General features: G+C 43.3%; 6 protein-coding genes and 2 long non-coding RNA genes across 10 annotated transcripts in view; 6 read left to right on the top strand and 2 right to left on the bottom strand.

Moving 5' to 3' along the window:
* Positions 1-19,119: 19,119 nt before the first annotated feature.
* On the top strand, positions 19,120-35,492 carry LOC309367198 (cysteine-rich venom protein helothermine-like). Its single transcript, XM_081906588.1, has 8 exons — positions 19,120-19,238; positions 23,518-23,579; positions 26,510-26,629; positions 27,649-27,736; positions 30,286-30,434; positions 31,210-31,304; positions 34,800-34,888; positions 35,227-35,492. Exons 2-8 carry the CDS (start codon positions 23,520-23,522, stop codon positions 35,349-35,351), a joined length of 726 nt encoding a protein of 241 aa, XP_081762714.1. The 5' UTR covers positions 19,120-19,238; positions 23,518-23,519; the 3' UTR covers positions 35,352-35,492.
* Positions 33,895-34,755, top strand: LOC309367411. The gene is made up of 2 exons (XR_014167147.1): positions 33,895-33,969; positions 34,143-34,755. It is a non-coding gene; the product is annotated as an uncharacterized lncRNA (long non-coding RNA).
* Positions 35,493-38,217: 2,725 nt separating the features above from the next.
* Positions 38,218-77,389, top strand: LOC309366281 (serotriflin-like; the record flags this gene model as incomplete). The annotated part of the gene is made up of 10 exons (XM_081904730.1): positions 38,218-38,384; positions 38,505-38,619; positions 40,134-40,373; positions 45,601-45,657; positions 46,538-46,642; positions 69,248-69,335; positions 72,977-73,125; positions 74,463-74,557; positions 75,827-75,915; positions 77,035-77,389. The coding sequence occupies 10 exons, from the start codon at positions 38,218-38,220 to the stop codon at positions 77,157-77,159; spliced, it is 1,230 nt and encodes a 409-aa protein (XP_081760856.1). The 3' UTR covers positions 77,160-77,389.
* LOC309367320 lies at positions 53,098-57,406 on the top strand. The gene is made up of 4 exons (XR_014167035.1): positions 53,098-53,357; positions 53,796-53,890; positions 56,447-56,535; positions 57,126-57,406. It is a non-coding gene; the product is annotated as an uncharacterized lncRNA (long non-coding RNA).
* A 7,162-nt stretch (positions 77,390-84,551) lies between the features above and the next one.
* On the top strand, positions 84,552-95,667 carry LOC309367199 (serotriflin-like). The gene is made up of 8 exons (XM_081906589.1): positions 84,552-84,647; positions 85,663-85,724; positions 86,187-86,291; positions 88,201-88,288; positions 89,766-89,914; positions 90,418-90,512; positions 92,971-93,059; positions 95,414-95,667. The coding sequence occupies exons 2-8, from the start codon at positions 85,665-85,667 to the stop codon at positions 95,539-95,541; spliced, it is 714 nt and encodes a 237-aa protein (XP_081762715.1). The 5' UTR covers positions 84,552-84,647; positions 85,663-85,664; the 3' UTR covers positions 95,542-95,667.
* An 8,163-nt stretch (positions 95,668-103,830) lies between these two features.
* On the bottom strand, positions 103,831-115,974 carry FAM161A (FAM161 centrosomal protein A). 2 transcript variants are annotated; one of them, XM_081906202.1, is made up of 7 exons: positions 115,789-115,970; positions 113,395-113,630; positions 110,715-111,893; positions 107,774-107,941; positions 107,496-107,595; positions 106,331-106,491; positions 103,831-104,164 (listed from the first exon to the last, which is right to left on the bottom strand). In XM_081906202.1, the coding sequence occupies exons 1-7, from the start codon at positions 115,921-115,923 to the stop codon at positions 103,927-103,929; spliced, it is 2,217 nt and encodes a 738-aa protein (XP_081762328.1). In that variant the 5' UTR covers positions 115,924-115,970; the 3' UTR covers positions 103,831-103,926. The 2 variants fall into 2 exon arrangements, with proteins under 2 accessions (XP_081762328.1, XP_081762329.1); XM_081906203.1 differs by lacking the exon at positions 107,774-107,941 and having other exon boundaries at positions 115,789-115,974.
* Positions 115,975-118,498: 2,524 nt separating this feature from the next.
* Positions 118,499-131,855, bottom strand: CCT4 (chaperonin containing TCP1 subunit 4). The gene is made up of 14 exons (XM_081906286.1): positions 131,603-131,855; positions 129,483-129,535; positions 128,518-128,607; positions 126,961-127,069; positions 125,758-125,900; positions 124,580-124,701; positions 124,358-124,490; positions 123,602-123,741; positions 122,995-123,091; positions 122,480-122,590; positions 120,527-120,657; positions 120,199-120,433; positions 119,209-119,322; positions 118,499-118,657 (listed from the first exon to the last, which is right to left on the bottom strand). Exons 1-14 carry the CDS (start codon positions 131,733-131,735, stop codon positions 118,643-118,645), a joined length of 1,626 nt encoding a protein of 541 aa, XP_081762412.1. The 5' UTR covers positions 131,736-131,855; the 3' UTR covers positions 118,499-118,642.
* Positions 131,856-134,452: 2,597 nt separating this feature from the next.
* COMMD1 (copper metabolism domain containing 1) overlaps positions 134,453-144,179 on the top strand; it is a 61,295-nt gene continuing 51,568 nt past the window's right edge. The window contains exon 1 of one of the 2 annotated variants that reach the window (XM_081906635.1): positions 134,453-134,702. In XM_081906635.1, coding sequence (XP_081762761.1) covers positions 134,511-134,702 — 192 coding nt within the window. In that variant the 5' untranslated portion in view covers positions 134,453-134,510. The remainder of the gene's footprint in view (positions 134,703-144,179) is intronic. The other variant, XM_081906634.1, reaches the window with a different exon arrangement.

Consider the following 144,179-nt stretch of genomic DNA (forward strand, 5'->3'; position numbering starts at 1 on the left):
CTAAGCCTCCCTCTCCCACATCTTTCTCTTTATCGGAGACCCTGGAGAGCTGCTGCCAGCCCATGTCAGCAATACTGAGCTGGGTGAACTAATCATCCCATGCTGTGGAAGGGAGCTGAACTTTGCCACATGCAATATTAACAGATGCGATACAGGTGTATCAAACCTTATAGGAATTGCTCACCATTCACTTCCTGCTAAGGCCCTTAGGCTTTTAATTGGCTTCTTAAGCAAAGCTAGGGGCCAGACTTGCATTCACAACTGCCTTGTATCCAGGCGCACAGCTCCATTAGATAGATAGATAGATTCTTTATTGTCATTACACAAGTGCAACATTGCACAAGTGCAACGAAATTGGATGCCATCCCTTAAAAAAACAACAAAAGCAAAACAACAACAACAACCAAACAAACCACATTCCAGCCACACCCACACCCATCAAACTCCCAGGTCACACTATCGAGTTACAGCATTCAAAAAGGCCACAGCTCTTGGATAGAAACTATTTTTCAGTCTATTTGTCCTTGACTTGATGTTTCTATATCTCCTGCCAGAAGGCAGTAGTGCAAACAGACTGTATCCCGGGTGAGATGAATCCTGCAGGATGTTGTTTGCTTTCCTAAGACAACGGGAACCGTACAGTTCTTCCAAAGATGGGAGAGGATGACCAATAATCCTTTGGGCTGTGGTTATGACCTTCTGGAGCACCTTCCTCTCCCTAGCTGTACAACTGGAGAACCAAGCACAAATATAGTATGTGAGAATGCTCTCTATGGAGCCTCGATAGAAGGACACCAGCAGTCTCTCACTCAGATTGTTCTTCTTTAAAAGTCTGAGGAAATAAATTCTCTGCTGGGCCTTCTTCACCAGAGCAGTGGTATTTGCGCTCCAAGTCATGCCCTGATCGATAGTCACTCCCAAAAACCTGAATTCCGCCACCCTCTCCACCCGTTCCCCGTTGATATACAAGGGCTGAATGTCCGCCTTTTTTTTCCTGTAATCCACCACCAATTCCTTGGTCTTAGCCGTATTAAGAGCCAGATTGTTCTCTCCACACCAAACACAGAGCCGCTCCACCTCGTCCCGATAGGCGGACTCATCCCCTCCTGAAATGAGCCCCACCACCGTAGTGTCATCAGCAAACTTGATGATTTTGTTGCTGGAATAGATGGCTGTACAGTCATACGTATAGAGAGTATAGAGCAGGGGACTCAACACACAACCCTGTGGTGAGCCGGTGTTAAGGCTAAGGGCTGTGGACATATGTGACCCTACTCTAACCCTCTGAGAACGTTCTGACAAAAAATCCAAAACCCAGAGACAGGTGGAGTTGGAGAGTCCAATCGCCTCTAGCTTGGACACCAGTCTATGGGGGAGGATAGTGTTAAAAGCAGAGCTAAAATCCACAAACAGCAGCCTCACATAACTCCCCGGCTGCTCCAGATGGGACAGAGCAGCATGGAGAGTGGTGGTGATAGCGTCTTCTGTGGATCTATTTGCCCTGTATGCAAACTGATAGTTTTCAAAAGTTGATGGAAGACAGGAAATAATGTGACGGCGCACCAGTTTCTCAAAACACTTCATGATGATTGGAGTCAGTGCAACTGGTCTGTAGTCATTCAAACTACTGATTGTGGGTTTTTTAGGCAGAGGAACAATAGTTGACGACTTCAGGCAGGGTGGGACAATAGACTGGTGTAAGGACTTGTTGAAGATCTTAGTAAAGACCCTCGCCAGCTGATCCGCACAGCCCTTCAACACCTTTCCAGTGATGCCATCAGGTCCAGCAGCCTTCCTCGGATTCACCATCCTCAATACCTGTCTCACCTCGTGCTCCTCTACAGTGAATGAGGGGCCCCTATGGGCTGGTGGCTGTAATACCGGCGTCTCAGGTGGCTCCTTCTCGAAGCGAGCAAAGAAGAGGTTAAGCTCCTCCGCCAGCAAAGGGTCACCGTCGACAGCACCAAGGTTAGGTTTGTAGTTGGTAATATGCTGAATCCCCTGCCACATCTGTCTTGTGTTGTTGCTCCTTAAATTATCCTCAATCCTCTGCCTAGAATCCAGTTTAGCACAATGGGACTTCCGTTTCCTCTGCTTGTCTTACTCTCCTTTGTAAGAGGCAGAAAGGGGATAGAGTAGGAAGCAGAGCGAAATAACAAAATTCAGCCAAGGCAGCTCCTGCTTCACTGTGTGTTTGCCTGTGATCTTCTCCAGCTTTCTGCCTGCTTCCAGGGGAGCTTTAAAACTCTTAATAGCCCACATCTGGCTTACACATTGCTACTCTTCTCTGCTAAGTGCAATGGGTAGTCAGACTGTAATTTTATACACCATGTAGCATTACTTGTTTTAAAAGAACAACAGTAAAGTGAATAACCAAAACTGTTCCCAATTATTATGCACCGGAAAAAACACTTGATCTGAAGTCCTTTGTTCACTTTTTGCTTGTTTTATTTATTCAACAATGCCTAATAAAAGACATTTCAGCATCAAAACCCTTAATTATACCTGAAGATCAGGTGCATGAAAAGTTCCAAATGGCGTCAGATCTTCCTAAAAAGAAGAAAATGCTTGTGCTAGAAGCTTGAGCAACTACAATGCACAAGGGAACAAAACTGAGCAAATAGAGGATGGGATGTGGATATATTTCAGGAGGATCTCATGATCCTCATAAGCTCAGGCAAAACAAATGAAATTCCTAGGTTATTTTAAAAAAGATTTGCAGGATTACCTCCAGATTTATCAGTCTTTTGTTCTAATGAATGGGAAAACTATCAGAGAAGACCAGAAGGATGTTTAAGCAATTGTTTAACTCAGGCTTTTTGCACTTGATGATGCTGACATTGCCTCATGACCAAAATTGTTCCCAGTCATTGAGCAGCAAAACAAACACTTGATTTGAAGTCCTTTATTTCACTTTTTGTTCATTTTATTTATTTCACAATGGCTGCTACAGGACACTGTAGAACTACAAACACTTTAGGTGATTCACTCAGATGCTTTGGGATTGTGCAAATTAGATGGCTGCATTTCCATCTGGTTTTTTTTTTTCCTCAGTTCTGAAACCAGGGGAAAAGGTATTGCTGTTTTTAGATAGATTCCCTATAAAACTCTTTATGGAAAAGGAACAGGGCATTTGACTGACTGACTGCTCCTACATCAGCCTTCCCACTCCTGGGGATGACGCTTGGAGGCCCTACAGGGAATATGTATTCATTAGTAAATAAAGATCGATTAGTAATAAATTATGAGTGATTTATTTTGTGTGTTAACTTGTTTGCTAAGCTCCATGAATATTTTTTTAACTGAGAAACAGGAGATGTGTGTTTGTGTATAATGAAATAAATTGAAAATAAAGAGAGTAGCTGAGTTGGTAGAGCATGAGACATCGGTACTGACCCCCTTCCATGCCTGCTCCCTGTGGTGCAAATAGGGAAACTTAAATGCCAATCGAAGAAACAACAGACAGCCAACCACTCAGAACACCATGTGCCATAAGTCCATTTGTGTTTGATGCTATCATTCTGGCTGTTCTGCAGAGCAAGTTCATGGTGGTCATGCTGACATTTAATAGCTATTAACATCATCAAAATGCTGCAGTCAGCCTCATGCAGAAGATATCCAGCAGATACCTAAATGTGCTTTAAGTCACACGGACTGTTTAGCATTTGCACTGCTCACATTGGGAACGCTGAGCCAAAACACATGATAACATCAGAGTACTGTATGAGTGGGACAATGGTTGCATTGTTTAATGTTTTTTTCATAATAAGCAGTCCCTGAACATTGCAAATGTATATATCAGGGACTCAGCTATATTAGTTTTTTTAAAAAAATGTTGCTGTAATGTGTTATAACACTGTGACACCAGATGGCACAGTAGAGTTGAAATTGGAACTCTGAAATTTTCCATTGTGGGCTTTAAAACTGTTTTTTCAGAACATTTTCAGAGCGTTTTTATAGCTGTGTAGATGCAGCCCAGGTCTAGGCTAGGGCCTTTCTCCACGATGTGCTAATTGTTTAAATGCAAGATTTGAGGTAAAGGTAAAGGTACCCCTGAGCGTTAGGTCCAGTCGTGGACGACTCTGGGGGAGCCGGTATACAGCTTCCGGGTCATGTAACCAGTATGACTAAGCCGCTTCTGGCGCACCAGAGCAGCGCACGGAACCAGAGCAGCGCACAGAAACGCCATTTACCTTCCCGCCGGAGTGGTACCTATTTATCTACTTGCACTTTGACGTGCTTTCAAACTGCTAGGTGGGCAGGAGGAGGGACTGAGCAACGGGAGCTCACCCCGCCGCGGGGATTCGAACTGCCGACCTTCCGATTGGCAAGCCCTGGGCTCTGTGGTTTAGACCACGTGCCACCTGTGTCCCTATGCAAGAGTCTAATGTTAATGTTTAAAGTGCAATTCCTTCACAATGCAATGAACATCAACACACCCATCTTAATTTACACATACAAATGGATATATGGCATGAAAATCTCTGAACAAGTATCGAAACGAAGTTGGCACTTAAAATGTAGCAACAACAGACAGAGGTAGCCCAAAGCCATCATGAGTAGAAGCCTATTACAGCCTTGTCCTCTCTGAATTTGTCTGATGCCCTTTTAAAGCTGCCTTGGTTGGGAGCTGTCAGATCTTGTGGGAGTGAATTCCAGCTGTGTGCTGATTCTCTGGAACATCCCTCCAGCCTGACTTGGGCAAACATTACACACTGGAAGAGAGGGAGACAGAACTTATTGTTGCTCTTGTGAATGTATGTGACTTATGCAAAAAAAATAAGGCATATTTTCCTGGGTAATTCCTTTTTAAAAATAATAGTTTTTTATTAAAGGTTTTCTTGATTTACAAAAGTATGTGCATTGTCTCTTTTTTCAGGTTGCGTTTTCTACAGATCAGTTACATTTGTTCTGAGACATTAGTGCTGTATGCAGTATATAGGCAATTCCAAAGATAGGCTCTTGTACAGTGTGCTGATATCTCCTGAAGAGCTTTTAGTTTAGGTACACAACTGAAACAAGGGAGCAACCAAAGTGCCCCCTCTCCTTCTCTATATAATCAATACACCATGTAAAGAAGGGGGTTCTAAGGCCAAAAGGTGGGGACAAACTTCTGAATGTAGAAGGGAAAGCGGAAAGATCCCCCCCCCACACACACACACCCTACCTCCAGCCAAACTAATTGTATGCCTAGGTTGCAAAATATGGCTAAGTAACTAAGGAGTAGCAGTGTGCCAACAGATGAACAAACTGTCCTTAGAATAAGCAGTCATAGGAGCATAAGTGAATATACCTCTATCGTTTGAAGCTCTGCACTATATCATAACAAACATACCGTATTTTTTGCTCTATAAGACTCACTTTTCCCCTCCTAAAAAGTAAGGGGAAATGTGTGTGCGTCTTATGGAGCGAATGCAGGCTGCGCAGCTATCCCAGAAGCCAGAACCGCAAAAGGGATTGCTGCTTTCACTGTGCAGCGATCCCTCTTGCTGTTCTGGCTTCTGAGATTCAGAATATTTTTTTTCTTGTTTTCCTCCTCCAAAAACTAGGTGCGTCTTGTGGTCTGGTGGGTCTTATAGAGCGAAAAATACGGTAGATAGGCCCAGTAAGCCAGGTTTGTGGCCCCCAGGGATGAGCAGGCAAAAGGAAACAGAGGTTTCACAACCTGTCCAATTATTGCTTTGATTGATCTCAGTGGGGGACTATCACACCACACAACCAGGCATTGCTGCCATTTGTCACCAGAAAACTAATGGCTACTTTGGCTGCTATTTCCCCATGTACACTCACTGAAATCTCCTCCACCAGTAATGCTCTCCCTCTGTCATCACTGTTGACCAGTCATTTGTTGATGTGTCTTAGGGAAAAGGCTAAAGCTGGATGTGGCTAGTCTGGATAAAAGAAGAGTGTTTTCTCCTACTTCAGAGGGTAGGACCTGAACCAACAGATTCAAGCTACAAGAAAGGAAGGGGAACTTTCTGGTGGTGAGAGCTGTTCTGCAGTGGAACGGACTTCCTTGGAAGGTGGTAGACTCTCCAAGTTCGGAAGGCCACCTGTCATGGATGCTTTAGTTGGCATTCCTGCCCTGCAGGGGTTGGACTAAGTGTCCCTCTGGGTCCCTTCCAACTCTACAATTTTATGATTCTATGACACTGATTACTCTGACCAGCCTGTATGTTCATCTGATGCCGCCCACATTGCTCTTCTCCACTCCTAACCAGTAGATGTAGCTGTGCACACAGAACACTTTCCAAAGGAATTAAAATAATGCCAAGCACCTGTTTGGGAGGGTCACTAAGGGGACTGAATTTAGTCCTCTTACCTCCTCCTATTTTCAGCAAAGTAGCCTGTAGGCACTGGAAGGCTACAAAAACAATTAGTGACTGGAAAACAGATTTCACTGTTTATTAATGAGGAGCTGAATAGAATGAACAATGAAGTATGCAACCTACAGACCAAACTAGTGATGACCGAAGCTAATGAAGGAACAAACAATTTATTGATAGAATGGGAGACCACTTAGAACAAATGGGAAATAGTAGAAAAGACTGCATTAAGATTAAAAGGATAACTGAAAAAGCAGGAGGAGATAATGTAGTTTCTTATCGCATTGACTTAATTGTTTCCATAGCAGGAGTAGATTTGGCTAATAAAATTATTGCTGCAGCTTACTATTTAAATTCAAAAATAGTGCATACAAGCTAGATAGAGATAGTCAAGATATATTTCAGAGCATTAACTCAAGAGACATGTTTTTAAGAGTCATCCAACATCTTAATGATATTAAAATTGATGGTAATGTGTTCAACTTCCTAGCAGACATTTCCTGTTACTCTGAGCTAAATCAAACTGAGATTGAAGCATTAAATGATTCACATATTCCATTTGTCCAATGTAGTACTATCACTAATTTTTCAAATATCCCAAAATTATATTTAATTGACTTAAGTACGAAAAATTAGTTGCAAACTGATGGAAATGACAGTGTTGGAGGGAGTCTGAGAGTCAGTAGGCTTGACCTGGGAAGCAGAAAAGAATCAAAATATATTAAAGAAATAATTTTAAAGAAAAATCAGTTATCGCTGATATTTTTTCCCTAATATATTGTTAAGAAAAAAATATGAGTGAAACGAAATGTTTGAGTCTTAGGGTGCGGGCCAATGCAGTGCAAGCAGGTATCCTCTGAAATGGGATTTCTCTTTCGACTCCCCCCATCCCTTCAACCTTCTGTGCCCTGCCAGTGGCGTAGCGTGGGGGGTGCAAGGGGTGCCAGCCGCACCGGGCGCAACATTTTTGGGGGCGCACTCGGAGCTTCTGCCCCTACCTGGTCCTGGTGGCTCACTCTCTCTCACACAGTGCAGGCTGCGAAGGAAAGGACGAGGCTGCGCGCTCCCCAGCCCAGGCGCCGCCTTCTGCGCGCACACTCGCTTGCAGCTAGAAGCCCTGCAGAAAAGGCCGTCGGGTGCAGGAGCGGCGCCTACGTCGCGCTTCCCGGAGGGGGCGCGTCGCCCGGCATTGGCGCGCGTTTGGGCAGGCTGCGGAGGGCGCGAGCGCTGCGTGCGCCCCAGGAGGCCGGCGAGGGCGGGAAAGCGGGCGGCTCGCTCCTCCCGTGCGCCCGAAGGGGCTTTTTTGGCGGTTCCCCCGCTGCTACGGAGTCCTAAGCAACGAGAAGGAAAGCGCCTCATGAGCATAGCACTGGAGGGTGAGTCTCAACTTTTCTGGACGAGCACTCAATGTGTTGCAGATATTAAGCATAAGAAACGCTCCTCATTGTCCACACCCATAAAAATATTCATTTATTTATAAATATTTTATTAAATTTTCAAATACATAATACAAGATCCCTACACCAAAAAGCCAGAACCAAAATACCAAAGAGCCATATAGAAAGAAAGAAATAAAAAAGAAAAAAGAGAAAAATATAACCAACCATTCAGTACAACTTTTCTTATATAACTGATTGGACTTCCTCACATCTCCTTACCCTGCATTATTTATAATAAGAATGTCAGCAAATTATTACCTTGTTTCATACCTTATTTTGTACTTTCCAAATATTATACTTCTAAATTTAAAACAATTTTTATCAATTGCTCATACCTTAAAATTAAACGTAGTGTTGCCTTAAATTTCGACCTTTTCTTACTTATAACTTAATTTTCTATTTTACAAAGTCTATTTGCTGGAACTGATATTTTCTAAATCGTGCAAATACTTAACATTCATACAACTTATAATGTTTTTGTAAATAGTCCTTAAACTTCTTCCAGTCCTCTTCCATTGTTTCTTCTCCCAAGTCTCGGATTCTGCCAGTCATTTCAGCCAATTCCATATAGTCCATCAATTGCGTCTGCCACTCTTCCAGTGTGGGCAAGTCTTGTGTCTTCCAATACTTTGCAATAAGTATTCTTGCTGCTGTTGTCGCATACATAAAGAAACTTCTGTCCTTTTTTAACACTTTCTGGCCGACAATGCCCAAGAGGAAGGCCTCCGGTTTCTTAACAAAGGTATATTTAAATCAGTGGCGTAGCGTGGGGGGTGCAGGGGGGGCCAGCCGCACCGGGCGCAACATCTGGGGGTTAGGGGGCGCAAATCCACGGGTTAGGGGGCGCAAATTACTTGCCTTGCCCCGGGCGCTGACAACCCACGCTACGCCACTGTGCCCTGCAACCTACTCCAGAACAGATTTTGGAGGCATCTGAGCAGCTGGAGGGGAGAGAAAAGAAACTGGAACTACTGTTGTGGAAAGGAGGCTCCATTGTGCAAATGGGCAGACACTGGATGCCAGTCATCATGTCAAAGGACTTACGGTAACCCTTCAGTTAAAAGAATGCAGGTTATGCAGTTCTTGAAAAAGGGGAAAGGCAATAAAATATTTCTGCAGACACTCACATGAAAGAGTTGCAACAAGACTATATGAAACCTCCTTAGCTAGTGCAAATCTATGTTTCTTGTGTGACAGCTAAGACTAGAGGTGTGCTAATATATGTTAAAACTTCAATTCATTTCTAGTTTTTAGCAAGTGTAAGAGATAATGAGGGACACTGTATTATGAATAAAATAGGTGCTGGGTATTTTGTTTTTTTTTGTTTTTGTTTTTTTTAATTAAAGATTTTCTTGATTTACAAAAGTGTGTGCAATGTCTCTTTCTCTCGTATTCCCCCCCCCCCCATGTAACATTTTTACAAATCAATTTCATTTGTTGAGACATTAGGAAGAAAAGAGGAAAAGCAGTGGAGGGGGGTGCTGGGTATTTTTGTTAATTTATTTTCTAAAATTTAAGTTCCTTTTAATTGTAAAAAGAAAAAAAAACTCCTAGTAGATAAGATGCTGGTCACATTATGCACCAGATTGAAAATAAAGTGCCTTTTCCCATTTATTTCATTTCCCTCCAACCTCACTATTTACAGTGTTCTTCTTATAGTAAATATAAATATGTAAGTGAAACCAAGCTTATGGGGAATGTCCATGGTTGGGAGGGAAGATGGTGGGGAGAGGTGACAGGTCAAGTGCCAAGGCCCATGACGCCACACACCACTGGGCAAAGATTGGGGTGGCCTGTCACACTGGCGTCAGGGTGGGATCCGTGTTTCCGAGTGGAAAAGGCCTGTGAGCAATGTGTGCCTGAAGTAAAAGGGGCAAAAAAGGAGGGAGAGAGGGGGGGAGAAACAGCAACACACCTTGAGCAGTTCAGGTTGATACTGGAGCAGCCAAGCCAGCAGCAGAAGGAGCAGTTTGAGAAAATGGAGCAGGGGCAGAACTATTGGTCCGGTGAAACGAAGCAACTGCAAGCAGAGTGCATGAGAAGCCTCCTTGGGGAGAAAACTGCGATTGCATGTGAGGGGAGAGTCCTGCCTTACAAAATCCTGCAAGGGGGTCACCCTGTTAGGATATTGATGTTCCGTTCCACCTAAACAGATGTGTGGAGCTGTTGTATGTCACATGTCTGTTTACATTCCAGCACAGCTTGCTGGGAACCTCCATTTGTGTATTGCTTTTGCTTTGTGCTTATGGGTTTTTGCTTGGACACGAAGGGGAGCAGACATGTTTTTCTTTGTCCTGTTGCTGAATAAAATACCTGTAAATATCCTTACATATGCCTCTGTCTGCTCTTCCATTGCAAAGAGTTCTTATCTCTGCTGGCTTGCATGCTCAGTCTCTAAAGGTCTCTGAGGCTTGAGTCACAGTTTTGATGCTGTTTCAAGAACTGGAGTTCGCCCGGCTGCCGGCCAGTAGGCTGGAGCCAACTGGGGGCCTGCCAATTGCCCCCGTCAATTGCATCTCAACAGACCCAAGACCCCAGTTGGAGGTCCAGAGTGTGGAAGAGCAGCTGAGGGGCTTAGACAGTGAAGAAAGGCAGTCTGTAGCTGAAGGCGAGAGGGAAGATGGCATCTCGGAGAAGGATGAGCTGTCTCGATTTGGGGAACAGGAGGAACTGGAAGTGAATGTGAGTATGCATGAAGAGCAGTGGGTGACTGCTGGATCGGTGCCAGCAGGGGTGCCAGGAAAAGGGAAGCAGATGGCTTCTGCTGATGTGGAGCTAAGTGGGGCCACACTGTGCTGCCTGCCCAGCCATGCAGTGGGAGCCCAGATGGCTGACTCCCCTCTGCTTTGAGGGGCGCACTCACGGCACCCTGCAAGCCCAGTGCTGCTTTGCGAGGCTTGCTAGAGCAGTGCTGGGGGCGCAGGGCGCCATGAGCTGTTGTGGCCTCCAGCTGGAGCAGTGGCATTGGGTGAGATGGCTGGGGGGGGGTTGTTGCCCCGGGCACAGTTTGGGGGGCACATTCCTCATGGCACCCTGCCATAGCATGCGCTGTTGCATCCGTCTCACACTGTCCTCCAGCTGGAGGGTGCCTTGAGAAGGATGCAACAGCTCACAGCATCTTGGGATCCCAGCTCTGTTTTTGTGGGTCTTACAAAGTGGCGCTGGGCTCGCAGGGTGCCATGAATGAGCCCCGCAAAACAGGGTGGCATTAGCCATGTCAGCCACCCAGATTTCCCACTGCAAATCTGGGCAGCGTGACCCCACTTGGCTCCAGTGGGTAGGGGTCTCTCCGGCGGTGCACCTGCCCCCACAGCACACCCACCCTAGACACCAGAGGGGGACACTCTGCCACTGGTCAAGAGACAATGGAAGAGACTGCAAGCCTGGCAGTGTGTCTGGAGGTCCTGGGCCCTTGTCAGCCTCGCTTACAGGGGAAGCTGGAGCACCAGCTTGGCTGCAGGAGTTGCCGGAAGGAGGCGTACAAAGCGCCACACAACTGCCTTAGGGACTCCACCCTGGATTTGTGTAGGGTTTACTCTTTCGCCATTTATCTCCTAAAGATATTCCAGCAAAGGGAGCAAGATATTCCAGCAAAGGGAGCAAGTTAATAAGGTCTCTTTAGAGGCTATATGTTTAATTATGTTTTTTAAAAAACTAATTAAGCAATAGCCCTGCCCCCCAAACTAATTCAGGACTGGATCTGGGGCAGGCGATTGTCAGGTAGCCCCAAGGCAGGTCTACCTGATTCGGGTCCCCCAGATCAAAGCTTCAGGTCGGATGGAGGGGGCTGTGCAGAGTCTTAATAGCAACTACAAAAGTCACAGAATCAGATGGATATAATGATGTGACCAATGATTTGCTGAATGTTCATGATTGACAAATATGAATTACAACTCCTAATCTGAAGCAACAATTAATCAACACAACTATCACATTTAATGATCCACTGGGAGGAAAAATGTGACTAAAAACTGCTGGCTTCATTGTACAAATAAAAGCACAGTGGAATGTTCAAAAAATGATCAAAACTGATGGTAACTCCTGCAGAGACTCCTTAATGTTCAAAGTGCTGCCTGAGCCAAGAAACCTACCGTGCCTCATGGCAGAGCTGGTCCTGCAGAATAGAGCTTTGTGAGTTCTGTTTGCAGAACACTGTTGGCAAGCACTTAGATAACTTAGAAAACTTTCTATGTTATTACTTTGAAGTATGCTTTTGAATTCTCAAACATACCAGCTTAAGTCAACATTGCAACATAATGAAGCCACTCTGTTCTTTCCTCCTGGAAACAAATAGCCCATCACGTTATTGTCAGAGACTGTTAATGTTGTCCCTTGTAAGCTCATTGAAATCTCTTTCCCTATTGTTCATTCACTTAAGGAGAAGTTGATTACGACACATGATCTCTCTTTGTGGTCAACTGTTAGCCAATCATCGACTGTGGAGGTGTCCTGCCTCCAGAGCTCCCCTCTCCCATGCAGAAGTGGGAGCTGCACACACAGTTTTCCAAACAGTAGAAAACTGGGGAAAGGGAGAGCAGATAGAATATCATGAAAAGGACATGGGTAGTGGATGGAATCCTGAATAGCAGTCACCCTAAAATGTTATGCTGCAGGTCCCGTTTTGAAAGGATCGCTAATAATTATATTTTCCCTATTATTATTTTTTAAGACAAGCTTTCCACTAGAAATTGATTGTGAGCATTGCTGGTTACTGTGTTGTACAAATCTGCTCCTCAGGTAAGACTTTTGTGAATTTGCCAGTTTGGACATTCATAGAAGACTTCTTCCCAGAAGACTGGTTCCTGTTCATTTTGCTAAGCCAATTATTTGAATCACATCCAAGGACATCTTGTCAGGGAACGAACAACCACCTTTGTACCCACCATGCAAGGTTCCTTCAAGTCTGCATTGGCCCCGTGTTGCCATTCACAAACAGAACCTGTGTATCAGAATACGCCTGTAAAAATCGCCTTAAAGCAGGACTGTCATACTGAAACTCCCAACCCCTAGCAGAGCCAGTGAGTTTCCTACCCAGCAGGCAAGGTGGAGAGCTTAAAAGCTCTTTCCACATAGGGTGACTGCTGCTCCTATTCCAGACTGTATTTCTCTTTCTCTGTTAAGTACAGGGGATGGATATTGAACTTGCCATTGGGCAGGGGGTTATTGGGGTAAACTTTTAATTCAAATCACAACTTTCTGTCAGCAAACCTATGTATTAGAGACCCAAAGTTATCCTGTACATCCCTATCTGGTCACAATTAGAAAGCTATTTATAAAGCAACCCATTTCCAAGGAATTCCCCTACAATGGCTTGGATTCCTGCTTGCTGTTCAGATTCTGTGTGTGTGTGTGTGTTTATATTCGAATGTGTAATAAAGAAATGTACATGTCATGGAAGAAACCAATAAGGCTTAATGCAGAACTGTTACTGCCCACCTTCATAACTCAGAAGAGTTCAGGTTTTCGTTAGGGCAACATTTTTCAGAGCTCACTGGGAGCTGTCCAGGGTACTGATTCCTTCCAGGACTTGACTGCCGTGAAGAAACCTGATCTAACCAGGCCTGTCCATTTCCCTCGTAAGTCATAAGCCCCAGCAGAGCATGTCAAAAAGGGGGTCGCTTTCCCGACTCCTCCCTCCAAGCTACTAATCAATCACACGCAGGCACTGGAAGGGTTACCAGGCTTTATCAGGCACCAACTACAGAACATCAAACAGCAAGTCGAATACACGGCATGTTCTCTCCCTCCCCCAGCAGTTTAACTCAAAGATTTATAGGGGCTGGGGGGTGCTGGCAACCAGCCAGCCCCATCACATGCTCCCACTTTGGGGACTAACTGTTACCACCTGCCTGAGGGGCCCCACCCAGCAATCCTTGCTCACAGGATCACTACTTCGTGACAAGCCAAACGTTACTGGCAAACATTCAGCTGGCCACACTTTCTACGTTATGACTTTAAAAGAGGGCTGGAGAAATGGAAGCTTAAGTGCAAGACATGTACTAGCAGTACATGTGAAAAGGATCTAGGGGTCTTGGTGGACCACAAGCTTGGCATGAGTCAACAGTGTGAGGCAGCAGCAGCAAAAGAAAAGAAAAGCTAATGCTATTCTAGGTTGCGTCAACAGAAGCATAGCGTCCCAATCAAGGGAAGTAATAATACCACTCTATTCTGCCTTGGTCAGATCACACCTGGAATACTGTGTCCAATTTTGGGCATCACAATTTAAGAAGGATGTTTACAAGCTGGAATGTGTGCAAAGGAGGGCAACCAAGATGATCAAGGATCTGGAAACCAAGCCTTATGAGGAGCAGTTGAAGGAGCTGGTATGTTTAGTCTGGAGAAGAGGAGACTGAAAGGAGATATGTCAGCCATCTTCAAATATCACAAGGGCTGTCAGTCACATGGAAGAGGGAACAAGCTTATTTTCTCCTGCTCTGGAGGGTAGGATCGGTACCAATTGCTTCAAGGTACAAGAAAGGAGATTCCGATTCAACATTAGGAAAAACTTTCCAACAGTAAGAGCTGTTTGACAGTGGAACAGTCTCCCTCGGGAGGCTGTAGACTCCCCTGCCTTGAAGGTTTTTAAGCAGAAGCTGGATCGTCATCTGTTATGGATGCTTTAGCTGAGATTCCTGCATTGCAGGAGGTTGGACTAGATGAGCCTTGGCATCACTTCCAACTCTACAATTCTTATTATCTCCCCACGGCATGCTAATTAGGCTTTAGGGGATAGCTTGTATTAATGCTAAGGGGAATTTTTCCCCTAAGCCTAGTTGCTGGGGGGTGGGGTGATTTTTAGATAGGGAAGAATCATCCCTCCCTACATACTGTGATCTACGTACATACGCACTTCACAGCAACTAGGCTTATGGGGAGACTATTATCTTGGTTTCAAGTCTTTTTTTAAAAAAGGTAACCTTCCCTATGGGGGTGATTAGTGAGGTGCGTGGCTATTGTTTCTTTCTGAGCACATCGCGCCCCCCTTATGACAATTAGCCAGCTTTAGCTGGTGACCCAACCGTACTCCTATCTGGACAGGGATAGCCTCACTACTGTTGTCTATGCTCTGGTAACCTCTAGGTAAGGTTACTGTAATGCATTCTACATATAGCTGTCTCTGAAGATGGTTTGGAAACTTCAGCTGGTGCAGAATTTGGTGGCCAGTCATATTACACCAATCGTGGTCTGACTACCCTGGCTGCCAAATAGCTTCTAGGCCCAGTTCAAAGTGCTGGTTTTGACCTATAAAGTCTTAAATGGCCTTAAACAGCTCAGGACCTCAAAACCTCTCTCCATATGAAACTCCCTGGACTCTGCAATCATCATCTGAGGCCCGTCTTCTTGTGCCCCCTCCACAAGAGGTTCAGAGGGTGGCAACATGAGAAGGGGCCTTTTCTGCAGTGGCTCCTCCCCCCAGGAGGTTCACCTGGTGCCTTCATTATACACCATTAGGCACCAGGTGAAAATATTCCTCTTCAACCAGACTTTGGCTGATTAACATCCTATATATTTTAATATGTGCATGTGGGAGGGGGGAGGGGGATTATTGGTTGGTTTGGTTTTGTTCTTGTTCTAATAATGTATTTTGTCTTTTTATCTTGTATTTTTATGCTGTAAGCTGCCCTGATATCTACGGATCAAGGACAGTATACAAATGTAATTAATTAATTAATTAATTGAAATAATAATAATAATAATAATAATAATAATAATAATAATAATAATATAGTGGTGCCAGTGTAGAGGGCAGAGAGATCAAGACTGGTTTTAGCTAGGAAGGGAAGAGAGAAAGTGTGTGTGTGTGTGTGTGTGTGTGGTGTGTGTGTGTGTGTGTGTGTGTGTGTGTGTGTGTGTGTGTAAATGAATGAATAAAGGTGAAGGGTGTTTATGGGCGAGATAATTATGGATAAAAGGGGTGGATCCACATGTCCTGTACACTTTGGGATCTGGTTCTTATCTCACCCCTTACTGGCATGCAACCCGCAGCAGAGCAACCCTGAGAAAATCCTCTTTAATTAGGTATTTGACATTTAACATGTGGCAATATTGCAACATAATGAATACACTTTGTTCTTTTTTTCTGTGAGAATATTCACCCTTCCTAGAAACAAAAGCCCATCACGTTATTGACAGAGGCTGTTCACTGAAATCTTTTCTGCTATTGTTCCAGCTGCAAAGTAAGTTTAAGGAGGAACTGTTCAAGCCAAAGATCTCCTCTTGTGTTCAGATATTGACCATAACCAGTGATTACTGGTTATGAGTCTAAGGACATTATGCACAGAAAAACCAGATTCAGTGCATGTCTGCCCAGCTGCCTGGGAACTGTGCACATGTGAGTCTTGCCTGCATGGTTCCCTTCTCCCTTACAGCAGAGATGAGCTGCACAAACAGAAGCCTTTCAAAAGGCCATGCGGGAGCTACAATTGGGATATTTTGTCTTCCCCTTCACTCACAATGAATAAAACAACAGAACCCTTCCTGAAGACATATAATCATGCAATTGAGTAATGTCAGCTAAAACGGAAATCACTACTAATCCTCTTCCACACCTCCTGCTACTGAGACAAATAAGGAAACCCAAATGCTGCTTGGAGGCACAACTGAGAACAAAACCTGTGCAGCCTTTCAGGACACTGTGTGCTAGAAGTACATCTCTGTCTAGGCTACAAGCTCAGGTCAACAAGCTTTGCTGGCTAAAGCATCGCCAAAATGCACCAGACAGCTTAACTAAGAACATATCCAGAAGATCTATCTCTAAAGATCTTTTTCATTGTCACGAGGGCCGACCCAAGGCATCTTGCTGCCGGAGGTGAAGCACAAGATGGCAAACCTTACTTCCATGTATCAAAGCTGGCTAAACTGGCAGCTGAATCTCAGTTCAGCTCTGGCAATGGAACAGCCTCAGTGTGGGGCAGGCAGATCATGTGGCTTGCACATCTCTGCTGCCTGAAGCAGCCACCTCACTCTGAGGAAGAAAATGCCGGGCACCTTTAAGCCCCCGTAAGAGGCATTTGCCAGTCAACGATACTCAAATTATCTGGAACAACTCTTTCTTCCGCTTTTTTGCACTGGAGCAAGGCTATAAGGAAACACTGAATCTGTAATAATTCATGAAGCAGAAGAGTAGATGTTTGTGCCTGTCCTAACCCTTATAGGTGACAATCATAAAGTCACTTACCAGGTATTAGTCTCCATTGAAAATACTGAAATTTACTTCTAATGAAACGTATATAGGATTGTATCGATAATTGTGCTTTCCCAGGTAAGCATTTAAAAAAAATCCACCCCACTGTCACTTAATGTAAAGAAAGATAGCTATTCCAGCTCTAGGAGTGATGTACATTAGGGTGTATCCTGGGAATAACGAGACTTTGGATCCACCAGTTCCAGGCCCTCATCTAGCACATTTGTTTTCAGTCCCACTGCCTATGGAGAATCCCCAGTGGTTTGGGCATTTTCAGCCATTGCACTAGGGAGACAGCAGCCTGTGGCTCTCTTCCAACAGTCCCTCACCTGCCATCCCTGAAGGCTTGTTCCCTAAATAGGCATAAACAATTCATAAAACTGTTACTGTGTTGTATGAAGTGTTACAAGGATCCAGAAAAAGTGAGAAGTCAGAGTTGATGAATTTGGTTACATGAATCTGAAATACGAAAGTTCCATGTGCTTCCAGACTGTAAACAACTACAGAAGATGATAGGAGGAAATCAGGGGGGGGGGGTGAGTAATTGAGTCATACAAAATTGCTTTTCAAAAACTGTGAGCCATGGCAAGCTGGAGGAAGCCACGTATAAGTGTCAGGTGGCAGTGGATCCAATCCCCACAGGAATGGATAAGACAAGGAAAAGTTATTACCAACTGCTTTTCATTCAATATTCACAGGGAGAGGCTTGGAAATGCAGCCTCTGGGAATAGTGGCGTTGCCCTGAGTCTCCACCCGCTCCCTCTCTCACATTATGCGTCATCCCTATGGGTGCAGAGATGTGTCCTCTGCCTCTGAGCTCTCTGCTCTCCTACTTTCCAGGCTCACTGGGTTCTGGGAGGGGGGTCTGGAATGCGTTCTAAAGTCACTGTGCCATCAGCTGTCCCCCCCCCCTTGTGCCTCTTCTTCCTCCTCCTCCTCTCCCATTATTTCCCAGCTTTCCCTCTCATCTGCCTCTGAGCTGTGACCCCCCTCAAATCCCTGTTGTAATTCAGAACTGCCTTCCTCTTCTCTGGACGGGCCAGGCTGGGGAGGCTGTCTCCACCATTCCTCCTCTGCCCAGTCCTGACAATAAGCCTTATTTATACAGTACAATCCCCTTTGTTTACCAAGTCACGTTTGCGCTGGTAATTATACCATAACAGACAGAACAAAATAGTTCTACAAGTTTTTCTCAGGCCATTATGTTTGAAAGATAACAGTAATGTATGCTTTCATAAATGACGTTCCTAAAAAGAATATGTATAAATGGGTTGATAACAAATGAAAATATAAAGTTATAATACGTTAAGAGATAGAAATTAAGATAAAAACAAAGAGGGCAAGGATTTGCTGAATTAACCATGTGAACTGGAATACAAAAAAGGGAAGCGTGAGGAGGTCAGGGAAATAAGTAAATGAAATTTAAGATATGAAAAGATTGATTTGTTTTTAACTGTTTTCTATTTTTTTTTCTGTATTTTGCATTTTTTTTCTTTGTATTTTTGTACTCTTCTTTTTTCTTCGTTTTTATTTTGTAACTTTTTTCTCTCTGTAAAACTTTAATAAATATTTTAAAAAAAACACCTAAATGACCTTCCCATCAAACCAGGTTTGACGGCAGTAAAATGGACATGAGCCAAACAGAGAACTATTTCAAATTCTCCTTGGAAAACGAACTTAGCCATCAGTATCCTATTCCTCATGCAGTATTCATTATGTGAAGAATTCCTTATATTCTCAACACAAAAAGTGCACTCTGACTTAGCTAAAAATTAATAATCAATGTTAAGTTTTAAAAAATGGATTAGTTTGATATTGTTGGTAACCCAGCCTCTAGTAAAAATGTGTTTCGTTTGGGGGTGACTTTTAGTCCAGTTCAGCCACTCGTTATGGATAGCTCCTGATTTATTTTCCTTTTTGTCTTTTGCAGAGGAAAACCAAGTTGTTCCTCATCTAGCACAACTGTAGGGTTATAACAGCAGCAACATTTTCACAGCCAGGAAAATATCAGGAAATAAAAGCTATTACAAAAACAAATATTGCAAGAAGACAGTGACACAATTCTCACATCCTACTTCACACAGCCGTTTCTGTGACTCACATTGCAAAGCAGGAAGCAACAGAGGTAGGGGGTGTGTGGAGAATATATATATATATATATATATATATATATATATATATATATATATATATATATATTCACTGAAGCAAGAAAATCCACTCATTTTCAAAGGAAGGAAGCTGCCTAAAGGTACAACAAATTCTTCTGAACTCCCTAGAAAAATAAAGGTAAGTTATTTTGGGGATATCACCAAAGTTACATTGCTGTGGTGCATATCGCTTAACTCAGACAGTGTTCTATAATTAGTATTATGTTTTTAAACTTCCATTTTTCCTAGAAGCTCCAGGTAGTGCAGAGCCATAGTGGGGGGCGGGGAAGGGGGGTTTGGCCCTGGGTGCACATTTTGAGGAAGCGCATTCATGCACCCCCACAATGTTATGGATATTGATGGTAAAACCACTGGACTAAGGGACGGGACTTATTTTGCAAATGAAAGAAGTATGGATTCTGAATCATTTTGCACAGGAATATTCTGATGTGTGTATGGCTGAGACAATGGACTCTGTGGCTTGCACTGAGATTGTAGCAGCGCATCCTGCGTTTGTCTAGAAGGCAAGTCTGTCACGTTGTGGTGCCTCTCACTTAAAAAAAAATATTAGTAGCCAAATATATGTGGTTGCACAGGTATAGCTTGTGCTCTACTGGCCTTAAAGATGCCTTGGAGGTGCTTGCCCCCTAGACCAATTTTGCTTTCTAGACTAATTTTCACTAAAGTTCCATGCTGTTCTATAGTATTGTCACCACTGGATTTGCTGGGTCTGTAGCAATGCTAACAAGAGCAAAGATTTAAAGTGGATAATGGCCTGGTTGACACATCACTGTAAGCCAGAGCATGGCCATATTATTATTATTATTATTATTATTATTATTATTATTATTATTATTATTATTCCTGTACCACCTTCCATCTGACGACACAGGGCAGTTTATAATATAACACAAAAATGCATACCATAGTAACAAAAACAGTACCTACCTGTATAAAGGTAAAGGAACCCCTGACCATTAGGTCCAGTCATGACCGAATCTGGGGTTGCGGCGCTCATCTCGCTTTACTGGCCGAGGGAGCCGGCGTACAGCTTCCGGGGCATGTGGCCAGCATGACTAAGCCACTTCCGGCAAACCAGAGCAGCGCACAGAAACGCTGTTTACCTTCCCGCTGGAGCGGTACCTATTTATCTACTTGCACTTTGACGTGCTTTCGAACTGCTAAGTTGGCAGGAGCTGGGACTGAGCAACGGGAGCTCACCCCATCACGGGGATTCGAACCGCCGACCTTCTGATCGGCAAGCCCAAGGGGCTCTGTGGTTTAACCCACAGTGCCACCCATGTCCCTCCTACCTGTATAGTTTAAATAGTCATAGATTTAATTAGCCAAAGGCCTGAGCAAATATGAATGTTTTTGCCTGGTGCCTAAAGATATGTAACAAAGGCACCCGGTGCGCCTCCCTGAGGAGAGCATGCCACATGGATGTGCTGGTTCCCAAAGAGGTGCTTGCACCCATTTGGGGGGCTTTTTAATTTGATACAGGACAGCTGCTAAGCCAAGGTTTGGCTTAGTGAGTCATCTAAACCCAGAATTGTGATTAAGTTCACTCTTTATCCATGAGGATGGACTGATATGATTATTTAACTTTTTTTCTCCTTTTAGAAAATGTATCTACTACTTACAAGCTTCTGGATAGATCAGAAATATTTTTCAGTGATAAAAAGTGACACTGCATTGGCAATGGAGTAAAACCTCTCAATCTACTGTTTTAATGTGCTAGCAAGGACTTTTTCTTCATAAATACCACAACAACTTGTTAACTTGGAGACCCAAAAATAACACAAGCCCTGGTGAATGATCCTGTTCTCAATTTCTTGTTATTGACATTTTGTACCTCTTTCAAAATATTTCCAAAATGTTCAGAGCCTCAACAGACAATACATTTTAAAAATAAAAAAGAACTAAACGCCACTGTCACTCATTCCTATTATAACCCTTCTTTTTCAAATAACTCTCCATCAGCAGCTGCAAAGGAGAGCAGGTTCGGTTAATGAAAAATGTCACTAGTGGAACAAATAACTAGCATTAACCATTCAGAAGTATAGGTTCTCTGATCATTGCAGAGGGCTCATCATGACACAGCAAGCTCAGAACAAAACTCAGATTCCTGCTTACCTATAGTACTTAGTTACAGTTCCCAGCTCAGAAGGAAACAAAGTTCTGCTGTACTATTAGAAGAGGCCGGAGTGGTAGAGGGCAGTCATGGATTACTGCTCTGCGGCAGCCTTTTTCTCTTACCTGAAGGTGGGGGGTGGGGGGAGGGAGAGAGCGATAAAACATCAAAAGATTTGAATTACTGTGAATTCCTGATCTCTCTCTCTCTCTCTGTGTGTGTGTGTGTGTGTGTGTGTTTCAAATAGCTGGCTTCTACATTAAGGATTTGGATGGGACGCAGGTGGCGCTGTGGGTTAAAGCCTCAGCGCCTAGGACTTGCCGATTGAAAGGTCGGCGGTTCGAATCCCTACGGCGGGGTGCGCTCCCGCTGCTCGGTCCCAGCGCCTGCCAACCTAGCAGTTCGAAAGCACCTCCGGGTGCAAGTAGATAAATAGGGACCGCTTACCAGCGGGAAGGTAAACGGCGTTTCCGTGTGCGGCTCTGGCTCGCCAGATGCAGCTTTGTCACGCTGGCCACGTGACCCGGAAGTGTCTCCGGACAGCGCTGGCCCCTGGCCTCTTAAGTGAGATGGGCGCACAACCCCAGAGTCTGGCAAGACTGGCCCGTACGGGCAGGGGTACCTTTACCTTTACCTTTTTACATTAAGGATTTACTATGTATATTGTATAGGATTGGGGTTGTGGTGGTTTAGATTATATCCTTGGATCACAGCCAAGCCTGTGATTTTTTTGAATCTAGTAGAGGGAATCTGCTGAGCTGCTTGAACCTGTCTCTTTTGATACAATAATGGGGCTGGTAGACATCCATTTACTTGTTAGATGTGTTAGCGCAGAAAAGATGTGTTGCCAGACAGACAACTGAGATGCCCCAGGAGGAGTGGGGAGTGGGCCTTTCTCCTGACTGGGTGTTAGACTATCCCCTGCTTCTTAGGATGACATTACAGAATTACAGAAGCTGCCCCAGGTTCTGATTCCATCCCAGGATGTCTTGTGATTTCAGCCAAGGGGGTTCTGCACCTTTGCCTGCTGCCCAGCTGCTACCGCCCACCACACACACACACACACACACACGCACACACGGAGGGCTACAGCATTCTGAAGTACAAGGCCACTTCTGGACATTCATCACTGCGGCCCCTCGTGTGTTTGTGTATGTGGCATTGGGCAAGCGACGGCAGCAGGCAGGTGAGTGGCATGCAGTGGCAGGCACGGACACACACAAGCTGGTAAGGTGGCAAGTGAGCAGCAGTGGCAGGAAGGGGGGGTATGGTGTGAGCTGGCCAGCGGTGGTAGCAACAGTGGGGTGGTGAAGGATGACCCGATTTCTTCTTGGGAAATGTTGGAGCATATGCTGACCTTCATTCCAAGGAAACTAAACCTGCATAAGTAATGGCATCCCAGGAATCTCTTGCCACTCAGAGATTAGGCTGCATGTAGCAACAGGTAATTTCCCAAAAATTCACATGGAAACATAGCACAAGTGTTCTCTAGTGTGGGTCATAATAACTCTCAGCCAGGCCCTGTCTTTGTAACTCTAAGAGCTTATCTACACTTCCTCTTGTTCTGCTACTTTCCCCCAGGGAAAACCACTCTTTAGCATACAATCAGAGCAAATAGAAATCAGGTTTCTCACAAACTGCTCTTTGTTCCAATTTGGAGCTAAAGAGCAGGTTTTCCCTGGGAATGGAGCAGGGCAAGGGGGAAACTGCTCAGACTTGTGCCTAGAAATTGTGGGTCAAGTGGAAAACCACTTGGACCTGTGCTTTCTAGACACGGGACAGGTAGAAGTGTGAACAAAGCCTTAGACACATGGTAACCAAGACTGCCATCCTTAGTTTGAGGACACATGGTTAGGATTGTGCTGTACCACGGTCAAATATTTACACTTTCTCTTAACACTAAATTTTGTCGTTCAAAACAATATATTTTGACTTACTGAAGAGGCCTCAAATCGCTTTAATGATCCCTGAAGGAAATCTCTACTCTAGCTAGACTGCCCAGTGTGCTGCTGTAGCCATGAGTTTTCTAAATCAGGGATGGGTTGGAGCAGATAATCTTTATCTTTGAAATTTACTCAATGAATAAAGCAGGCTCCCTGTTTCAGAAGGTCAACCAACTTACAGAGGCTTATGAAAATGGCAAGCAGGGGCGCAGAGCTAGCATGCTCAGCCCTAAGGGGCCCCCTCACGTAGTTTCAAATTACACAGGTAAGGTGGATGTTTTAGTGGCATAGATATATTGCAGTTAAGATGACAAATGTGTCCTGGTTTCTTTGCTTTTCAGCCATGATCCTGCTCATTTTGTGTGCATGCCTGGCTGCAGGTCTGCATCAATCTGCTGCACAGGTAGGACCTTGGTTTATTTGTAGAATGTGGGGTGTTCATAAAAGGCAAACTGGTTCCTGACGCTTTTGCTAAGTCGACCTATACTAATCAAATCCAAGGAGATCTTGCCAGAGAGTGGGAAAGCACTTTCACACCCACCCTTCAAGGTTCATTGAGGTCTGTGCTGGCCAAGCTTGACATGAGCATGTCTGGGTAAAATGGCCCTAAGCTGCCAGGCAGGTGCCCAACTTGCTCCCTCTTCCTCCCTCCATATTTTTTGCTACCTAGAGAGCAAAATCCTGCCCCGACCAGACTCAAGGTGCTTTCCTGCTGGTGACTGCAGATAGAACCCATCTGCCTTTGCTATGCCAGCAGACAAGAATCTAGTTGAGCTTCTTTCAGAGAAGACTTTCAGAGAACTGACTTCACAGCTCATACCTCTCTGGTGAGTCGCATCCAGAGGACAGAGCACCAACAAATGACCAAAGGAATTTAAAATTAATTATTCCCATTTATTACATCCAGATTATAGGTTTGTAATCTTCTGTTTTTAACTCTCCAGTTTTTGTAGTTTTAAAAAATTTGTTTCTGCTGTATTTTTGTTGTTCCCTGCTGCTGTTTTAGCGTTAACTTATAAATGACTTTCTATTATTCTCCAAAGAAATACACAAAATGTTCAAAAAGAAGGCAAAAGGATTACAAGAGAGTTCACAGGGAATAATATTGTTACAGTAATACAGGATAAATAAGCTACTTTACAAATTAAACCAACTATGAACACTTTAGATTTATTATAACACTGCTATTGTCTTACAAAAACCAAATAAAAGCATTAAATTGATTCCTGTCCTTGAGATCCTTAACATTTATTTGATGAATTTAACTGATAAATTTTAATCACAGGGTCTCAATTGCTTTGCATATATTTATACACCTTGATTTTCTCCCCATCATTGTTGTCAATTTTATTTTTCCTAACGGTTCCCATAATTTTCTGATCAATTCTATTTTAGCTGGTTTTCTACTGTCTTTCATTTTAGCATATAACATCCATTCAAAGGATATATACAAGACTTATGTCTAGTGCTTTTTAGATACAGAATACTTTACAAAGTTCAGTTGATGCATGAATGGGTTAATAATTACGGTAAGCCCACAACTTAAGCAGGGGTTACATTCCAGGGATCATGCCTAAAGCCAAAATCATGTAGAGTCAAAGCACATTGGGTTCAAAGGTGGGTGGGATTTTTTTCCTGGAACCTTGCCCCCTTTCCACCTCTATCTGTCTATCTATCTATCTATCTATCTATCTATCTATCTATCTATCATCTATCTATCTATCTATCTATCTATCTATCTATCTGTCTGTCTATCTATCTATTGCCACAAGTTTAAATCTGTATGCACACAAGTTAAACGTGCATAAGTTGCGATATTACTGTATTGCAGATATTAATATTGTGCAGCGTGAAGCAATTGGATGCATATAAACTGAGTCCTTTTGGAACAAAAATTGTCCAAACTCATAAGTATTATTCAAAGTTTTACTAACCAGAACTTCTTCAAAAACAGGTACAAAAACATCCATGTTTTTCATCCAGAAAGTTTTATAAAACATACACATATTCAAGCATAGGTTCTTCTTCTTAAATATATAACTTAATTACGATCAGAGCTGAAATCAAGGCTCTGTTTTTCCCATGGCCTGCACTCACCTGCATCGAGCCGAATGCCTGGGAGCAAATGGTCAAGCCAGCTCCCTTTCAAAATGGTGACTTCGCAATGGAATATCTTAATCACATGATCAAGGAGAGTTAAACACTCGCACGAACGCTGGCAGAGAACAACAACTCAGCTAGAGCTCAGAGAGAGTTTCCTTCTAGCTTAGTAGAATTTTCCAGCGTTAAACCCTTTGTGACATACATACAAACATCCTCCACTTCAATGTGCATTTAAACAATTATACTTAACATACTGTACTCCAGTTTGGATGACTTCGTTGATAACCGCAATTACCATACACAAACCATTTTCTGCCTCAGGACAGCAACCCCTCATGTGATAATAGTCATTTTTCTTTTCTTTGAAGAAGCAACAATTTCCCCCCTCCCATTTACCCAATATTTTACTTCTCCACAAAGTTTCTTTCCTAAATAAAAAGTCCCATACTTCATCTGTGGTTACAGTCTGCATGTTTTTCTTCTCTTTTTCTCTATAATCAAGTTTTCCTTGATAATTCTCTTGTAACATAATTCTTGTTCTTCTCTACTGTAAAAATTAAATGCTATTTTTAACTGTTAATTTATAAGTTTATATTTAATAGATTTGGGCCATTGGTTCAAATATATGTTTCCAAATGTAAACCATTCTGGGCTGAGTTTATTTTCATGTGACCTATCAACTTAAAAAGATTTATTTGCTGGGAACTCTTATCTACATCCCTATGTTAGCTTGTCAATAAGGACGCAGTCTCAATTTCTTTTCTTTCTGTTTCACTTTCTGTATATAGTGTACATGGTTCACATTTTAAAAGTTGCTCCATAAATATGAACACACACATACCCCACAAAAAACCCCATAATGGCTCATTATTGGACCAGGGCATTATGCCTTGAGTACTTCCTCCTCCCTTCTCTTGCAAGCCTTGGTGTAAGATTTATGGGGTTTACTAAACCATTGTTTCCCATTATGCCTCAACTAGAAAAGTGTGGCTTGTTGTAAATGTGGTTAGGCTATGGTTTGCAAACCAGCATTTGGTTGATGCTTAATTCACAGTTTCCTAGTTCTGATGTTATGGGAAACTGTGGTTTAGCAAAACCAGTAAACTTGCAAAGGGGAGAGAGAGAAAGGTAGAGGAGGCAGAGCAGGAGGGAACACACAGACACAGGCCATGGTTTATCAGTCTGAGATGGTTGCATCTGAACCCTTAGCCACTGTCTCTTTGGTTGCAGGTCTCTGACCATTTCGCTAGTTTGAGCACCCTCAATGAAGACCAGAAAAAGGAGATTGTGGACACACACAATAAGCTACGGAGAGAAGTCCAACCACCTGCTAGCAACATGGTGAAGATGGTAAGACCCATTTTGAAAACCCAACAGAAATGTATGCAGGAACAATACTGGCATTTTTAAAATTAATTCCTGGGGGGGGGGGGGGACCATTTGTTAAGGTAGGAAAATGATGAAACCAGAGTAAAATATAGTGGACAAGATATTGCAACGTGGTTTTGTTTTTACCTGTTGCATTTTATCTAGTTAAGTCACTCTGAAATTTTGTTTTTTGTAAAAAAGTGGGTAAAAATGTAATTATTACCAACAGAGCTACAACTATCTCCATTAACAGATGATGAGTACATAAACTACTACACAAATAAATCCAAAGTGATGTAAGGATTGGAGCGGCAAACTAGGCCTAAGGAGATGCAGGCTGAAGTACCACTAAACCATGAAGCCACGGCTCAGCCTCCTGGGTCTCAGCCTAGTTAACCTTACAGTGTTGTGTGGCTAAAATAGGAAGAAGAACCACATATGCTGCCTTGAGCTCCTTGGAGGAAAGTCAAGATGCACAAACATACATAATAAATGAATGAATTTGGCAACATTAGCCATTTCTGGCAATGAGTTTCCTATGAAGTGACCTATTTGCAGTTGCTGTTTACCCAAATTCCACTCTCAAATGCTTGGTTACAGAAAAAAAATATCAAAAACATTGCTAAATAAATCATCCTTTCTTTCTTTCTTTCTTTCTTTCTTTCTTTCTTTCTTTCTTTCTTTCTTTCTTTCTTTGCAAAAATAGACTAAGATCCAAATGCAGTACCAAAAATGCATCTGATTCGACTAGATAAGTAAGAGAAGCATAGAAAGAAATTCTGGGTACATAATGTGCTTCTAAATACCTATAATTTTAAAAAGGCTTGATTTCCACCATTGGCCATGATTTATTGAACCAGGCTTCTGCCAATAGCTGAGAAATTGTCTTTCATTGTTTAGCTAAAATATCAACATCACCATAGTTACAAAACCCACTGGTAATTGATGCATCACTGTTCTATAAACTTGTAACTCACTAATGTATTTTTATCTGTACATAGAAGTGGAGCGATGATATACGAAAGATTGCACAATGGTGGGCAAACCAATGCACATTAGAACACAGTGCGGCATCTGATAGAAAACTAAGTAAGTAAAGAACCCATCTTCCAGCAAATGTGAGTTCAAACAGATTATTTAAAGTCGAATTTTGTAAGAAAACATTAAATCTATTTGCTGAAGAAGAGAATAACAAATATTTAATGCAACATTTTTCTTTGAAAAAATTAATTTGAACTTTCATTTTAATTCAGTCCAATATCAAAAGAAACGCATGAATGGCACATTTAAAATATGCCAATTGGCCTTTGCAGCTGAATGTTTTATATCTTCATACCACACTATATGCAGGTCTTGGAATCTGCTCCCAAAGTTTGGGGGTTGGGAATACCTTTTCAGAACTGGAGCCACAGAAGCTGCCCTGTACATACAGACCTATCCATATTTCTCTTTCGAACCAAGCCAAAGACTGTGCTCCTTGAAATGTCTCGCTTATATTCCAATAAGTCTTCCAGCAGCTGTAATCTCTGCCATCTATAGCAAATGGTATCCAGGTAACAACCTGGGTGCTGTAAGTTATACATTTATACATATGAATGCCCAAGTGAGGAACTACAGTGAAATCTTGCAGTGTTGCCATAACTTGAAAGGGGGTCTAACAAAACAGGGGTGGGGGGATCTCCAAGGGGAAAGGGGGAAAAAAACACTTTTCTCCTTCCCACCATCCTGAAAGCTGACCCCACTATCATGTAAACGTGCTGAAGTTCTAAAGTTTGAGATAGGTGTCAGCCCTGAAGTTGAGCCTTTTGTTGGTCTATAGCAGGGAGAAACTTCCCAAGGAGTATGAAAGGGAACATTTCCCCCTTCCCTTTCCTCTTCTGTCCTCTTCTGTCTCCTGAAACCTTGAGTCACCACTCTGCAGAAAAACCAAGTGTTGTTTGTTCTGATTCAGTGGTAAACAGCAGGTTTTCTCAGGGGGAGGCAGCAAGACAAGGAGAAGTGTGGACGAGCCCCTATTCTCTCTCCCTCTAAGTCTCTCTGCCAACACCCTCAATATTCCATGGCCCCATGCTTCCAGTCTTCTGTGTGTTCTGCAAGACAGTGATCGCCGGTCCTTGTCAGGCTATTTTGGTTTGCGCCTATTTAGATTTATTTCCTTTCAATTTTTACAAGTGAGCATACTTCTGTGTACCCTGTATGCAGAAACCTCTGCCATTTAGAGGTGGATGTATTTCACCGCAAATACACTGATAGGCTGAGAAGACCACCAGCACTCCACGTAAACAGCACTGGTGACCACATGCTTGAGGTGGTAGATGGTTTTGCCTACTTGGGTTCCACCGTAACCAGTAATCTCTCCAGTGACACTAAGCTGGGCAACCATATTGACAAGGCAGCTGTGGCAAAGGCTCGCCTCTCCAAAAGGGTATAGGAGAATTGGGTGCTAATGATCAACACCAAGCAGAAAGTCTAGCAGGCTTGCATGTTCAGTACACTGCTGCATGGAAGTGAGTTGTGGGCAACTAACACCCGCCAAGAGCGACACCTCAGGGCCTTCCATATGTGCTGTGTCAGAAAGATTTGGGGTTGCAAGACCATGTAATGTGAGGGGGGAGACTTCCTGGCTCTTTCAATACATGGGACTCCATTCACATACAAGAGCAGTTTGATAGTGGAATGGATCTCCACCTCGGAAGGTGGAGGGCTCTCCATCACGGAAGGTGTTTAAGCAGAGGTTGGTTGGCCATCTGTCGTGGATGTTTTGGATGAGATTCCTGCATTGCAGGGGGCTGAACACAGTGATCATTGGGGTCCTTCCAACTCTACAGTTCTATGATTTATGTTTACTATGTTTTATGTTTACTGTCAGAGGCAGCAGGTCTCAGTATAAAGATAAAGGAGAGGTTTCAACAAAGGAAGAATGTTAAATTTTGTAGTTTTTTGTGAAAAACCAATAAATAAGTTTTGTTTAAAAAAGAATTAGGGGCAAGGTCATTACAGATTTATAGAAAAGAAACTAAGTCCTGGACCAGGGTTGGCAAAAAAATTTAGCCACGGGCCAGTCCACTGTCCCTCAGACTTTGTGGCGGGCAGAGAACCTGCACCGGGGGGGAGCTGGAATTAGAGGTGAGGGGGACAAGTAGTCCTCCTCCCCACCCCCCAACCCCAGCTGCTGTGCTTACCTACCCAGGGGCCACTGCTGCTGCTTCTCGTTGGTAGGCAGAGGGAGCTTGTCCGCTCTGCAGGAACACCAGGGCAGTGTGGGCAGGAAGATGAGCGGCGCGAAAGGGCTGGCTCCAAAGAGGGCCTGCTTAAAATGGCGCTCAGCCAGCTCAGCCCAGCCCCCTTCCTCCTCTAGGCAGGGCAGGGAGAAGCCAGGAGGAGGGGGGAAGGAGGCGCTGCCGCAGTGGGGGGGGATGGAATGGCGCAGGGAAAAAATGGCGCAGCCTTAACAAAAGAATCCCCATGCCGATCCACAGATAGTCCGCAGGATGGATCCTGAAGGCAATTGGGCCTGATCCGGCCCGTGGCCCTTAGTTTGCAGACCCCTGTCCTAGACGGTATAAATGCTACTTTTCCTGAAGCACATGCAGAAGTAGGCAAGCCTATCTTGTAAATAGTTGTTTTTCCACTTGCAGATGGCACCTCCTGTGGTGAAAATCTCTTCATGTCAACTTCCCTCAAGAGTTGGACTGAAGCCATTCTGAGTTGGTATAATGAAAGACATGACTTTCTGTATGCTTCTGGAGCAAAGACGGAAGGAGCCGTGATTGGCCATTACACTCAGGTACTATGACACTGGTCAGAGGTTAAAAAGTTTGAACTATTTCTTTACAAATTTAACTAGCTGTTTCAAAAGTGTTTGGAAGGGGCAGACTAGCAAGCAGAGATATCAGTTATTATAGCAGAACAAATACAGCAAAATATGTCAGTTCTCAAAGCCCAAGAAATGTAACTGAGGATACTGTCAAGAAATTTCAAAATCAGTTAAGCCTAAGATTGAAATTCAATGACAATATCCAAAATGCATTAGCCTTGCTGAATGTTGCGCCATGGTAAAAGTTACGTTCACTACCTGGCTAACATCTTCATCCTTGTTGAGGTTTCCAATTATTTTTTAAAAATAATCTATTTCACTATCTTTAATTTCTCAAAGCAGTTCACAAGAGTATTTAAAACAAATCACATGGACCCAAATGCCTTTGCAAGGTAGACAGAGAGGTTTTTACTTCTGAACAGCTCTTTATGGGAAGTAAGTTTGAATACATTACACAAACTGCCGATTCTATAGGAGAGGTTTGCATCAATGCATGTCTCTTAGACTGATTTGTGATGAATCATCTTTATTATTTACTAGAAATGTAGGAGAGGAATTCTATTCAGTTTGCATTTAAAGGCAAACCTATTGCACTGTACATGTTAGGGGAAGGTGGGATCTGTGCAATAAAATTGCAGCACAGAGATAGGATGTGAAGGGCCCATTTCAATACTCCTTAAGGTTGTCATGGTGTGCACTCAGATTTACAGTGTGATCACATTCATGTTCATTTGTGTATCTGCAGGTGGTTTGGTATAATTCGCATCTAATCGGATGTGCTATTGCCTTCTGCCCAGACCAAAAATACCAGTACTACTATGTTTGCCAGTACAGTCCTGCGTATGTATTAACAGAAAAACTTGCTGCCTCTTGCAATGCTGTTTTTATCTTTAAGTTTAGGGTTAGCAGCCAACCTGTGTTCTGTACCATTGACCAATAACATTGTACTTTTTTGAGAAATCCTCACAGGGGACTGGAAAACCAGATTCAGCCAGATTCCACCCTGCTGCTTCCAGTTTCCTCCAAGCTCTATACCAGGGGTCAGCAAAAAAAATTAGTCGTGGGCCGGTCCACTGTCCCTCAGACCTTGTGGTGGGCCAGAGAAGCAGAACAGTGGGGAAGCTGGAAGAAGAGGCAAGGGGGGCAAGTAGTCCTCCTCCCCACCCCACCCCCCAGCCACAGCCGCTGTGCTTACCTTCCCTGGGGCTGCCACCACCACCACCACCACCGCTGCTTCTTCTCATGGGTAGGAAGATGAGCACATCCGCTCCACTCTCTGGCCCACAGGAGCAACAGGGCCAGGGCGGCGGAGGGAAGATGAGCGGCGCAAAAGGGCTGGCTCCAGAGAGGGGCTGCTGAAAATGGTGCTCAACCAGCTCAGCCCAGCCCCCTTCCTCCTCTAGGCAGGGCAGGGAGAAGCCAGGAGGAGGGAGGGAGGAGGCGCCACCGCGGTGTGTGTGAGAGAGAAGCGGGCAATGGAATGGCGCAGCCCAAACGAACATAATCCCCACGCTGATCCACAAACAGTCCGCGGGCCAGATCCTGAAGGCCGTGGGGCCTGATCTGGCCCATGGGCCTTCGTTTGCCGACCCCTTTTCTATACATATTGCCCGCCAGAGTCTGCTTCATGCCATTTATATGTTCTGTCAGTACTGAGAGGTACAGTAAGGATCCTTTTCTGGTGCATATGGGAATGAGTTTCCCTTCTCTGCCTTCTATCTTGGCTGCAGCCACCTGGGATTTTCTTCTGCATAATGTGGCTGGATGTGTTCAGTATAATGTGTTCTGCATAATGTGGTCCCCTGTGCCTGGAGGTGGCATGTGAATGACACAACTCCATGAGGGCAGCCGACTGCAGGGCTCAATCCTACACAGTTGGCAGATTTCAATCTTGACCTCCAAAGCGCAAACAAAACGTATTATATGCTCAAAGTACTACTGCTGTGTAGTTCTTTTCAGTAACTGCTTTCCTTTCTTTTCAAGGCAGCCTGCAGCATCTTGCTCCTATGTGGTGGTTTCCTCATAGGATAGGAAAATTGTTAAGCAAAATAAATCTATTTAGTTGGGTGCAGCACATAACCTGCCACTAGTTTTGTTTACCTATTCATATTGGTGCTTCCCTACTTGTGGCCTTCCTCATATGTCACTAGGGACTCAGCTACCTTAGTAAAGAAACAAGGAACTGAATGTGTTTTAAACATGCAGCACCAGATGGCGCCAGAGAGCAGTAATTGTTTAAAACTACATTTCTCATAGGAATTTTTTCTCTTGTTAAAATGATCCAATTTCTGACTAGTTTATAGCGTTTCCCCCCTGTGTTTAAATCTACCCTATGTCTCATATTCATTGCTGAATATATCTTACACAATAAACAGGTAAAAGTATTGTCTCGTGGCAGTTCACTTGGCTGCCAGCAGGTGGCACTGTGAACTGCAGGGTGATGGCAGACTGAGCTCCCAGAGCTATGGGGCGTTGCAACCGTGTTGCAGAGTGAGGAAGGGGCTGTTGTAACCCTTTTCTCTAATCGCAGTTATGCAGAGGCTGAATATGATTCGATAACAGCAACAGCAATGAATCGGCATATCCTCAAAAAAACACTTTACACACAGCTCTGAGACTTGACCTCTCATTAAGAAAAGAAGTTTGGGGCTTCAACCTTAGCTTAGATTAAGCCCTGATCTTCAGTGCCTGCCAGTTAAACTTTGGGTAGCAAAGTCCTCTGCTGGGAGCTGCAATGATCTGGCCAAGGTCATGTGGATTTCATTGGATGGTTACTGGAACAGTAAAATAAAATCTGTGAATTCTTTTTGCCCAAAGTAGCTAATATGGTTTGGTTTCCTCACCCCATAACTTCCAAGGCACAAAATGTTCTGTTCTGTTTTGTATTCCTTTGTTTGAGTGTTGTTGATTTTTCTGATCAAACCTGGCCATGACCCACCCGAAACAGTGTTTGTTATGACCCCTGTATGTGTCCCTGATCCGGACAGACAGTTGGAGGCTGCAGTGGCATCCAGTGTGGAGCTGACTCTGGCTCAGGGTTCAGGGCAGTCTAACTATGGAAGATGGGGAGACAGCCGCTGCAGATGGACAAGAACACCCAGAGGGACACCCCAGGTCACTAGGGCCTATAGGGCCAGAGCCTGGACCCTCACAGGCCCCTTTCCACCAGGGGCATAGCATGGTGGGGCCAGGGAGGCCGTGACCCCAGGCACACAATTTTGAGGGGTGCAAACTAGGTGCCCCCCCAAGGACCCCCATCCTGCCCTGCCTGCTGCCAGGGGTCTCTGGGCCTAGCCTCAATGCTGTGTCCCTGGCCCCCTCACTAAATGGCTGCCCAGCCCGTGCTCACTCACTCCTTGCTTGGTGAGCAGGCTTGGACAGAGGGATGCGGGCAAGGGGCAACCCCAGCATGGCTCAGCCCAGCGCTTCTCTCTGTGGGCAGCAGGGAGAATCAGCCACCAAGGGTTGTGTCAGCCAGCTGGGCTGCCCCTGCCAGTGGCGTAGCGTGGGGGGTGCAGGGGGGGCCGGCCGCACCGGGCGCAACATCTGGGGGGGCGCGCTCGCACTCGCAGCTCTCTGCCCCTACTAAAATCCACGGGTTAGGGGGCGCAAATTACTTGCCTTGCCCCGGGTGCTGACAACCCACGCTACGCCACTGGCCCCTACACTGGGGGGAAGCAGCACAGCACACCCCACTTGGCTCCAGGGGTGAGGGCTGGGTTGGCGTGGCAGGGTCTGTTCATCCTCGGCACCCCACCTCTGCCTGGCATGCATGTGCAGGCACCCCAGGCATCGCAAAACAACACGATTCCGCTGCGTGCCAGGAGCAAACCAGAGGTGAGGTTAAAGACTGAAGGAAGAGTGCCAATGGCCAGGGGGTTGTCCCTTTAAGGCTCTGAAGCAGCTCTGGAGCCTGAAGGAAGCGCCTGAATAGAAGGCCTCAGTCTGCCCCCAGCCTTTCTTGGAGCAAGTTACTCGCTTGGTGCCTAGATGAATGATAGAGGGGTGTGTGAATATGTGTTGAAAGTAGGCTTTAAGTTAATGGTACTGGCCCTAACCAACACTGGAATGTGGTCCCTGGAAAGCTCTCCCGAATGCAGTGTGGCCCTTGGGCTGGAAAAGATCCCACAGCCCTGATGCAGTGGCCAACATCTGTTTTTGGAGTGGGCATCAACCCCTCTAGCCAGCTGTTCTCTTCTATACCCCACACAGCCCCTTCCCCCCCAACATATTTGTTGTGTGGAAGATTGAGCAACTGGTGCCATTTAAGAAGGCCATCTCTCAAGACAGAGGGGAAAAAAGATATAAACTGCTGGTTTTCATTTATCATTCCAGAGGGAACATCAAAGGCAAGATTGCCACCCCCTACGAAGCAGGAGAACCCTGTGGGCGCTGCCCAAATGATTGTGACAAGGGATTGTGCAGTAAGTTTGAGAATGTTAAACTATTGTGAGGCAAAAAGATACTGGCAAACTCTGAGTGCCCTTAAAGAAGTTTGTGAAATTATCCAACTAATCCTTGTACATGAAAACCATAACCCTTCTCTTAAAAACAAATATTCAACACCAGCTGGGCCCCAGAGTTTGCTATGGTGGAAAACAGGGTGCCGAACCTTTAGTCTGATCCAGCAGGAGGCTCTCCGAGAGAGTCATTTTTGTTTTGTTTAAATTTTCTCCAGTTTGTAACACTCTCTCTCTCCCTCTCTCTCTCTCTCTCTCTCTCTCTCTCTCTCTCTCTCTCTCTCTCTCTCTCTCATTTTTAGCCAATCCATGCACGGAAAAAAATCTTTATACCAACTGCGCAAGCTTAAAGGATCAAGTGGGATGTGATCATCCTATAATGGAAAAGTGTAATGCTTCTTGCAAATGTCCCACACAAATAATATAAGGCTCCTGAATTTCTTACTTATACCAACCATCTCTTTGTATTAATATAACAATACGCTTTGCTAAATTAGACTATTGTTAATTTTTGATTATCACTGATCCATAGACTACTACAGGACAAAACCATTTTATATGTAAATGGTTTCTAATAATTTTTTTACATGTAATTGTAATTGTTTATAGTTATTACAAAAATGAATTTAACATTAGAATTTTCCTCTCTGTTTGATCTGCAGTCAAACTAATAAAGCTTTTGAGTCTGAGAAAACAAAGGAAAATGTTTTGATTTCCTTGTGACTACGGAATGTAGCAAATTGCAGTTTGACCATTTGTGCTCAGAGTGTGGACAGCAAGAATTCCACAAAGAAAGAGAAATGGCCAGAACTTTATTGGGTACAACTAAGCCACTTTGGCCTAGTAGAGGGTGCAAGGATCCAAATATCAGGCAGCCCAGCTCTGGGCAGAAGCACACAGCCAATCTGCAGGCTGGGAAATGTTAGTGGAAGGTCAGAGAGCTTTGAGTTCATGAGCCACTATTGCCATCCTGCAGGTCACAGGCATTCCAGGGCCAAAGCTGGTCTGGGTCCAGAAGCAACACCCAAACACCCTCCTCAAGAGAGTCCCCATTGAGAAGCAGGGAGCCCAATGCCTGCAGCACCTGCCAGAAACTAAGGACAACATTATCAATAAATGTAACATCCATGCCAAGAATAACAGTGCTCTGGGGAAGGCAAAAGCCCCTCCTCCAATGCCCAGTCCCATCAACCGGTGGCCAACCTTTCTCCATAGCAAAGGCTTAGTGCTGCAAAACAAGAATTCAAGACGTTCAGGGCGAAGATGGCAATTGTCACAAGGCATGCCAGCTCTTCTCGTTTGGAGCTGACCCAAACTAGAGGGGAGAGGCTCTTCCTGCAGTCTGCCCTGAGGTCCCACCCCCAGGAGCTCAGCTGGCCTAGCTGATTGGTGCCTGGGACACAGCCATGGACCACAGTGTGGCTGGTCTGCAGATCACCATCTGGCCATATCACTGAGCCAGCCACTCCATGATGCACATGGTGGTCAGTTTTGACTTAGTGGCCTATTCCACTACATTCGCAACTTTTGATCTTTGCCTTACCCAATCATTAGTTTTTCTGACTTTTAATAATCTTACTAACATTGCCCATTCCATGGCGTTTTGTGTTGTTTGTTCTTAAGCATCATGGTCCAGAGTGAGGAGCAGCAGCAAAATGTCTGCTTGGTAGGGGTCCTGTGACCTTCATCTTCCCACTTGCCCCCCCGCCACCTTGCTGTGCCATTCTGCCTGTCCTGCACCTCCTAAGTGAGCCTGCTACCCTCAGGTGCTGTGGAAGACGATGCCTCATCAGCTGCCAGCTCAATTGGCTGCTGTACATGGAATGGGATAGGAGAGGCACCGTTTTTGCTTCAGGCGGCAAACTGTGTTGGTCCGGCTCTGCACAGTGACTGTTGGCAAACTGTTCCTATGGGTAATAATGTAACTTCTGCTGCATTTGAAAGCCATTTACCCTTTTCCAAATTTCAGGTTGACGACTGGTTCAGCCTTGTTTGGAATTTATTTGGCATCATTGCAGGGTCATCACCCATCTCACTCATTCCATGATGACACTGTATACTGCTTTGCTTGGTAAGCATCCTGAGGGTTTCAATTTCCCACTTGCCCACCCCCACCTTGCTGCACCTTAGGATTGTGGGAACAACTGTGTTAATTCTCCCAGCTCATTTGTGCCCCAGAAGGATATGGAAATGTCATTGAGGAAGTCCATGTTGAGCTGTGTCCAGGTTAAACTGCAGAACACACTGGTGTGTGCAGGCAAAGGAATGAATGGAAGAAACTTAAAAGTGCAGTAAAGCACGTGTGCTGCAGTTCTGGAATTTGTGGTTTAGGCATTATTCCAGTTCACCCAGAATTCAGGAAGAGTGGGATGTAGGAATATTCTGGCACCCACCAGAAGAACAGCTGTACATGGCTTTGGGACTTCCTTAGTGGGAAGCAATGCACAAATCTAACAAACCTATACAATGAAAAGCTGTAATAGGTGGAGTCACCTGGCCTCCCTAAACTAACCATTTCTCTTTACCTGTCGCCTCTTTTCAAATGAAACCTATCTATTCCAGATTCTCAATATAGTGCGTCTAACAAAATGATTTTTCAAGTCCACATTCACTTTGACCTTGTCATACGACATAGTCATTCAAACCTCAAATCATGGCATTCTAATTCCAAAACCCTCCTATTTCTTAGCATCACCCACTACAGTGGAACCTTGACTAAAGTCCAGTCTATTATAAGTCGTTTTGGACTAAGTCCAATTGCAATCTGGAAATGAGTGCTCCAGCTGCTGTTTTAGGGGTCGCTTTTCATTGTGAGGCTTTTTCGGTTTTTGGACTGTGGCTTCGTTTTATGGGACTGACCTGTGACTGTGGCTTGTGATGTAGTTTTTGTGACTGTGTGGAACCGAGTTCAGCTACTGGTTGATTGTGTGACTGCAAAAATGGATAAAAGTCCCCCATCCAAACAATGGCTATCGTCATAAGGGAAAAAAAGAAATGTTAATCTTTTTCATCTACAATACTGTCTTATTTATTTTATAGTACAGTACATTGATTATTGCCTTCATTTCATGGATCAATGGTCTCGTTAGACAGTAAAATTCGTGTTAAATTGCTGTTTTAGGGGGTGTTTTTCATTGTCTAGAACAGATCAATCCATTTTCAATTACTTTCTATAGGAAAGCACGCCTTGTTTTAAGTCCACTTTGTTTTAAGACCGGACCTCCAGAACGGAATACCCCAGCTGCCGGCCGCCTAGTCACAGCCTTGTTTCCTGGTGGTCAGAGCCTGGCACGATGGGAAAGCTGTGTCTGGGTATTCCTCTGAATGGCGGCATTTGCTTAGCCAGCGAACCATGGAACAGGCGGAAAGAAAAGGAGGAGCCAAGGATTCCTCCGAAGGACACCATTTCCTTAGCCCACGAACCACGGAACATGCAGAAAGGCATTGCCATTCAAATGGTGTGCGTGGACCAACAATGTTATGCATGGACCACTTACCTCCCCCCCCCCCATTTTATTCAAGTTGGCACCCCTGCTGCCAAAACTTTCAACTGCCTCTCCTCTGCTGTTTGGTTGCTCAGATACAGATTCAAGCCAGGGATGTCAGCTCACATCACACTCCTACATGAAGGTTATATTGAGCTTATCTGGGGCACAGAGGGTATTTCGGTTGATGTGAATCAACAGGAAAAAGGGGTAAGTTAGGTGAAAAAATTGGATGTTGTGGGATGTAAATTAGGCCACATCTTTATTGATTCCAGGTGTAGGTTGGATTTGGCTGGGGCCAAATCTGTATTGGCCAGAATTCAAAGGAAGAGATAGTGGGAAAGCCGGCTAATCCAAGCGGCTGGCACGGGAATTTCCCAGCTGCTGGCCGCCAAGTCGCAGCCTTGTTTCCTGGGGGTCAGAGCCTGGCACGATGGGTAAGCTGTGTCTGGGTATTCCTCTGAATGGCGGCATTTGCTTAGCCAGTGAACCAGGGAACATTCGGAATGGAAAGGAGGAGCCAAGCATTCATCCTGGAGTCAAGGTAACCCATTGCATTTATGGCCTCGTAATGTGTGAATAATTTGTTTAAATAAATAAATAAATAAATGAAACCTCCCTTCTTTAATTAAAAAAGCAGAGGGAGAAATGATTCTTGATGCCTTTGTTAATCATATGCCTGTGGCTTTGTTTAATAAGGTTGAATTGGACAGTTTAGATTTGGGATTTTTGTGTCCCACTTTTGAAAGACTGGTTAAAGAACAATATGTATATCTTTTCCAATCCCAAATCAATGAATGTAAGAGCTTGTTCTCAACATTCCGTCACCCTTTCAGGCATGACCAGGAAAAACAATGAAGTTTTAGCAGATGTAGGGCTGGAACTATGATGATGGGAAAGCCTTGATGGGGTAAATCAACAACAACAACCAAAAACCCTTTATTGGGAGGGGTTGTCATGTGCTTCTTTGGTGATATTGAGCATTGTCCTCGTATCACTTTATATTATACAGTGGTACCTCGGGTTAAGTACTTAATTCGTTCCAGAGCTCTTTGGAGTGGGCATCAACCCCTCTAGCCAGCTGTTCTCTTCTATACCCCACACAGTGGTACCTGAAACTGTTCTTAACCTGAAGCAACACTTTAGCTAATGGGGCCTCCTGCTGCCACTGCGCTGCCGGAGCCCGATTTCTGTGCTTATCCTGAAGCAAAGTTCTTACCTGAAGCACTATTTCTAGTTTAATGGAGTCTGTAACCTGGAGCATATGTAACCTTAAGCGTATGTAACCTGAGGTACCACTGTATAGCAAGACATTCAAGCAGTAGAATTTAGTTCATCTGGGTAAGTGGGGCGCCGTCCTACCAAGCGAAGCCTGTCCTTAGCCAGCCCCCACCTGCTCCTGCTCCTCTTTAGTCCCAGGGTGGCTGTTATAGACTTTGCCTATCATTGGCTCTAACTCCCCACTCCTCTTGACACTCCTGCATTCTGCCCCCAAAGTTAAATGGGCACCATCCGGACTTCCAGCCAGCTGTCATAAAGAATGTCTCATCCTTGGCGAAGGCTTGTGCAAAGAAGTGATAGCCGTGGAAGTGTACGACCGTGTCACAAAGATGGTGGCCCCAAAACGTGAACGACTCAGGGAGGCTGAAGGTTTGCTTGCTGTTCAAATGCAGGAGCTCAATACGAAATGAGCAGAACTCAAGAAGGTGATTGACTGCCTCCAGAAGCTAAATGATGAGCTGGAAGAACTGAATAACCAGAACAAAGAACTCAAGAACAGCATTGACGTATGCTCTCAGAAGCTGGACAGCGCTGAAAAGCTGATCAGTGGTTTAGGAGGCAAGAAGGATAGGTGGACAGAAGCAGCACGCTTGCCAGGAATTCGATGCACTGACCTCATTGGGGATGTCTCCTTATCTTCAGGGACGGTGGTGGCTTCTTGGGAGCCTTTACCGTTGATTACTGTACAGAATGTCAGAAGAAATGGCCGGCTTTGTGCAGGAGGAGAAAGTCCCATGCTCTACTGATTTCAGCCTGAGTAACACTTTAGGGGAAACAGACAAGATTATTAACATCTACATCCAGTCTCTTAAAATCACCCCGGCCACCCAGCGGTTCATCTTAGACAATACGGGGAAGATATATATTGAACCCCCAACATTTGACCTTGTTAGAAGTTGCCATGAATCCAAATGCTGCGCAGCTCTCATTCTTGTCCTGTCACCAGGTGCTGATCCCATGGCAGGTGAGATTTCTTAAACAACTGCCTTTCAGTTGAACAAGGCGGTAATTTGCATCTTTTACTATCTACACCCTGAGCAGCAGCTCATACTCTGACCCAGAGGAGGAGTGTACAGCCAGGTTTTTTCAAAAAAATGGCAGTGCAAGCAGATGAGGTGCTGGGCCCAGACCCGGGTCCCCAATTCTAAACCTGAGCCAGAGATTCCATGGAAACTTGTTAACATGCTTTCTAAATTGAAAACTCATAAATTACCTTGCATGTGTGGATTTCTTTATTTTATTGCTTGTCTAATGGGGGGGGGGGAGTAGAGGTTGTTGGCAGTCTGAAGTGTCACCCCTGACATGTGGCCCTCAGACAGTTGCCCAGGAGGTTATATGTGGACCTTGGGCTGAAGCCCCCACCTTGCAGTCAGAACCTGGTGTATGCATGGCTGCTTCTGTGGTAAATGTAACTCATAACCAGACTTACCCATTGAGTAACTTCATCCATTGGCTTTGGTGGAGCTTAACGGGATCGGGCCATTATATGCTGATCTGAGACAAGCAGACTTCATAGCTTCTTAGTGAAGATATCATTGCAGGTCATTGGATCCATTTTCCAGCCAGGAACACAAGCGTGTGATCAAGGGCTCAACAGAAATAGCTAAACTTACTCTTAATCAGATGTGTGTCTACCAAGCTGATCTCAGGACCCCTTGTTCCCAGAGGAAGTGAGAGGCTTAGCATCATTCTATAACATATTACTCTCCACCGAAACTGAGTTGCCACTCTGGTGGGCAAGCTAGAAAAAAATCATCCCACTAAGAAAAGAAGAGATCTTGGTTTGAATTCCCAAATATAGCTGTTCTTAAATCTTTCAGATAAGACATGTATTGAAGACTGGACCACTCACAAGACTGGGATACATATGGATATCTGCTATAAGATGCATTTAAATACTCAATTCATGGTGAATTGAGATGCTAGAACATTGGGAAGAGTTCTTCTTAGAAACATATTTATGGGAACAACTTAATTTGCACTGAAAGGTTTATTGCTAATATCTGTCATAGCCAAAAGTAACACAATGCACCACTATGTGGACTCAGTTCACAATGGGCCAGTTCACGGACAATGGGCTGGTTCATAGACTCGCCCATCCAGGAATATAATATGCACACAAGGCCACAATTGTACTTCCCCTGTGCAATAACCTCCATTTCCCCACTCACTTGTCAGTGGCCAGGGTTATTCTTCTGAAGGAGGGAAGGATGAAGGTCTATGGGCAATGAGAGCACCAACCAGAGCTATGTCTCCATCACACTGACAAAGTATTTGAACCTGCTCCCATTTTCTACCCATTTCCCACACCAATGCATCTTGTGTAAGAAAACCAGAATGAGAGGCCAAACCTTAAGACAAGCATAGGCAAACTCTGGCCCTCCAGATGTTTGTTACTACAATTCCCATCATCCCTGACCACTGGTCCTGTTAGCTAGGGATGATGGGAATTGTAGTCCCAAACGACTGGAGTTTGCCTATACCTGTCTTAAGATAATATGTGAGATATGATAACGTATTACGACATATTATTGGCTTAATGCTTTAAAAAAAAATCCAGCAGAAAGAAAGTCATGGCATCCCTTGTTCTAGAAGAACATTTGAATAAGAACATTCAGTTTTGAACATTATGACTTGCCACAATCCAGAAAGGACATGTAACACAGTATAAGTCACTATATTTTGCTTTTCCTGATACATCCTGATGCTCCCATGAATCCCTACTCTGCTTCAGCAGATTCCAGTAGCACATGCAGCAGAACATATGTGCAGCAATTATGTCAGGATGCTAAGTGGACAGAAGCAATCACTGAATGCTGGAATGCCACTTAGTATACCATCATCAACATCACTTCTGGAAAAATCAGCTGTGTGGCATCACTGCATAAAGAGATACAAGCTGCCAAGGATCTGCAAATGAAGGACACCAGAACATTTCCTATCACTTCAGCAGTGCATAAATAGTGTAAGTAGTCAATAGCAGGCAGAGTCCAACTACTATCAGGAGGAGGGACTTAACCCTTCCCTTGCTACAGTCCTGATCCAGACTGGGCGACTGACACCTGCTTCCATTGGATCAAACGGGAGCTTTACTTCCAATATAATTAGCAGGCACCAGGGAGAAATTCACAAGGGAGACTCCAATACTTTGGCCACCTCATGAGAAGAGAAGACTCCCTGGAAAAGACCCTGATGTTGGGAAAGATGGAGGGCACAAGGAGAAGGGGACGACAGAGGACGAGATGGTTGGATAGTGTTCTCGAAGCTACCAACATGAGTTTGAAAAAACTGCAGGAGGCAGTGGACAACAGGAGTGCCTGGCGTGCTCTGGTCCACGGAGTCATGAATAGTCGGACACAACTAAACGACTAAACAACAACAACAAAGGGAGAAATTCTTCTGCTATAGGAAGCACATAAGTCTATATCAAAAGAAAGGGTAGCCATTATTATGCAATGCTACCTAAAAGCATTTAACTATGATTGTTAACACATCCAACATTTAAAATCCTCACATATTCTAAATGAAAAGTAAAGGAAGGCACATCAGTGATCTGATTTAACTACACACCTATGCAAATGAAATGGGGTGTTGATACATTGGGTTTTCTAAACAGCTTGTGATCACATACTGCAATCTGTGCAATCTGTAATGACTCAGTGCCTTCAACCATTCATGATGGTTTGCAGTTGGTTTAGAGTCTTAGGCTGCAGCTGCAAACACATTCTGCTTTGGGGGGAAATGGGACTTGCTTCTAAGTAACTGTGCTTGGCTCTATGGGTGATGAAAGGATGCCATGGGATAAAGAACAAGCACAGATATCAATCGTTCATAAGAAGTTGGCTGGCATGAAAGAGCTCACTAATAAGAAATGCTTTGTTGTTGCATAGAAGATGGTCAATAAATTTCAGGAAATAAATATTTTTTTAAACAACATAAGAGAAATCCAAAGTTCTCCCTCAACAAAACTGTGTGATTTACTGTTGGACATCGAGTCATTCTGTGAAGAAGGAAACAGGAGAGGTATATAAGCATAATATCATCCAGTGACATCCAGAACCTCCTTAAATCTGCAAAGGAGGTTATTCTGGTCTCACTGGAAACGAGAAGGTAAGGTTTTTGGGGGGATGGGGGGTAGCCAGTTTATACCATAGCCTGCTATATCACATAGCCCGCCATATGAAGGTTATTTGCAACTAGAGTTGCCATATTTCAAAAAGTAAAACCAGGAAACCCCAAAATTGCTGAGCTTTTTGTTGTTGAACCAATATTTCAATTGACTTGCCTAAGATTCAGGACAAAGCACCACCTTTCAGAGATTCCACCTGGATGTCAATTCCACCTTTGAAAAGTCTGGGAAAATCCGGATGTATGGCAGCCCTAGTTAAACACGTTAGGTTAGCTCAGGAAGAGACATCTTAATGTTCACATTTCTATTATTTGTAAATTTATTTCATAAAATTTATACACCACTTCACGGTTAAAAAAACAACTACCACCACCATGAAAGCAGTTTACAAAACTCTTCTACTGAAGATTCTGCACTTAAGCCAGCTGATAAATCGTGTCCTCCTCCCAGATAGCACGTGTTGCAGTGAGATCATCAGGACTGACCTCATTGCTTGTGTGGGTGGGAGTGATTGGATAGCCACAATAACCCGATTGGTGGTCCCTTGGTTGCTGGGGTAAATCTGGCGATTGGGATTGATCATGCATTAACCAAGGGACCTATATATACCACTGCACGTTGCGTTGAGCTTCCTCTTTTCGCCTCGTGCATCAGATCACCCTCCCTATATTTATGGTCCATTATGACCTTGCTATGCCATCGTGGGTCGTCTGTTCTTGGGACAGGGGCCCAGTAGGAATTTTCCCATTTGGCTGATTGGCTGGTGCCACTTGGGTTTCGCCTGCCGCATAGCAAATCATCACAATTTTGTAAGGTTTGGCGGTTCAATGTGGAGGGGAGGGGAGGTGGTCACACATGCCCCTCCCATGCGCGAAAGGGTATTCCGTTAAAAGAATCCAGGGGCTCACCTTGCTTTTGTCCGATCCCCTTCCAGGGGTTAGGGCCACCCCAGAGCCCCTGGGAGCATTTGGGGTGAGCTTGAGTCTGAGCCTGGTCCATTGCTCCCCCAGAATGTTTTCCCTTACTGACCTCTGCCGGAGTCCAGTCATCAGTTCTGCCCTGCCAAGGTCAGGTGCAGCTAGTCAGGAACCAATACCTAAGCAAACCACTCATGATCTGTAATCAATAAAGTTGTGGCCAAAATTATGCCAATAACCTTAAACTACGGTAAATTCTGTGTAAAGTTTGTCTTTATTTATTGATTGGGGGAGGTCTTGGGATCGTAATATGCAAGAGCATTACCATATATAATGCTAGGGATATATCTAATGTATATTTTACAAATTTCACATTTATACCTTCCCCGAGAAGAATCCTGGGAACTATACTTTTCAGCAGGTGCTCACAATTCAGTCTGGAGATCACAGACAGAACTAAAAGACCCAGAGCCCCCAGGGGGAAGGAGATTGTGATTAAAGCAATTTCAAGGCTGCCGTTTTATGAGCATTTACTTGGGGATTCCCATTCCAGTGGGAATGACTTTTAAGGAACATGTACATCCAAGTTACTACAGGTCAGTTATTCCTTCTAACAGCCTGATGTTTTTCTTTGTGGGGGATTAGTATGCTATAATCTAAATTAAACATTGCACTTACATTGTACAATTCAGCAATGAATTGCCACTGTTAAACAACTGGGAGTCCAAAACCCTCATCCATCTTCTGCAAACCATCCAGAGATCTTCCAGCAGATCCTGATCTGCCACCTGACCAGCCCTGCTCCGGGAAGCAGAAATCGACTTCTCGACTGCTGCCACGTGAGCAGTTTGGAATCTAAACCAGCACTCAGGAGAGGGGTGCCATGTCTTAATAAGTACATTCTATATACAAAAAGCAAATGTAAGGTAAAACCCCTGCTGTTATTTTGTTTTCAGAGATGATCATTCTCACTGTGTTGCTGAGTTTTGCTGCTGTGTTACAACAACCTGCTTCAAAAGTAAGTTTCTTAGCTACACAGGCATCCATGCCTAACTCTCTCCCATTTAAATCAGTAGGGGGGAAAGTGTTACTAAAATTGGTTGGGTTGTTTTCAAATCTAAGATAGGATTGGGCCAACCAAAATATTCTCTTTAATCAGTCAAAATGTGTTTTACTGCTTCATCCAGGAACACAATGAACTTGAAAAATATCATACTTAAGGGGAAGTCCAAACAAATGTAACTGTATTTTTTAAAAAACAAAATGGCAAGTCTCTTTTTTCTTTCAGTAACTGTAGACCTATCCAAAGCATAGGTGTCGGGTGCCCAGGGCCTTGGGTGCCATGGCTCCCACAACATTTTAAATGAGGGAGCCAGGCTCGGTTGCGCATGCATGCTGCAGGGGACATGTGCACTATGTCATCATGCCCCTGGTGTGTGTGCACTACCTCACTGCACCCGCATTACGCGTATGAGTGACGTCAGCATGCGGGGGGGGGTGACATAGAGCTCACACACCAGAAGGGCGTGATGACAGTGCACAGCCTCGGGCACCCACAGTTGCAGGCGCAAGCCAGCACCACTGATCCAGAATACGCCCAAGAGAGTTTGGTGGCACTGCATTATCCAACAGTTTACAATTCAGATTTCATTTAGGTCAGAGCAGCCTGACAGAGGCAAATGGGACCTACAAAGCACTTTTTCATGATTCTTAGAGAAACAGTGGTAAAATTATATTAGCATAATGAAAAATAATCCTATAAATAAAGACAAGAGGAATATTATTCATTCTCTTACTTCAGGCACATGCAGTAGGAATTGGACCAGCTGAGCGAAATCAGATTGTTGACAAGCACAATGCCCTGCGGAGAGGAGTGCAGCCACCGGCAAGCAACATGCTGAAGATGGTAAGCAAGGAAGAGGCCCGATTCATGGAGGTCAGGGGCCTTGCAAAGGCTTTCCAGGGATAATACACCTCCTTGCAGGCAGAAAACCTTTGTTATTCACCCTCTCATAATAATCTTCAAGGATAAGACTAGATTCAACAACAGCTTGGCATTTCACCAAGGAATGCCACTTACACATCGTTTTAAAAAAGAATGTGCATATGTCACTATTCCATCGTTCAAGCCATGCTCAATGCAATTTACATAATTAGATAAATATAACAAAATTTGTCATAAGCAAAGAATAAAACACATCCAGACATATACAACAAAATTAAATATTCCCCACATAAGTCCTAATAAGATCTAAGAATAAGCATACAAAACAGCAAAATTAAGCATGTCCAGAATTTAATCTTAACACAAACAAAAGAAACCCTGAACACCCCAAGAGTCTGCAAGCATCCTGAGAAGCAGATCTTGAAGGACTTACGGCAAAGATGGTCTCTGGTCTCATCAGCAACCTCAGCTTTTTTGGCTGGAGTCTGTCAGGGCTCTATTAGACAGCCAAGATGGTTTCATGCTTATTAATATGTGTGAGGTTTTAATTTAATAATTCATTTCCCTCTTATATACCAAAATGGCCTCTAAGTTGTTTACAAATATAAAATCAATCCATAATTAAAATGGAAATAACAACAAAGCCTTCCAAATTGAAATATACAATTAAAAACATAGAAGCATTAAAATGTTTAAACAGTTGAAAAGATGAATCAATCTCTTCAGGAGCTGGCAGAATGCCAACATTGATGGGGCTTCTCATATGGCTGCACTGGGGTGGGGCCACCTGGGAAAACCCCACCTCCATGTTCCCACAAGTCAATCATCACGGGTTTGACTAGCTGACCATACTGCCGGTTAGCTGTAAGCAGCAGAACTTTAAAACTGGCTCAGTGGCTAACAGACAACCAGGGCAGGTCCCTCAGCACGGACGTGATATGTGTCCAATAAGGAGCACTGCTCACAACCAGTTGCAAATTTAGATCCCAATAATCTGATTTCAACAGAAATACAAGACCAATGGGGAACCAGGCTTCAACCCCTTGTGCCTACTCAGTCAGCTGGCTGGGCAACATCAAGGCCCTGGTCTCCCTTCTTTTGCTTCTGACCTTCAAACCAGACCTGGGCTGGTCAACCCTCCAAACAGTGGGGCTCCTTCAAAGAGAGACATTACAGGATGTAAAACCGGAGACAAGGCCGCTCCAGTTTCACACCCACTGCATTCATAAGCAATTTCCCTCGGCGGTAAGTCCCACCCTGCTCAAAAGCACTTGCTGCCTCATAATTGTCTACAGCACTGCAGCCATTGGGAAGTTCTTCCTCAAATTTGAGACGAAGAATGTGGACTTGAACTCCCAGCTCTGCCAAGAACTCCCTTGGACAAGCTGCTGTCGCATTTACAGAACAGCCTCCTAAGCTGCTTTCCTGTGAAGGACAGACGAGCTGAGGATTGTGAAGCATTTTGTTCATTACGGGAGTGATATATATCTATTAGTGAGGCATCTGACACAGACTGAGCTGTTTTGTCACACTCGGGTATTATCGACCATCAGAGAGGGAAGCTCATATGCCACGGAAGGTCCGCACCACTGGGCAGAGATGGGGCAATGATGCGTTTGCCTGAAACATGTGTCTCTGCCGCCTGCCCCCCAAAAAAGTCCCTTCATGTGACTGTCATACATCTATACATCATCCAGATATAATGGGGTTTACTCCCGACAGAAGTCTGAATGAAAACATTGGAGTTGAATGCAGTGGTTTAAAATCCCTTTTAGCACCTCAAACATGAGAATGTCAGGAGAGGCTGCTGGATCAGACCAGTGGCCCATTTAGTCCAGTATCCTGTTCTCACAGTTGTCTGTGGGAAACCAGCAAACAGGAATTGAGCACAAAAGCCCTCTCCCTTCCTGGGCTTCCAACTGGAAAGACAGAACATAGCCATCATGACTAGGAGACATTCACTTGTCTAATCTTCTTTTGAAGCCATCCAAATTGGTGGCTATCACTTCCTCCTGTGGGAGAAATTACCATCGTTTAACTAACCCATCTTTTGACAGTGAAAACAAATGACTGAACCTTCCCCCAAGATCTCAGTCCGGCCAGCCTTGAGCTATACCCATTCACCCCCATTTCTCTCCCCCAATCTTGCTTTTGGCATCTCTCTCTCTCTCTCTCTCTCTCTCTCTCTCTCTCTCACACACACACACACACACACACACACACACACAGCTTCTCCCATGGCAACTTTCAAAAAACATTATATCACACCCACCAATAGTCCTGATTTGGTCAGGACATCACAGATTGACAGAAGCTTCTTCTGTCAATCCGTGATGCCCCACTTCCTCTGTTGCTGTCTGGGTTCCGGAAGTATGTCTGTGGTCTCCGTGGGCCTCACAGTGGTGGCAGCCGAGGTGATGGAGAGAGAACCCAACCAAGATAAGGCAGCCGGGGGGGGGGCAGCAATGGCGTGCTGAAGTGGCCTGAGTGGGTGTGGGGTGAGCAGGGAAGTCGCGTGGGGGTGGCAGTGGTGATGGTCAGCCTGAGTGGGTGGGGTGTGTGACCCGGATTTAGGCTAGAAGAAGTTGGAGGGTATGCTATATAATGGCTGGATCTACACACATCAAAAAACCATTTCAGGAAAACATGTTGTAAACCTCATAATGGGAAATCATGTTGGCGAAAGATGGAATTCTACAGGGTCATCTGGGGTCACAGTGTTATAACACATTTAAAACGCTTTTTCTGTACTAATGTAGCTAAGTCCAATGTGTCCTGAGTTCTGTGGCCCAAGCCTCACCACCACGACTTTGCCTAAACATGCAGACTTTTCTACCCCAGCAAGCAGCTGTGGCAGGTGGAATGGAGGCTTCTGTGAAAAGGAAGGGGTGCTCCTGGCAAGAGAGGTGTGGGAGGAGGGAGATGGGGGAACTCTGATGTCAGACATGTAGGGCCACCACCCCAGAAGTAAACATCAGTGTCTCTAATGTACACACCAGGGCTTCACTAGAAGTGGGACAAGGCTACAATGCTCGCGTCAGGCCAAATTTGACTTGGAGGGAAACACACCAAAGCACAAGAAATGGCAGCATACGTTTAGAATATGAATAACATTGTGCATCCATAGATTCAAAGCCCAATGGTTGGGGTGCACTGGAACCCAAGTAAATGGTAATGTCTGCACATCCCAATGAGTAGCTGAGAGCACCTAACTCACCATCTTAACCAGGGTTTAAAAGCTGGCTAGGTATGTGGATGGAGTTGTGGTCTAAACCACTGAGCCCCTTGGGCTTGCCAATCTGAAGGTCAGCAGTTTGAATCCATGCAACAGGGTGAGCTCCCATTGCTCTGTCCCAGCTTCTGCCCAACCTAGCAGTTCAAAAGCATGCCAGTGCAAGTAGATATTTTTTTTTTAAGATAATATTTATTAAAGTTTTAAAAGTTACAGAAAAAGAAAAGAGAAAACACCAAATTACAGAAAAACAAGACAACACATCATAATAAAAAAGAAAAAAGAATAGAAACAATTTGAAGCAAAAAAGAAAAAAGAAAAAAAAACCTTCCCATAACTTACCTTTCATTTGCTTGCTTCCTTGACCTCCTCACACCTCCCTTTTTTGTAATCTAGTTCAATTAGCTATTTCAGCAAATCCTTTCCATCTTTCCCAATTTTTGTCCTGTAATTTATCTTAAACTGATGTATCTTTACTTTCCCTCCTTTCACCAATTGACAATCTATTTTTTCTTAATCCTTTATAACATTTCTGCTAAAACCACATAACTTCATTCCAACATCCTTCTAACATCCCTTAATTTTACAATGTTTCTGTAAGTAAACTTTAAATTTCTTCCAATCTTCTTCCACCGACTCTTCTCCCTGGTCTCGAATTCTGCCAGTCATTTCCGCCAGTTCCATATAGTCCATCACCTTCATCTGCCATGTACCACCTGTAAATCATTTTCATTATATTCTCTCTTAGGGCATTACATGCCGTGAACTTCATACCTGTGGTCCATAACTGTTCCCAGTCAGCCATCATAATATTATGTCCAACATCTTGTGCCCATTTAATCATAGCAGATTTCACCGTTTCATCCTGAGTGTTCCATTTCAACAGCAAGTTATACATTCTTGACAAATTCTTGATTTTTGAATCTAACAATTCTGTTTCCAATTTTGATTTTTCCACCTGGAAGCCAATTTTTTTGTCCAAATTGTATGCCTCCATTATTTGGTAATAATGGAGCCAGTCTCACACTTTGTTTTTTAGTTTTTCAAAACTCTGCAGTTTTAATCTGTCTCCCTCTTGTTTCAAAATTTCCCAATATTTCGGCCATTTGACCTCCATATTGAGCTTTTTCTGTGCCTTCACTTCCATTGGTGACAACCACCTTGGAGTTTTATTTTCAAGCAAGTCCTTATATCTTATCCAGACATTAAACAGTGCTTTCCTGACAATATGGTTTTTAAATGCTTTATGTGCTTTGACCTTATCATACCACAAATATGCATGCCACCCAAATACATTATTAAAACCTTCTAGGTCCAGGATGTCAGTGTTTTCAAGAAGCAGCCATTCTCTCAGCCAGCAAAATGCGGCTGATTCATAATAAAGTTTAAGGTCTGGCAGGGCAAATCCACCTCTTTCTTTAGCCAGTGCAAGTAGATAAACAGGTACCGCTGCTGCGGGAAGGTAAACGACGTTTCCATGTGCTCTGGTTTCCATCACGGAGTTCCGTTGCACCAAAAGCAGTTAGTCATGCTGGCCACATGACCCAGAAAGCTGTCTGCCAGCTCCCTCAGCCTGAAAGTGAGATCACCGCAGCAACCCCATATTCACCTTTGACTGGACTTAACTGTCCAGGGGTCCTTTACCTTTTTTACCTTACTATCATTAAGCATGGCTGGCATGAGTCAGGCAAAGGTAATGCTAAACAATGCTTAATGATCATCCAGGGACTGAGGTTGGTGACTGATTCTAGAACAGAAAACATGAAATTTTGAAGAAATCAGAGGTATATGATGTTCTCCATTTTTAGAGAATGTGTCCATTCACACATTTACTACTTTTTTTTTTCATTTAGAGATGGAATTCGGCTGCTGAAGCGAATGCAAAACGCTGGGCAAGCAACTGTAAATTTGCTCACAGCCCAAGTAACCAAAGAGTTGCTGGCAAGTACATCTGTCAGTAAGCACTGTGCAAAAAATTGAGGGTGATCTAAAATCTAACCCACATCTAATATACATTCACAATTGTTGCACTGACTCCGCAATTGTCATTCTGAGCATAATTAAAATACTCAAGGAATCCCACAGAAAGAGGAACAATGGAGAGGAATGTTCCAATTCTCCCAAACATCTGAAGTCAGAAATCCACATGCCATTCTCACCAGCTAAGCTTTGCCTTGACACACACTGTGTCCACCTGTGATACATATAACTTTTTAAGCACAGAGGACCAGTACATTGCCGCTTCCTCCTCCCTCAGGTGTTCTAAAGAAGGTAAAACCTGAAACATTTTGCTTTTGAACTTCAATATCTCTGCCTTGTTAATCACAGTAATGGAAGGAGATGGAGATGATAGATAGAGATAGAGATGGAGATGGAGATGGAGATGGAGATGGAGATGGAGATGGAGATGGAGATGGAGATGGAGATGGAAATGGAGATGGAGATGGAGATGGAGATGATAGATAGAGATGGGAGATATTGGAGATATTGGAGATGGGAGACTGGAGATGATAGAGATAGAGATAGAGATAGAGATAGAGATAGAGATAGAGATAGAGATAGAGATAGAGATAGAGATAGAGATAGAGATAGAGATAGAGATAGAGATAGATAGAGAGATAGAAATAGAAATAGAGAGAGAGAGAGAGAGAGAGAGAGAGAGAGAGAGAGAGAGAGAGAGAGAGAGAGATGAGAGAGAGAGAGAGAGAGAGAGAGAGAGAGAGAGAGAGAGAGAGAGAGAAATAGAGATAGAAAGAGAGAGAGAGAGAGAGAGAGAGAGAGAGAGAGAGAGAGAGAGAGAGAGATGATAGAGAGAGAGATGATAGAGAGAGAGAGAGAGAGAGAGAGAGAGAGAGAGAGAGAGATGATAGAGATAGATAGAGAGATAGAAATAGAGATAGAGAGAGAGAGAGAGAGATGATAGATAGATAGATAGAGATAGAGATAGAGATAGATAGAGAGATAGAAATAGAAATAGAGATAGAAAGAGAAAGAGAGAGAGAGAGAGAGATGATAGAGATAGAGAGAGAGAGAGAGAGAGAGAGAGAGAGAGAGAGATCTTCTTCTAACAACAAAACAGGTGTACCTTTTGCTTTAGAATAATTATTTTGCATTCAAATGCAAGTAGCTTTAACCAGACAGATTTGTGAGTGGTGGGACAAATTCTGCTTGGAATAAACAAGTTTTTACCTGTTGCAGAATGTTCCTCTGAAGCATTGCATGACTCCTCTTGTTTACAGAATTTCCTAGGTCAGGAATCATGAGTTTTGTTAATGCTTCCCGTCTCCACTTCTAGATGGCATCTCATGCGGTGAAAATATATATGCATCATCTCATGCTACTTCATGGAATGACGTGATTCAAGCTTGGTACAACGAGGTGAAAAATTTCAAGTACGGTGTTGGAGCAGTCCGTCCAGGGGCCGTAACTGGTCATTATACCCAGGTAACTCAAACACCGTTTTGTATCTTTCTCAAGCGCATGGTTCAGCTAGTCAATCCATGCCTGACAGCCCACTCACATCTTGGCTTGCTGCTGCCTGGGACTTCACAGAAGGAAGGAAGGAAACCGAAAAGAGGTGGGTTTTTCCCTCGTACTTTTTCCATATTTTTCACACAGAAGTTCAGATAATGGATTGTCCTTATCTCTGCTGTGCCTTTCTTTCTGTTTTTTCTTCGGATGCCATTCTCATTCACAGCTTATTCAAACTTCCTTTCCCTGAGGGGAAAAATGAGGCTGCTTCAATTAGACACAACACAAAGTGATGATATTTTGGTTGTTTTTTTTAAAAAAAAAGCTGTTAAATGTACGGTATGTTTTCCTTGCTCGGCATGGAAACAGATTCCAACATGTTTTCTTGTGTGGATGTTCTTATACTTACAGGTGGTTTGGCACAAGTCTCACCTAATTGGTTGTTATGATGCCCATTGTCCTCAAAGCAGCATGAAGTACCTCTACGTTTGTCAGTACTGTCCTGCGTATGTATTATTTATTTATTTGTTTGTTTGTTTGTTTGTTTGTTTGTTTGTCGTTTGTTACCCATAGTCTCCAAAGGATTTATGTTTCATATCCGTTTTCCTTTTATATACAGTGGTGCCTCGCAAGACAAAATTAATCCGTTCCGCGAGTCTCTTCGTCTTGCAGTTTTTTCGTCTTGTGAAGCACGGCTATTAGCGGCTTAGCAGCTATTAACGGCTTAGCGGCTTTAAGAAAAAGGAAAAAAAACTCACAAGAACTCGCAAGACGTTTCGTCTTGTGAAGCAAGGCCATAGGGAAATTCGTCTAGCGAAGCGACGCAAAAACCGAAAAACCCTTTTGTCTTGCGCGTTTTTCGTTTTGCGAGGCATTCGTCTTGCGGGGCACCACTGTATTACAAAAAAACCAAACCTGAATAAAAGAACCCTCATAAGAGCCACAGGACACTTGGGCAGCAGGCTAGTACTGTGTTAATTCTGCATGTCAATGGCTGACAACCAACCATAAAACAAAAACAACAAAGTCCTTATTACCTTTGGGCTATTTGCCTGAAAAATAAGGAAGCAGCAGTGGATTTATTTTTTTTAATGACAAAGTCAAAACCCCTCAGAAAAGAATTTTCTGACATTTTAAGGAAACCTCCACATACACACCCCACTCCCTTTGGATCCTCCTAAACAGTTGAAGACTTTCATTCTGGAATGTTCATTGCACTGAATATTCAGTGAAATGGACTCCCTAACTTCACCATCAGGGTGGATCCAGTCAGACCTTAACCATATCAAGTTCCTTATGCCAGCTCTAAAATCCTGGGGAAATCCCGTGCCACCCCAGGAAATATTTGGCAGAAAACCTCCATTTGCCACCCACAACTAGTGTAGAGATTCTGGGACGTTTATTTCATTCAGCCCAATTTTTTCCTCGTTCACAGGAGCAGTCACAGTTATATTCCTCAGGAGAATAGGCAGGGAAGTCACAAAACTAGTGACTTCCCATTCACAAAACATAGATGTTTGTAACCCAGATTACAAACAATTTTCATTTTAAGGTTCTGTCTTATATAATTTCATCCTCTTTAACATGTTTCTTAATATATTCAGCTATTTTCTGACACTTCAAACCCCAATGTGGTCTTTGCATATGGGGAATAACTTTTTTAATAAAGTGGTACCTCGGGTTAAGTACTTAATTCGTTCTGGAGGTCTGTTCTTAACCTAAAAATGTTCTTAACCTGAAGCACCAGTTTAGCTAATGGGGCCTCCTGCTGCTGCTGTACCGCTGGAGCACGATTTCTGTTCTCATCCTGAAGCAAAGTTCTTAACCCGAGGTACTATTTCTGTCTGTAACCTGAAGCGTATGTAACCCAAGGTACCACTGTAGACTAGAAAGGGTTTCCAGTCTTCTTTAAGGATTTGAAATCTGTGTCTCTTATCAGTGCTGTCAGTTTTGCATCTCTGCGTATTCCCAGATTTTCATCAACCATTCCCTCCTCCTTCCATTTCTGTGCATTGAGAATCCTTGCCATTGTAGTCACATACATAGATACCATTGAGGCTTCCTTTGCGATTTTTCTGTCTAGTATCCCAGTAGCAAGGATTCTAGCCTCTTGGGAAAAGCCAACTTATTTATTTTTCTTAATTTCATTATATATCACGTCCCAAAAGGCCTTCGCCTCCCTGCAGGTCCACCACATATGATAAAATGACCCCTCACAGTCATTACATTTCCAACACTTGTTTGATACATTTTTGTACATTTGAACTAGTTCCTTTGGGGTTCAATATGATCTATATATCATCTTGTAATAATTTTCTTTTAAGCCCTAACATGCTGTAAATTTCATTCCTGTTTTCCAAAGCTCTTCCCAGGCAGCCATATCTATATTATGTCCAACATCCTTAGCACAATTAGTCATTGTTATTTTAACCATTTCATCCTTTGTTTCCCAGCCTAACAATGATTTGTACATGTTAGAAACTAATTTCTCATCATAAACCTACTTCCAAGTTTGCCTGGACTTTTTCAGTTGAAGAGTGAGTTGGCCAGTCTCCTTATTCCTGCATCTGACTAGAACAATAGGCCAATATATTGGGGAGGCAGAAGGAGCTGCTGCCCCTGCTTCTCTCTGCATCCTACCCTGGCAGCTGCATTGCAGAGGCAGGAGGGTTCAATCCTGCTCAGTTTCAGTGCATGACTATCGTCCCTTGCTGGCCTAGCTGGCCTTGTCTCCACCCAACTCAGCCGAAGCCCCAATCCACCTGAATGAGCTCAATTCATTTTAGGCTTGGAGCTTCAGCAAAATCCAGTGTGCAAACCTATTCCTCACATTCATTTCAAAAATGTGTGCACTACTTGATTGTCAAAAAATGTCAGAGCAGTTTGGACAATAAAATTAAGGAAAAATTAAGAACAATAATTTACAAAACACAAAAGGTTAATATAACAGTAGACTAAAGCAACTTTCTAAAAATATGCATAAATGCTCTTCTAATTGAGAAGAAAAAGCACAAATGTATCCCTGTTTGTCTACTTCTTATTTATCTTATTTATCATTCCAGAGGGAACATGATGGGATCACTTCAAACCCCATATAAGTCTGGGTCACCTTGTGGGGACTGCCCTCGCTCATGCGACAATAGATTATGCAGTGAGTAGAAATAACTTCAAATATTATCATTATGCCTTTTTGTACTTTAGAAAGGGCATTCAATAAGAATGGGTCCAGTAAATTTGATGGAAGCTTATTCCTGAGTAGATGTGCACAAGATTATAGACCCCATAACCTTCAGTGTATCTGAAGAAGTGTGCATGCAGACTAAAGCTCATACCAAGAACTAACTTAGTTGGTCTTTAAGGTGCTACTGGAAGAAATTTTTTTATTTTGTTTTGACTATGGCAGACCAACACGGCTACCTATCTGTACCCATAACCTTCCTTATTCTGTAGGTGGTTGCAGGATGTCTATGTAAATGTTCTCATGACCTGCACATCCACCTTTACAAACATGCCCAATTTATTCTGGGTTACAGCCAGGATTGTTAAACTAATTACTAATTCAGTTCCTACATTCATTAAAACAAACTGCTAAATAATGTTTTACGTGTTCTTCTTTTTCTTTTAAATCACTTCCAGTTTTGATCTTAAACTCCACTATGTCAGCTAAAAATGAAAAAGTCCCTGGAGTTTGAATCCTTGGAGGTGTTAACTCTGATGTGTTCTTGTCCTTTTCATTTTTAGCCAATCATTGAAAATATAGAGATAAGAACATCACCTGTGAAGCTGTAGTGAAATCACAAGGATGCAATAAATAGGAAATTATGCAAGAGGGTGTCGCTTCTTGCAAGTCCCCCCCCCCGAAATAACATAGGAGGTCCCTCTTGGGGCGTTCATCATCTTCGTTGAACTCTGCATTCTCACTTAAATCATACAATCCTCCAGTTTCTTCTGATAGATCCCGTCTAAATGAAATTTCTTAACATGTTTTTGAAACTGAAAACTCATAAAAAGTCTTGCATGCATGGATGTTTTCATTCTTTCTTTTTGCCTAATGGGGGGGGTGGGGAGCTGGGGGGTAGGGTCTAAAGAGTCACAGGAGAAATAAAAGGCACACAGATGCACACCTGCAAAAGATCGCAAGAGGGATGCAATGTATGGCTGAGTAAATGCGGATACAGGAAGCCTGGAATGGAAGGGGGACAAACGTAATGAAATGAAGTGCAACTAACCCACAGCTGCTCCACCTGGGCTCTCACTGACATAACACAAGTTGGATCCTAGGCTCATCCTGCAGGTGAAGCAATTTTGCAATACATAGCAACCCAAAAACCTACGCAGCAACACATGTGCACATGGGTCCTCGTATCCCTAGTGCTTGGAATCAACTAGTGCATTTGAACAAAAATCTCTGAACGACCGCAGAAAGTTGCTACCATAATAGCTGGATGAACTATGGGTGAATTAAGTTAATTTGGGAATGGGACGATTTCTCATTCATCTTTACGCTCAGTCCCTCCACCCAGTGTTCTGTAGGGAGACTCTCAGACTTATAGCATTCCGCAGTTTTTAAAGTAAAAATATTTGTTGTTACATTACCAGGAATGGGAGATGAGAAGCAAATGGTGTTCTAAGGTTTCTTTTGTTGCTAAGGTGACATTGCTAAGTCCACCTTTCCAGGATTCAAGGTCAATTTATAGACCCTCATTCACCACTGCAACCAGGCACAGCTCCAAAAACGCATAGTGACCGTATGGGTTTTGAATAGCATTGAAGACCAGATCGGAGCAACTAGCTCAGACCTCTTTACACACTGAGCTTCTCAGATAGACTGAGGTACAACAATAGGTTTGATTCCCCTCCTCTCAAGGTGAGGAGTGGCCTAGCTAAGCCTGGCAGGACAGCTTACTCTATGCCATTAACCCCTTCATGCATCAAGTGGACTTAAGCATGTTGCTTCTATGAGGCTGGTGATCCCACAAGCCCAGATGGGCAACCAAAACATGCATGGAGGGCACACACCCCCTTGCTGGAACAGAGTCAGGAGCAACCTGTCCCAATGCATGCCATGGCAATCCAGCCAAAGCCCACTGCCTAAGACTCAGCTTGGTTCCAATGTTTGGCTTTTCCACTTGGTGATCTGCCTAGAATACCACACTAGGCCATATACCATGATATGTGCCCACTCTGATCCAATTCAGTGATCTGTCAAAAACAAAGGCTGAGACACTAAGGACTTCCTCCCCACCATTAACTTCGAAAGTAAGGGGGGAGTATGGACCAACACAGGGGATGCAAAACTTTAAAAAAAACCTTCCTTAAGATATAGGGTGTCTGCCTTTGGGGAGAGGGGTAATTTTCCATCAGATGTCACAAAGCTTCTGCACTGATTGAGCTAGGCCCTTTCCCAGGAATAGTGCTTGATGGTCCCAGCGTCTTACCCTGGGAATCCCAGAAACTACCTTAGCAGAACCTTTCTCAGGGACAAGTCATGAAGGGATGAGGACCACCACCCCCCATGCCAAGATGGAGCTTGGGAGGGAAAGCGCAACATCCACACACTCTTTCTCCCGCTCCCCCCCCCCAACCACATGCTCTCCCCCACCACCACCAACGCAACCCTTTGCTCTGCTGGCTCTTTCTCCAGTACCGCGGTGGCTGGGCCTCAGGCTTGTTGCAGCCTACTCAGCCTTGCCACGGTGACCAGAAGTGAGACACCTACGTCACAGATTTCAAACAACCGCTGGGCAGGTTTCTGTGAATTTGTGATGTCCAGATTAATTTGGGGAAATTGAGTGGTATGAACCTTCAGGTATTCAGCAGATACCACATTAACTGTACTCCCAGCAAAGCAAACAAGGTTGAACCCCCCCCCCTCCTACCCTGTGGGAACGTGAAGGAAGAGCAACCTGCCTAGCCAGAAGATGGCCATTATCAGTCCTGTCCCTACAGATCAGATAAGAGTGAGCCATAGGTCCACCTCCTTCTTAAAGGTAAAAAAAGGTAAAGGACCCCTGGACGGTTAAGTCCAGTCAAAGGCGATTATGGGGTTGCAGCACTCATCTTGATTTCAGGCCGAGGGAACTGGTGTTTGTCCACAGACAGCTTTCTGGGTCATGTGGCCAGCAGGACTAAACCACTTCTGGTGCAACGGAACCCCGTGATGGAAACCAGAGCGCACAGAAATGCCGTTTACCTTCCCGCCACAGCGGTACCTATTTAGCTACTTGCACTTGTCTGCTTTTGAACTGCTGAGTTGGCAGGAGCTGGGACAGAGCAACGGGAGCTCACCCCGTTACAGGGATTTGAACCACCAATCTTCTGATCAGCAAGTCCAAGAGGCTCGGTGGTTTAGACCACAATGCCACCCACACCCCCACATCCTCCTTATGCCATAGTAGGAAACATTCAAAGGCAGCCCTAATACAAAAAGCCTCTTCATATGCCAGCCATTCTCTGCCCCCAAACTCAGAATAGGCTCTGTACACGATATTCCAATATCAGGTCCACATCATCTCCTTCTGCCCATACCCCCTTCCAAGAAAGGAGAAAGGGTCCACAAAAACACCTCTCTTTAGGTGGTGAAAGCCCCAAGAGGCCATTGTTTCCTGGAAAGGTATGCCCTTCCTCCTGACTGACTCCTGACCATCACCCCACCCTTCAGTGCGCCACCATGTGCAGGTGTGTCCAATGACTCAATGGAAGGTAGAGCCAGCAGAGGAACCAGAGATTCACTGACCGTTGGTCTTACTGAAGGTTGTCCAGGGATGGGAACTGGAGCATCAAGTCCCAGTAGCCTCCACGCCTGGTAACTGGCAGAACAAAGAAGTGGTCACTGTGACACCCCCTTTTCCGTGGGGTGGACAATGCCAGTGAAGTCTGTCTAGCAACCACAGAAGACTGGCTGGGCCCCCAATGTGGAAAACTCCATGTGGTTAGGGACCCCAGACAGGTCAATCCCATTTCTGAAAAGGGGAAACTTCTCCAGGGAAGGGACCCACACCTGAATCAGAGGCTGGACTAGCATCTCAAGCCCTGGCAGGTGTCAACAGAGTTGGAGATTCCATGCTAAGCCAGCTTCCCTGAATCCAAGGGCCATAGACAATAGGCTTGGCCTTCTTCGAGGGCCACCTTCTCAGTCTCGGCATTCTCCAGCCTGCCAAAGCAAGCCTGAATTAGCTGACCATCGAGGCCTTTCTTCAACTGAAGACAAGGTGGGCATTGAAAGTGGTGCTTGGCTGTGGCTTTAGGGGCCTTGACTTTGCCCTTCCAGCATGCTCTGGCCGCCTGTGAGTCACAATAGATACCAGGAAGCCAGAGAGGTGCAAAGTGCCCTCCCAAAAACCCTGTAAACAGTGCTGACAAGAGTAACTTTACCCTAAATCCACTGTGGGTCTGCCAATATGACCCTAGGACCACTTGTTCCCAGAGGGAGTGAGAGGCTTAGAATCATTCTATAACATATCACTAGTGTGGTATAGTGGTTTGAGCAGTAGACTTGTAATCTGCTCCTCCACATGCAGCTGCTGGATGACCTTGGGCTAGTCACACTTCTCTGAAGTCTCTCCGCCTCACTCACCTTACAGAGTGTTTGTTGTGGGGGAGGAAGGGAAGGAGATTGTTAGCTGCTTTGAGACTCCCTATGGTAATGATAAAGCAGGATATCAAATCCAAACTCTTCTTCTCTTCTACTTTCCACCCAAACTGAGTTGCCACTCTGGTGGGCAAGCTAGAAAATATTCATACAAGCTGAAATCCCACTAAGAAAAGAAGAGATCTTGGTTTAACTTTCCAAATGCAGCTGTTCTAAAATCTTTCAGGTAAGACATGTATTGAAGGCTGGACCACTCACAAGACTGGGATACATATGGATATCTGCTATAAGATGCATTTAAATACTCAATTCATGGTGGAGAAAGTGGTTGTGTAAATCACCTTAAGTAACCCTGATTTTGAGATGCTAGAACATTGGGAAGAGTTCTTCTTAGAAACATATTTATGGGAACAACTTAATTTGCACTGAAAAGTTCATTGCTAATATCTGTCATAGCCAAAAGTAAGACAATGCACCACTATGTGGACTCAGTTCACAATGGGCCAGTTCACGGACAATGGGCTGGTTCATAGACTCGCCCATCCAGGAATATAATATGCACACAAGGCCACAATTGTACTTCCCCTGTGCAATAACCTCCATTTCCCCACTCACTTGTCAGTGGCCAGGGTTATTCTTCTGAAGGAGGGAAGGATGAAGGTCTATGGGCAATGAGACCACCAACCAGAGCCATGTCTCCATCACACTGACAAAGTATTTGAACCTGCTCCCATTTTCTACCCATTTTCCACACCAATGCATCTTGTGTAAGAAAACCAGAATGAGAGGCCAAACCTTAAGACAAGCATAGGCAAACTCTGGCCCTCCAGATGTTTGTTACTACAATTCCCATCATCCCTGACCACTGGTCCTGTTAGCTAGGGATGATGGGAATTGTAGTCCCAAACGACTGGAGTTTGCCTATACCTGCCTTAAGATAATATGTGAGATATGATAACGTATTACGACATATTATTGGCTTAATGCTTTTTTTAAAAAAAGATCCAGCACAAAGAAAGCCATGGCATCCCTTGTTCTAGAAGAACATTTGAATAAGAACATTCAGTTTTGAACATTATGATTGTCACAATCCAGAGAGGACATGTAACCCAGTATAAGTCACTGTATTTTGCTTTTTCTGATACATCCTGATGCTCCCATGAATCCCTACTCTGCTTCAGCAGATTCCAGAAGCACATGCAGCAGAACATATGTGCAGCAATTATGTCAGGATGCTAAGTGGACAGAAGCAATCACTGAATGCTGGAATGCCACTTAGTATACCATCATCAACATCACCTCTGGAAAAATCAGCTGTGTGGCATCACTGCATAAAGAGATACAAGCTGCCAAGGATCAGCAAATGAGGGACACCAGAACATTTCCTATCACATCAGCAGTGCATAAATAGTGTAAGTAGTCAATAGCAGGCAGAGTCCAACTATTATCAGGAGGAGGGACTTAACCCTTCCCTTGCTACAGTCCTGATCCAGACTGGGCGACTGACACCTGCTTCCATTGGCTCAAATGGGAGCTTTACTTCCAATATAATTAGCAGGCACCAGGGATCAATGATGCCATTAAAGAAACAACCACACCAGCTAGTTTAATCTGTGGTGTCAGCTGTGTTCTACTGCAGACCAGGAAATACCAGACAGACATAGGAGAAACTGCTCTGGAGAGTCCCAGGATGGCAACCTATGCAGACAATTGTGACTGAGAAGCAAGATCCACTATGCTCAATGTGGTTTACTCCCAAATTGGTGCTTAGCACTGAAACTGTACATTCATGCCTGGAAATAGGCAATAAAACTAATTTCTGCATGTCGTAGGAGTGCTGAGGAATAGATACAATTATTATTTCAGAAGAAAACCTTGTCAAAAGGTAATGTAAAGAACTGCACATTTTTCTAGACACACAGGTAATAATGATCATTCGACGAAGAATGGACTATGCTACAATTAAGTCCTAAACTGAAGGCCCACATTGTTAGATCCGCACTTCTGAAGCCCAGACCCATATAACTGTGTAAACCAATCTTTTAATTTTTCTTATAAACTTTTACACACCCATTATCTATGCTTAATTAAGTATTCCATGTATTTGTTTAAATCTACGTTCAGTTCTTGCTCAGATTTATTTAATAATTATTCATTTAGATTCATACTGTTATGCTATTTATTTAGATGTTTTGCTTATGGTGGTCTATGACAATAATAATAGTAGTAGTAGTAGTAGTAGTGATTAGTATCCACACTGAATTTTCAGGTATTGGAAAAAATACATGACATGACATTTGCCCACCATCATGATGCTCCTGTGATCTAATCACATTTTATCTTCCTCTTCCTCCTTCAAGTACAAAGAATGTCTTCAAATCATATTGTGGGCAAAGGGGAGATTCAATTGGCAGTTCTGTATTATTCCTGTCGCAAATGTTTTAGCATATTTTGACAGAAGACCATCAATATTTGATGCGTTAATTGTTGTCTCATTTCCTCTTGAAAAAAAATATGTGATTCCAGGCTGTTAGCAACCTTTACAGATAGCAGCAGAATTTTATGGTTAATCTGCATCCCTGAAAAGAACAGTTCATATTTAGTTATTTACAGTGCTTTTTCCAGGAGGGTGCAGGGGTACACATACCCCTAAACATTTTGTGAATTTAAGCTTGGCTTCTTTGAGGGGCACTATTTTGATATGAGTAGGAAAATGAGAGTACCCCTAAACATTTTTTAAGGAAAAAAGCACTGGTTCTTTACAGAGTTTTCTTAGCTTTTCAAGAAAATTTGTCTCTTATAGGAAGCACACAATTTTGTATCGAAAGAAAGGGTAGCCATTATTATCCACTGCTGCCTAAAAAGCATTTATCCATGAATGTTAACACATACAACATTAAAAACCCTCAGATCTTTTAAATCAAGAGTAAAGGCAGGCACACCAGTGATCTGATTCAACCACACCCCTTAACTTTTGTAACCTATGCAAATGAAATGGGGTGTTGAAAAATTGGGTTTTCTAAACAGCTTGTGATCACATACTGCAATCTGCGCAATCTGTAATGACTCAGTGTCTTCAACCATTCATGATGGTTTGCAGTTGGTTTAGAGTCTTAGGCTGCAGCTGCAAACACATTCTGCTTTGGGGGGAAATGAGACTTGCTTCTAAGTAAATGTGCTTGGCTCTATGGGTGATGAAATGATGCCATAGGACAGGGGTCAGCAACCTAAGTCCCATGGGCTACAGGTGGCCCATGGGGGTTGTTTAACCGGCCCCTGAGCTGTCCCCAAACTGAGCCACCCACTCGGTGAGTCCTCACGTGCAGCGCAGCACGGGCACTCGCTTCTGCAGCGCCGAAAATTGCGTCTGCGCAAGCACAAGCAACAGAAATCGTGGGCGGGCTCACACACACACACACAATCCGGCCCACGGAGGGATCTCCACTGGAGTGAACTGGCCCAGGTGAGGTAAACCTTGCTGACCCTGCCATAGGATAAAGAACAAGCACAGACATCAATCCTTCATAAGAAGTTGGCAGGCATGAAAGAGCTCACTAATAAGAGATGCTTTGTTGTTGCATAGAAGATGGTCAATCAATTTCAGGAAATAATCTTTTTTTAAACAACCTAAGAGAAATCCAAAGTTCTCCGTGGTCAAAATTGTGTGATTTACTGTTGGACATTGAGTCATTCTGCAGAGAAGGAAACAGGAGTGGTATATAAGCGTAATATCATCCAGTGACATCCAGAACCTCCTTAAATCTACAAAGAAGGTTATTCCAGTCTTACTAGAAACAAGGAGAAAGGTAAGATTTTGGGAGGGAGGGTGCCAGTTTTATACCATAGTCTGCTATATCCCATAATCTGCTATATGAAGTTTATTAGCAGAGTTAAACAATTTAAGTTAGCTCAAGAGGTTACAACTTATTGATCAAATTTCTATTATTTATGTGCTTATTTCATAAAACATACTAGGGTTACCATATTTCATGAAAATCCAGACACAAAAGCTGTTGAGCTCTATTAGGCAAAGTTGTTGAGCTGTGTGGGGGGAGGGGGCAAAGTTGTTGAGTGATTTGCTCCTCCCAGGCACTGTTCCCGACAGCCAGATCCTGGGTATGTCCGGGAAATTCCGGATGTACGGTAACCCTGTTATCAGTAGGTATGAGTATCAAGGAAACCTTCTTGGAAGTGAACTGCACTGGACTGTATTCGTAGTATAGCTACACCTTCACACATTTAAACATATCCTTGTTTCCCTTTCTTTTTGCCCCAAGACAATTCTACTCATTCTAATCCTTCTATACTTCTCCATAAGAGGTTCAGCTAGTAAAAGAGTTCAGCTAGTGAACACATAACATGTGCCCTATTTCCCACTTTATTTTACTACTTGTGATCCTATGCATTCTGGCACCCTGGTCCAGAGATGAACTACAGTCACACCATTTTGGCACAAAGTTGTGTCCTTTATGGGTCATCCAAGAAGAAGAAGTGTTTGGATTTGATATCCCACCATTCACTCCCCTTCAGGAGTCTCACAGCGGCTAACAGTCTCCTTTCCCTTCCTCCCCCACAACAAACACTCTGTGAGGTGAGTGGGGCTGAGAGACTTCAGAGAAGTGTGACTGGCCCAAGGTCACCCAGCAGCTGCATGTGGAGGAGCGGAGACGCGAACCCGGTTCCCCAGATTACGAGACTACCGCTCTTAACCACTACACCACACTGGCTCTCACACTGAGGTAAACCACAGAAAAGCATAGCTCACACACTTTGAAGCCAGACTCCTTCCTACAAAACAGAAGGAGCTAGAAGACCCATAAACACCAAGCAGTCTCAATGTGATGTTCAAGAACTGGGAGGACAATTCCACACCCTCAAAGATGAGGACTCTCTATGTATTGTGCTAGTGCCATAAAAGTGACCTAAGTGTAGAGTGGTCCAGTGTCCATAGATGTGAAGAGAAGTGGAAGGTATATGGCTTAGAGCCAGTGTGGTGTAGTGGTTATGAGCGGTGGACTCGTAATCTGGGGAACCGGGTTTGCGTCTCCGCTCCTCCACCTGCAGCTGCTGGGTGACCTTGGGCCAGTCACACTTCTCTAAAGTCTCTGCGCCTCACCTACTTTACAGAGTGTTTGTTGTGGGGGAGGAAGGGAAACGAGAATGTTAGCCGCTTTGTGACTCCTTAGGGTAGTGATAAAGCGGGATATCAAATCCAAACTCTTCTTCTTCTCCTCTTAGAAGCTCCGCCCTAGAGGCAGTCTTCATAGCCAAGTACATCCATCCAGGATATAAGGTAAAAGGTAAAGGGCCCCTTATAGTTAAATCCAGTGACAAATGACTCTGGGGTTGTGGTGCTCATCTCGCTTTACAGGCCGAGGGAGCTGACATTTGTCCGCAGACAGTTTTTCCGGGTCAGGTGGGCAGCATGACTAAGCCACTTCTGGTGCAACGAAACACCGAAACCAGAGCAGTGCACAGAAACAAGCCATTAATCAGCTGCCAGCACGATATCAGTGTGGCTGAAAGGACCTAGTTGAGAACCTGTGATTGTACCACCTGTGAATTTTAGCATGTACTGGAAGAGATTTCTGTTGCACAACAGATATAAAAAATGGGAGTTCACTTTCTTCTCCTCCTGCTGCAGCCCCATACTTACTCACAGAATCTGTTCCAGGGTGATGGGAGCCCCTCCAGAGCAAATTGAGGGGCAATTCAGTGAACTGCAGGGGGAAAGAAAGGAAAGGATGGCTGCATAATAAAGGAAATTTGAAGGGCTCAGGCGGTGTTTTTCAGTGCAGCCACTGTGTCCACTAACCAGAGACAGAAGCAAAATAGTTCAGCGGGATGGAGTCAGATGCCAAGTGGTGACTCTGGAGGAGACACTTGCCTGCGGCACTCCTATTCCAGGAGGCACAAATCTACTTCTCAGCTGGTGCCACATGAGCAATTTGAAATGTAAACTACTACTCAGAAGAGTGGCACCATGTTTCAATAAGTACGCTCTTTATCTAAACAGAAACTCTAAGATAATCTCTCCAGTGTTATTTTGTTTTCAGAGATGATCCTGCTCATCGTGTTGCTGAGTCTTGCTGCTCAGCTGCAACAGCCTGCTTCAAGAGTAAGTTTTTTACGTTGTGCAGTGTAGCAATACTGAGAGATGCTAAACAGTCTCAGTCAGTGGGACATGAAAAGTTACTAAAGTTAGCTGGATTGTTTTCAAATACAAGATTTAGTTGGGCCAACTAAACCTTCACTTTAATAAGCCAAAATGCTTTTGACTGCTTCATCCATAAACACACTGAAGTGAAAAAACAAATGCAATTAACTTGGGTTAACCTTAAAACATGATGGAAGGATGGTCCAGTTACATATCCCACTAAAAGTAATGCTAAGTTTCTCATAGTTTTCAGTAGTGGACTTATCCAGAGGAGTCCAGAGACATATTGACGCCTCTGCATCACCCAACTGGAGGACCTGTTGATCTGCTCCATGGAGCCGGTGTGGTGTAGTGGTTAAGAGCGGTAGTCTCCTAATCTGGGGAACCGGGTTCGCGTCTCCGCTCCTCCACCTGCAGCTGCTAGGTGACCTTGGGCCAGTCACACTTCTCTGAAGTCTCTCAGCCCCACTCACCTCACAGAGTGTTTGTTGTGGGGGAGGAAGGGAAAGGAGAATGTTAGCCGCTTTGAGACTCCTTAAAGGGAGTGAAAGGCGGGATATCAAATCCAAACCAAAAAAAAAAAAAATGGTCAGCTACACAGAACACTTAAAATACATCCCTTCAATTTTGGTTGACAACTGATGTTTCATTTATGGCAGAAGAGCCTGACAGAAGCAAGGGCACACTTTCTAAGCATGTCCATGATTCTTAGTGAAAGTATGCTAAAGTTACATTGGTGTAATGAAAAATATAATCATATAAATAAATACAAGGAAAAAAAATACTCACTCTCTCACTTTAGGCACATGCACAAGGGGTTGCACCAGGTGAGCGACAGGAAATTCTTGACAAGCACAATGCTCTGCGGAGAGGAGTGCAGCCACCGGCAAGCAACATGCTGAAGATGGTAAGTGTTTTAAAGGTTTACTACGCTTTCTGGCTGGCAGAAAATTGCATGCGCTAGTTTATACGTATCTATTATTATTTATTGATTTATATTCCCTAGTGGCTACTACATGATTTGCAACTATAAACCCAATCTATAATTAAAATACACAATAACATTAACTTATTTTTTTTGAAAATAATATTTATTAAAGTTTTAAAAGTTACAAAATGAAAAAAAAATAAAAACACCATATTAAACAAAAACAAAACAGCACATCACAATAAGAAGGGGGGGGAAGAAACAGAAAAAAAACAGAAAAATAGAAACAAGTAAAAAACACATCAAACCTTCCCATAACTTATCTTTTATTTGCTTGTTTCATTGACCTCCTCACACCTCCCTTTTTTGTATTCTAGCTCGGTTAGCTATTTCGGCAAATCCTTTCCATCTTTTCCAATTTTTGTCCTGTCATTTATCTTAATATAATATATCTTAACTTTCCCTCCTTTCACCAATTAACAGTCTGTTTTTTCCTAAACCTTTATAACATTTCTGCTAAAACCACATAGCTTCATTCCAACATCCTTCTAACATTCATTAATTTTACAATGTTTCTGTAGATAGTCTTTAAATTTCTTCCACTCTTCCTCTACCGACTCTTTTCCCTGGTCTCAGATTCTGCCAGTCATTTCCGCCAGTTCCATGTAGTCCATCACCTTCATCTGCCATTCTTCCCGGGTTATTTAATTCATATATACGATTAAAAGCATGGACAATGAATATGCATTTTTCTCAGAAGCTAAGTAGTAGCTAAGAGCACCTAATTCAGCATTTTAACCTTGGTTTGAAGTGGGTTTACGGATCCTGGTAACTACTGTTACGTATGGTTGGCATGGATCAGGAAGAAGAAAACAAAAACGTGCGCACAACCCAGGTAGTATCTGAGAGCACCTAAGTCAGCATGTTTGAAAGCTGGCTGTTGCCATTAACCATGACTGACATGAGTCAGGCAGATGTAATACTAAGCCCAAGAGGGAAAAGACTGCACACTTTGATTTTGCTTCATGTATTCAAACCATGACATAGCCTGAGAATAACTATGATTAAAAAGACACACAAGTTTTTTTAAGAGAGCTGAAAGGTGAGAATGATCAGACAAATATGAGCCTCTCCATTTTTACATTTTGCATCCAGTCTCATGTTTAATACATATATTTTTCTTATAGGAATGGAGTGGTGCTGCGGAAGCAAATGCCAGAAACTGGGCAAGTAGATGTAGATATGAACACAGCCAAAAAGAACAAAGAACTGCTGGCAAGTATAGCTTTCACTAAGCATTGTAGAAATAATTTAGAGATCTGAAATATAATCCACATTTAGTCACCATTCACTAACTCTTCAGCAACCCTGCTATTGTCATTCTGCAGATAATACTGAAAATACTGGAGGAATGCCACTAAAAGAGGAACAGTGGAATGTTCTGGTTCTTTCAAAAATTTGAGGTCAGAATTCCACACTCAGTTCTGACCAGCTAAGCTTTGTCTGCCGGAGTGGAGGAAGGGGTGTGTGGTGGGGGCGGACCACCCTGGGTGTGGTGTCTTCGCTGAGGGGGGTGACATTTGGCACGCCATCCGCCCGCAACTCCCAAGCCTAACCCAAGCCGTAGGGGGAAGGGGGAGCTGCGCCGCTTTGCCATTGCCATTTCTCCCTTCCCCTTTGTTTCGACAGCTCAAGGGAGACTTGGGAGTCGCAGGCAGGCGGGACACTGAATGTCCACCATGGGTGACTCGCTCCACCTCCCCGGCTGCAGGGTGCGCGTGCCACTCCGTGCACCCGAGTGGCTATCCTGCACCTGGGAGGGCACCCTCCGCACCCCACACCCCTCAGGAGTGCGTCCCGCCCTGGGCAGCCTAGCATATGCTCTGCCACCGTTTGTCTGTACACACACTTTACACCACGCGTGTCCAAAGTCCGTTTCGGGGGCCTAATCTGGCCCGCTGGTCAGTTTAATCCAGCCCCTGTAGCAGTTTATTTCTGGGGGGAAATCCCAAGAAAACCTCAACAACTTTGGACGGCCCTTCACTTCATCAAATCTGGCCCTCTTTGAAAAAAGTTTGGACACCACTGTTTTACACCAATGATGCATACTCCCTCGTTCTCTGAGAATGGTCATGGGACTCACTTGAGTTCCAGCTGGAAAAAAGCCCTGCTTCCACATACTCTATTATGATCTGGTTTTTTTAAGCATTATTTATGGTCAAAGAAACTGACCCACCAACTCCAGGTTCTCAGAGGGGAAGTGGACTTTGTGGCTCTCTGTTGATTTGTGTAACTTATTTAGTAAGGTAAAGGTAAAGGTAAAGATACCCCTGCCTGTACGGGCCAGTCTTGAGAGACTCTGGGGTTGTGCGCCCATCTCACTTAAGAGGCCAGGGGCCAGCGCTGTCCGGAGACACTTCCGGGTCACGTGGCCAGCGTGACATCGCTGCTCTGGCGAGCCAGAGCCGCACACGGAAACGCCGTTTACCTTCCCGCTGGTAAGCGGTCCCTATTTATCTACTTGCACCCGGAGGTGCTTTCGAACTGCTAGGTTGGCAGGCGCTGGGACCGAGCAGCGAGAGCGCACCCCGCCGCAGGGATTCGAAACGCCGACCTTTCGATCGGCAAGTCCTAGGCGCTGAGGCTTTAACCCACAGCGCCACCTGCGTCCCCAAACTTATTTAGTAACTGATGGCAAATGTGTTTTCATATTGTGCTGTTCTTGATTATGAGGCTTTTGATCGGCCAGTTTTCCCTTATCTTGGTAAACTGCTGTACAGTGTTGCCTTTTTTGCACAAGTTTCTTTAATATTTTTCTCTACATCTTTATTTTTCTTTATATACCTATGATCATCGCTTGAGACACTTCTTCATGTGTCACACCATGAAAGGTCTAGATGGTGTAAATTCGACATTAGGCCTTTTCTGCAGTGGCTCCCCATTTTGCGGACTGCTCTACGCAGAGAGGCTCAACTGGAACCACCATTATATATCTTTAGGAGCCAGGCAAAAACTTTCCTCTATAACCGTAGCGCTATCAGTCAGTTTGGTTTATTGTGTTTAGCAAGAAGCTATTACACACTTAAAAACAATAACAGGAATGCTAATAATAACAGGAATACTGCACTGCTGCTAATAATGATTAACATTTCTACTCCCCAACCCCTACCACTTTAACTATAATTGGCCTTTAACTATCTATGGCCTTTTAGAAATGGGTGGGATTCTTTAATGTATTTCTTTTTCTTCTTGGTTTTATGGTTTAGCTAGTGTCATGGTGGGGTGGGAGCTGTCTGGCTGCCTGATTGATTGGTTGGTTGGTTGGTTGGAAGTCACTTTAGGTTGCCGTGGGTAAGATAAAGCAACTAACATATTTAATAAATAATAGGAATAATCTCCTTCACTTATGCTTGAATATGCTCAGTTGTTTACTCCCTTTCTTGAATTGTTGAAATACTCTGCTTTTTAACATCTTTATGCGCCCCCTTGCCCAGATTATCCGGAGCTTTGGGCTGGGCTGTCACCAATATGCTGATGACACTCAGCTCTATCTGCTGATGGATGGCCACACTGACTCGGCCCCGAACACACTGACCAGATGCTTGGAAGCTGTGGCTGGATGGTTTCGTGGGAGCCGATTGAAACTAAATCCTTCGAAGACAGAGGTCTTATGGCTAGGTCGGGATGGCATGGGGATGAGGGACCAATGCCCTTCTCTTGCGGGGGCCCAATTAGTGCCATTGCCTTCCGTTAAGAGTTTGGGTGTAATCCTTGACGCCTCCCTTTCCACGGAGGCGCAAGTTACAGCAACAGCCAAGGCGACATTTTTCCACCTTCGCCGCATCAAGCAGTTGGTCCCTTACCTTTCCCGCCCCGACCTGGCCACAGTGATCCATGCGACGGTCATCTCCAGGCTTGACTACTGTAATTCGCTCTATGCGGGGCTGCCCTTGAAGCTGTCCCAGAAACTCCAGCGGGTACAGAATGCTACAGAATGCTGCAGCGAGGCTCCTCATGGGGTCTCTGCCATGGGAGCATATTCACCCAGTGCTTTTCAAGCTGCACTGGCTCCCGGTGGAGTACAGGGTCAGATTTGAGATGCTGCTTTTGACCTTTAAAGCCCTTCACGGCCTAGGACCCTCGTACCTACGGGACCGCCTCTCCTGGTATGCCCCACGGAGAGCCTCAAGGTCCATAAATAACAACACCCTAGTGGTCCCAGGCCCTAAGGAAGTTAGATTGGCTTCAACCAGAGGCAGGGCCTTTTCAACTCTGGCTCCGTCCTGGTGGAACGCTCTGCCTCATGAGACCAGGGCCCTGCAGGATCTGATTTCTTTCCGCAGGGCCTGTAAGACAGAGTTGTTCCGCCTGGCCTTTGGCTTGGAGCCAATTTGATTCCCTCCCTCTCTTTTTTTTCCCTTTCTTTTCCTTCTCCTCCTGCGATGAGGCTACATTTTAATATTTTAATGTTCCATTATTTTAATGTTGTATTTTATTTTTGTTTTTAAGTTGTAATCATTCATCTTGTTTTTATTATTGCTTGTAAGCCGCTCTGAGCCCGGCCTTGGCTGGGGAGGGCGGGGTATAAATAAAAAATTATTATTATTATTATTATTATTATTATTATTATTATTATTTTATTATTATTATTTTATTATTATGTTATGGGGGTGAAGAGAGAGAGAGCGCACTATACCTTTTGCTTTGGAACTACAGTATTGTTGTACATGCAAATGTATACAGATTTACTTAAGCAGACAGATCTGGGGGGGGGGGGGGACAAATCCTGCTTGGAATAAGCAAGTTTTACCGGTTGTAGCATGTTTCTCCAAAGCATTGAAGAGCTCCCCTTGTTTATAGAATTCCCCGAATCACTAATAATGACTTTTGTTAATGTTAACCGTCTCCACTTCTAGATGGATTCCCATGTGGTGAAAATTTGCTCATGTCAAGTGGCCCTATGGCATGGTCTAAAGTAATTCAAGAGTGGTACAACGAAGTGAAAGATTTCCAGTACGGTGTTGGAGCGGTCCCTGCAGGAGCCAAAGTTGGCCATTATACCCAGGTAACTCAAACACCGTTTTGTATCTTTGTCAAGCGCATGGTTCAGCTAGTCAATCCATGTCTGACAGCCCACTTGCATCTTGGCTTGTTGCTGCCTGTAGTGGGGTACGAGAGCTGGAAAAAAGAAATCCACATTTAGACAAATCTAAAATGTCTGGGATACAAATTTTCATGGCCCTCTGGCAGCTATAGTGGCTCCTAGGAGGCTTAATTTGGTCACAATCAACTATAGACTTCAGAATTAACACTAAATGCATTAGTTCTGGTAAATGAGCCACCATAGTCGCTGGTGGGCTGTGAAAATTTGTGTCCTGGGCTTTTTAGATTCATCTGCAGTAGTGCTATTTTTCTGGAGAGAGAGGTGCTGGAACTCACCATGAACACCTCCCTTAGCATAGCACCTGAGAGGCGCCCTGTACAGTCTACCCATGTACTATCTGAAGCCAAAGGGTGTGTTGGTTGCCAGATGTGAAATACATTGGCATTATTTTCAGCTCTCCCACCACACTACTGGGACTGTGCAAAAGAAAAGATATAGAAACCAAGGAAGGTTCTTGTGCCCCCAACAGGGGACACATCACATGGCAGGCAGACTGTTTTTGGTTTGGTGGTTCACTTTGGGCAGGGTCGGCCTCTCGCATATATTCCTATTCATAGTTTTCACACAGGAAGTTCAGGTACTGGATCATCGTTCTCTCTCCTACACTTTTGCTTCTGTGGGTTCTTCAGGCACCCATGAGGCCATTCCTATTCACAGCTGTATATAGAATCATAGACTGACAGAACTGTAGAGTAGGAAGGGACCGTGGGGATCATCTAGTCCAGGCATGTCCAACAGATAGATCGTGACCCACCAGTAGATCACTGGATGTTTGTGTTAGATCACTGGTAGATCACTGCTCCCCCCCCCAGAAGCTCAACAACTTTGACCTGAAAAAGCTCAACAACTTTGACCTGAACCCCAAAAACGGGGGTAGATCACTGCCAGTTTTTAACTCTGTGAGTTGATCACAGTCTCTTGTGATTGGCCCCTGGTCTAATCCCCTGCAATGCAGGAATCTTGACCCTGAGATTAAGTCTCTCATGATCTACCAAATGAGCTATTTCTGAGCAGCTACTGCCAGAGGAAGAAAATGATTGAAATTGTTATCTGGAAATTGTTTATTTCTTTAGTATCGTACTCCTTTTCAAGGTGCTCCTAATTATACACAACACAAAGTGGTGATTGATTTATTTTTGCGGGGGGAGTTTAAATGGTATTGTCAGATGAATGTTTTCCTGGCTCAAAACAGTTAGATTCTAACTGTTTTTCTTGTGTGGATGTTTTTATATCTACAGGTGGTTTGGTACAGGTCTTACAAAGTCGGTTGCTCTATGAACCAGTGCCCTCAAAATTCCCTAAAATACTACTACGTTTGCCAGTACTGCCCTGCGTATGTATCATTCAGTCAGTCCGTCATTAAACCTCTTAGTCATTTCTTACCCAAGGTCTCTAAGGGACTTGCAACACATTTAAAACATAAATTAAAAGGCATTATACTATAAAAACAGAATGAAACAACTTCATTAAGAACCACAGGATGCATGGGCAACACACTAGTAATGTATTAACTCTGCATTTCAATGGTTGCCAACCAACTAGAAAACAAAAACAGCCAGGTCGTTCCTATTAGCTTTGAGCCATTTGCCAGGAAATCAGGAAACAACAGTGGATTTTTTTTTAAAGGGCTGAGTCAAAACACCTCAGAAAAGAATTTTCTGGAAATCTATGGAAAACTTTATTTATTTATTGGGTCCTGTGAACAGCTGGAGATTTTCACTCCTCCTCTGGCGAATATTCAGTGACAGGCCCTCCCTAATTTCACCACCCATTACGGTTTGGGGCACTGGTGAATCCAGTTTAACCTTACCTTCATATTGTTGCTGAAGGAAGCAAAGGGCTGTGCTCCCACTCCTTGCAGCTCTCCTCTCTTAGTGCCCATGGCTTCTGTCATCCACCAATACACACCTGCAGTATATTCAACATTAAGTGAGCCACAGTGCCTCAGAAAAGAATGTTCTCACTTAGTCTAATTTTTTAAGCTTGTTGTAAACCAGGTGTGGGAACCACCAACCCAGAGACCTAATTAGCCTTGCTCCCAGCCATTCAAGCCCCACCAGGTGCTGGGTTTTGTCATTTGAAGAGTTAGTTGGCCAGTCTACATTTTCCTGGACTTGAATAGAAGAACTCATAGTAATAGGCCTAATTGAACATATATTTGGGAGGCAAAGAAGATACTGCATCTCCTCCTCTTGCCCCCCCCCCACTCCTGCAGCTGCACTGCAGGCACAGAAGTGTTCACTCCTGCTCAGTTTGACGACCTGGCTGTGTTCCCCTGCTGGGAAGAGGAGTGCAGCCAAAGTTCCTTCTTCCCACACAATGTCCCATCTCCTGACAGCCCAAACACTCTGGGAGGGTGATCCTATCAGTGCTGTCTCCACCCAACTCATCCAAAGCCCAGGTCTACCTGAATTAACCTTAATTCAATTCAGGCTGAAGGCTTTAGCTGAAACCAGTTCACATTGCACAATATTTGTGCTATAAGTTCATTGATTAAATAAATGGAATAGAACTTATCTAATTAAGAAAATAATTTACTGAGATTATACCATCATTCTAGTCAAATATATCCTTGTTTACTCTTTCACTTTCATCATTCCAGAGGGAACATAGTAGGGTCACTTCAAACCCCATATAAATCTGGGTCACCTTGTGCGGACTGCCCTGGCTCATGCGACAATGGATTATGCAGTGAGTAGAAATAACTTCAAATATTATCACAATGCCTTTTTGTACTTTAGAAAGGGCACTTAATTTTGGAAAAAGAACATTTCTGTGAGGGAACAGGGAAGTAAAAAGGAGGAGAGTGATTGACAAGAACAAGGAAACAACAAGAACTGGACAGAACTGGAGTGGGAACATTTGGGATATCCAGATTTGACAAGCTTATGGATATAAAATTGGAGTTTATACTCCTGGATATAAAAATCTGGATAGAAGAAATGGGCCCCCTTTGATAGACTCCTTCTATGATTGGACATCTGTAATTTAAAAAAAAAAAAAAAGACCGGTAAAGAACCAGAGGGATGTGGGTTTAGTGAAATGTGGGTTCATCAGGAAGACATTAGAAGTGGAGGGATAGGAGGAACGCAACAGGGAAAGAGGGGAGGGAAATTTGGAATCCAAAGGTTGTAAAATTATTGTTTGTTTTTATTCTATCTTTATCTGTACTATATTTGAAAGGGGGGAACTCGTGGAAGGGAATAGGTCGACCTTAGGGGATGGAAATTTGGATAAATTGAGTTATTGATGACGAGTGTATTTTGGGAATAAGAATTTGTTGAATATTATTGCTTTTTTGGAAGATTTGGAACACAAGAGGGGGTGGGGAGGGGAAGTCCTGGATATTGGAAAAAGTTTATGAATTGGATTTTATTTGTTTTAATTTGGAAAACCTTAATAAAAATTATTTTAAAAAAAAATAGAAAGGGCACTTAATAAGAATGGATTCCAGTAAATTTGATGGAAGCTTATTCCTGAGTAGATGTGCACAAAATTGTAGACCCCATAACCTTCCTTATTCTGTAGGTGGTTGCAGGATGTCTATGTAAATGTTCTCATGACCTGCACATCCACCTTTACAAACATGCCCAATTTATTCTGGGTTACAGCCAGGATTGCTAAACTAATTACTAATTCAGTTCCTACATTCATTAAAACAACTGCTAAATAATGTTTTAAGTGGGGGGCTTTTTCTTGTAAATCAGCTCCACTATAGCAACTGAAAATGAAAGCATCTCTTGAGTTTGAGTCACAGGGGCATTTTGCTTTTGTTAACTCTGATGTGTTCTTGTCCTTTTTCATTTTCAGCCAATCCTTGCAAACATGATAATAAGTACATCAACTGTGATGAGGCCGTGCAATCGCAAGGGTGCAAGGGCAGCATTGCAAATGACTGTGCTGCTTCTTGCTATTGTCAGAATGAAATAAAATAGGGGGTCCCCCTGCGTGATCTTCGTTGAACTCTGCATTCTCATTTAATTTTCATCCTCCAGCATCTTCTGACAAATCCCATCCAAATGAAATTTGTTGATTTGTTTTTGAATCGGAAAACTCATAAAAAGTCTTGCATGCATGGATGTTTTCATTCTTTCTTTTTGCCTGATGGGGAGGAATGGAAGTTGGGAGTAGGGTCTTACAGTCGCAGGGAAAATAACAGACACAGAGATGCAAAAGATCCCAAGAAGGACACAATGTATGGCTGATTAAATGTGAATGGAAGGCGGACAAACGAAATGAAATCAACACAGCATAAGCAGCTGCTACACCTGGGCCCACCCTGACATAACACAGGTGAAAATTCTCAAGCCAGGAAGAGAATAAAAATCGATGAGTTAATTGAGTTTAGAATGTGAGACTGCACATGATCAGAGCATTTTGTTGCAGTTTATCAAGGTCTGCGAAGTGGCTTGTGTACCCAGAGTGGAACGTAGCAACCAAAGTACAGAGGATGAGGAAATGTTTGCTTTCTTGGCTTTGTCATGAGTTTCTTCACATCACATTATTTATGTATTTATACACACACACACGCGGGCCCACATTTGTATTGAACTTTTCCCCATCAACGGGCAAGAAAAGTCTCTCTGGCGTGATGCTGTAGCCCAGTGAAGCAGTACAAAAACAAGAGTTGGCATTAGTTTTATTTGGTTCCTTTGTGGGAGCATAACACTGGTAACCCATTTTCATCAGTGAGATATTGGAGGGCCAGCTACTCTAAACAGGAAAGACCCCTAAGCAGGTATATTTAGAGGAGTTGGAGAGAGAAGGGCCCAGAAACAAGAGGGGGGCCCTGACTCTTGTGGGACCAGGCGTCGGGCTCCCCAACCCTTATAAACAAGAGACAAATGAGACTGGTTTTGGGGTCAAAACAGGCCACAGTTTTATTGAATACAGATGAAAGAGGATTGGCTTGGGCATGGGGCAATCTAAATACTTCCGGCCCACCCGCTGGAAGTGAGGCGTGGTAAATCCAGGTGAGGGTTCCTAAGACTTGCCTCAAATAGGGTGACCACTGTCTGGGGAAGTGCCTTCAGCCCTGGCTTCACTGACTTGGAAGATTTATAGATCCAAGCATCTATAAATTTAGAAAGCCAAAACATGAAGGTGATATTTTATCAGATGGCAGCAGGTGCTGAGCACCCTTAGCAACAACGGCATGTCTGTATCCAAGTCCCACCAGGGACTCAAGAAGGTAAGGGGCTCCCAGGTCAGCAGAATAAATCCAACAAACTTATTGTACCTGCTGCTAGCCTGACACTGGCCAGAGGAGGACAATCTAACTGTATACTGGAGTGTGTTTGTTTAAGCACTTTCCTCTGTGTCCATACTATTTCATTCACTGTCCAAGTGTGCTGCCTTTCTTCCTATATACATAAAAATGTAAGGTTGTCATCACACAGCCCCCATTGGATGACTTGTAGTGCATGTAACCATGTACAGTATGCATGCATCCCTGTACAGTGTAGGTGTATAACAACTGACTGGTAGGGGAATTCCTGTAGCTCCAATAAAACAACCGAGAGATGCATGGAGGGAGCTAGTGGTATAAGCCTTCTTCCCTGGGAGTATGAAGCATGCAAAGTACTAGGGCACACAATAACCCTCAAGAACAAATGGGCAAGGGGGGAACTTAAGAGGCTATGAGAAAGTCGCACAGCATCTACCTTCCATCATAATTTATGGGACTTCTTAGCCTGTCAAAGGCTATAAAATGTTGACAGGAGCCCCAAACATTAACAGTAACCTGCCCCAAAGAGAAAATGGGTGTGTATGATAAAATTACCCCCCTTCACCACAGAAAAACCACCCTGCATTCCTGGAATGGAGCAGGGAGGATTGAAAACTGCCCCCTGGTGGGCTGCACAATAGGGTGAGGAGAAGGGGAATGTAGGGAACCCAGGAGAAACCCCCACAGAGCCTGCAACCACTGAACCCTGCTGCCTCAAAGGGGGCTGTAAACAGCACATTGTTGTGGGGGAAGCTGGCCAGGATGCCCACCCAGCTCCCAGAGGCCATACACCATGGTGATCTTGATGAGGCCACCACACCTGCCACTCACCCCAGCTTCTGCAGCTGCCAACCCATCTCTATGGATTATGATAACCTTGGAGCAGGAGCCATGAGGAAACCACAGTTGCCGGGCACACTTTAATGCCCCAAACACATCTGACTTCCACCTAGGCCCAACCTACTAAGTAAATTCTTATGATCCTGAATCATTAAGGTTTCAATGGTGTTTTCCCACCAGATTTGTCCCTGTTTTTGAAATAATCTGAAGGCTATATTTTTTTTTTTGTTTGCAAATATGGGGAGGTTTACTTGGGGATTGCTGTTTCATTTCTGATTTCCTGATATGTTTTTGATTTTCATTTATTAGCTAATTCAAGCAGCCCATATTGTTTCCATAATGACAAAGTAACCAACAATGTTTAATAATCTCTTTAATATAATTAATTGCAATCAGTGGAGGCAGTCCTAGACAAAGTTTCCTCTTATATGACGAGGCGGGGGGAAGTATAACATTTTGCCTGAGAAGAGACCAATGTTTTTAATGTTCCAAACATAGGTTGCTTTTAACAAAATCTTTTAGTCATAGCAACCTGAGCATATATTGTAGGCTGAACCATTCACAAGATTGGAATGCAAATAGATACCTGCTATAAAATGAATTTTAAACATTATTTCACAGTGGTGAAAATGATTATATAGCGTATCCACCCTAAAAGAGGGCACATGTTGCAGTGAGACCTGGAGGCTGACCTCCTGGTTGTAGGTGGGTATATTGGACAGCCACAACACCCGATTGGTAGGTCCCTCGTTGCTGGGTTTAATCTGGCCAATGGGGTGCAGTCTAAACGGACCGAGGGACCTATATATACCTATGCACATGACCCAGAGATTCCTCTTTCGGCTCGTGCATCAGAACACCCACCTGCGATTGACCTTGCTATGCTGTCGTGTGTCGTCTGTCGTTGGGACAGGGGCACGGCAGGAATTTTCCCCACTTGGCTGATTGGCTGTTGCCATTTGGGTTGCGCCTGACGGGTAGCAAATCGTCACAACTTGTAAGGTTATGGATAGGCACTGGTTCAGGTGATAGGGATGGGAGAACGGTCTCACCATCCCTATGTGAAGGGTATTCCGGTAAAGGAATCCAGGGACTCAACCCAAAAAGGGGTTGTGCCCATGCCTGAGTCCAGGGGAGTATCTGGGGAGTGGACAGAGTCTGCTCCTGGGCTTTTCAACTACCTCAGGTGTTCACCCTTGGCTGACCTATGACAGAGCTCTGGGTCAGTGCTACGGTACCTGCAAGGGTGCAGGGAGCTAGTCGAACCAGAGCCCATGCAACCACTCACCTTTCTGTAATCAATAAAGTTGTGGCCTAAATTCTGCCAAAAACCAAAACTAAAATTTGAGTCAATTGTGTGTTTATTTTAGGGGGGAGGTCTCTGGGTCTGAACACACAAAAAGCCACCTTCACTGGTTCTCAGTTGTAAGAACACTTGGAAGTGTTCTTTTTTAGAAATATATTTATGGAGACGACTAATATTTTTCATAGCCAGAATTAACACAATGGGACCACTCAGACTCAGTTTGCAATAGGCAAACTGACAATGGGTTTGTGGACAATGGGTTCATGGACAATGGGTTTGTGGACTTAACCATCTAAGAATTTAATATGCATATAAGGCCATGATTGTACTTTAATTGAGCAATAAATCCTCATTCTGGCCGCTGATTTTTAAGTGGGAAGGATTGCTCTTCTTTCATAGAGAAGTGGATGAAAGAAAGCCTACCAATGCAGAAATGAGACCACCCTCCAGACCCCTGACTCCATAGGACAAGCATAGTATTGGAGCCCAGCCCAATCTTCTCACTATTTCCCAAACCAACCCATATTGTGTTGCTGTTGTTTAGTCGTTTAGTCGTGTCAGACTCTTCGTGACCCCCTGGACCAGAGCACGCCAGGCACTCCTGTCTTCCACTGCCTCCCACAGTTTGGTCAGAATCATGTTTGTAGCTTCGAGAACACCATCCAACCATCTGGTCCTCTGTCGTCCCCTTCTCCTTGTGCCCTCCATCTTTCCCAACATCAGGGTCTTTTCCAGGGAGTCTTCTCTTCTCATGAGGTGGCCAAAATATTGGAGCATATTGTGTTAGAAAACCAAAACAAGAGGCAAAACTTCAGTCTAGTAAGTGAGGTATAAATGACATATTATTGGTCCTGTGCCAACTACTTATCAAGAAGCGTTCAAGATATAGCTTGTTCTAGCCGTATGTTTGATTTTGAGCATTATAGCTTGTAGAAATCAAGAAATTACTTACAATATTACTTACTGTTTTTTGCTTCCCCATTGTCATGTTCTACCTAAATAGGTTACAGAAGTGCCGGAAGGGCTGGCTTAAGACCTACAGAAGCCCTAAGCAACCCTGTATCTGATTTTTTAAAAAAGCAATACGAAACCATAAATTAAAATAATATTTTTCAAATGACATGAAACTTACATGTGTGCTGAAATTAAAATCACTTTTCTGTCTAGATTTTCTGATTGCAAAATTCTGGATGAATTCATCGAAGCTGACTTGACGAAGCATGTCTCCAGTGGCAGAGGAAGGGGGTGCGGTGGGGGCAGACCACCACTTGGGGTCAGGGTGACAAAATGCCGGGCAGCACTCAATGCAGGACCTGCAGTGCACCCGAGCTACACGTGTCTCCTGGGAGAGACACGGTGGCTTAGGCGCACGCAGGCTCCACGCTGCCTAAATGGTCCTCCCGCTGCCTCCCTCCCCCCAGCTGTAGGACGACTGAGTGGGAGGAGCGGTGGACTCGTAATCTGGTGAACCGGGTTCGCTTCCCCACTCCTCCACATGCAGCTGCTGGGTGACCTTGGACTAGTCACACTTCTCTGAAGTCTCTCAGCCTCACTCACCTCACAGAGTGTTTTTTTGTGGGGGAGGATGGGAAAGGAGATTGTGAGCCACTTTGAGACTCCCTAAGGTAGTGATAAAATGGGATACCAAATCCAAACTCTTCTCCTTGGAGGCCCCGCGGAGCGTGCTGCCCCGGCTCGCCCCATGGGCAGCTGGCCCCGCCCACTGCCCCAAGAACCCGATCCGCTTGCTCCGCCGCTGCATGTCTGCTTCCCTACACAGCACAGAAAGGGAATCAAGCCCGTCCTGAGAGTTTTTTATTCTGTTTAGCTGAGAAAAAGGACAGAGCACTTGTTAGAAAAATACATTGTACACCCTCCGCACACTTAGAAATACACACTGTGTTCCATCATTCCATATTGCATCATTGTGAGAATATATTGTTCATCAGATAAGTGCATATAGTTTAGAAAAGAAAATCTACCTGGTGCTTCTTCACCTCTCCTCTTCATATTAGCGTCAACTTCAATTACAGCATAGATATCAGATATTTGTCTTTGAAGTGCAGTGCTGTTCCTATCGCACTGCCACTGGCTTGTTTTTTCATAATTTTCTCGCAGTACTGGGCTTTCTTTGCAGTCAGTATAAGGCAATATATCTTTTGATATGTCTTCTGCAGGCAAGTCGGCTGTAGCCATAAAATTTCTCACTTTTCTCAGTGCAACCATTTTTTAAAAGCCTCCTACCTTGTGGAATTCCCTTCTAAGAGACATAGAGTTGGCACTATCAATCCGGGAACTCCAGGACTCATTTAAGGGAAGAGGCTCAATAGCTGGCTCCTGTCAGGAGAGGCAATGATCGGTATCTGTGTGATCCCTGTGATCTGCTGGCGGAGTCTGAAATGTTAATGAGCACCTCAGTGCTTCCTTCTCTCTGCAGTTCTGCATCAGGAAGAGAAAAGGCATTGCCCTGATTAATGCTTCAGATGTTAAAAAGAACAGATGTTAGAAGGCCATGGAGGGGTTTACAAGGGTGTGTTTCACTGTACAGTTGGACTTGGGTTACATTCAGTGATAGAACAATATGGGGAACAAGGTGTCTCTCTGTGTGTCCCCTCCATCTTAGGAGAAAGGAGTAACTTCAGACACCTCCTCCACAGCTGTCACAGCCTGGTCAGGTTTGTGGGCAGCTGTACCCATATCTATAAAACCAGAGTCAGATTTATATGTATTAGCCAACTGGTATCAAGTGATTTGCTTTTAAATTCTATTTCAGAATTGTGTAAGTTTAATTTACAATGAATGGATGTCTCTATCATCAAAACAAATCAATTGGATTGCCATATTGTGTCTTGAAATGAATTACAGTGGTGCCTCAGGTTACAGACGCTTCAGGTTACAGACTCCGCTAACCCCGAAATAGTACCTCGTGTTAAGAACTTTGCTTCAGAATGAGAACAGAAATCGCCCAGCAGTGACTACTTCAGTGTTTTTTAAAAAATATGAAATACAGTGGTACCTCGGGTTAAGAACTTAATTCGTTCTGGAGGTCCGTTCTTAACCTGAAACTGTTCTTAACCTGAAGCATCACTTTAGCTAATGGGGCCTCCTGTTGCTGCTGCACCACCACCACGCGATATCTGTTCTCATCCTGAAGCAAAGTTCTTAACCCGAGGTACTATTCCTGGGTTAGCGGAGTCTGTAACCTGAAGCGTCTGTAACCTGAAGTGTCTGTAACCCGAGGTACCATTGTATTAAAGTTTTCAACAACAACAAAATCCTCTCATTTATTATTTATTTTATGGTGCCTCTGCTTTGCTGATTCCGTAAGGACATTCTTAGTCTGCTTACTGGGTAATCCAGAACTGAGCACATGCAACTGAAAGTATTTGCAGAAATTATATCTCCCCTGTGATGCTAATGGAATGTAAGCAAATACTGAAGATTCAAATGGCCGTTGGTGTGTGATAACATCATCTCCAGGAATCCCAGCTGAGTGGCATCAATGCATCAACAGATGTGGGAATCAGCAAATGAGTGGGGCAGGGGAAGGAGGGAATAGGGCCTACTTTCAAAACAAGAAGATTTACCATCACTTCAACATCTGCAGTAGCAGGTTAAAAACACTTACCGTCCATCCTTGTTTACTAGATTATGGCACCACCAGTGCATTACTTCATACACAGAAAGAAGGAAGGTAGAAACCTCTTTGGTAGCAGCAATAGCTTGTGAAATCCTCTCATTACATTGTATATTGAGTCAATGATGTGTTTAGATCTACCAGTGATAAAACGATGCCACGGGATAAAGAAAAAGCACAGATATCAATCCATCATGGTTGGAATTTTTCAGGAAATAAAACATTGTTAAAAAGACATGCGACAGATTCAAACTTCTGACTGGTCAATGAGGTGTGTAATTTACGGTTGGACACTGAGTCATTCTACAAAGCAGGAAACAGGAGAGGTATATAAGCATAACATCGCCCGTTGATTTCCATAACCTCTTTGAAGCTACAAAGAAGGTACTTCAAGTCTTCCTTGAAATAATACGGTAAGGTTTAAGGGGGGGGGGTGTTTGTTAACCTATACATTAGCCTGCTGTATCCCATAACCTCCTACATGAAGGTTGCTAGGAGAGTTAAGTAAGATAAATTGTATAAAAATAATTGCTCAGGAGGATGCATCTTATTGATCAAATTCCTACTGAAGAATCTGCACTTAAGCCATCTGTAATGCCGTAATGCTGGGGGTGTATCTAATGTATGTTTTACAAAAGTTTACTCTCATGCTTTCTCATGGGAGGTAAAGGTAAAAGACTCCTGGACATTTAAGTCGAGTCAAAGGCGACTATGGGGTTTGGCGCTCATTTTGCTTCAGGCTAAGGGAGCTGGTGTTCCGGGTCATGTGGCCAGCATGACTCAACCGCTTCTGGCGCAACAGAACACTGTGATGGAAACCAGAGCGCATGGAAATGCCGTTTACCTTCCTGCCACAGTGGCACCTATTTATCTACTTGCACCGGTCTGCTTTCGAACTGCTAGGTTGGCAGGAGCTGGGGCACAGCAATAGGAGCTCACTCTGTCACACAGATTCGAACAGCCGACCTTCTTACTGGCAAGCTCAAGAGGCTCAGTGCTTTAGACCGCAGCGCCACCCGCGTTGTATGTGTAAATACAGTGTGTGTAAATACAAATCTGCATCCGAGTTACTACAGGTCAATAATTATTTCTAACTGCCTGATTTTGGGGTGGGGGTGGGTTTCAGCAAGTTGTAAGCTATTTTAAGCATTGTACATTCATTGGGAGGGTGTGGTATAAATCTGCTAAAATAAATTGCCACTCTTAAACAAGCCTTATTCATCCATTTCATCCAGAGATCTTCCAGCAGGTTCTGATCTGCCACCTGCCCTATTCTAGGAGGCACAAATCTATTTTCTCATGTGGAGCCACATGAGCATTTTGAAATTTAAACTACTACTCAGAAAAGTGGCACCATGTTTCATTAAGTACGTTCTTTATATAAACAGAAACCCTAAGATAATATCTCCAGTGTTATTTTGTTTTCAGAGATGATCCTGCTCATCGTGTTGCCGAGTCTTGCTGCTCTGCTGCAACAGCCTGCTTCAAGGGTAAAGTGTTGTTGTTTTTTACGTCGTGTAGTGTAGCAATACTGAGAGATGCTTAACTCTCTCCTATCTCAGTCAGTGGGACATGAAAAGTTACTAAATTTAGCTGGGTTGTTTTCAAATACGGGATTGGAGCTTCGTCAACCTAAACATTCTCTTTAATTAGCCAAAATGTGCTTCACTGCTTCATCTGTGAAGACAATAAATTTTAAGAAGATCATACTTAATGGAGGAAGTTGATTTCAATAACTGTGGATTTATCCAGAGTACGTCAGAGAGACGTTAATGTCACGGCATTGCCCAACAGTTTACAACAGCTTACAACTGAGATTTTGTTTATGTCAGATTTCATTTATGGCATGTTTTCACCATGGCCATGATTCTTACAGAAACAGTGCTAAAATTATATTGGTGTAATATCTTATGAATAAATGCAAGAGGAATTTAATCACTCTCTCACTTTAGGCACATGCACTAGGGGTTGGACCAGGTGACCAAAAGCAAATTCTTGACAAGCACAATGCCCTGCGGAGAGAAGTGAAGCCCACTGCAAGCAACATGCTGAAGATGGTAAGATAGAAAGAGGTGAAATTCATAGTTCCATGTACATCGGCAAGTGCTTTGCATGTTTACTACACTTTCTTGCAGGCAGAAAACTTGTTGTTGTTCACTTCAAGAATGAGGCTCACAAGCAGATGTGCATTTCACAAGGGAATGCCATTTAAACATCATTTTTTAATTTAAAAAGGACAAGCAGGCACATGATATTTGCATATGCTAATTCATAGGTATAAGTGTGAATTTAGAACTAATCAGTATGATTTCAACAGAAATACAATGCAAATGGGGAACAAGACTGTAACCAGGCTACCCCTGGTGCCTCCTCAGTTGGCTGGCTGGGGGTTCTTCGCTTGTGATATTAGAGTCACCTTAAGGAAGTCATGCCGATTCATGTTAAGCAAGCAAGGTTCAGCTTAATGAGTTGCGGTAATCATTAGTAATAATAGTGCAGGTAGAGTCTATTGATGCCGCTTCTCACCTCTGCGCTTTGTGTTCCCTTGGACAGATATAATCCAGCCCTTGCTTGCTTTAACTTCCTACATGTTCTTGTCCAATCAGGAGAAAAAACACCATGTATGCTTTCCCTTCCTCCACTTGTCCATGTAGTGGGCTAGGAATATGCACTTACCTCAGTAGTAACTTAGTAGTAGCTGAGAGTGCCTAACTCAGTCTCCTAGGTAAAAGGTAAAGGACCCCTGGATGGTTAAGTCCAGTCAAAGGCGACTATGGGGTGTGGTACTCATCTCGCTTCAGGCCGAGGGAACCGGCGTTTGTCCATAGACAGCTTTCTGGGTCATGTGGCCAGCATGACTAAACTGCTTCTGGTGCAACCAAACACCGTGACGGAAACCAGAGCGCACGGAAATGCTGTTTACCTTCCCGCTGCAGTGGTACCTATTCATCTACTCGCACTGGCATGCTTTCAAACTGCTAGGTTGGCAGGAGCTGGGACAGAGCAACGGGAGATCACCCCGTTGTGGGGATTCGAACTGCCAACCTTCTGATCAGTGGTTTAGACCACAGTGCCACCCGTGTCAGTCTCTTAATCAGGGTTTGAATGATGGTTACTGCCATTAAGCAGGGCTGACAGGAGTCAGGCAGATGTGATGCTAAACCATGGATAAGATCATCCAGGCGTTGGGGCAGAACCGGCCCTCCCATGAAGCAAACTGAGGCAACCGCCTCAGGCAGCAGAATCCACAGGGGCAGCAGTTCTGACTCCAAGGAACATGCTGCCTGTCACTGTTGCCACAGAGGCGGCTGTGGTGCCTTCCTTGGAGGACAGGTCTGCCACCACCTTGGTACCCACCCATGCCGCTTCCATAGTGGCCCCTCAGCAAAACGGAGGGACTGCTCATCTCCTCCCACTTCTAAGGAGGAAATATCTGGGGCTGCCCTCTGGGGTCTCCTGGGCTGTGCTCCCACCTGGCATGATTCAGAGATGGCCCCTTTCCCCCCATGAGAGCCTTTGATTACCAGCTCAACCATCAGATAAGGCTGATTTGATTCCCTCCCTTGTTCCCAATGTAGTTCTTCACTCGCTGCTTGTTCTCAATCTTTATCCCCCCCCATTTTTCCTGATGTAGAACCTCATTCCCCCCCTTCTTTCCTAGTGGGGGGCACCATTTTGTTGTTTGTCTCAGGTGCCAAGATATCTTGGGCAAGTGCTGGGTTGGGACTGGCTACCAAGAATGAAGAGTGATGGGAAAGGACGACAGTTCTGTTTTTCCTTCATATATTCAAGCCATGACCCAGCCACAAAATAACTATCATTAAAGGGGAACATGCATGCACACATGGACATACACATAAACGTTTTGAAGAAAGCTGAAAGGTGACAAGCGATCAGACAGATATTATCTCTCCATTTTTACAGTATGCCTCCATTCTCACCTTTGCTACATCTTTTTTCATTTAGGAATGGAGTCCTGCTGCGAGAGCAAATGCCGAACGCGTGGCAAAGAAATGTAATTTTGCCCACAGCCCACCAGACCAAAGAATTGCTGGCAAGTAGAGCTGTCAATAAGCACTATAGAAATATTTTAGAGAGATCAATAATATAATCCACATTCAATCAGCATTCACTTATTCCTTCAACAACCTTGCAGTCGTCAGTCTGAGCATAATTTTTAAAAAGCATTTAAAAAAAAAACACTGGAGGAATGCCACAAAAAGGAAATAATACAGAGGAATGTTCCAGTTCTTTCTAACATTCAAACTCAGAAATCAGCATACCTTTGCCTCTATACATGCTGCATCCACCTTAGATGCATACAATTTTTAAAGCATCACACAGCAGTTCATACATGTTCATTCCGGATCCTGGAAGTATGTAGTTAATCACTAAAACAATAAATCTTTTGCAGTCACTAACAATTCAGAGATGGTAACATTTTAAAACAAGACCCATCAGCTTCCACTTTCTTCCACTAAGGTATTATGAATTTTGATGAATTTGGAATTCATCAAAGGATGCCAGCTATTGAGCAATTTATACAGCACAGCTGAGATTAGCCTTTTTTGGCTGTATAAAACATAGATATGTTTAATGCCTTATACGCTGAAAGGTTCTAAATTCAGAATATTTTAACTTGCTCTAGTGAGCCTATGGATAATCACCAAAGAATCAGAACCACATGAAAAAGGAAGCTCATTTAACATTTACTAAAAATAACTGACAAATGTTTCTTTCTGGTACCACCTTTGAATAAGTTTACTCTTTAAAATTAATTCTTCATTATTTATTGCTTGTACCAAAATGCAGACTCTTCTTTCTTCCTCTACCTTTCATTGCAACTCGGTTTTCCATATCAAATGTAAACCACAAATTCTGCCCACATCTGGGACTCAGCTAGACTGGTAAAGAAAAAGTGATTTATATGCACTGTATGTGTGATATCACATTGTGCCACTGATGTGGTTACAATGCTTTAAACTGAAGCACTTCTAGCTAAGAATGTACCCTACTGAAACAAAGACTTCTGTCTCTAAAGAGGGATTATAATATTGGTTGAAATAAAGATATTCTTGTATAACAAAAATTTAATATAAAAACAAATACCTGGGCAATTATACATCAATCACCACCCTTAGTGTGCCCAGTTCATATTTTATATCCCCCCCTTTCACCCCATAGTTTAAAACTGAACAGCTGCTTCCCAGTTTAATCAGATATAGGTAACTCCTAAACGCTAAGCAAGAAACATGGAACATCAAAAGGTATCCCAAATAGAACTGTATCAAAGAAGTTATAAGATTTATCATTCCCAACTAAGCAAAGATTCTGTGTTGTTCAAGCACTGGCTCAAATGGGTTACATAAATAAAATCTCTCCTTTGTGGGTGAACAAATTCTGCTTGGAATAAACAAGCTTTTACCTGTTGCAGAATGTTCCTCTGAAGCACTGCATGACTCCTCTTGTTTACAGAATTTCCTAGGTCAGGAATCATGAGTTTTGTTAATGCTTCCCATCTCAACTTCTAGATGGCTTTTCATGCGGTGAAAATATATATGTATCATCTCATGCTACTTCATGGAATGACGTGATTCAAGATTGGTACGACGAGGTGGAAGATTTCAAGTACGGTGTTGGAGCAGTCCGTCCAGGGGCTGTAACTGGTCATTACACTCAGGTAACTCAAACACCATTTTTTGGTTCAGCTAGTCAATCCATGCCTGACAGCCCACTCACATCTTGGCTTGCTGCTGCCTGGGACTTCACAGCAGGAAGAAAGGAAACCGAAAAGAGGTGGGTTTTTCCTTCATGTTTCACCCAGTAATTTTTTCATATTTTTCACATAGGAAGTTCAAATACTGGATTGTCTTTATCTCTGCTGTGCCTTTCTTTCTGTGGTTTCTTCAGACCCCCATGATGCCATTCACATTCACAGCTGTATACATTTCTGAGCTGCATCTCCCAGAGGAAGAAAATTATTGGAATTGTTACTTGGAAATGGTTTATTTCTGTAGTATCATACGCCCTTTTCAAGGTGCTCCTAATAACACAACACAAAGTGATGAAATCTAGGGGTTGTTTTATTTTTAATGCTGATGTTAAATGTATGTTTTTCTGGCTCATTATGAAAACAGTCAGATTCTAACGTATTTTCTTGTGTGGATATTTTTATATCTACAGGTGGTTTGGTACAGGTCTTACAAAATTGGTTGTTATGCTGCCCACTGCCCTCAAAACCGCTTGAAATACCTCTACATTTGCCACTACTGTCCTGCGTATGTACTATTTAATTATTTATTGAGCTTGTTAGCTGTTTGTTACACAACGTCTTCAAGGGATTTAACAACACATTTTAAACATAAACATGAAATACATTAGACTATAAAAATGGAATGGAACAACTCTCATAACAGCCACAGGAAGTTTGCACACTAGTAAAGCAGTAACTCAGGATGTCAATGGTTGCTAGCCAACTAGTAAACAAAAACAGCCAGGTTGTTTACCTTGGGTAATCAGGTGGCAGCAGCTGGTGTTGTGTTGTCTTGTGTTGTGTTGTTGTGTTGTGTTGTGTTTGGCTGAGTCAAAATCCCAAAAGAATTTTCTGGCAATCTCTGGAAAACTTTATTTTGGGAGTCCTCCTGAACAGTTGGAGACCTTTAGTCTTGTTAAGGTTTGGTGCACCAGTTTAGCTATGGTTTAGGTAAAGGGACCCCTGACCGTTAAGTCCAGTCACAGATGACTCTGGGGTTGCGGCGCTCATCTCGCTTTACTGGCCGACATGACTAAGCTGCTTCTGGCAAACCAGAGCAGCGTACGGAAACGCCGTTTACCTTCCCGCCGGAGCGGTACCTATGTATCTACTTGCACTTTGATGTGCTTTCGAACTGCTAGGTTGGCAAGAGCTGGGACCATGCAACGGGAACTCACCCCGTTGCAGGGATTCGAACCGCCGACCTTCTGATTGGCAAGCCCTAGGTTCTGTGGTTTAGACCACAGCGCCACCCGAGTCCCTTAGCTATGGTTTAACCTTGCTTTAATACTGTGGAAAGGCACAAAAGGCAGTGCCCCCACTCCTTGCAATCCTCCTCTCTTAGTGCCCATAGCTTCCATCATCCACCAATTCACACCAGCAACATATTCAGCATTAAGTGGGCCACAGTGCCTCAGAAAAGAATGTTCTTTTTTATTCATTTACATATTTATTAAGTTTGCTCTAAACCAGGGCTGGGAACCTCCAAGCTGGCTTCCTTGTTTGACCCACCAGGATATTTCAGCCAAGCCACACCTGCCTGCCCTACACCTGATGTCATATAGGAGCAGATGGGGGCAGACAAAGACCTGGCTCAGCTGAAAGAGATTTTCAGGCACCTCTGTTAGGCGGACCAGTGGCAGCTGCAAAGCCCTGTTCAAGGGGCTTAACAAAGCATCCAGTTCAGCAACGAGGCCCTCTACAGATGGGATGGCGTGCATCTGTCAGATGCTGGAAACGATATTTGGCTGGGGGACATCATAGCAGGGATTAGGAATTGGTTGCAGGTTTGAAGGTATTGGCGGCGAGCCTTGCTCGAGTGGCGGTTAGGCATTGGCAGGGGTTAATTGTTATGCAAATGAATGGGGGGAAGGAAGCGCCATCACCTTCCCCAATGGAAAGGGTAGTCCGGTAGAGGACTCCGGTGGGCGTTGCCTTGTCCGAAACCTAGGGAGGTAAGGGCCCCCGGCACGCCCCTGAGCGGTGAGATCCTGACCCGTGGGATCCTAGTTGGCGTACTTCAACAGGACTCCCACAGCTTGTGGACAACCCTTCCCGGTCTCCATGCTGGGTAGACGATAGGAGCCAATGCCTAAGGCCAATACCTTTCAATTCTGTAATCAATAAAGTTGTGGCCTTTTTATGCCCATTAACCTTAAATAATGTGTCCAGTGTCTTCATTTCTCATGGGGGTAGGGGACTTGCCATGCAAAAGCTGGCATCTTTGACAAGCAATGCAGAGCCAAATTCTTAAAAGTTCAGAACCCAGGAAGTTTTACCCAGGAGGGTAAAGGATTCTGTTGAAAAGTGTGTGGAGATACAGGGACCCCTTGATCATATTTTGTTGCATTGCTAGTGGGCACATATGGTACAGTCTGTGAATAACGCCCGTGAGATTCTCTTTACGGATGATACAGCCCCAGCCCTTTGGAAGAGGTATCCAGCTATTAACATTCCTGAGAGATTACATAACACTGGGAGGTCCAGAAGATAAAGGGAGTTAATAGCAGATTGTCAACAGACAGAATAATCTTCACAGACCATTAGAATAATCCAAATTACAACATGCTGTGTTCATTAAGTTCATTTGCATTGGCTTGTTCTGGATGTTGAGTTGTCACCCTTCCCTCTTTAGAAACAGGGATGTGGTGTTGTGCAAGCAGCTTAGGTTGCACATAGGAAAACAAAGTGAGTTGTGTTTTATCCCTCCCAATGTGATGTCCTGCCTTTCTAGTAATTCTACAGGCAAGACTTCTTCACTCTCCAGCCAAGGGATCCCAGCCTCATTTCCATCCCCAGTAGCACCTAGAGCACAGCATTACTGAACTGGCACCACTAGATTGCTCCCTCTGAATACAAACAACTGGCTACAGCATACCAGGACTGAGCTGCTTTGGAGTGTTTTTTTTTAAAAAAAAAATTATATAAATTTCATGAAATAAATAAAAAAAAAACTGTGCACTTTTTTGCATTTCTCATTCCAGAGGGAACATACAAGGCTTAATGAAAACCCCATATAAGTCTGGACCATCTTGTGGGGACTGCCGTCATGCTTGTGACAACAAATTATGCAGTGCGTACAAATAACTTCAAATATTAAAGCTTCTCCATCTTTTCTTTAGAAAGGGCACTCAGTTAGAATTGAGAACTCATTGGGCCTGTTAACTGTCACCAAGTTAGTATAAGGGATAGCAGGAAAAGCTGTGCTGATTTCTGCTTACAGGCCCTACTTCTGGATCTGCCCCAATGTGCACTGGGAGCAGCGCTGGAGTGATGTGGAAGTCTTGCATCCAGATATGATACTTCTGCGCTGCATGCGCAATGCACTGCCAAAGAGATGCTCGGCCCTGACAGTTTAGCCAGGAAGAAAGCAGGAGATGGGCAGGCAGAGATCCACTGCTGCTTATGAACATCTATATGGATGGCGGCTAATGGATTGAGGCTGAATCCTGACAAGACAGAAGTACTGTTTTTGGGGGACAGGGGGCGGGCTGGTGTGGAGGACTCCCTGGTCCTGAATAGGGTAACTGTGCCCCTGAAGGACCAGGTGCGTAGCCTGGGAGTCATTTTGGACTCACAGCTGTCCATGGAGGCACAGGTCAATTCTGTATCCAGGGCAGCTGTCTACCAACTCCACCTGGTACGCAGGCTGAGACCCTACCTGCCCGCAGACTGTCTCGCCAGAGTAGTGCAGGCTCTAGTTATCTCCCGCTTGGACTACTGCAATGCGCTCTACGTGGGGCTACCTTTGAAGGTGACTCGGAAACTACAGCTAATCCAGAATGCGGCAGCTAGACTGGTGACTGGGGGCGGCCGCCGAGACCACATAACACCGGTCTTGAAAGACCTACATTGGCTCCCAGTACGTTTCTGAGCACAATTCAAAGTGTTGGTGTTGACCTTTAAAGCCCTAAACGGCCTCGGCCCAGTATACCTGAAGGAGCGTCTCCACCCCCATCGTTCTGCCCGGACGCTGAGGTCCAGTGCCGAGGGCCTTCTGGCGGTTCCCTCATTGCGAGAAGCAAAGCTACAGGGAACCAGGCAGAGGGCCTTTTCGGTAGTGGCGCCCGCCCTGTGGAACGCCCTCCCAGCAGATGTCAAAACGATAAACAACTACTTGACATTCAGAAAACATCTTAAGGCAGCCCTGTTCAGGGAAGTTTTTAATGTATGATATTTTAGTGTTTCCTGGTTTCTATGGAAGCCGCCCAGAGTGGCTGGGGGGGCCCAGCCAGATGGGCGGGGTATAAATAATAAATTATTATTATTATTATTATTATTATTATTATTATTATTATTATTATTATTATTATATAGATATATCAATATCTCTGTTCCCCCAAGATTACAAGGGTTTTTGTAGAGTGGAAGGGATATTGCCAATTATATTCTAAATTGGAATGCTAAAACCAGCATATTCCAAACCTAGTTACTCAGAAGAAAATCCCACTGAATTTGATGGAAGCCGGGGCAGCACATCCCGTTTCACCACTAGAGGTGAAATGAGAAGTTCTGTCTTGCCTTGCTGCCACTCCCACCACCACCTAATTTCTCCTGCTGCTACTGCACACCCTGACACATCTGCCAAAGACGGAGTAGCAGCGCTCCCATCAGCACCAAAGATCTTGCCCCAAATGGACACAATCTTGCCCAAAATTGACACTGATGGCAGTACCACTTCTCCATCGATGGTGGGGAGGTCATACCACCTGCAGAAAGGCTTCTGCCTCCTGAGTCACAATAACCTTTTATATTTTTAAGGTGAATGTAGGGATTTCTACATAATGTTCCTAAGATGTGGCAATCAAAGCATGCCCAATTTCACAGCATCACAGGATTGTAGAGTTGGAAGTGTCATCTAGTCCAACCTCCTGCAATGCAGGAATCTCAACTAAAGCAGCCAGGGCAGATGTCCACTCAAGTCCACCACCTCCCAAGGGAGTCAATTCCACTGTCAAACAGCTCCTCCTGTCAGAAAGTTCTTCCTAATGTTTAGTCGGAATCTCCTTCCTTGTAATTTGACTCCATTGTTTCAGGTTCTATCCTCTGGAGCAGGAGGAAACAGGCTTGCCCCATCTTACATGTGACAGCCTTTCAGATACTTGAAGTTAGCTGTTATATCACCTCTCCGTCTCCTCTTCTCCAGGTTAAACATGCCCAACTCCCTCAACCATTCCTCATAAGGCTTGTTTTTCAGGCCTTTTTCTTCTGAGTTATGGTCAGGGTTGCTAAACTGTTTATGCATATAATTACTACATCCATTAGAACAACTGTTAAATAATATGTTCAGTGTTCTTTTTTCTTTTGTATAATCTTCAGTTTTGATCTTAAGCTCCAGTATATGAACTAAAAATGAAATCTATTGGGGATGTTTTGCTTTTGTTAATGTCCAGACTGATGGTAGTGTGTCCTTCTTTTCACTTTCAGCCAACCCTTGCAAACATACTGATAAGTTCACCAACTGCCCTGGCTTAGTGAAGTCACAAGGATGTACGAAACCAAACATGATGCAAGACTGCACTGCTTCTTGCCTGTGTAAGAATGAAATAAAATAGGTCTCCTTTTGGCACTTATGATTTTCGTTGCACTCCACAAACTCACCTTCAGCACCTTTTAATGATCTTTTCCAAATGAAATTTGTAAACATGCTTTTAAAATTGAAAAATAAATTATCTTGCATACGTGGATGTATTTTTTGTGTAAGGTGGGACTGGAAGTTGGGACGGGAAGAAAATTTACAATTTACAAAATTAGCAGATGCTACACCAGGACTCACACTGCATAGCATAGTTAACATCCTATGCCCAATGAGAAACTGAAACAATCGCTCCAGGATGCTAGGGAGTTGTTTAAAAACAATATTAGAAACTCAACTGGAGTGCAAGCCACAGATCAGCAAAGGTAACATGAAGACCAAGAGGGTGCCAGTGCAGTTAAGAAGTGGAATCTAAGGAGGTTTTAAACTGTTCAAATGAAGGGAATGAAAAGGAACACAAAATTAGGCCACAAAATGGTAAGCAGACAGTAAGGGATCCTAAAAAAAGAATTTGTGGAACAGGAACACATTGCTAAAAATATTAGAACCGACCAAAAAAAAGTTATTTAAATACAGTAGCATCAACAGAGAAAATATAAACTGAAAAATTGCTGGGTCCAGATGACATCCACGCAAGAGTTCTCAAAGAACTCAAATATGAGGTAGCTGATCTTCTAACGAAAATATATAACTTGTCCTTCGGATCAGATGGCACACCTGAGGACTGGATAGTAGCCAATGTAACAGCAATTTTTAAAAGGGAGGCAGGAGGATCCTGGAAGTTAGTTTCATGTTTCTGGGGAAACTGATGGAAAGTATTGTTAAGAATCATATAACCAAGTATATAGAACACCAAGAAATAGGGGCATGTGGAAGGAACAGAAGAACTATGATAAATCCATTCTAGGAAGAGACAGGGTTGGATCCTAAGTTAGTTAAGGAAATTCAAGGAGGGAAAATGTCCCATCCCTTTCTTTCCCCCTTGAAATCCTCTCTGGAAGGCCAGGAAGCTCTCTGTTCGATCTAGGAATTTCCCTCAGCAGTCCCCTATGGCACACCCTCTATTCATAAGACCACAGAATGTGAAAGGACCTTGGCAGTCATTGTCCAGCCCCCTACTGAGTCCAGTATCCACAATGCAGGATGCAACTGCAGCACTCCCAGACAGGTGGCTGTTGAGCCTCTGCTTAAATACCTCCAGAAAAAATGGCCTACATCCCCTGAGGTTGCCTGTTCCATTGCTGAACAGCTCATACCATTAGAAGCTTCTCTTAATCCTTAGCTGAAATTTGCTTCCGGAAACTTCTGTCCATCATTTCTACTAGTTGCCTCTGGAGCAACAGTTAACAAATTTGCCCCAACTTCCATGTGTTGTTGTTTAGTCATTTAGTCGTGTCCGACTCTTCGTGAGCCCAAGGACCAGAGCACGCCAGGCACTCCTGTCTTCCACTGCCTCCCGAAGTTTGGTCAGACTCATGTTTGTAGCTTCGAGAACACTGTCCAACCATCTCGTCCTCTGTCGTACCCTTCTCCTTGTGCCCTCCATCTTTCCCAACATCAGGGTCTTTTCCAGGGAGTCTTCTCTTCTCATGAGGTGGCCAAAGTATTGGAGCCAATAGTATTGTCCTTCCAGTGACCACTCAGGGCTGATTTCCTTAAGAATGGATGCGTTTGATCTTCTTGCAGTCCATGGGACTCTCAAGAGTCTCCTCCAGCACCATAATTCAAAAGCATCAATCCTTCGGCGATCAGCCTTCTCTATGGTTCAGCTCTCACTTCCATACATCATTACTGGGAAAACAATGGCTTTAACTATACGGACCTTTGTTGGCAAGGTGATGTCCCCAACTTCATACCCTCCAAGATTTCTCTGATGAAAATAGGGACAGCCCATTCCATAAAAATAATTTTACTATTTACACCCCACGCATCTTATTGGTTGCCTTAGCACTCTGGGCAGCTTGCAACATATATAAAAACATCATTAAACATTAAAAAAAACTTCCCCATACAGAACTGCCTTCAGACAGCTTGGAGGTCAAATAACTCTATAGCCTCCAACATTTCTCCCATGAAAATAGGGACATCCTAAGGAAAAGTGGGACATTCTGGGATCAAATCAGAAACAGGGATGACTTCTCTAAATTAGGGACGTCGCTGGAAAATAGGGACACTTGGAGGATCTGCAACTTACGTGCAACTTGTATTTGAAGACCACTATCATGTTCTCCCTAAACCGTTTTTTCTGCAGGCTAAGCATACTCAACTCTTTCTATTACTTGGTTTTGAGACCCCTGTCTGTCCTCGTCACTCTTCTTTAGAGACACTGCAGTTGGTCAGTGTCATTCTTAAAATGTGGTGCCCACAACTGGGCACAGCACTCCACATGTGGCCTGATCAGCACGGAACAGTGTGAAACTATTACTTCCTGTGGTCCAGAAACAATGTTCCTGTTGTTCTAGGCCTTCTCAAACATATATCTGTGCCTTGGATTTTATGCTCCTAAATACAGAGCTTTATTGTTTATCTCAGATGGTGGCCCCGATTTCTGGAGAGACTTTTCAAGAGGTCCAGCGGGATCTAGAGGGAAGGACGGCGCTGGAAGCTTCCTTAACATATCTTAGATCCAAACCACTTTTATTAAAACTATTGCCAGGCTCTGATATAAATACTGCAATAAACATATATAAGTGAACAGTAGAGAAGAGTTACCCCTATTTTCAAATGGCAAATAGGCAGGCGCTCAGGGCTTTTTTCAGCCAGAGCTCACTGGAACTCGGTTCTGGCACCTCTCAGGTGGGTACCATTGTCATTATGAGAAGAAGAGAGGCGTTCATGGTGAGTTGCAGCACCTCTTTTTCTAGAAAAAAAGCACGGGGTAGATGAGTCTAAAAAGCCCGGGACAGAAATTTTCACAGCCCTCTAGCAGCTATGATGACTCTTTCTCTCCCTCTCTCTCTCCCCCTCTCTATCACACACACACACACACACACACACACACTGAATGACAACTGTCTCCTCCCACCCGACATCTCAAAGTGCTTCCACCAGCTTTAAAGGACGTTTGCCCTGTGACTAACCACAGTGGCATAACTGCTATTCAAGAAAGAGAATCATCTCAAGGCCTCTGGTGGACAGGAAACTCAGGTGCCAGGAAACATTACCTTGCCGATCAGATGTTCCCTCTCTTTGTTGAGAAAAAGCCTTTTCTAGGAGGGGGGGAAATATTATGTTTGTACTTTTGGATGGCTTTAAGAATGTCTATTGGACAGTAAATAGAAAAAGGCTATGATACTTCAAGGGCAAAGTCTTGAAATGAACATGAAAATGGAAACCTTAAACTTGACATCTAGTTAACAAGTAAGGCAGTGGATCTTAACCTTATTTGGGTCATGAGCCCTTCTGAGAATCTGATGAAAGCACATAAACACAAAATTTTGCATTCAATTTATTTTATTGCATTGGAAAAATCATTGCTTTTCTGCCCAGTTCATGGATCCTCTCAAGCCCGTCCATGGACCACAAGTTAAGGACCCCAGGTACAAGTTTAAGCAGTGTAACCTTCTCAATGAAATCAAGAGAACCATCCATCTGCTGTTTCACTGAACTCAGCATTTTCATATAATTATTTAATAATCAATGTCTGATATTACTATTGTGCTTTTAAAATGTTTAGGAACACTGTAACAGTAAGAAAGTTTTATTTTTGAAATGCTGTATATATTTAAAGTAATGCATCAATGCAACACTGATTAAGCCACACAGTGCTGAATCAATGGCAAAAGTCCTTTTGAATTTTAAAGGAGCCACATTATAAGCAGAGGTTTAAAGCGTTCAGATTTCCTGATAGTAGACTAGCATTGAGACCTGGGGAACTCTTGGAGTAACTGATGAAATCTTATCTGAATAAAAAACGTGCAGTTTGCATGCTATGTCTGTTTAAGACGCAGTTGGCCAATTCTTTGGGGTCAGTGGTCATATTTGAGTAAATTTTGAGAAAATGTCTTACGGCATATCGCAACAGACTCCCTGGAAGGTGGTGGACACTCACTCATTTGAAGCAGAGATTAGATGGCTAATCTCTCAAGGACTCTTTAGATGTGATTCCTGCATCACAGGAGGCTGGACTAGATGAGCCTTCCAACTCCACAATGCTAAGATCCTATGAACAGGGTTACCATGGAGATGTGGTATAATACAAAAGGATTGCCACAGAAGTGTGGCATAACACAACATGGCTGCCACGGGGGGGGGGGTGCCATTGCTACTGCATCTGAGAGACAGGACCACAAAGTGGTGTGGGCAATCTGCCTCATCAAAGCAAGGCAACTAGACCAGGCCCTGCCACACCTGCTCTCAGAAGGAAGCTCTTTGGACCTCTCCTCTGTTCAAAACAGATGAAATGGGGGCATGTTCAGCGCGGGGGAGGGTGAGTCAATGCAAACAGGAACTGAGTAGGAAGAACAAGTTCTTCTGTACTGTGGATTTTTGAAGAGATATTTATGGAGACCTACAGTACCACTGGCGACCCCTGAGCTAAGCATTTACTGCTACGCATATTAAGTCATTTTGTTTTTCCAACTATAATTAAAAAGTAACCTAATGGCTGCAACACTTACCTAATTTTTGTACTTCTTATATTTTCCTCATCACTCTCAAAACACTTTTGGTATAAAGGTTTTATCACTATACTGAGATTCATGACTGCTGAGGAAAGTATCATTTTCACAACCCCTTTATAGAACAGTAAACCTACATTTGGAAAATTCAAAGGACGGGTTATACTGTGAGCCACCTGATTGGACTGTGCCCCAAAATGTGACATAGAAATAATTTGATAAATGATGTAGCATAGGAATCTTAGGCAAGCGCTAGGACTGAACGTATAGGTACCACCTCAGTTATTGTCATAGTGCATGGCATACCACTCACTCAATAAAATTATTGTGTGATGATCTAATTTGCGATCTGAAATTTCTTCAGATGGAAAGGAATAGCGAAGACAGAATAAATAAAAGTTGGAAACTATTAAAAAATGACAATAATAGGGTACAACTATGTTTTGAAGTAACAAGCGTTCACAGATGCTACAAATCTAGTATTTGTATCTTAGAGATGAATCTTGGCAATAATTAGAAGTACAGCTCTTGGCAACTTCCCCCACTTCTAAGCTCTGCTGCACGGATTCACATGGGACTCAGCTACATTCATCCATTTTATTGTTATAAACATGTAACACCAGATGGTGCTGTAGGGCTGGGCTTCCTAATGGAAAATATTGCCCAACGGTGGGTGTGGGGTTCTTGTGGACCAGAAGCTTCCATTGCTTCTCCAAGCTTCAGGGCAAAATGTATAACCAGAGGGAGATGATTTTTACCACTCATAGAGGAACTTTGTGTTCTGAGAGTGACATACGCTTCAACCACTATGGAAAAGCCAAATCCCATGTTCCCCCCGAACCATCGTTAGAGCAAAAATGGGAGGAACTAATGTTTAAACAAATTTCGGAACTGGCCTCTGGAAATATTAAGCCTTCGAAAGACTCTTATCCTCATTCCCACGAGACAAATGAAGAGGGTCTCTCAATCATCAAATGGCTAGTGCTCCTTACTGAGGACATTGAATCCATAAAGTCCTACTTGGACATTTGCACAAAAATTCTTACCATCATGGCTGACTCCTGTAAAACTCTTTGGAGAAAACCCGTCGGAATGCCTGCAAAATCGGAAAGTAATCATGGCCTCGCCCCTACCCTCTGTAGGAGTGGCCCTTTAAGGAAGGGTAAGAAAGCCTGCAGAGCTAATGTTTGTAAAAGGAGATCCACCTCTCCATTCTGAAGGAAATCAGCCCTGAGTGGTCACTGGAAGGACAGATCATGAAGCTGAGGTTCCAATACTTTGGCCACCTCATGAGAAGAGAAGACTCCCTGGAAAAGGCCCTGATGTTGGGAAAGATGGAGGGCACAAGGAGAAGGGGACGACGGAGGACGAGATGGTGGGACAGTGTTCTTGAAGCCACAAACATGAGTTTGACCAAACTGTGGGAGGCAGTGGAAGACAGAAGTGCCTGGCCTGCTATGGTCTGGTCCATGGGGCCACGAAGAGTCGGACCTGACTAAACGACTAAACAACAACAACAACAAAATTAATCTCTAGTTTTACTAACATTTAGACTGCCACATTCTCTTTGAGGGTTGTTGGTTTCCCCCCAAAACAAGTGGTATATAAATTTTATGAAATAGAAAAAACACACACACACACGGAACAGCCATTGCTTGTTTGTCCCAGAATCCTAAATGCAAAACCTGATACCTACAGCACTAAACAGAGACTTACCAGTTTGCAATCTCTACCCTGGAACAGTGTCTGAAAGCTAAGGCTGTCCACAGGGCCCAAGATTTGCTTTGAATCTATATGCAATTTCTCCGTGTTCCTGCCATGCTCTGTGCTCTCATCACTTCAATCTATGTTTTGGATTCCAAGCTGCATTATATAAAACAGAGCTCTATGGTGTAGAATCAAAAAATACCTAGGACTTGCCCCCCCTTTGGCCAAAGTAGACAAAATATAGAGGCATAACTGGCCTTCTCCAGAATGGATTAAGGACGCCAAATTGCAGACAAAGCCTGTCCAGTTGGAGTTTGTGCTGTAACTTTCCTTCATAATCTGTATTAGGACAATGACTTCAGTAGGCCAGCTAAAACACCCAAATCCAGAGCAGTTGCATCTATTCAAAGGGGACTGTCCCTTGCTCTTTCTTACCTTAAAACAATAAATAGAAGGTCCATGTGATGTGAATTCTTGCATCTACATTTAAAAAAAAATTCCTGTGGCTGTTTGTGTCCTCCAGGTTAGGCCTTCAGACATGTGATACAGGCCTCACAACATGAGGCTCTCTAGAAAATGTCCTGGAGAGCTTTCTTTTAGTTTGATTAAAGCAGGGCAGCAAAGAATTTATGAAAAAGATGTAAATTTTAACTTTTAAAAAGTATCCTCTGCTGCTGTGCTTTAACAAAATTCAATCCAAATTTCTTCAGGGCTCTACAAGCAACATTTTTGGCAGTCTCGTGTTTTACAAAGCCCATGGACCTAGAGAAAGAGGGATATACAAAAAAAACCAGAACTATTCTGTACAAAACAAGCAGAAAATCACATGGCCTTGCAGGAGCACTTACCCAGTTTTGAGAAGGGGGATTATATACATTGTGCTTCAACTTGGGGGGATACCTCAAATCAGCCTAATTCACCTTGTTATTCAGCCTCTACACACTGCTGATGCACACCTCTACTAAAATCTATATACTTTATACTTGCCTATTTTTCCTCATTCCCCTGCCCTTGCTCTATGTAATATCTTGCCTGATTAAGAATTTTGGAAAACACAAATGCTTGCCACTGCTTTGTGATATTTCGATTTGTCCTAATAAGGTATTGCAAACTGTAGATTTTGGAGGGGGTTTTTCCCTTAGGGATCAACACAGCTACCTTTGCTTTTTATAATAAAAGGAGTAAATGAAAGGTGGCTTCAGTGGCCCAGAGAGCCTTCCATCAGCTTTGGCTGGTGGCCCAGCCATGCCACTATCTGGACAGGGATAGCCTAACTACTGTTGTCTATGCTCTGGTAACCTCTAGGCTGGATTACTGCAATGCATTATATGTAGGGCTGCCTCTGAAGGCAGTTCATAAAACTTTAGCTAGTGCAGAATTCAGCGGCCAGGTTGCTCACTGGGGCAAGACAGTTTGAGCATATTACACCAATCCTGGTCCAACTGCTCTGGCTACCAATTAGTTTCTGGGCCCAATTCAAAGTGCTGGTTTTAACCAATAAAGCCCTAAACGGCTCAGGACAACAATACCTCAAAGATCCACCTCTTTCGATATGGAGCTACCCAGACCCTGAGATCATCTTCTGAGGCCCTTCTTTGTGTGCCTCCTCCACGAGATCCAGAGGGTGGGAACACGAGAACAGGCTTTTTCTGCAGTGGCCCCCCATCTGAGGAATGCTCTCCCCAGGGAGGTTTGCCTGGGGCCTTCACTATACACCGTTAGGCGCCAGGCAAAAACAGTCCTCTTTCACGAGGCCTTCGGTTGGTTGACATCCTATGCCTTTTTAAAATGTGGGGGAAGGATTATTGGGTTGTTTTTGTTTTGATTATGAATTTTGTGGTTTTATATTGATTTTATCCTGGGAACCACCCTGAGACTTGCAGATATAGGGCAGTCTACAAATTTAATAAATAAAATAAGCCAGTTGAAAACTCACAGCTGATCAGCACATTAAAAATGCTTCAAAACTCTATTTGCGCCAGTTGTCTCATTTTCTCCATCTCTTATAATATTTGGAGCAACAGAATAAATTCAAAACACCAAAACCCACACAACATGGAAGCAGTCATGTGTTTCAGTTAGCCTTCATCATCACTGGATTTTTCTGTGGCAGCTTGTTCATTGTTTTCACTTTCATACTCAGGATCCTCCTGGCCATCGTGATCTGGCTGAACTTCCATGTCCACCTCCTCTTCAGAGGCTTCCACCTCCTCCTCCTCATCACCTTCCTCCTCTCCACAGGACTGGGCAGAATGGAGCTGTGAGCTCTCCCACTCTCTCTCAGATTCTCCATCTCCTGCTTTATTTTCATTATCACTACAGGAGAAACAGAAGAAAAATACTGCCCGACTGGAAGAAATTTAAAGACTATCTACAGAAACATTGTAAAATTAATGAATGTTAGAAGGATGTTGGAATGAAGTTATGTGGTTTTAGCAGAAATGTTATAAAGGTTTATGAAAAAAAAGACTGTTAATTGGTGAAAGGAGGGAAAGTAAAGTTACATTATATTAAGATAAATTACAGGACAAAAATTGGAAAAGATGGAAAGGATTTACTGAAATAGTTAACTGAACTAGAATACAAAAAAGGGAGGTGTGAGGTCAATGAAACAAGCAAATGAAAGATAAGTTATGGGAAGATTTGCTGTGTTTTTTTAATGGATTTTATTTTTCTGTATTTTTTTCTTTTTCTTTCTTTTTTCCTTATTGTGATGTGTTGTTTTGTTTTTGCTTACTTTTTCTTTTTGTAACTTTTAAAAATTTAATAAACATTATTACAAAAAAAACCAGAAGAAAAACACTGCCCATTGGCATCCTCTGAAGAACAGCTGAATACATATTATGACCCAATCAGATCACAGCCATAAGGAGCTATTCTCAAATTTGTCAACTGGCGTGATTTCCTGTAATTGCACTGGTGACAATGTTATTGCATTGTAAAATTTAGTTTCAACTTGTGTAGCATTATGGCTTGCATCCAATGCAGCACTAAGTCACAGGTCCACCAGTGCAAGGATTTATGCTTTGTGCAGCAGATCCTCTCACTTCCCCCCCCCCATGTGCCCTGAACCCTCCCAGATACCCTCAAAGGAGGCATCTGCAGAGACAAAACCATCAATCTCGGAATGCCTCATGAACAAAGAAGCCATCAGGCTGCCATGCACATATATTCAAAGGGTGCACTGGTACAGAAGATCACTGTCCCCCAGATGAAATGGATCGTAAGTCCACAAGAACAAAGAATCCTGGAGCAGCATGCAAACTCCAGATGCCTGCCCTTCTCCATCTTGACTGTAAGAAGACAGTAAGTGATAAAACCATCACTGTGTCCTTTCTTGGGGACATCCTGAAGCAAGTCTCCAAACAGCCTGCTTTCTGTGTGAAGCAATATACAGAATAGCCTTGTTTTTAAAATCAGCACTCCGGTATTGGAGCCATGCATGTGGTTGGTCCTCATACTCATGGACCTAGCTCTAGCTATAAGTGCCAGTCAGTCTCCATAGAATAATCAGCCACAAGCCCAGCTAGGTCAGCTCAATTAGAACTTCTCAAGCTAAAATTACTAATGTTCCAACATGATTGGTATATATGGGGTGGTTCAGGGGGTGGCCTCACAGCCCCTCCATTCTAGGGAACACTAGAATAAGGGCAGCTATTGTCATGTCCACCAGAGAGCTCCAAGTCTGCTGTTGATCTTCCTAAAGCTGCAAATAAAACCTCTTGGCTGCTTGATTACCTTGCCCATTCCAGTTCTTGCAGTTCTGATGTAATAACCTAATAACTGAGTAAAAAAGGAAATCCACACTTGAAATCCCAGCTAGAGGAAGCATCCGTGGACTTCTAGGTTTTGGCAGTTTGCTTTACTTTGAGTACTTTTACCATCAATTCTTCAATCCACCAATCAACTGCAGGTATAAGGGCTGTGAATATTTTCACATTCTTTTCAATGGGTGAAATCCAACAGTGTCCATCTGCCAGTAGAATGACCACAGCTGGCAGGACAGATCTCCCACCATCTGTCATGTAGTCCCCAGCATGCCCCCCAAATGTGCTCTGGAGAGTTGGGGAACCCACTAAACCAAACTGGGATAGCATGGGGGCCAGAAGAGGGGAAAAGAGGAAGGGGAAGTTGATGCTGACTCACATGATGCTGTCACCCAATGGAGATTTAAGTCTCTCTCCAGAGAGGAGGTGCAGACATGCCACATGCACATGAGGCTTTGGATTTTAGAGTTCTGTGCTATTAGAACAAACTACAGTAAAAGGGGCAGTTTGAGATTAAAGTTGTCAGTCTCCCTCTTAAAATCTAGGGCAGGGATGGGGAATCTGCATCCCTCCCAATTTTGTTAGACCACGGCTTCCATCATCCTTGATCCTTGGCAACCTTGGCTGGGCAGTTTCTGGCAGTTGGGAGTCCAACAACATCTGGAAGGCCACAAGTTGCCCATCCTGATCTATGGCAACCACTGGCAGTATTTACCTGTCACCGTCTGCTGTCAAAATGTCAGAGCCAGCACTGGAATGGTCCTGCAAAAGCATTTCTGTAGCTGCTTCACCTTTCTTTGAAACAAACTCTTCACATAGTCCCAGCTCTCGAAGAATGCCGGAGTAATGCTTCTCGGCTGCTATTCGTGCATTTTTCTATATTTTAGGAGAGGTAGAGTAAAAGAATAACAAAATACATTACTAAGATACTCTTAAATTTAAAGAATATACAGTGGTACCTCAGGTTAAGCACTTAATTTGTTCTGGAGGTCCGTTCTTAACCTGAAACTGTTCTTAACCTGAAGCACCACTTTAACTAATGAGGCCGCCACACCGCCGCCGCACGATTTCTGTTCTCATCCTGAAGCAAAGTTCTTAACCCAAGGTACTATTTCTGGGTTAGTGAAGTCTGTGACCTGAAGTGTCTGTAACCTGAAACGTCTCTAACCTGAGGTACCACTGTATACGGCTGTGGATGTGTACATTGGTTGCCAAACATCCATGACCTCAGAGCATGAAAATGTTGTGGAACACAAACACAAAGCTTTAGACAGTGGCATTTTAAAATTTGGTACTCAACACCTCTGCGCCGGCAAACACATTAAATGTTTAAATTACATGTTAAAAATATTAAACATTTAGATTACATATCTGCTCAGCTAGGGGTGGTTCATCCATCTCTGCCCTTGGCTTGCAGCCTTAGGTAGAAGGGAAGACATACTGCAACAGAGCAATGCCATGTGCCAGAAACGGAAGAAGCAGACCTAATGTTGTTGCATTATTTTAAGTAAGTCGCTTGGGATCCTTCTGGATCAAAAGGCAGACTAGAAATCAAGCAAATAAACAAAACAAGTGTAAATAATCACAGTTAAATTAAGTGGCGTCTCCTCTACTCTTCACACTGTGGTGGGTGGATTAAGAATGCAGAGTATAAAATAAGACAGCTTAACAGGGACATTACTGTACACAATTATAACCAGGAAGGCAGCAATCATTGCTGGCTGAGAAAGCACAGACAAATGAAATGAGGCGTAGAGAAGTGATGCAATGGGAGACGGGAGCCTGGGAGAGTGGCATAAGTTGCATCACCTCAATGACAGTTCTTGATCATCAGATAAAGAAGAGAGCTGGCACCCCAATATATGAGAGATGTCAATAACCTGTGTCGCTTGTTCCAACAACAGTGGCCTCTTTTTCACTCTTTCTTCCATTTCTTCCAGCTCCTGGAGATATTCTTTCATTCTCTGCTTTTCATGTTTCCTGTTTTTTTAATATACCATGACATGGAAATGGTATGGAATTTAATCATGAACTTTCACAGCAAAATAAAAACAGAAGCAGCAAGACTAAACTATGTTACACACTTTGAGGGCCTGCTACTGAACTAATGATCTTGCACCTATTGGGTCAGGATTTGGAGGCTACATTAGCAGAATACCTGAGTATTTTAAACTTCGATTTATGCATCTGAGCTAGACTTTGATGGGGATCATTTGCCTCAGCCCGGGTGTATATAAGTCTCTGTAGCTTTCTTGCTCTTTCTTTTTGTTTTGTTCTATTTTTCTTCTTCTCTTCTTCTACCTTCCTTTTTTCCTCAGCTGACTCCCTGAATAACAAAATAAAGCAGAACTAAATAAATTTAAATTGAGAAAAGGCTTTATAGACTTTCTCAAGGATACATTTACACAGATCAAGAAGTAATGTACTTCACACAGATGGCAAATCCCACCCAAATATTATTTCATCTGGTGCCTGTGTCCTGTCTTGGAATACTGCCATGTTGCCTCTTTTGTGTAAGTATATTTTTTTATTATTTAAAAATATGTTTTATCTCTTTACCCTTATACATGATCGTGCGCAATTGTTTTTCTTTCTTTCTTTTGAATTGCTGGAATATTTTGTTAGTCTTGTGATACATTTAATAAAAAATGATGTGAATGGGTATGTGTCAATCTCAACTTTTTCTATGACTTATTACTGTAGGTCATGGAATGAGTAAGAAGGTTGGCATAACTTAATATAACAGGAGATCCCCATTATGAACTTTCTTGATGCTGGTACCAGCCGTATCTCAAAAATATATCCTGGAAGGCACTGAAGAGACACCCTGAGCTCCAAATACCTTGTGTAAATATCAGCACGTGTAAATCTAGCAACTAATAACATCTAATCAACACCTGAATGGATGCCATCACGATAATAGTAAGGTAACTTTAAGACAGGAAGTAAACAAGGATAAACAGTTCAGTCATTGCTCACTAGATCCTTTCAACTTTTTATTAAGCAAAATAAAGAAAATGGGAAATAGGCAGGAAACTCTGGGAAGAAACAACATAACAACAGAAATACTAAAATTATAGGAATTGCTCGTCTCAGAGCTCCCTTCCTTCTCCATTAGAATGAATTGGCTAAAATTTTTACAAAAACCCTAGATTTTCAATGGTTAGTTAGCTCTCCAAGCTCCAAGAAAGAATTCTTACTTAGCACTCCAAAGGAAACAACACAACCTTTGCTTCAAGGACAAGCCTGCCTTCCCCCGCTCCATTTCTTGACTTGCTATTAGTGTGGGTTCTGTGGTGAAATTGTCGCGCTCATTTTCTATAGGCTTTTGAGAACAGTTAAGGATTCTTTCACTCACTCTTTGCCTGCTTAAATTGTAATTTTGCTTCCTGAAGCAACATTTATCTATTCTGACACTTTCATTTCATACACCTCTGGTGTAGGAACTTCTTGTGGGCACAATAGACGCACATCATAACTCTATCAAAGGATCCTAAACCTCTCAGTAGTGTGTGTATGAATACACGAGTGTGGAACATGCATGTGAGTTCAGACATACATGCAATGTAACAATGTACTTCCTCTAATCCTCCACCATGAGACTAATCAAAGATGGTTTCCTTACCCTAAAAGAGAGCATAGTCAACCATCCATCCACAGTTCTCTGGAGACATCTATTGCTACAACCACTACATCAGAACACTGAACTCAGGAAATGGTTGGCCCCCTTGGTCTTGTCAGTTGTGTAACTAGGGCAAAGTGACTAGTGCCCCAACACCAGACACCAGATCTGGGAAGAGGGGACGCAAAATCAGCTGCTGACAATGGAGTGTGGCTTAAAACAATCATGGGGAGGAGAAGGACTTCCCCACCCGCCACCCCCATTCCCTGAAAGCCCCAGAACAGAACATGGAGGAAGGAAAGGGGGGTTCATTTCATCTGAAATGCTTGCTCTGATGAAATGATTGCCTTAGTGCAACACTGAATTCCTCTCCAAAATAGCATGAATTTCACGCATTCAAAGATAATCTTCATATTTTGTTATTTAAAAAAACAAAATTAATATGATTAACATGATTATGTTTAGTTGTCTACTTATATGTTGTTAAACAGATACGAAAACCAATAAAAATTACTTGTATAAAAAAAAATCCACATGCAAATAGTAAAACCATTATACAGTGGTGCCCCGCAAGACGAATGCCTCGCAAGACGAAAAACCCGCAAGACGAAAGGGTTTTTCGGTTTTTGCGACGCTTCGCTAGACGATTTTCCCTATGGGCTTGCTTCGCAAGACGAAAGCCCATAGGGAAATCTCGGGGACCTTTTTTTAAATGCTGGCGGTGGGGAGCAAAGCCTTTTCCGCCCCTCCGGACTTCAGAAGAGGTCCAGGAAGGCCGGCGGGGGCGAAAGGCTTTGCTCCCCACCGCCAGCATTTTAAAAGCGGTCCGGGATAGCAGGGAAGCGCTTCCCGCTATCCCGGACGGCTTTCGAAGGCAGGCGGGGGGAGCAAAGACTTTTGCCCCCCGCCCGCCTTGGGAAGAGGTCCAGGAGTGTGGCTTTTTAAGATCGCCCAGGGACAGCGAAGGACTTTTCCGCTGTCCGTGGGCGATCTTAAAATGCTGGCGGGCGGCAGCGAAGGCTTCGCTGCCGCCCGCCAGCATTTTAAAAGCCCCCGGGACTGTCCCGGGAAGGCAGGCGGGGGGGAAGCAAAGACCTTCGCCCCCGCCAGCCTTCAGAAGAGGTCGGGGGACAGACTGTCCCCAGACCTGGTCTGAAGGCGGTTCGGTTTCCATAGGAACGCATTAATTGATTTTTAATGCATTCCTATGGGAAACCGTGCTTCGCAAGACGAAAAACTCGCAAGACGAAGACTTGCGGAACGAATTAATTTCGTCTTGCGAGGCACCACTGTAAACAGAGAATAATAGTTTCATTCATCCCACGTGGATCGTAGTTTTAACTTCACTTAAGATATGCAGCGATAACTAAAACAAGTATTTAGTACCTTATTGCATCAACGTGGTTTTATTTTTCCACAGGAAACTTGAAATTAAACTAACAACAATTACATCAGTTCAGGCCTGTGAACAGCTCACCTGACTGCTTGTAGTCGTCGTCTTGTAGATTCTGTAATTCTTGGAGATACAGATTCTTCACAGCCTGAAGGAGATGAATTTGCATTCAAAGACCTCATTTGAGGCTTAGCTCTTGAGGAAGCAAAGGGCCAGCGTGTTTCCTTTAATTTTTCTTCATCCATTTGAATGTCCTCAAGAATCTTCTCTTTGTGGGATGCTATATTTGGTGTAGAGAGATTGAAGGGTTCACAGGCTGTAATGTGTTTCACATTCTTCTGTCTCTGAAGCCGCTTCAGGAATTTTTGATGTAAAATTTCAAAATCTGGGACCTTGGCTTTGGTCTTTGGTTTGTGTTCCACTTCTTTAGTCAGCTCAAGATGATTTTGCTGCCTATTCTTATTAATGCCCCTGTTTCCTAACCTACTGTTAGGAAGAGATGAACTGCGCAGAAGTTCTTCTGATCTCATCTGAATTCTAATATCTCTATAAAGCTCTTCCTCCCTTAGCTTCTCATTAATTTCTGAACCATAAACAAATTTAGGAACTGGCTTTGCTCTGAATACTTTTGCTTTCTTTTCTGGTGAAGAAACATCCTTCAACTGCATTTTCTTCATTTCTTTCTTTTGTGCTTCCCGCTCAATAAACTGAAATGGCTTTTGTGTAGCTAGAAGGATCTCTCGCCTCCTCTCTCTTAGTGACTTCCTACGTTCTTCATTTTGCTGCATAATATCATGATAGAGAGGGAAAAAGACATAAGCCGGCACTGGATGGGCTCGGAATTTCTTTTGACATTCTGCTTCCTCCTCCAATTCTTTCTTCAGCAAGTTATTTTCCAGTTCAATCAGTGACTTTGACTTTATGTTCTGTTGTTTTATCTTAGCTTCTCTGATAGTCATCTGGAAAGGCTCAGGTATTGTGATCTTTGGGGACCACTTTTTTTTCTTCCTCCTGCTCTTCCTCAAAGTCTGTAATTTGGATAAAATACTTTGGTTGCAGTGAGAATAGTCCTCCAAAGATGACCCATCCCATGAATTTTCAGCTTGCTCCTTGCCAAATGTAAGTGATCTGTCTTCACTGTCTTCTAACTCTAATTCTTTATCAGATATATGAGATAAATCTGAATGAAAAGAATTGTTCAAATCAGGCTCAGAAAATGATTTACACATATTCTGAGGTTGAAAAGGCCTTGGCTCCCAAGATCTAAAAGGAAATAATAATGTGAAGGTTAGTTTTCTGCAAGCAGCAAAATATAACCAGACTGCTTTGATGAATAACAGAATGGAGGAGCATTTCAAGTCTAAAGAATCCCACCAGTATAGCAGGTTGGGCTATACTGGTTGTGTCCCAGCTCATCACCTTTGTTACCAGAAGCCTGAAAAATAGCTTTCCCCAAACTGCATTTGTTCCTTATGATAAAATGTACAGTTTAGTGAAATATTTGTGTTAAGACCAAGCAACCATAGGCTGGATGTTAGCTTTATGTCTGTGATCAGAACTCACATCACTGGTCTCCTGTAAGACAGAGAATAGAAGTCGTCCTATTAGCAAAACTGAAAATTAATTTTAGAAGGCGCTCCCTAAGGAGTATCTGCACAGTGTTCTAAAACCTTTGGAAAACCCTAAGCAAAAGTACTTTGTTACTATGAATAGGGAGACAGGCCACAGCTCATTAGCAGAGCATCTGCTTTGCATGCAGAATGTCCCAGGTTCAATCCTTGGAATTTTCAGGTGTTGCTGGGAAAGAACCCAACTGGAAACTCTGGAGAGCAGCTCCCAGTCAGTGGAGGCAATACGGGGCTAGACGAATCAATGGGCTGACTTGGTATTAAAGCCGCATATTATGTTCCCGAAATTTCATTTCAGTCCCATTTCAGTATTACTGTCCTAAACCATGGCTTCAGATTCTGGTGTAAGCAGGAAGCCTGGTTAGCCTTGCCATCAGACATAATAGTTAATTGGTGGTAATTCCCTAGGAAGAATTTACACTCCAGTCCAAAAGGATCGAGTGGGGAAGAAAGTGGATGCAACTCTGCACTCCCAATTGCTTAAGCATACAGTAGTTAAGCAATTAGCAGTGTTACACACTCGGTAACTCTGAAAGTTAAATAATTACCTTCCAACATCTATATCTATATATAACCTATTGTACACCACAACAGTTGAACCAATTCTGACGTTTTCAGTAGGATTAAGGAGTTTATCCTACAATTAAGGATATTTTCAAACAAATCAAGGCAAGAAACACACACACACACACAATACTCAGTTCTCTTCCTTGTTCAGCTGTTCTTTCTGAGTTCCCTGCAGGGAGGCAAGTGCAGCCAGATACAAAAATCTAGAACTGAAGGTTCTTTGGCAGTTTAAAAAGTTAAGCTGTTGGCATATAGTATATACCGGTAAAACACAGTTTTGGTGAGATTAGCAGCATGTAGATTCCTCCATAATATATATACAGGCAGCAATTATTACATGCAGGGGCTCCATTCCTGGCCCCTGCACGTGTCAGCAGAGCACACATAAGCACACCCCACCCCATTATGCCCTGTTCCGCCCCCCCCGCCCCCCGTTCTGCCCTCTTTCAGGTCCAAAAGACCTGTGCATCAGCAATCATGTGTCAACCCCTAAAAGGGTTGCTGCCTGTAACTACAACATTTAACATATTCAGAGAAATAATACTACAAAAATAGATTACAAACCATACCTGTCATTCATACTATGGGCCACATCCACATTTGTTAAAGGCTGGACATCTTTTAGATACAGTTTATTCCGATACATGTTTTCCAATTTTGCCATGGTCTCCAGGTGAGCGTACTTAAGCTCTTCCAGCTTTAAATAATATTCTTGATTCGAAAGGTACATTTTGGAGAGGTCTATCCAGTCTCTGCAATCGGCATGTCCAGTAGAACGCTGCTGTCTCTCAGGACTCAAACTATCCTAAAACAGAATAGTATTATAATGTTTTCATTCCCCTTGGAGAAATAAGTATAAAATGCTAATAATTTGGTCAAGTGGTAGGTGCCATAAACTGTGGAACTTTGCGTCTCTCAGCATTGAAAACTGCTGAGAAATGGTAAAAGTAGGGTCCAATCTGCATGACATCATCCTTAGCCAAAGTTGCTCAACTGTAATAAACATTTAAATCCATTTTTATTTCTAATTTCAAATGAATAATTGCAGTTCACCAACAGATATACTTCAACACTATGTACCTTTCTGGTTAGCTGCATGTAAACTCATTTCTGGTTAGCTGCATGTAAACTCATTTCGACTCCTTTGATGTAAAGCTCATTAAGAGATTTGTGTAGGCTTGGTATACAAATACCATCTGGTTCCTATACTATTTGTGACTTACAAATTCTCAGAAACATTACCTATGCTAATGTCTTCAATCAAAATGCAAAAAGAGAAGTAAAACCATTTAGAACTGATTCCATCGGTTTTCCTTTATTTCATAAAATTTATACACCACTTGATTGTAAAAAAGAGCATGCAAGTTAAATAATTTAGAATGTTTCGAAACTTGCAGTGTTATTACCTTTGCAGTTGACTAATTTAAAAGTGCACGCTTTTATTCTTAGAACACTACTACTCATTAAAGAGCAGGTTTTCAGTCTGCCACCTTTCTTGTTCTAAGTGACAGCCCAGTGACATGATTGGCAGCAGAAAAGAGGGGAAGAGGACCCATGTGTCATGGAGCCTGATCCATCATACACAAAGACACACAGACTTTACAATAAGCTCTCTCCTGCATGCCAGAGAGGAAAGGCAGACCTTTGCACAGCCTGGCAAGGTACAACTTCCACTCATACAGAACAAAACTGGACCTACAGCAATATCTGACTCAGCATTTTCAGCCCAGTATATATAATATGTCATGGTTACTCCCGCCATCAGAAAGACCTGCCACCTCCATTTAAAGCAAAAGTGCACAAGAGGCACATGTTTCACTAGCAGAGTTTTCATTGTGTAAATAAAAGCACTGCTGGTTAAATGTGTGCCAACCCGGCAGTCATTCAAGGCACAAGCATGGGTGATTTTGAGAGGAGTTGTCAATCTTTCTGTGTTTCTTTCTTTCTTATTAAGCATATTTGGTTTAACAACTGTTTTTCTTAGCTGCTAGCATTTGTGATTTCCAATCATTGCAATCACAGCTGGAAAAGCTTTGGTTGCTGATTTCTCCTAGTTATTTACATGGTGGTTGTGTGGCTTTTATTTTTTCATACATGTTACCTTAGAGACAATGTATTGATGTCTAATTCCCCATGGCCCAATATTTTCCCTTCTCTTAAGGCTGTAAGTCACTTGGCGATCTTCTGGGTAAAAAGCGACTAGTAAGCTTACGTTTACCTTTTTAAGCTTAAAAAATAGATTAAAAAATTTGTTTAGACGAGCCTTGCCAGGTGCTTAGAAAGTTCAGGTAATTTTAATCTGTTTCAGTATTTTAACTTCTGCAGGATTTAAACTATGGTTGTGAATTTTTCTCCATTTTATTGTTTTATCTTTTTCTAAAAAGCTCTGAGGTTTTTAACAATCAAGCGGTGTACAAATTGTGCGAAATAAATGAATAAACAAAAACAATAAAAAGGTTTTACTTCCATCTAGCCTAAACCCCCTCCCTGCTCTTTGGCAAAATAGTTGTTTGCCTGCTAATTACTGGCAGGGAGCATTCTTCATTATTATTATTATTTTTCTTTCTTTGTGGTTATTGCATGTGTGCATGTGTATATTAATAGACCTTCAGGGGACAAGGGACTATTAAGTTTATTATTATTATTATTATTATTATTATTATTATTATTATTATTTAATAATAATTTAATAATAATAATAATTTAATGATAATAATGATAATAATTTAATAATAATAATAATAATAATAATAATAATAATAATAATAATAATAATAATAATAATAGACAACTTAATCGTCCCTTGTCCCCTCCGCTCTTTTGCCTGGAGACACGCAGCAAGTGCCTCTTTTCCTGGGAGGAAGGGGGCAAAGGCTCCTCCTGCCGTTCCCTCCCGCGGCCACCAGGGGGCAGCTCCGCCCCCCCCCCCCGCCGACTCCGGCCTCCCCCCGCTTTCGGCCTACCTGCCTCTCGCCGCCCCCCGGCGCGGGCCTTCCGCCCTCCCTCTCGTAGAGCGCGACCGGGGCCCTGGTGCGCGGGTCGACCGGCGTGTGGAGGCAGGAGGCCGCGAGCAGGGCGGCTCGGTGGGCCGCGTCCATGGCTCTCTTGGCGCGGCGCAGCGCAAGGCCGCTTGGCCCGGCTCGGTTGCCAAGGCGACGGCGCTACGGCGCCTCCCGCGGGACAAAAAGCCCTCGCCCGCTGGCGAACGCGGAGCCCCGGCTGTTCCAGAAAGGCCCTTTGCTGGCGAAGCCAAGATGCTCTTCTCGCCCTTTCTCTTCTCTCTCGCACTGCGGAGTTGGAAGGGACCTCAGGGGTCATTTAGTCCAACCCCCTGCGTTGTCCTTGGCTGGGCTCGAACCACCGACTTTCTGGTGAACATCCAGGCGCACTGACCCCAATACGTATAATCTCCCTTGTCTCCCGAGACAGGCGGGCGCCAACTCAATATATATGAGGCAACCTGTCCTGGGTGCTTTAGCTGAGATTCCTGCACTGCAGGCCACTATTATTTCCCCCCCACACTGTAGTGAGCATAGGCACTGACTTGTGGCTGGGCTCCCACAGATTTATAATGGAGGGGCCACCTCCCCCCCCCCAGCTCCACTCTGCAGCATGGACATCACATCACATCAGCACACACACACACCCACCCTGATGTGTGCAAGTGACAGCAGCAGGTCGTGTGAGGGATATTGTTACTATAATTATTTATTTATTTATTATTTGTTGTTGTTGTTGTTGTTGTGTATATATATATATATATATATATATATATATATATATATACACACACACACACACACACACACACACACAAAAAAGAAATGTTTGTAATTCCATCAAATAAATCAGATTGGTCTGGCATGACTTACTTTTGAGAAACCTATTCTGGGTTTTAGTAATCACAGCATCCTTTTCCAAATGCTCACAGATTGACTGTTGAATTATCTGTTCTACGACCTTCCCTAGTATCGATGTCAAGTTCACCAGTCGGTAGTTACGGTACCTGGGTCTTCCTTTCCCTTTTTGAAGATGGGAACATTTGCCCACCTCCAGTGTGTAGGGATCTCACCTGTTCTCCAATAATTCTCAAAGATAATAGACAAAGGCTCTGAAACTACATCCACGAGCTCCTTTAGTACCCTTGGATGCAGTTCATCAGGCCCTGGAGATGTGAATTCATTTAAAATAGCTATGTGTTCCCTTACTACCTCTTTTACTATCTTGAGATGCAGCTCCCTCCTTACATCATTTATTCTGTCATCACCAGGTTGGGCAGCATCACTTTTATTTTGGGTGAAAACAGAGGCAAAACAAGCGTTGAGTAGTTCCACTTTTTCTCTGTCACCCAATAACATTTCTCCATGTTCCCCACGCAGAGGACCTACCACTTGCTTGTTCTTACTCTTACTTCAGGCATAGCCAAATAAACTTTTTACAACAGCTCTCTATAAACTTCAAGAGCTATTGCCTTATTGGGTTTCTGTTGATGAAATACATTATCAGGGGCAGATCTCCATTCATTCTATGCTGTACAACTATATGGTTACCCAAGAGCACTGGGTGATAGAGAAGATGTATGGTTACTGCCCTTGAAGTGACTTAGCTAACCCTGTCTGCTTTACTGAAAAGTAGCAATTGCATTGATAATGGATAATACTGCAAGAGACCTTTCAGAAAATATGCACCTCAGCTTGTTGTACAGGTACGTATGGTTTAATAGCGGTCCTCTGAACCCAATGGCAGCACCGAATTAACGCATGTGCATTCTGCTCTATTGATTTGTATGCAGAAGTCCCAAATAAAACAGGAATTTGGGTATTTCTCTAGTTTTCTTTCTATCCCTGCACATTGCACTAATGTGCAATCATGTACACGCTTGGGAGTAAGCTTAATTATACTCTAAGTGGTTTACTTCTGAACAGATGTGTAACAGATTTCATTAAGAATATAAAAGCTGTTTTTATTCATTCAGATTATGACGTTTATATCCCACCTTTCCTAGCTCAACATGGTTTACATGGTTCTTCCCCTCCAACTCTGCAAGGTCAATTAGGCTGAAAGAGTGACTGGCCCAACGCCATCCAGCAAGTTTCATGGCAGAGTGGCAATGCTGATCTCACACACCCAACACTCTAACCACCAAATTACACTGGCTTTTTTCCCATGGTGACAGCAAGTCTAGGCAGACTCGCTCAGGACAAAGTGTAGAGACAATTGTATTAGTTGTAGGTTCTGTTGTTACAAAGTCTTGAGGCACCTTAGAAGACTGACCTAGATTTATGGTACAAGAGCTCATGTCACTAGCAGCATGAACTGATGTAACTTCTGACACCATTCGTTTTAGGCGTTTAATTAAAGCTGAAATGAAAACATGTCATCTCAGCTGAAGCAAAGATGTGGAATTACAGACAGACGAGAAACACAAATTACTTCCATCCTTATCCAGAAAGCCCTTTGGCTTATCTTCTGTTAAGTTTGACTTTGAGTGTGAAGCTACCATGGCTTACTACCTAGCATAACTATAAACATTTTTAAGTGACTGATCAGTTGAAATCAAGAGTGGCAACTTTGGTTTCTGTGGCAATACTGGTTTCAACTCTAACAATACCAATTGTTGTAAACTGCTGGGGGCGCGCTTTCATTAGCTATAAAGACAATGTAAACAAGATATGCCTTGAGAATTTAAGGTTTTATTAATTTAAGTTGACAAGTATACATGAAATGTAACTGGGAGTTATGCAATGTCCAATGAAGGAACTGCATTCCAAACTTGCGACACTGTGCTGAGCTGCACTGTCTGTCTCTTTAGTCATCTCATCGAGTATTCACCTGCAAAGAGAAACAGAATGGTATGGAATGATTCTTTTAACCATTACCTTCAAATGTCTCTGCATCACCAACATTGTTTTGTATCATTGTTTGTATCCAGTATTAATCTACACTTTCACTAAGCTGTTTGTCTCTTTAAATTTGAACAGCGACTTTCATCATTTAGTTACAAATGCAGCATGTTAACTTGCAGATTCACATTATGATATAATAGGAATTGTCATTTAACATTTGCTGGTCCCAGCGCCTGCCAACCTAGCAGTTCGAAAGCACCTCCTGGTGCAAGTAGATAAATAGGGACCGCTTACCAGCGGGAAGGTAAACGGCGTTTCCGTGTGCGGCTCTGGCTCGCCAGAGCAGCGATGTCACGCTGGCCACGTGACCCGGAAGTGTCTCCGGACAGTGCTGGCCCCTGGCCTCTTAAGTGAGATGGGCGCACAACCCCAGAGTCTGTCAAGACTGGCCCGTACGGGCAGGGGTACCTTTACCTTTACCTTTAACTGCTATGAAATATCCATTTGCAGGAATGTTAGCCTTTAAGTGTAACTTACCACATCATCAATCTTAAGAATACTGCGGACTGTTTCTGTCGCTAGGGTCAGAGCACTGATGGAAACCAACAGAGGCTGGACCACCAATTCTTCCAGGATATTGGAAATTCCACCCTACAAATTAAGAATGGAAACCTCAGTTGATAAACAAATTACCAGCATAAATTACATGAAATTAGGTATCTCAACATTTTCATTCTGGAGAAATGCACTGCTGCCTCATCAGGTGGCCAATCAACTCACTTAACCATATTCACATCCAAGTTTACAAGTGTTTTTGAGCATGCTGTACATGATCTTATCTTGTAGGAAAGAACAAATATTATTGTGCAGTAAGTATATGAGGCACTGATGGCATGCAGCCAAGGAATATATTTAATTATACTAATTCTAGTTGAAGTAGCCTTAAAATAATCAAATATTTTATAGCACTATGTTAATATTTACCATTTTTAATAAAACCGCAATAAGCTGTGCAATCAAGTTATATATATAATTATTTTTGTAACACCAGTAAAATGTCATAATAATAATAATAATAATAATAATAATAATAATAATAATAATAATAAAAGACTTCTCAGTTGTTACTATTCAACCAGCCAAACCACCCCAACCACCAGTCAGCATTTTGTGGTCACTAATCAAGTTCAATCTTAATCAGGCTGTTCCTAGGGAGCCCCCCCCCCCCGATTTATTTTTTTTGCCTTTAAATATATCCTGTACCTCAGCGATCCACAAAACCTTTTGATATCTCTCTGTTCTTTACAGATGGTACCATTTTGGCTACATGTAAAATTACACTAACAGGCAGAATACCAGAAATAAAGAAAACAAATACATGATATTTTGACTGTTCCTTTGAGTTATGCATAATGCACTGAGCAGCATACAATGAACTACATAATAAACTTCAATATAAAAAACAAAATTCTATGGAATAATATACAATAATATGTGTTTCTTTTGTCTCACCACTTTGCACCTTACCTTTCTGACATTAATTCCTGCAGTTCTCTCTCCTTGTGCATGTCTGTTTCTCAACTCAGTCACAGTAGAAATAGGATTAAGGCCTGCATTTTCAGCCAGGGTGGATGGAATTATTTCCAAGGCCTCTCCATAAGCACGTACACAATAAGACTCCATGCCACTCAAGGTGCGAGAATACTCATCCAAGCGTAAGGCCAACTCTATTTCTGGTGCTCCACCACCTGCAATCAGGGCTCTGAAATTAGAATTTTGCAGTTTGAAAATGTTAACAAAAGGCATTTGTAAAGTTGAATGGTGACTTTACTGGTCTATAAATCTTGTATGTTACCTTTTCTTTACCAAACAGCGTATGACACACAAAGCATCGTGAATTGAACGTTCAGCTTCTTCAATTACTAATTTGTTGGAGCCACGGACCACAATTGTTACCGTTTTCCCAGGGCTAGCACAACCTGTAATCTGCAGGGCAAAAACAGTGTCACTACAATATTTAGAGAATTAGAAGCACTGCTCCTATGGACCCCCCGCCCAAAGAGAGTCAATAAAGCACTCCCAAAGGCCATTCTAGATCTGATTGAGCAGAAAGAATTGACTCCAACATCCGGACAATCCCAATGGAGATGAATAAAGTTCTTGATCAGGTGGAAAGAAGATGACAACCATGCATGTCCATCAAACCACCTAAAATAGTGTGATGCCTGCTTGGGGCTGCTCTTCACATTGTTGGAAGCTTCAACCGGTGAGAAATGTAGCAGTCTACTCCCTCATAGGGCTGTATCAGCATATTACCCCAGTGTTCCATTAATGGTCTGCTGTAGAGGCTAACTATGTTATAAGTGGCTTGGCCCATCACAAATTAGAGATGACTATCTTCCCTGAGTCCTGCTACAATCTCCTGGTACCAATAAAGGGTGGACTATCTTTTTGCCAGGTGAAGATGAGAGCCTCAATGAGCCATTTTCACAGTAGTCCAAAAGTTATGAAAATACCCCACAGTAAAAGCTTCAGTGTAATTTATTTTGGGAAGGAGCACTATTATAGAGGGATCATTAACTCAAAGGTGGTGAGGTTTCATTCTGTATGGTAGGTTGCGCTTCACACACATTACTATTAGTGTTACTAGTAGTATACAAAGCCCTTAATACAGTCGTACCTCAGAAGTTGATCAGAATCCATTCCGGAAGTCCGTTCTAATTCCAAATAGTTCAGAAACCAAGGCACGGCTTCTGATTGGCTGCAGGAAGGTTCTGCAGCCAATCGGAAGTTGCGGAACACACATTGGACGTTTGGGTTCCAAAGAACGTTTGCAAACCGGAATAATCACTTCCAGGTTTGCGGCATTCAGGAACCATAAAATTCGACTCACAAGGCGTTCCGACTTCTGAGGTACAACTGTAACTTGGGACCAGTTTACCTACAAGATTGCCTTACCAAACATGTGCCCACTTGACAACTTCAATCGGTGGAACTGGCACCACTACAGGTGCCACATAACGGCCCTTCCACATTTGTAATACCTGAATAGTTTAGTGTGGAACTCCCTGCCTATTTATATCAAACAATAGATACACTTTCACTGTACAGTTGTACCTTGGAAGTCGAACGAAATCCGTTCCGGAAGTCCGTTCGACTTCCAAAACGCTCGAAAACCAAATCACGGCTTCTGATTGGCTGCAGGAAGCCGCGGAAGCCCTGTTGGACATTTGGGTTCCAAAAAAAGTTCGCAAACAGGAACAATCACTTCTGTGTTTGCAGCGTTCAGGAGCCAAAACATCAGAGTTCCAGGGTGCTCGAGATCCAAGGTACAACTGTATTTGTTTTGGGCTCTGTTAAAGACATTCCTGTTTATACAAGCCTAACCAAATGCTTGGTAATGATATGAATTGTAATCTAGTTTTTTAACTTTTTGTATGTTTTAATGCAAGTGGTCCAACACACAGCCCAGGGGCCATCTGCCACCCGTGAGGCCTTTCTGGCGGTTCCCTGCAACATTTGACCCCCTCTCCATCCCACTTTCCCAAAGGTGGGTAAGCAAGGCGCTGGGCTTTGGGAAGGAGGCAGGAGGGCTCTGACACGGACCTAGACCTAGAGTATGAAAAGTTGGGCCTCGCTGTTCTAATGTATTGTATTTTTTAAAATCCTGATTTTATGGTTTTATCTTTTTGTAAACTGTTTTAAGTTTTTTTACAATCAAGCGATGTATACATTTTATGAAAATGACATGAAAATTACTTCCTCAAGTGTCATAAAGAAGCATGCTAAATAGCTAAGTTCTGCTTACCTTTACTAGCTTTCCAGATCCATTTAAATTGACCTCTTCTGCCAGTTCAGCAGATCCCAGCATATCCCCAGTAAACTGATCAATATGAGCAACTGGCTTAGTTCCAATGGTCTTTTCAAAAATAAATCAACACAGGGACCAAAGATTAAAAAGGTATGATATAGTTCAATATGCTATACTTTATACTCAAGCTGCAATCCTATATGCACTTACCCGGGAAGAAGTCCCATTAAATTTGGTGGGACTTACTTCCGACCACTCATGAATAAGCTTAAGTAAGACAGTTTACAGCTGCATCTTTATAAGCAAGATGACACATTAATATTTCCTTGAGAAGAAGTGAGACTAATAGAGCCTACTAATTCTTTCACGTATTGTTTCCTCCCACAGCCTACATACAAAGTGTGTAACAAATTCCAAAGCAGCGCCAATCAGTACTATGACCAATTTCAATTACTTTTTGAATCAAATATTCACCTACAGCAGAACTACCGTAGTTAACAGCTCCTCCTTACCTTACATATAAACTCAATATCTTCTCTTTCAATATCTTTAATCACCATTATCTTCATTTTGTTCAAGAAATGTAGTGCTAGATCACTTAGAGCATCCCTGAAATCAACACAATGAATGAGCTAGAAAATCAACCAGACTCACAGCAGCATTATTAGTGATGGGCAAGCTACTCTGATCAGACTCAGAATTTCCCAAGACTCAGAACATTACTTTATGTTTCCTGGGCCCAACTAGCTGTCATTATTTATCCTGGGCCCACCTGGATGTCATTAAGTGCATCATTGGTTTGGAGCTTTTCCTAAATCTCTCCAAAAGTCCTACAAGCCCTCTCCCTCTCTACTTCCCACTTTACTCAAATTGAGTCACCTAACATAATAGGTTGTTGGACTAAACATTCAACCACCTGTGTGTGGGTGAAATCTGACAGTTGGTCAGAGCCTCAAATGTGGCTGAATGTCTGGTCCACTGGCCAGATTCAGTTGCCCGCCCCTGGTTTAAGGAATACGTTTCAGAGCAAGTCTCTTAAACTTTATCACACTGTGAACAATTGTAATCCCGAATATCATTCATTCTTCGACAGCAAGCACATTACTGGAATAAACATACCGCAGAATAGATTTCTGAATGAGCAGCACATTGCATCCTGTCTTCTTAATTTGCTTAACTAAATTGAGAATGTAAGCTCTCTCTTCACGCAAGACTCTGTCCATTTGAGTGTAGTCAGAAACAACAATTTGGTTATCCATCTAACAGGAGAAGAAGTATAATAAAGCTTAACTAAGCATCTAAATCAGAGATAGACATTGTGATACAACTCCCAAAATTCCTTACTATTGGCCATGCTGCCTGGGACTGATGGCAATTGGAACCAGCATGCTGGCTACTTTTAATCAAAATTTCCATATGTAGTATAGTATAACTCACTGTCTACAATCAAAGCATTCAGTTGCAAGCTAAGCAGTTGCAAGCTTAAGCTTAGTTTACAGAAGAATATGCCACTAATGACTATTTCTTTTATGCTAATACGTCTTTTTCAGGCTTAAACTGAAGAGATATAGGCAGTTCAGTAGTGGGCCAATAGTTCCTGCTGATTCTTAACAGGAAACCTTAACAAAGATTTTGACTGTTAAAAACAAGAGTGCTTAATATCGGATATGCTGTTGGACCACATAAAATCTATGTAAACAACCAATCATACAAGTCAGCCCACCCCTATTTTAAGCTTTTGACATGTAATTCTATTCAGAAAGTAAAATAAAATAATGTACTGTTAGCATACTTAGAATTTTTAAGAAGCTGCAATCAATGTGTAAAGATAGCTCATAATGATGCAGACATAACAAATTAAACAAAGCAACTTACATCTGTCTTCGGAGCTGACAAGCAGAATTGAATGAGACCTATCTTAGCTTTTTCAACTCTGGTTATACCACCATTGGACACTTTCTGGGTGAGGACCAGCCCTTCAACCAATTCACAGTCATCAATTGTTCCTCTAAAAAGAAGTATTGAAAGAGTAAACTAGCACAATAATAATTTAAAATAAATAGGTTACAGAATTTGTATTTTGAGATTACTACTTACCCAAGCTTTTTAACAATTTTGATGTCTCTAAGATCCACACTGCTAGCTGTATTTGGATCTATCACCTTCATCACAGCTTCCACACTCATTGGAGAAAGCAAACTAGAATACTGTGATACAACCTGCAGGGATTTAGTGAAGACCCACATTTTACTTGGGGGGTTTTCATTGGTTTTGCACATTTCCATAAGAACTTCCACCAACAGATCTGAATTTCAATCTACCTAACAGTTACATTAAATTAAACAAACTGAGATCAACAGTTTATATTGTTTCTTTGTAGGTAGGACTCATAACAGTAAGTAGTTGGCATGTTGTTTTCTCAATTTTTCTTTTCTTATTTAAGGCAGAACCAGAGAGCAGTATGGAGGTTGCAATTCTCATTCTGAATCTCTAAGTAAATCTCTGACTCAGCAATACAATTTTAGTGGTGAAGTTAAAGAGCAGCAGGGCAAGATCTAAGGGGAAAGAATACGCAGTTGCAAAGGCTCTTTTCTGGCCAGCATAGCTGGAATTTTCACTATTAAAAGGAAACATTGCAAGTAAATAATGATGCCACACACATTCAAAGGATCCTGCAGAGGGAACACCTCTCTTTAAATGCTAGCAAGCAGGATCAGAACACCACCATAAAACATTCCTCTCAAGAAATGCCTGACAATTCTAAGTAATTGAAGCATTCCTAATATTACTGTAAAAGGTAAAGGTAAAGGTACCCCTGCCCGCACGGGCCAGTCTTGACAGACTCTAGGGTTGTGCGCCCATCTCACTCTATAGGCCGGGAGCCAGCGCTGTCCACAGACACTTCCGGGTCACGTGGCCAGCGTGACAAGCTGCATCTGGCGAGCCAGCGCAGCACACGGAACGCCGTTTACCTTCCTGCTGGTAAGCGGTCCCTATTTATCTACTTGCACCCGGGGGTGCTTTTGAACTGCTAGGTTGGCAGGCGCTGGGACCGAGCGACGGGAGCACACCCCACCGCGGGGATTCGAACCGCCGACCCTGCGATCGGCAAGTCCTAGGCGCTGAGGTTTTACCCACAGCGCCACCCGCGTCCAATATTACTGTAAGGAGGGTCCAAACTTTGGTCCCACTTATTAGTTAATACAGTTGCATGCAATTTTTATTTAAAGCATGAGCTAGACATGCTGTAACCACATATGTCACAAGATACCCACCTTTGAGTTCAGTGCAGTAGCTGCATTGTTAAGTAGGGTTTCTCTGTCACTCAGCTCAACAGGCTGCCCCATGCTGGTCAAGATCTCAGTACCTTTATCCAATGCCTTCTGGAATGACTCAGAAATGATTGTGGGATGAATTCCTAGAAAACAGTGTGATTTAAGTTTATTCAACAACACTTAAAAACAAGTCATTGGGGGTGAGGTTTCCAGTTAAATCAGCATATAAAATATGCTTTGCAATATTGAACATTAATATAGCTCACATACACTTAATCCTGAATAGTAAACTGGTTGACAAATGAACTCTAGCAATAGAATTCCAAACTTTCTATTGCCTTGACTAAAAGAAAACACTAATCATCCATTTTAGCTGAAACCCACCCCCATTATTTTAGAGAAAACACAATGCATGAAACAACACTTTAGGCCCATCATAAAAATGATTGTTTCTTTTTCTGATTAAGATCAAATTCCTTCCAAAAAAAAAAAAAACCCCAAACCCTAATAAAATTATAATAAAGTTTTCTGGAATATTTTCCTTCGTCATATCGTGATCTATCTTCATCATCATTATTTTTACTAACCTTCAAAAACTTTGTATCACTGAACATATACACAAAAATCCATTCGGGGGAGATATGTTACAATTACCACAAGTACATAATAGTGCCAATACATAAATTTAGATACATCCAATAGTCATATCATGTCAGGAGTAGGACTGGGCAATATTTGATTTTCAACATGCTGATATATCAGCAGCTAAACATTGTGATACACTGATATATCACAATGTCAGAAATAAGGATGGAGCCATGTAGAGGCACTGGCTGGCTTCACCCCCCCCCCCACACACACACTGTGATTTTTACATGGCGCGCACACACACGATGATTCACAATATATTGCCAGGTCAAAAGCTGTGAAACTGATATCATGATATGGACTTCAAACTGGCTTTGGATGATATATCAACGTATCCAAAAAATAGTAAGTCCAAAATAGACAACCACCTTCCCCCTTCCCTCCCACAGACTCACTAGTACTCATACTTTGGGAAAAGAAAACATGTATGCTTTACTTAGGACTACACAGGTGTTTATATATTCAGTTTTCTCTTTCAATTTCATCCTTTTGAGTCTCCATTTATTTCATATGCCAAAATTACCTGTGTATTTTTTTTAAAAAAGTGAAACCTACCTTTCTGAAGGAGTCTGGAACAAGCATCTAACAGAGCTCCGGCAATGACAACAACAGAAGTAGTGCCATCCCCTGCTTCAATATCTTGCGCTTTGGATAACTCCACCAGCTGTGTGTTGCCAAATGTTAAAAAATTATTATTATTTGCCCTGAATTGCAAGAACAAAAAATAATATTCTGTGATTAACAGTATACTGAATATGCTGCAAAACCTCACTGCAGTAACTCTGGGGAAGTATTAATCCAGTTGAGATCAGTGCTGCTCCCAAACACAGCAGATCTAGCTTACCACATTTTGAGGAAATAACTTCAATACATATTAGCATCTAATGAAATCTCTCAACCAGTGCTACAAACTGAGATATGAAAGCTAGGAGCTAAACGGCACCATAAAACTAAGTTATGGGTGCAACAACGGAATGTCTAGGCGCTGTTTTTATAATAAGAATACGAAGCTGAACTGCAGCTAAAATATTGTCCTCATTTTCCACATGGTCTAGTCCTTCCCCTGCGTACACCCTAATATTCTTAAGAGGGTCTCTTCTACGGTCTTCAGAAAGTAGCTGGAAGTGGGGCGGCAGAAAAAGGTCCTCCTTTCCTTCCACTCTGCAGTTTTAATCTGAAATCTTAGGCGCAGTACTGCCCCAGAGCTCAGAAACTGCTCGCGCTAATGAAATTCCCTGTCTTAGAATGCACCTAGAACAATGGGAGTTTTCAACACCACTCTCAACCCTATGTTAGACTATTAAGCCCAGAACATAAGATTACCTAACAACACCACGAAGGAATGTTTTTAAATATTGGTTATGGGTGATATCCAATGTCATACTCAAAGTAGACACAACTGGGTTTGATTTAGCTGTCACTAATCAATTATACGCTCTTCTTGCCAAGGGGCACTCTGGTCAAATACTGTAATAATTTAATTCATGCCACTCAGCCTGAAAATCCATTGTAACAATCTGTCACAATGAACATTAAATTTTAACTAGAATGTTCTGGCAACGGCCATTTGTCCATTGTTACTTGGAATGGTACACCAATAACCCTAATTCAGGTTAAAAAACAACAACAACAAAATGTTCATTAGGTTTATGTGGACCATAAGCATTTTACAATTACAGTAGTGGTTTTCTGTGGCACTTTTGCCAGTTGTTGTTTTTTCGGGAGGGGCTGTGTAATGTCCCAGATTCCGCAAAAGGATCAACATTATGTGTACTGAATCATTGTAACAGTCCTGTATATTTCTTTTTTGGACAGATGCCGTCAGAAGAGCTCCACATGAGCTATTCTGCACAAAATTTGGATTTGGATTTGATATCCCGCCTTTCACTCCCTTTAAGGAGTCTCAAAGCAGCTAACATTCTCCTTTCCCTTCCTCCCCCACAACACTCTGTGAGGTGAATGGGGCTGAGAGACTTCTAGGCCCGATGTTGTTTTCTACACACAACTAAACAACAAACAACTAAACAACAGCTAAAAATTTGGAGGATTGTATGTGCGTGATTTGATGTCACCTTGGGGACTGACAGGAAATTTAATTTAAATATTACTTGCCATTTTGGCTGCAGGGTGAAGGACCTGCATCTGCTTCAGAATTGTTGCACCATCATTTGTGATTGTTACATCTCCTTTGCCATCTTGGATCTGAAAAAACACAAGTGCATCAACTCAAGAAAGAGAAAAATGAAACCTAGAGTGCATGGTAGGCTGCCTGTTTTTGAAAGGCACGATGTTCCAGATTACTACGCTAAAAGCCTTGGCTTATACCAGCAGTGCCATCTAGCAGCAGATTGAGGAGGCTGCCTTATGCTACATGCACACAAGGCATGCTTGTGATGTTACATGTGCAACATGCGACGTTCGCTTATGACGTCTTGAGAAAGCCAGGCGCTGCTGGGCACCCTGTGGTCAGGAGGCCAGGCACCGCACCAGAGCACCCTGTACATTGGGGTGGCTGGGCCCCCTCCCTGAAAATATTGAGGGGGCCCAAAAATTCTCAGCCTCTAGAGCCGGCACCTCTGGCTTCTGCGGAAGCTAAATGAATGTGTGAAAACTGGGACAGTGAGGAGGGCTTCTCCATATAATCACAGTGATCTGGTCTGTTTATAAAAGCAAAGCTGGTTCATCAAGTGTGACAGATACATGCTCTTCAACATCTAAGCACATCTATCTTGGAGCCCTGATTAGGCTATCACTCCCCAAACATGCGCCCTCCCTTTGCACTATTCAAAAGCCTGAAGCATCTTGCCACTCAACAACCCACTTCATTTGCATTCTCAGCACAATCTCTTTATGTTTGTCTGCCTGTATAGTTAGTGCTAACCAAAATAATCCATTCCACTCAACATGGAACCTGCTCCATGACAATTTAATCATAAAGTCTTTTCCCCACACAACTGAAAGTTTACGAACAATAAATAACTTCACAGCACCTTAGAAAATGGATTACATAGAATTCATAAGCACCATTAAAAAATTTGCTACATGCACAGTATGATAGGCATACACTCAAGACGTACCATTTTATCCATTCCCTTTGGTCCAAGGCTTGTCCTAACCGCATCTGCGACCGCTACAATAAAAGTGAAAATGTAATTTTTATTTTCCAGCAGACATTGGAATGAACCAGGCAGCAACCACACATGGCAGATCCCTGAAGCTCTGATGTTCATCTAATTATTCTAAGTTGGTTTGGCTGGCTGCACAGGAAAGCCTAGCCATGGACACCACTAACTGATGGGATGGAGCTAGTAGAAATGCTACCCCATGCATTCCTTGGGCTCTGATCCCATTACAAATCTATCCATGTCTGGAGCCAAACTCAGCCTAGACTTGGAAGGTGATGTAGGATGGGACTGAAAGCACCACCACCTATGGGAATTTCCCTTCTTTCTGGGGACAAGAGGAGCTGTTCCCTGCAGCACTAAAAATGTATTTGCTGACATCCTGAGGCATGTCAGATTCCCAAAAAACCTTATGGTGACCCCTACATTTGTTTTCTTCACTTATGTTTAGGTGCCTTTTGAAGTCTTCCAGGTGTCAACAGGCCTTTCCAGGTATGCATGCGTATTTTATGCGATTGGCCAGATCTTTATGACTTTGTGATTGGTGAATTCTTTACAACTTTTTCTGCTTTTAGTCTTCTTACATTTATCCTGATTTTATGTTTGTTGTACACCCGCTTAGATGTTTTCAATACAAGTTAACCCTGTCATCTCCAGCCCAATACGTGAAGGTACCATGGTGTCCATGAAAGCCTTCCTCTGTCCTCTAGCTGTTACTATCTTACAGGAATGCCTTTCATAAAAGGTAAAGCTTATTTCGGATCACTGTAATTCTATATTAGTATTTGGGGGGCCCACAGTCCACCAATATGTTCAATTAGATTTACTTTGCTCTGATAACCAAGATACATACCTCCAATTTATTCATGATTGTTACAGCATTATCTATGTACATGGCACATGCAGTCTCAAACAGTAAGGGAGCAAGGGCCTGATTTCTGAGTAGGTATGCACATGAATGAGCAACACAGAAAGTGTCCCGTCCCCCAATAGCTTTTATTCAGCAAGCTGTGTTTGCACTATTAGTACTGTTTCATCTTTGGAGCTCTTCCGGCTTTGCAGAAGAGATGCCCCCTTTCCTTTCCTCTTACACAGCAAAAGATTGACTTCAGCAATATTCAGCATGGTTACTACCTTTGTGCTGATCCTAACACCATAACTTAGCAGTTCTCAAACTTTCCTCTGGGTCACACTTTTTAGAATAAATTTGCCACATCAAGTTTTTTCTTGATAAGAAATGCATTGGAAAACTAAAAGACACAACTGCTATCGGTGCTTGATTTATAACATAGGACACAACCCCTTTATAATAGGAACATGGGACATCCAGAAAGTATGAAACAATGCAGAACATGAATCATTCCCAAAATACTGATCTGGTTGGCAACTGTAAGAATAGGATGCTAGATTAGATGGGCTACTGATCCAGCGAGGCTCTTATTATTATTGTTGTTGTTGTTGCTGTTAATAATAATAATAATAATAATAATAATAATAATTAATTAATTAATTAAATGTATATAACACCTTTCATCCAAAGTTTCACAGCACAATATTTAATCACTATGTACAAGTAGTACATTTGTAGCTAAAAAATAATGACTTACATCACAATGTACTTCTGCATAATCACTGTCTAGCATGCTTGGTTATTATCCTACTACTGCTATCATTATTATTAAATTTGTATACCGCCTTGCCTCCTAAAATCTCAGGGCGGCTCCCAGCACAAAAATGCAGAATACAAAGCACATAATAAAAGCAAGAAGAAAAACGAAACAAAGCAATAGCCCGCTATGTTCTGTTCCCAAGCACGTTCAATGGATTCTGCACAGCGCCGATACCACACGCGGCGCCACCTGCGAAGGAGGGAAGGGGAGCCGCCGCCCGGCCCGCGAACGTGCCAAGAGGCCCCTTTCCCCGAGGGGTGGAGGGGCGACGAGGGGCGCGGCCTATGAACCCCCCCCCCACCGCCTATCAGGAGACAATGGCGCCTTCCGCTCCCTCTTCTCCCGCCCCCCCCCCGCGCGGCCTGGGGCCAAGGGGCGCTTCCCCGGCCTGGGCCGCGACATTACCTTTCCCCGCCGAGATGTTGCTGAAGCGGATCTGGGTGGGCTTGTCCCTGTCCTGGTAGGAGCCGCGGTTCCCGCCGGAGCTGCGGCTCCCCGCGCCCACCAGGCCGCCCTTCGTGCCCGCATTCTCCGGCATGACTGACCCCGGATGCCCCTCTGGAGACCCCGATGGAGATGGATTGCGCTGCCTCCCCCCCGCCCGCCAAGCTCCGGCGCCAGCCGCAACCGATGCTCCCTCGCCGGCACGAAAGTTCCAGAAGGCGCCGGGGAAGAAAAGGGCCTTTCCCGCAGTCGCCGAGGATGACGTCATTCACAAAGGCTGTCCATCGCAAATGCCTTTCCTCCGCACAAAAAATAAATTACTATTTTTTAAAATGGTTTGCTGTGGTATAACTCTGGAGAAGAGAAGCAGGAGCACGTAAGAACAGACACCTGAAAGAAGCCAAAAACATTTACAAACGAGGACGAATAGGAACTGGCGAGTGCGATAGGCACCTACAGGCAGTGCTGTTCTGAATTCTGATCTCAGAGTGCAAAATGTAATATCGTTTATTTATTCATCAACTTTTTCCCCTTCTAACAGTCTGACAAAGACTCTGCTGTTCCAGAAGGCTTTTAATTATTGCTCTCTTGGTTTTATTTTAGTGAGGCTACCTCTGTTACTGATGTTTATTTGGTGTTCATTTGTTGTAATTTTTTAATTTTTATTATTTTATTTATATGTCACCTGTAACTCCCAGGAGCTCAAGGTGACATAAGCAGTTTTATTTTCCCAACAACCCATTGAGGTAGGTTAAGCTGAGAGACAGCAACTGGCCCATGGTTACCCAGTGATCTTCCTGGTTGAACAGGGATTTCAACCCTTATCTCCCAGATCCAACCACTACTCCACATTTTTATAATGGATCTGTTGTTCTTTATCACTTTGAACTCACTTTGTGAAAAAGGTAGATATGAGTGTTTTAAATAAAACAAATACTGATTTTGCCACCCTGTGATCCTCAGCTGAAGGGCAGTACATAAATTTAATCAAATAAATATATATAAAGCTTCACAATGCATGAGACTACAGGTTCCTGACCCCAATGAATTTACAATCTGTAGACTTACTACTTTTACAACATAGCATATGAAACTGTCCTTAGATAAAGTAGTTAAGGTCAAACTCTGCAGATTGGAGCAGGTTGACACAAATACGAGATAAGACTTTGTCAAATGCAGATTTACCTGAACATATGCCCCACTGAAATTGATGGGATTTCTGGGTAAACATTCACAGGACTGGGCTGTTAAAATTCCAACTAATCATCCAAGGGCAGACAAAACATTTCGAAAGCAGCATTTGTTACCAATAAAACATTTTCTCTAGGTAGTTTTGGCAGGCGACAACGCATTGTTCCACTGTTTCATGCTAGTACACACTGTTGACTGGTCATGGGACAAAAAGGCAAGTTACTACCATAATGCAACAAGAGCAGCATGTGACCCGACCTGATTTGCTAATACACTGAATAATAGACTAGATATATAAATTAAATGTGACAAGAGAGAGCACCAGTATTTTCAGTGATAATAACAACAACATATCAGTGAAAAGGAGGCAATTTCCTTTAAATATGGATCCACAGAGATATTTCAACAATGTAGAATTCATGTTAAGTTTACATGGTTACAATGAGTTGTCTTTTCCTTACAAACATACATTGAATGGAAATAGATGTGAGTTAGTAGCACACCTTTTTTCACAGTTATAAAGAATGTTGCCTATGTCTCTTCATCCATGAGTCAATAAGAGCAGCTCAAAAGGAAATGTGCTCTCTACTGTATTTTTCAGATAGGGGGATCAATAAAATATGCCCTCTCCAGCGAAGGCCAGTTTAAGAGGGTTGCCTCATCTGGTCTTATAGGAAGGCCAGCTCAGCACCTAGCGAGAAAGTTATTGTAACCAGTGCTTTTTTCTGGGGGGACGCAGGGGTATGCATACCCCTAAATATTTTGTGAATCTAAGTTTGGCCTCACTGAGGGGCAGTATTTCAATGAATAGGAAAATAAGAGTACAGTGGACACTCAGGTTACTTAACTCTCTGGATAGGTAATACGTATTTTTCCAGGTTTCACCACTTGCACATGTGCAGAAGCACTCTATCGCGCTGTGTGCATGCACAGAAGTGGCGCCTCTTGTTACAGATTTTTCAGGGTGTGCACAGACCCCCAGAATGAATTAAATCCATATCCAGAGTGTCCACTGTACCCCTAAATATTTTTTTTAACGAAAAAAGCATTGATTGTAGCACGATTAAATAGGATCACAGTTACAATGTGCAAAAATGAGGAAGAGAGGAAGGAGTTGAGCGCATGGGCTTCTTTGCTAAGGATGGAAATTGCGTTTCCCATGTGACCCTAGAAAGCGTCACAAAGCCTTTCTCCTGCTACTTGTGGCCTTTTGCACATTACACCGCAGCCCTCCCCCGTCCCATGCACTGCGCGGCTGGTTGGCTTAAATAACGTCCTGTGTTGAAGCAACTTCCAGACATGCATTAAAAGGCCATTGTGTGTAGATGGAGGTTTCACCGACGACGCCCCACTGCCATGTCAATGGGAAACCTGCGTTGAAGAGAACGCCTTTACTTCAGTGCTTTTTATTTATTTCATAAAATGAATGCAGCGCTTGATTTTAAAAAGAAAAAAACACTCTTAAAAAAAAAACCCTGCAAGCTCAAACGTGAAAAAACAATAATGTTTCCGATGTTAACTAACAACGTGGTTTATTATTGTTGTCCTGTCGCCATTGTTCTTACTACGGCGACCAGCAGGGGTCGCCACCGAGCTGGGTAGGATCCCCTTGGTTTGTCCCCGCCCGGCCGCCGTCGGAACCAATCTTCCTGGCTGCGGCCTAGTCCCCTCGGGAAAGATGGCGGCGGCAGCGGACCGTCCTCCCGCGGAGGCCGCCAAGCCCTTGCTGGGGCTGCTGAACGGCATCGCCCAGGCCACGTACTATGGCAACGCGGAGATCACGGAGGAGCTGCTGCGGGACCAGCTCTACCCGGAAACGGCGCCGCAGGAATTCCGAGCCTTGCTGGCCAAGACGACGGGCGTCGTCAAGGTAACGGGGGCGGGGCTGGCGGGCCAGGTAGAGCGGCCGGGCAGCCAATGAAGCGGCGCGTTGGGGGAGTCGGGGCGGGCGGAAGGCGGGGCGGCGCAGTGGAGCAGCCAATAGCTTCGATAGAGGATTAGACGAATCAGGCCGTGTGGCCTAGTGGTTAGAGCGTCAGACCAGGACCTGGGCGATCTGGGTTCAAATCCGGGGGGGGGGGATGACCGTGGTCCAGTAGCTCACTCTCAGCCTAACCTTCCTCACAGGGTTTGTTATGTACTGAGTTGAATAGGATCCAGAATGCAGCAGTCTGATTGGTCCTAGAACAATAGGATCCAGAATGCAGCAGTCTGGTTGGTCCTAGAACAATAGGATCCAGAATGAAGCAGTCTGATTGGTCCTAGAACAATAGGATCCAGAATGCAGCAGTCTGATTGGTCGTAGAACAATAGGATTCAGAATGAAGCAGTCTGATTGGTCCTAGAACAATAGGATCCAGAATGCAGCAGTCTGATTGGTCCTAGAACAATAGGATTCAGAATGCAGCAGTCTGATTGGTCCGCAGGAGCTACTCAATCCAGCCCCAGGTGGAAGGGAATCCGCAACCTACAGGTGAATCCCGGAATTAGCCAGTCACGTGGGGCCCATTGTGTAAATAATGTATACAAAATTTGCTTACTCGCTAGCTAACCTTTTCCAATGCAAATTACTTTTAATTCATCTCTCCCCCCCAACCCCCCCCCCCCACATCACTGTTGGGGAGGCAGGACAATTGTTTAAGATAATTTATTTTCATAAGTGTGCTTCAGGCTATGTGAAGGATGCAACTAGGACATTTACCTCTGATGGGTGACTGTAATTCATTGTTAAATATGTTGCGTGTGAGATTTTACATTCTCTGCTGACATTGCCCAATGGTAGGAACCTTCTGATTTCTTCCCATTTATGTAATTTATTTCAGTTTACATGTCTGCATACATTATATTTTCTGTAGCATTTTCTGTTTATTGTTTGTTACCTGTCTGTCCCTCTGGATGTTTCCAGTTTAATATGTGGCAATAATTTTTCCTTGGGTCTGGGTCTTCTCCGCCTCCCCACAAATACATGTTGCTCACTTAATCCTTTTCATTTTGTGTGCCTTCTTTGAGTCTTGCCTTCGTTAACACCACCTCCCATGACTTAGCAGTGTGTGGGCAAATAGAGTTTCTGCAGTGACGTGCCTTACAGAAAATGAATAAAATATAATGATGCTGGGAAAAGTTCTGTGGTGGAGGAATGTATTGGAGCAAAAAGATTTAGTACTCTTGCAAGAAGAATTAGTAATACTGCATTTTAGGCCTGCAGAACACCTTTTTGGAATCATTTTCAAATGAACATAGCAAAAGACCCACCAAGTTCAGCACTCTGCTCTCACGGCGGCTGGTCAAAGGCCGCAGGGAAGCCCCCAAGCAGAGCATCAGCTGAGATCTGTAGCAACTGGTATTTCAGAGGCATTCCCTTTTATGAGGGTACTGCATTTGCTCACATAGTGATCTGATTTGCAGGTCACATTAAACCCTAATTAAATTAAATGTGGTTTAATGTGAATGGGCAGCATGCTGGCGCTTGCCGCTCCGAGGGCCACGCTTCTCCTCTACCACGCCAGTGAAGAAACTCGCTAGAATCTGCCTTGTTACTGCCTGTAAAGCTGGGCTCACGGTTTGTTTCCCCCAAACAAATGAGGAGTGGTAAGCCAAGGAAAAAAAACTTTGGCTTCTGCTTGCATTGTGTTTGGAGACAAACAAACCACGAGCCTAGGCTTGAATGTACTGACAAGCCAGACTCTGGCTTGTTTCCTCTCCAAGAGGGCAAAGTGAAGTGTGGACTTTGGAGTGGCATGCTGCCTATTTGCATTAAGCCTTACATTAAACCATAGTTCATTTTAATTATGGTGTCGAGTGACATGCAAACCCCACCAGTATTGGCAATTGCATTCTCTTTCCACTTTAGATGCTGGCCATCTCATTGACCAGTCTGTTTACCATAGAAATTGGAATTGGAATAGTTGGTTGTCAAGCCGTAATGTCTCCTGTATTTCAGACTGAAACTTCACATTCATCCGCAAAAACTATGGATGTATAGTCTAGCCTTGAAAGTTGAAATTATTCCACTTGTTATCCAAAGTACTGTACACCATCCTTCTTACTGAAATAATTTAAGCAGAGGCTACTTCACTTTCTGCCTCTAGGTGGCAATACAATATCAGCTTCAATTCAAATATACTGGTAGGTGGGTCATAGTTAAATTCAGTATTTAAAATTCATGAATATGTATTGTTTCTTAGAACATACAAAATATATTATGCTGACTTCTTCAGCATTTTGTTATTCAACTCTGGTTGAATAATAAGCAAGTTGCATAATTAATATGGAATCGTACTTAAACTATAACCGTTATGCAATATCATTGTATATTTTATTAAAGCTTTTTTAGCCTGCCTTTTGATGATGAGAACTGCAAGGCGGGCTACAATGAAACAAAGTTAATTGTTGAAAACAACTGTTTTTAACAGATTAAAACCATAGAGTTCGTGCAGTGCTGAAAGCCCACAGAAATAATAAGGGGGGTTCAATCTGTAAATGTGATAGGCAAAGCACCCAGTGGCCATCATTCAGGAGGGCATTCCACAATCTGGATGCTGAAACTGAGAGGGCTCTATCCCTTGTGCCCACTTCTGACTTGGATGGTGGGAGGTAGAATAGAGTCTCAAGGCAGGCAGGCTCCTCTGGGTGGAGGCAGTCCTTCAGATAGCTAAATCATAGAACTGCAGAGTTGGAAGGAACCCTGAGAGTCATCTAGTCCAACCTCCTGCAAGGCAGGAATCTCAGCTAAAGCATCCAGGACATATGACCATCCACCCTCTGCTTAATGATCCATCCATCCTCCAAGGAAGAGAGTTCACAACCTTCTGAGGGAGTACGTTCCACAGTCGAACAGTGTTTGCCGTCAGAAAGTTCTTCCTGGTATTTAGTCAGAATCTCCTTTCTTGTAACTTGAAACCATTGGGTTTGGTTTCATTGGTTTGAGTCCTACCCTCTGGAGTAGGAGGAAACAAGCTTGCTCCATCTTCCATGTGACAGCCCTTAAGCTGTTTGAAGATGGCTATCATATCTCATCTCAGTCTCCTCTTTTCCAGGCTAAACATACCCACCTCCCTCAACCGTTCCTCATAAGGCTTGGTTTCCAGACCCTTGATCATCTTGGTTGCCCTCCTCTGCACATGTTCCAGCTTGCCAACATCCTTCTTAAATTGTGGTGCCCAGAATTGGACACAGTATTCCAGGTGTGGGCTGACCAAGGCAGAATAGAGTGGTATTATTACTCCCCTTGATCTGTTGATGCAGCCTGGAATAGCATTTGCTTTTTTGCTGTTGACATGTTAATAAGCTTGTGGTCTGCTAAGACCCCAAGATCCTTTTCACGTATACTGCAGCTGGTTCTTTCTACATAAGTGTAGAACTTTTCATTAGTTGAATTAATTTCGTTGTTTACAACCTTTACAGTTTTAATCAGCATTTTGAATTAATCCTGGATGCAAATAGTTAGCCAAAAAGATGAAACCAATTGGTGTTGCATGTCTCTCACAGTATACTCTAGCAAGTCAGAAATTCCAGGTGTGTTTGAATGTCAGCCTATGTGCAGTGTAACAGTAGTCTGGTTGGGATGAGAGCTGGAGATTAATGGTTAGGTCCATTCCTAATCACTACCCTTGAGAGGATTATAATTTAGAACACCAGCTGAAACTGTTTACAGACACTTCTGGCTACTGATGACCCCTGTACACCCAGAAATGCCAGATCTAGGAGAACTTTCGACCTGCAAGCCTAATTGTAGGGTAAGCACAATCACATCCAAAGCAGGCCATACAATTCTCTCAAAACCATGCATATATTTTAATGTCACAAGCCCATTAGGAAGCAAAACACGCTGATGTCAAGGGAATGTACTTTCACGTTAAGTGTATTTAAGAGTGTAGCCTAACAGAACAACCCAAGCCCCGCTTAAGCTGGGCTGCCGAGGTTAGGCAGAGGTGTTGCTTTTCCAAGCTCAGATGCCCTCCAGAGGCCTCCTGGGGCATTTCAAGGGAGGAGGCAAGACTGAGCCAGTGTGCAACAGCATCAGGGCCCGATTTAGGTTTGATGAGGCCCTAAGCTACTGAAGGTAATGGGGCCCTTTATATGTCCAGCTACCCTTTGTCAACAACAAATTGTCGCTGTTTTTGTGTTGAATATATGCTATATGGTACCGTATTTTTCGCTCTTTAAGACGACCAGACCACAAGACGCACCTAGTTTTTGGAGGAGGAAAACAAGAAAAAAAATATTCTGAATCTCAGAAGCCAGAACAGCAAGAGGGATCACTGCACAGTGAAAGCAGCGGATGATCCCTCTTGCTGTTCTGGCTTCTGGGATAGCTGCGCAGCCTGCATTCGCTCCATAAGACGCACACACATTTCCCCTTACTTTTTAGGAGGGAAAAAGTGAGTCTTATAGAGCAAAAAATACAGTAATTTATGGACCTAATAGGTGTCTCGGACGCAGATGGCGCTGTGGTCTAAACCACAGAGCCTAGGGATTGCCAATCAAAAGATTGGTAGTTTGAATCCCTATGACAGGGTGAGCTCCTGTTGCTCGGTCCCTGCTTCTGCCTACCTAGCAGTTCAAAAGCACATCAAAGTGCAAGTAGAGGTACTGCTGCAGATGGAAGGTAAACGGCGTTTCCGTGTGCTGCTCTGGTTCTCTAGAAGTGGCTTAGTCATGTTGGACACCTGACCCAGAAATTGTCTGTGGACAAACGCTGGCTCCCTCGGCCTATAGAGAGAGATGTGTTTGCAACCCCAGAGTCATCCGCGACTGGACCTAACGTCAGCGGTACCTTTACCTTTAATAGGTATCTAAAGCCATTTCCACATCACAAATAGGAGCCTACACAACACAAAACACTGTTGCTGTATGTAGGCTTTATTTTATTTGTTTTTTATCTGATATTTTGGAAATGTACATCCGGGTTTTTTTTCCCCTTTAATTTTTTTGGGGGCCCCCAAGAGAGTGGGGCCTAAGCTAGAGCTTGTTTAAAAAGGTAAAGGTACCCCTGCCCGTACGGGCCAGTCTTGACAGACTCTGGGGTTGTGCGCCCATCTCACTTAAGAGGCCAGGGGCCAGCGCTGTCCGGAGACACTTCCGGGTCACGTGGCCAGCGTGACATCGCTGCTCTGGCGAGCCAGAGCCGCACACGGAAACGTCGTTTACCTTCCCGCTGGTAAGCGGTCCCTATTTATCTACTTGCACCCGGAGGTGCTTTCGAACTGCTAGGTTGGCAGGCGCTGGGACCGAGCAGCGGGAGCGCACCCCGCCGCAGGGATTCGAACCGCTGACCTTTCGATCGGCAAGTCCTAGGCGCTGAGGCTTTAACCCACAGCGCCACCTGCGTCCCTAGAGCTTGTTTAGCTTACATGTAAATCCGGCACTGAACAGCATTGACCTGAAAACAAGCCCACTCATCTTCCCTCGCCCCCACTTTCTGACGTGAATGCCGAGAGCTATGTATGAGGCACTGGCTTCCCTATTCCACAAAGCCCCACCAGTGGAAGGGTGGAGTTTGGATTGCTTCCTAAATCTGTTTCTTCTTTTTGCTTAGCTTATTTCAGAGATGCTAGATATCACGTTGTAAATGACTGCTTTTGTTGGCTGTCCGTCTATATTCAGTAGTTGAGAAGCTGTAAGTACCTACAGCATAATGTAACTGAATTATGCAATAGTGGTGAATTGGAAAAGGGAAGACACAAATAAGAATGTTAGAAGAGCCTGCTGGATCTCTGTTCTTACACTGGGCAACCATAGACCTGGGGGAAGCTTTCAAGTAGGACGTGAGCAGAACAGTACCTGCCCACATGCATTTCCCAACACCTGTCATTCAAAGACATCACTGCCTCTTACACCAGAAAGAGAACAAAGACATAATGACTAGGAGCCACTCAAAGCTTTGTCCTGCACGAAATCATTTTACAAGCATATATGTTTCTTCCTTCATGAGCACAAAGGCTCTTCACATGTCAGTGGCACTGTTGCAGGTCTGAATGGGTCTAATGGTATGTTGAACTGGTAAGGCTTTTGTGTGAGGAAGTGGGACAGTCTTGTGATCTGTCTTTTATGGTCCCTATGGACTGGATTCAACTGAGTAGTTGTGCTAGAGGGAGCCAGCACAACAGAGCTTCTCCTGCAGCAACTCCCTCTTCAGGCTTATTTTTTGAACAGTGCTTTTCATCCTTAAGAATTAAAATGCTTGTGATTGACCTCTGCTAATTATTGAACAGCAGTTACCAGAGTGCTTCAGCTATCTGACAGAAAAACCACGGGAATTAGGATTGCGTTGCAGCTGGAAGCATGAGTTTGCTACTGCACTTTAGGAAGAACACTACTTTTATAACAATAAAGTGTAACACATACCTTCATCCTTGTAGGACAGATGGCTCACTAAGCCACGACAAGACTTGTTGTTCTGCAAGAAGGTTATAATCAGCTCATGTGATGATTTGTTTTCCAAGTTCCTTCAATTCGGAACATGTTTCTAAGCAATGGCCGCATTTCACATTCTGAAACTGTATTATCTTTTATATCAGAGACCTCTCACGAAGTTGACTACTGCTTCAGTCTATCAATAAAGCTCTCTATATGAGTTAGCACTCCAAAAAACCGGGGGGGCCACTAGGTGGCACATCGGAAGATGGCTGACAATAGCATCTCTCCGACCCACAGGAGGTAATTTGGAGGCTATGGTGGGGGTAATTGGCCTCCTTAACACCCCCCCCCAGGATTATGGGGGGGCCCTTGCCTGCTGTGCCCTATACCACCCCCGAATTTGTGGGGGTGGGGACACTAGGCACAAAGCCCTCCTGTGGGATTCCGGCACCCCTCGACGCCGTCCCCGATTCGCGCCGCTAGTTGCAACGATCTTCAAAAGAAACAATTTGGACGAAATTAATTGCACATGCTTCAAGGAAAAAGGGGAGTAAAGACTGCTGACAGAAGAGATCTCTGATAACAAGACAAGAATAAAATATGAGAAGATGCGTCAAGATACAGTACGACAAATGACTTGAGGGGGGAGGGGGAAAAAAACCTGCCTTCCCTTTTTTCTATGTGATTTAACAAGAACCCCCTCCCCTAATGAGTCAGAAATTAAGGACTTAAGCTGTGGGTTTAAGGCTGTGTGGAGATAAACTTTCGATCCAAAGCAGTGTTTCAAGATGAAGCTGGAAAGCTAAGAGTTTTGGGAATGACGCAGTTAAAAATGCCGTCGCCATTTTGGGAGGCATTGTTGGAGCTCTTGGGTCTGGGAGGAGAAAGAGAGAAATAGAGTTGTTTACATATCGTCGATCAACTCCTCGGTGGGACTTAAGAGCGAAAAATGCCAAAATTTACGATGGAAAGAGTGATGTTATCTACGAAGGAGATATATGGAAACCATCTGGACTTAGTGGAGGAACGGGAAATCCACACAGGATTATTATACTTGTTACCAGCTTAAGGAGACGTAACAGAAGAGATCGTAAAGGAAAAAGAGAAATTATATGAATAAGATATGATGTGGAAACACCAAGATAAGATTGGATAGAATTATGAACTTTATTTGGACTGATTGGGATTGATTTGGACATTAACGCAGTAATAAGAAGATGATCTGAATCCCCCTTTGGATCTTGAAGTATCGGTTCCCCCAACAAAATTTAAAAATTTGGCTTTGTAATTTGGAATTTATGCGATGTGATTTAATTTGATGTGATTGGCCAGTTAATAAAAATTATTTTTTTAAAAAAAGAGTTAGCACTCCAAAAACCTTTTGTGGGTATCTTGGAGGCTGCATATTAATCTGTACCTATTCAGGTATGGATGGGATTAATACATAGATGGAAAAATCAGTGCAGGGCATAATAAAGAATTGCCAAAGGCAAAGCAGTGTGATTGAATCATTAGCATCTTTCCTGTTGAAACCCACATGGGTTTCCAATTTACTATGGAAATTTAGACCACAGCAGCGCCGGATCATAGTCTGAAGGCTTTCTGTCCACTTCCAGCCTCCGCCTGCGCAATCACTGAACATCTCAGGACGTGAGGAGAACCCCAGAACAGTCGGGGGGGGGGGGAAGATTGTTCTATCTGGCAAGTAGAAACACTTGCACTGATCATAATAGCACAGCATTGAATTCCTCCCTGTATGTACACTGAGTTGAGTTTCCATGGTAGAAGAAAGGGGAAAGAAATGTAATAAGTAAAATGAAATGAAAAGGAAGAAAAGCATTACACATGGCTATTGCTGCAAGGAATAAATGTGTTGCTTTTCTTAACTGGCTTTGTTTTCAGACCGCAGTGGTACCTCGGGTTAAGTACTTAATTCGTTCCGGAGGTCTGTTCTTAACCTGAAACTGTTCTTAACCTGAAGCACCACTTTAGCTAATGGGGCCTCCTGCTGCCGCCGTGCCGCCGGAGCGTGATTTCTGTTCTTATCCTGAAGCAAAGTTCTTAACCCGAGGTACTATTTCTGGGTTAGCAGAGTCTGTAACCTGAAGCGTCTGTAACCTGAGGTACCACTGTAGTCTGTAAGTAAAACATTATACAGGAAAAGTAGTGATGGTAGAACTAGCATTTGAGCCGACATTGCTTGTTTCACAAGAAGAGACGATTTGGGGATCAGCCAAAATATGGTGAACTATGCAGTCGTGTTATTCAAAGACTTCCTTTAGCTTTGGCACGCCTTGGTTGCAATTAATGCTAGTTAATGAGCAAACAATGCTGCCGTTCACCCTGGCCTTTGAATGGGCTGCCCAAGCTAGCTTGCCCAGTCTGAGTGTGGGGCAAAGAGCAGCTTAAAACCGAAGGAACTGACAGGCAGAGTTGATAAGAAATCTCTGGCTCAGAAGCAGTTCTTTGGTTTTGCTATAACTTTGTGACACTCCTTCTAATGTTGTACTGCACCTTGAAATATTTTTAGAACGGTGCAGGTTATAAATACACAAATAAATAAATATTTTTATACCCTGAAGACTTCGTTATTTGAAAGAACATTTGTCGTCTTCTACATTGACTACCTTTTAATAAAGTCTGCACAGAATAGATTTCCATTTTCAACAATCCTTTGCAAACTGCTCCCACCCCCCGAAGACAGGAAATAAATCACTTAAGGCCATTGATTTCAGTGGGTCTACTCTTGAGTATGATGAACATGTGATATCACCCATGGGGTCTGTGACTATGCCAAGGTGCTGTGTCCCTTACTTTAATTGAAAATGTTTTATTTCTGCTGTTGTAGTGCCTCATTTAATTTGTGGGCTTGTACAGTATGTACTGTGCCAGTTAACTGTCTAATTTATTGATGCCTACTGGCCAAGCGAAGAAATGAGAACAGCACAAAGTGCACTTCTTTGTATCTTGTTGATGTAAGAAACAGCCT

Source organism: Podarcis melisellensis (assembly GCF_964234715.1).
Source record: "Podarcis melisellensis genome assembly, chromosome: 3".
NCBI lineage: Eukaryota > Metazoa > Chordata > Lepidosauria > Squamata > Lacertidae > Podarcis > Podarcis melisellensis.

Excerpts from the sequence above, each read along its gene's own strand:
- LOC309367199 (XM_081906589.1), top strand. The coding sequence starts at position 85,665 with ATGATCCTGCTCATCGTGTTGCCGAGTCTTGCTGCTCTGCTGCAACAG. Across the intron at positions 85,725-86,186 it reads TGCAACAGCCTGCTTCAAGG|GCACATGCACTAGGGGTTGG; the intron begins GTAAAGTGTTGT and ends CTCTCACTTTAG. Across the intron at positions 88,289-89,765 it reads ACCAGACCAAAGAATTGCTG|ATGGCTTTTCATGCGGTGAA; the intron begins GCAAGTAGAGCT and ends CTCAACTTCTAG.
- CCT4 (XM_081906286.1), bottom strand. The coding sequence starts at position 131,735 with ATGCCGGAGAATGCGGGCACGAAGGGCGGCCTGGTGGGCGCGGGGAGC. Across the intron at positions 129,536-131,602 it reads CAACATCTCGGCGGGGAAAG|CGGTCGCAGATGCGGTTAGG; the intron begins GTAATGTCGCGG and ends CTTTTATTGTAG. Across the intron at positions 119,323-120,198 it reads CAGGAATTAATGTCAGAAAG|GGTGGAATTTCCAATATCCT; the intron begins GTAAGGTGCAAA and ends CTTAATTTGTAG.
- FAM161A (XM_081906202.1), bottom strand. The coding sequence starts at position 115,923 with ATGGACGCGGCCCACCGAGCCGCCCTGCTCGCGGCCTCCTGCCTCCAC. Across the intron at positions 113,631-115,788 it reads CGGGGGGCGGCGAGAGGCAG|GATAGTTTGAGTCCTGAGAG; the intron begins GTAGGCCGAAAG and ends ATTCTGTTTTAG. Across the intron at positions 106,492-107,495 it reads TGTTGGAACAAGCGACACAG|AAAAATGCACGAATAGCAGC; the intron begins GTTATTGACATC and ends CCTAAAATATAG.
- LOC309367198 (XM_081906588.1), top strand. The coding sequence starts at position 23,520 with ATGATCCTGCTCATTTTGTGTGCATGCCTGGCTGCAGGTCTGCATCAA. Across the intron at positions 30,435-31,209 it reads TGATTGGCCATTACACTCAG|GTGGTTTGGTATAATTCGCA; the intron begins GTACTATGACAC and ends GTGTATCTGCAG. Across the intron at positions 31,305-34,799 it reads GTTTGCCAGTACAGTCCTGC|AGGGAACATCAAAGGCAAGA; the intron begins GTATGTATTAAC and ends TTATCATTCCAG.